The sequence below is a fragment of the Rattus norvegicus genome, chromosome 12, assembly GCF_021556685.1.
Source record: "Rattus norvegicus strain SHRSP/BbbUtx chromosome 12, alternate assembly SHRSP_T2T, whole genome shotgun sequence".
In the NCBI taxonomy this organism is placed as follows: Eukaryota; Metazoa; Chordata; class Mammalia; order Rodentia; family Muridae; genus Rattus; species Rattus norvegicus.
Window position 1 is genome coordinate 20,825,397 of NC_141545.1, and position 142,039 is coordinate 20,967,435.

Genomic DNA, 142,039 nt, shown 5'->3' on the forward strand with positions numbered 1-142,039 from the left:
GCCCAATGCCCTCTCTGGTGTGTCTGAAGACAGTGACAGTGTGCTCACATACATAAGTAAGTATCTTTAAAAAAAAGCATTGGTTAAATAAAATTGGCTACAGCCAAGTATTGGAGGGATTAGAGGTAGGTAGGATTTGAGTTAGCTGGTTAGGGGAGGAGGAGAGGAGTGAGGAGAGACCAGGAGGAGAAGGAGGGAGATGAACCATGAATGAGTCAGGAGAAACAGCAGGTATCTTGGGTACACGGCTGGGGAGGTAGCTAGGACAGCAGTTAGAAGAGTAGATTAGGGGTGACCCCCAGGAGTTGTCAAAGCCAAATAAAATAACCATAGTCCGAGTCTCATTTATTTGTAAGCTAGTCAGGGATAAGCTTAAAGTGATTGTGCTACAAGGAACCCTTATATTTATTTGTAAGCTAGTCAGGGATAAGCTTAAAGTGATTGTGCTACAAGGAACCCTTATTCACTGCTCTGGGAGGTCATGAGGTCATAAGGGTGGAACTCTTGTGAATGGTATCAGTGCCCTTATAAACAAACTCTCATACCCTCTTTCCACCACAAAAAGTCCTCAGCCATCTGCAACCCAGACACAGGTCTCACCAGAACCCATCTGCATCTCGGCCCTGACCTTTACCCCGCAGCCTCCCCAACTAAGAAAATGAAGTCCTGCTCATCATCCTGTTTTGTTCTGGGCAAGGGCAGGGGAAGTACATGGTGCATTGGTGTTTTGCCTGCATGCATGTCTGTGTGAAGGTGTCAGATACTGGAGTTATAGACAGCTGCGGGCTGCCACATATAAGGTGGAAACTTCCAGTTATTTTGCAACGTCAGTTATGTCAAATGGTGTTTGGCTGGGGCACACAGGTGAAAGGGCACTTGATGAAGGAGTATAAATATGGCCCCAGGGACAGTGGGAGACAAGCACTGAGCATTGGTTTGGTTTGCTCTGCCCCTCTATTCTTCACTAACCACATGCATGTATTGGTTCGCCTTGGTGTTGTTGAGCTCAACCTGTGGTAACACTGCCATTGAGTGAAACTCACCCAAGAATTGCCTATGAGGTTCCTACAGCAGGAACCTCACCTCAGGCCAGATGATGACCCTAACAGTTCCTTCAGGTTTGAACTACAGCTGCCGATTCGTGCCTGGTGTCTGTCTACAGAAAGGATTGGTCTGCAGCTGTGGTTCTGGTGGTATTTCCCTGCCTAGAGGACTGGACTGCAGCTGCCGAGTCGTCTTTGGTGTTTGCTATGGGACTGAACTGGTGCTAAAGAAGATGAGCTCACCTTAAAAGTACTATTGCTGAACAGGTCCACTTCCCCAATATCCTGATATCTTTTCTCTTCCACCTCTGCTGGGTGGTGGGCTAGGGAAGAGGTTAAACCCTTATGCCTACAATGTGGGTTCTGGGAACTGAACCTCAGTCCTCTGGAAGAGCAGTCCGTGCTCTGCACCACCGAGGCATCTCTTCAGCCCACTATTGTTATTCTTTTTTTTTTTCTTTTTTTTTCGGAGCTGGGGACCGAACCCAGGGCCTTGTGCTTGCTAGGCAATCGCTCTACCACTGAACTAAATCCCCAACCCCCACTATTGTTATTCTTATTTGGAGATGCTGGGGTCAACCTAGAGCTTCATGTGTGCACGCCATCAACTGAGCCAGCACTCCCACACCTATCATCGACATCGTCATCATCATCATCGTCACCATCAATCATCATCAATCATCATTGCCAATCATCATCATCAACAACATCATCATCAATCATCATCATCAACAACATTATCATCAATCTTCTTCACCATCATCGTCAATCATCATCATTGTCATCGTTATCATCATTCATCATCAATCACCATCAATCATCATCATCTTTATTATTATTTTGTTTTTTTGAGACAGCGTTTCTCTGTGTAGCCCTGGCTGTCCTGGAACTCACTCCGTAGACCAGGCTGGCCTGGAACTCAGGGATCCACCTGCCTCTGCCTCCAGAATAGAGGGATTAAAGGTGTGCACTACCATGCTGGACCATTTATTATTATTTTTGACTTCATGAGTGTCTACTGTAGATATGCATGTGCTACAGCAGGTGTATGAGTCAGAGGTCAATCTCCAGTGTCAGGTCCTTGCCTTTCCCTTGGAGGCAGGGTTTCCCATTCACTTCTGTATATACCAGCCAACTGGCCTGCAAATTTCCAGAAATTCTGTGTCCACCTCGTAGTCCCCTGTTGGAGCATTGAGATCATGGACACACATTGTGTCATGTTGCCAGCTTTTACATGTGCTCTGGGGATTTGAACTCAGGACCTCACCATTGAACAGCGAGCACTTTATACACTGAGCTGTATCTCCATCCCATGATCTTTTTGAGTTCAGCCATGACTGATGAACCCAAGACTTTAATGTGCTAGTGACATGTTTCCTAATATACATTAGGAAAGATCTTCACAATCAAAATGTTTGCCAGAACCAGGCAGTGGTGGGCACACCTTTAATCCCAGCACTCGGGAGGCAGAGTCAGGTGAATCTCTGAGTTCAAGGTCAGCCTGGTCTACAGAATGAGTTCCAGGAAGTCAGGTGTACACAGAGAACCCTGTCTCAAAAACAAAACAAAACAAAAATGGTTTTCCCATGACCATACAGTTATAAAGTCATCTTACAACCTATGTAAAGAGTTCTTAGTGTGATGTTGGGCCCAAGGGTATACGTTGCCTGAGACTCCAGCTGGCTTCAAAGTCAAAGACTACAGACTTCCAACCACCCCACCACAGTCGAGGTAGACATCAACAGGGCTCACGGAAGTCACAGCAAAGTCCCCAGATATAGAAACCACCACCCAAGCACCAAATGGGCAATGGCTTTGAGGAAGCCCTGAGCTGGCTTCCCAGGCAGCACGTGCCACCAGGGGGATGACCTCATCATCCATCCAACTGCAACTTCTGCCCAACATTCCTGGGCTGGGTGTGCACTGGTCCGAGACCTACTTCCTAGTCAGTGAAGGAAGGGGTTGCCACCCACCTCCCCCTCTCCATCCTGAGGAGGCAAAACCCCAATCCACCCAGTCCCCCTGGAAGTCCCCAACACAACACATAAAGGGAGATGCCCTATTCTGCTTTCCAGTGCTGGGATAGACACTGTGGTGAAAGCAGTCTGCAGAGAGAGGGTTCACTTCAGCGCCTGGCTGTCAGTCCATTGCTGAGGGAAGCCAGGGCAGGAGCTCAATGAGAAGTAGAGGCAGGAAGCACTGAGGAAAGCCACTCACTGCCCTGCCTCCTGGCTTGTTCAGCTTGATCGCCTCGCCTCAACCCCTTACCCCCATGCCCATATCTCAGAAACCAAACACAGAGCCACACAAGGCAATGTCTCGCCGAGCATGGAACTCAATTTGTGTCCTCTTTCTCCCCACTCGCCCCTCAGTTAAAAAAAAAAAAAAAAAAAAAAACAGAGCCCGGGTAATGGTGGGGCACGCCTTTAATGACAGCACTCAGGAGGCAGAAGCAGCAGATCTCTGAATTCGAGGCCAGCCTGGTCTACAGAGTGAGATTCAAGATAAGCAGAGCTACACAAAGAAACCCTGTCTTGAGAAAACAGGAAAAAGGGGGTGGGGGCGCAGACAGAAGCCTTTGGGAATGTGGCAGGTGTTAGGGCGCTGGCCTAGCAAGCCCCAGGTCCTGGGTTCCATCCCCAGCACCACATGACAGGTGTGGTGGCCCATGCCTGTAATCTCAGAAGGTAAGAGAGGAAGGCAGTAGGATCAAGAGTTTAAGGTCATCCTAAGCTACATTGCAAGTTCAAGGCCAGGCTGAGCTACATGAGACCCTGTGCCAAACGAACAAACAAGTCCAAATTCCTAAGCCCCTAAGTCTTAACATGCAGGTTCCAGTAAAAGCACAGCACACATTTCTCACTGGCCTGACTGTTCCCTCTTGTCTCTCATCATCAGCTCCCACATCAGCATGGCTGGAGGCCCGGGAAGCTTGTATGAGCTTGTAGGGAGAGACGGGCAGCAGGGAAAAAGCAACCTTGCCTTCCCCAGTGCTGGCTTCCCCAGATGACCACTTGCAGACTGTTCAGAGGTTCATAGTATTGGGGACACACTCTGCCATCCTTTCTAAGGCTGCTCAGACCTCCCCCAGGGACCCCCACAGCCTGAGTGTGAGCCATGGGCTGTCAATCATTGGAAAACAGGGAAGTGGAGTGGTCCCAGGAGCATCCTCAGCAACTGTAATGACCCAGGAAAGGCCCAAAGTCAACACGGGGTCTTGGACAGGTCCTTAGTCATGTAAGGTAACCCCCAAGTCCTGAACGACTTCTCCATCTCCAGTCAGGTGTTGGGGTCCACCGGACTCTCGACCTTCCAGATGGCTGTCTCCTGCTGCCATCTACTTAGGACGCCTTGGCCTCTTGGCACTGCCACCTTGGAGCTTGGAAGGATTGTTGGGGGGCAGTGGGCTTTGACGCCGGCCTCTGCTGTCTGTAGACCCTGGGGTGGATGGGAGACTTTAGTTTGTTAACTGAAGAAGAGTCAGCACTCACCAGACATTGTGACTTTAGCTTCATCTGTGGCCACATGCAACTCAACACTCACAGAGTCTGAACTCGCCCTGTACACACATGCACGCACGCGCACACACACACACACACATACACATACACATATACACACACGTGCACACACACACGCATACACACACATACACGCATACACACATGTGTGCGCACACACACGCATACACACATATACACACATATATACACACGCACACACACATGCACACACATATACACACATACACACACATACACACACGCGCACACACACATACACATATACACACACGTGCATGCACACACGCATACACACGCACACACATGCACACACACATATACACACATACACACACGCGCACACACACATACACATACACACACGTGCACACACACGCATACACACACATACACGCATACACACATGTGTGCACACACACACGCATACACACATATACACACATATACACACACACATGCACACACACATATACACACATACACACACGCACGCGCACACACACATACACATATACACACACGTGAACGCACACACACATACACACACATAACGCATACACACATGTGTGCACACACACGCATACACACATATATACACACGCACACACACATATACACACATACACACGCGCACACACACACACACACACACATTTGAGACAGGCAGTTGACTTCACCAACACCAACATCCTCCTCTAGCTATCATGTGTGACCAGAGAAGCTAGACTTCTCTGCAATGCCTTTCCTCCTCAATCTTCAGGCTTATTTGGCCTCCCATGCTCCCAGGTCTCTCAGGACCCTGTATTTGATAACATGTCCAGCAGCTCTGGCCAAATGCAACAAAGATGGGCACCTGTATGGACCCTTCCCTATCCCTCACACTCAAAGATACCGTATCAAATAGGCTACCATTCAGCATGCTTGGCTAACCAATCAGATCCTTTCCCCCAGAGACCTTTAATCCTTTTCCTCCAAACAGCAGCATGGCGGAGGGTAAGATGCAGCACCAGGAACTGAGGTCAGACAACAGGAAGGACTTCCCACTTGCATCCTACCCCCCAAAATCTTGGTAGTCGGATAGCCCAGGGATGCTTGACTTCGATGGCTTGGTTGTCAGGTGGTTCAGTGGGTGACAAGATCGTACTAAGGACACCGAGGAAGCTTGATGTCCCCAGGAGGGGGTTGCAGGAGTTCTGGTTTCGCTATGTGAGATGAAGATGCTCACCAGCATGGCCGACCCCATGGCTGGGGTTTAGTAACACACAGATCACCACACTGAGCTTTTTACATTGGATTCCAGGGATGTATGTCAGGTGCAGGGCAAGCGTGCACTGAGCTAACTATATGCCCAGCCCCAGTAAGAGAACTTTTTTTTTCTTTTTTCTTTTTTTTTCCCGGAGCTGGGGACCGAACCCAGGGCCTTGCACTTTGCTAGGCAAGCGCTCTACCACTGAGCTAAATCCCCAGCCCCCCCAGATAACTTTTTAAAAAGACTTTGGGAGATCATATGCAGAGGGTCGGAAATGGACACACCTAGGTGCCCACCTGTCCACCAGACACCTAATCCCTGTCGTAACCCCCTGGTGCCACCTCCCCAGGACAGAGCCGGAAGACTCCATTCTCATCCTGAGCCCCTCTGCTCCTTTCCACACACGGACTCCACTGAGCAGGGTGCCCCTCCATCTGTGTCCCATTCCCAGTCACATCTCCTACGACCTTGAAGACTGCTGACCTTCCTCCTCCTGGCCTCATCCAGCCCTCTCCTCTCCTGCCTGCCTTGACCTTTGACCCTCAGCTCCCTGCCAGCCACTCTGGACCAAACATCTCATTCAAAGTTAAGGGATTAGGAATGTCAGGGAGCTTCTGCTGGGACAAGGACAGCTTGGGAAGCCACCGATCCCTAATGTCTCCCCACAACCAGCAGAACAAGGAAGAAAGGGGGCTCAATGTCTGGCTTCTACTCACTACCCAGCTCTTCCCCCAACCCCCGACTTCCAAGAGCATTGCTGTCCTCCAAATGGGCGAAGGACGTAGTCCACCAGCGGCCGAGGCCTGGAGAGTGGGAGGCTGCTGGCCCTCCATTGAGTCTCCCACAGAGAGGATGTGAGTGGGGTGGGGACAGGAAGACTGAGGTCAGACACTGACCTCGGATGTCACGTGGCAGGAGGGGAGGCCGGCTTGAGGCTGTGTTGCTCTGCCACATGGCGCTGGGGAAGGTGAAGCTGACCTCTGGCACTTGGAGCACGTTTTCCTCTGAAGGAGACAGCAGCAATGGGAAGTGTTATTTGTAGGAACTAGCTACCCGGCTGAGAGAGGAAGCCAAGGTGTGGGGAAGAGACAGGCTCCTTCCTCAGTACCTCCCTGTGACTCCACAGGAGGCTGAGACACAGTGTAGGGGGAGTAGGGGAGATGGGAGGGGGAGGGGATGAGGAAAGGAGGAGGAGGAAGAGGGGGAGGGGGAGTGAGAGGAACAGGGAGTGATGAAGATCACAGAGGAGGGAGGAGGAAGAGGTAGATTTAGAGAAAGTATTTTGCTAAGTAGCCTGGATTGGCTTCCAACTCTCCATCCTCCTACCTCAGCCTTCCAAGAGTTGCCAGTACAGACAGGCAGCGGTTGCTGGCTGTGGAGACAGGGTCTCAGTATGTAGCCCAGGCTGGCCTGCTACCCCTGATCCTAATATGTGAGCCTCCTGAGTGCTGGGATCACAGGCTTAGAGTTTAATCCTTGAAGGACCACCTGGCGCTAATGTGCTTTGTCATGTGTGTGCATGCACATGTGGGTTTACATGGGTGCAGCGATCAGAGGTTGATACTGGATGCCACTTTCAGGTCATGGCTGGCTTTGGCTAGCTTTGTGCCTCTGTTCCCGCCCATTACTGGGGCTGCAGGTGCACACTACAGCGCTGGACTTTTCCGTGGTTGCTCAAGGCTATGTGGCACCTTACAGACTAATGGTAGAAACCCACGTCTGTAAACAGAACAGTGCTGCCTGTGATCCCAGACCTCAGAAAGCTGAGGCAGGAGGATGGCAATCTGAAGAACGGTCTGGGATACATAGCAAAATGTTTGTCAAAACAAATTAAGAAGAAAAAAAGGAAAAGGGTTTCAGTTAGGCACGGTGGTCCATGCTTTAGTCCCAGCACTCGGGAGGCAGAGGCTACTGGATCTCTGTGAGTTCAAGGTCAGCCTGGAATACAAAGCAAGTGCCAGGGTAGCTAGGGTTACACAGTGTCTCACAGCTAGGTTATACCTGTCACAAAAAAAAGCTTCTATGTTTTATTTAAGTCGGGGTCTCACAGAGCCCAGGCTAGCCTCAAATCCACTATATAACTGAGGAAAACTTTGAGCCTCTGATGAGCCTCCTCCACTTCCCGAGTGCTGGGCTGACAGGCATGCACCTCCACACACATCTGTGGTGCTGGAATGGAAACTAGGGCTCCACACATGCTAGGCAGACTCTACCAGTTCAACTCCATCTCAGCAGGTTGTAGGAGACGATCAGAGGGACCTTAACTTTCCAGCTTACCCAACAATCAATTAAGGAAATTAGGAAAAACTAAAGCCAGAACTCAAACCAGAAGCCATACTGTTCACAGACTTCGGCCTTTATGGCTTGAGACAAGGGAAATATCATTTCTCTTTCTCTGATCCTATACCCGTGTGAAAACTGAGGCTGGGTTTCGTCTTGGAGGCCACAGGGACAGGGACGGCAGGGAAAAAGCTCCTCCCTGCTGGCTTCGGTGGCTGGAGGTGCGCTGGGGACAGCTGGCTCTCAGACGGATGTTCCATAGAGGGCTGATGTTTCTCCAGCGCCTGCAACTGGGAAAAGGTACACAGAAAAGCACAGTGAAGACGCGGAGATCATTTTCACTAAACACCTACTGTGTGCCATTGTAACAGAATCACTGAACCAGGCTGAGTAAATGAGCAAATGGCTGAAGAGTTCGACTCCTCCCCTTTTCCCTTATGGAGGGCGTGATGGCTTAAATAGGCGGGGCTTCCATAGACTCATGGGTCTGAATGCTTGGTTCATGGGGAGTGGCCTTGTTGGAGGAAGTGTGCCAGTGTGGAGGAAGGCTTTGAGGTCTGCTGTGCTCCAGCTAGGCCTAATGTAGCACACAGTCTCCTGCTGCTGCCTGTGGATCAAGATGTAGACCTCTCAGCAGCTTCTGCCGTACCACAGCTACCTGCATGCCGCCATGTTTCCCACCATGCCGGAAATCGCCTAAACCTCAGACCTGTAAGCCAGCCCAACTAAACACTTTCCTTTGTAATAGTTGTCTCTTCACAGCAATAAAACCCTAAAGCAGAGAGCTTTCTGGGGAATATGATACATGGATTAGTGTGTGGAATACAGCCCTCCCTTACATGGATAGGCTTCAACCAATCAGTGAAGGCCCGAGCAGGACAGTAAAGCAAGCATTCCCCAGGTGAGAAAACCCTCCAGTCTTCCGACTGGAACACTAGGCTTTCCCTGCCCTCATAACTAAAAGGAGGAGCTTGTTTCTCCTCCCCTCCCCACTCCATTCCCCCTCCCAGCTCCCCAACCCCCACCAACTTCAGCTACTTCCTTTCCTTTATGTTGAACAAATCAGCTGACTGCTTGCTTTTTTCTTTCTTGGTTTTTAGTGTTTTGGATACAGGATCCCAGGCTGGCCTCGAACTCATGATCCTCCAGCCACAGCTTTGTAAATTCTGGCATTAGAAGCCTGCATTATAACGTCCAGGCTTCATATTACCCTCAGGCCAGTAAATACCCTGTGTTCAGCAGAGGTTGGGACTTTGGCCACCAGAGGCAGAATATAGGCTGGCCAGGCCCTCCGTTCCTAACTAACTCCAAACTCTGGAAGCATTGGTAGTGGCAGACACAATGAATTAACTCTCACGAGTACTTGCTCTGAAGTTAACCAGTGACCCTCTCTGTAAGTTAAAATGTAAGTACTGACTGGGGACATGGCCTAGTAGTAGACCATCTGCCTAGAATCGGGGTGTGATTCAGTGGTAGAGCCCCTGCCTAGAATCCCCCAGTGAGGGGCTGGGGTGTGGCTCAGTGGTAGAGCCCCTGCCTAGAATCCCCCAGTGAGGGGCTGGGGGCGTGGCTCAGTGGTAGAGTTTTTGCCTAAATCGTGCAAGACCCTGGGTTCTATCACTAGTACCACAAAAGGAAAAAAGGAGAAAGGAAAGGAGATATGATTGGCACATGAAAAAACTCAGGTCCCAGAGCTGCACTTCTCTCAGCACAGAGCTGCACGAAAACAAGTGGACACTGTGGGTCTGGGTCATGTAATGGGCTCAGGCACCGTGAAGGACTGGTTTGGGGCGGACATACTTTTCTTCTATCTCAACTGCAGGGGTCCCGAGCATGTGTAGCAGTATGAGTGGCCATCTGTCCTCCCTGCCTTCCTCTGCTGCTGACCTAGCATACCCCAGCCATCGGCCACCAGCTGCATACTTGTTGCAGGCTCCAGGTGAATGAGGGTGACCGCTTCCTCCCTGCTTTCCTATCCAGAGAGCGGTCCCTGCTGGGGCTGGCATGAGGCCACCTCCAGTCTGCAGGGCTGGGGTCCCTGGAGTCCAGGCAGCCGCCCTCCCTGTCATACACCTTGCAGCGCCGGTTGGCTGCTATGAGAGCGATGCTCTTGGTGCCCAGGGCCATCTCCTTGAGGGCCTGGGCGCTCAGAGGTGGGCTGTTCATCTCTCCTGCTGGCTGTGGGGTCCTCAGCTCCAAGCCAGCCGTGGCCTGCAGCCTGGAGACCAGGCTCTTGACGCCTAGAGCACTCGGCTTCTGTGAAAGAGGAACACAGGCCACCGTCAGCCACTGGGACCCCAGAAGCAGTCCCTCCCCATGCAGGCTGTCTGGGAAGGGGCCTCCCGTGCAGCTAGCACCCTGAATACCAACCTCAAGCATGGGGGGTGTCAGCAAGATGCGGAGGGCTGGCGGAGGGAGAAGAGAGTCTTGCTTTCCAAGCCTCCGCAAGGGAGTGCTTTTTGAGGACCTGTTCCCGTCACTGTGGATGAAGCAGGAGACAGTCGAGAACCCCTGGCTCCTGGAACATAGCCTGGGCAGCTAGGATCCAGCCTCAGCTGGTGTTGCAGCCCAGAGCACTGTGGTCCACGTGCTATTGGACGAGATGCTATGTTGCTATGGCTGGGGCCATACTGGCTCATCCATGCTGGTCACCTAACCAGGTGACAACCAGCTAACCAGGGGAACAGCATAGGGTGATAGTGTGCAGGGCTCTGCAGCTAAGCTTGGATGTCAAGATGACAGGACACAGACTGACCACATAAATGAAACCCCAGGCATGTCTATAAAGCGTCATCTAGACTGGGTTAACTGAGGTAGGGAGAGCACTTCTCAGTCTAAGAGATACCATTCCATGGGGTCCTGGACTGAATTAAAAAGGAGAACCTGAGGTAACTATCAGCATCCATGCTTCTCTGCTGCTTAGCGGAGGCAGTCATGCCTTCTCCGTCATGAGGGGGTGTACCCTCAAACTGTGGCTCGGCAGGGACACCTGCCTAGAACCCCCAGTGAGGGACTAGGAGGTCAGTGCATGGCTCTTGTCTGGAGTCCTCCCGTGTAAAACTAGGGCCCGGCTGGGTTCAGGCCCTAATTACTGCAGGAAAGAAAAGGCCTGTAATCCTAGCATTGGGAGGTGGAGGCAGGAGGACTTCAAGTTCAAGATCATCCTCAGGCACAGTGAGCTTAAGGCCAGCCAAGGCTACTTGAGACCCTGTCTCAAAGATTAGTCAACAAGCAAAAACAAATGCAAAAAGATGTTGAAGGGCAGGCAAGGTAGCACACACCTTTAATCCCAGCACTCAGGAGGCAGGGGCAGGAGGATCTCTGTGAGTTTGAGACCAGCCTGGTCTACAGAGTGAGTTCCAGGACAGCCAGGGATAGATATATAGAGAAACGAAGTCTCAAAAAGAAAAGAAAAGGATCTCGATAATGACCCCTGCTCTGTCTTCCTCCCTCCCTTTCCTGCCCAGCACTGAAGGACACAGCAAGAAGGCAGCCATCTTCAGGCCAGGCAGGAGCCCCCACCAGCCCCCCACAGACACATACACACAACTCCAGCAGGGTGACCTTGGACCCCTAGCTTCCACAACTGTGAAACAGTTCATGTTTAAGTTGAGTGTGCTTAACCTAGAATATGCCATTTATTATGGCTACCTGAGAGAAAAGGTAGTCATGTGGATTGGTCAGATGTGACCTATTAAAATGTATACACAGCCTATGGACATTTAAGTTGATGGTGTGAGATTTTGTCTGTTGAAAAGTGCTGGGGTTAGGGATTTAGCTCAGTGGTAGAGCGCTTGCCTAGCAAGCGCAAGGCCCTGGGTTCGGTCCCCAGCTCCGAAAAAAAAAAAAGAAAGAAAAGTGCTATAGAAAAAGAACAGAAGAAGGGGAGGGGGAGAGAAAAGAGAGGAGGGGGAAGGGAGAGGGGGGAGAGGAAGGGGAGGAGGGAGAGGAAGAGGGGGAGGAGGGAGAGGAAGGGGAGGCAGGAGAGGAGAGGGAGGAGGGAAGGAAGGAAAGGAGGGAAAGAGGAGAAGGAAAGGAGGGAGAGGAGGGGGAGGAAGAAGAGGAGGAATGGATGAAGAGGAGAGAGAGAGAAAGGGAAAGAGGAGAGGAAGGGGAGGAAGAAGATGAGGGAGGGAGAGGAAGGAGAGGAGGGAAGGATGGAGAGAAAGGAAAAGAGGAAGGGGAAGAGAGAGGAGGGGGAGGAAGGAGAGGAAGGAGAGGGAAGGAGGGAGAGGAGGGAAGGAGAGGAGGGGGAGGAAGGAGAGGAGGAGGAGGAAGGGGAGGAGAGGAAGAAAGGAAGTAGGGGAGGAGGGGAAGAAAGGGGAGGAAGGAGAGGAGGGGGAAGAAGGAAAGAAAGAAAGGGGAGGAGGGGGAGGAGGGCAGGGAAAATTGGCACTGAACAGGACAGAAAGCACCAGGAAGTGAAAAAGCCAATTCCAGCCTCAGACTCTTGAAACTCCCGAGTCTCACCTCTGTCCCATGCAGCTGGGACCTCCTGTGGTGAGCTTATTACCCTTTAACTATGTATGTCTGTGCACATGCATAGAGCTGAGGCACGTGTGTGTGCTCTGGTGTGTGCAGGTCAGGACAAGCTCAACTGCCCTTCTCCATGCACTGTGCACCTCACTTTTTTGAAATGGAACCTGGAACTCGCCAGACTGGTGAGGCTGTGTGGGCCAGTGAGCCCCAAGGTGTACACGCTATCCGGCCTGCTTCTCTCATGCAGGCTCTACGGATTGACTCAGGCCATGGTAATTGCTGTAATTTCGAGGCAAGCCCTTTAGCTATCGAGTTATCATCTCCTTAGCGTGTCTACTTAAGACAAGCTCGGGAGGAGAACATGAGTCAGGGCCTGGAGGAGGGAGCTGGGCTCTGAGGTCAGCCCCTGGCTGTGGGCCAGCAGGTTACCTGAAAACCACAGCATCAACCCCGCCTTGGGACGCTTTCGGTGCTCTAGCACGGGAGCCATGCCCACCTGTCTCTCTCCAAGAGCATCGGAGGCAGCTCAAATGTGGCCCCCCACGGGAGATCCCTCCTGTCACCCAGAGGCTCCCCGCTGGTCTCCTCAGTCGGTGCGGGTGACACGTTCATAATGGGGCCATCCTGGAAGAGAAGGAGCAGAGTTAGGACTTGAGAGCACCGGAGACTGTCACCAGGCTGAAGGTCTCTGAGGGACCATGGAAAAGCTGGTGCACTCTCTCCGTCAAGGCTCAGAGGAAGCCGTGAGCCAGGGAGCACCGGCTGGGACTACTTGGCCTCATTCACAAGAAGTTTCTAGAACCATCCAGCTGCAGTCCACTGTATGACAATGTTGCAGGGGCTGTCCACTGTATGACAATGTAGCAGGGGCTGGGGAGGGAAGAAGAGCTGGTGTTCGGTAAGTGGCAAGTTTTGATTTGGGAGGAAGAGAAGGTTCTAGAAGATGGGAGTGGCCTCACAGTGCTGTAATCATATTTGTTGAGTGGCATGGAAGTCCTAGTGGCACACACCTTTTCTCCCAGCCCTTGAGAGGCAGAGGCAGTCAGATCTCTGTGACCTTGAGGCCAGTCTGGTCTACAGAGTGAGTTCTAGGATAGCCAGGGCTACATAGTGACACTCTGGCTAAAAACAGACAAAAGTGCATAAAATAAGAATAGTCAGAAAGGCGATAGAGCACTTGAGGAGACTGTGCAAGACCCTGAGTTCACCCCTCAGGACCGCCCTGTCCCGAAAACAATGATAAAATTTAGGCACGATTTTCCACGCAAAAAAGAAGAGAGAGACTGTGGTGGTTGCTTTGAATTGTCACAATTCAATTTGTGACAGAGTTTAGAGTCCCCTAGGCAGAGAGTATCAACGAGGGACTGGGCAGGTGAGAGGGGGCCTGTGGGAATGTCTGTGGGGTTTTCCTAATTACAATTCATTGATGGGGGAAGACCCAGCCTGGAGCGGGCAGCACTCTTGGTTTGGGTCCTGCACTGTGAAAAGGGACTACGTGAGCTGAGTGCCAGGAAGCACACATGCGCTCCTCCTCTGCCCGTGACTATATATGTGGTAGTCAGCACCTAAGGAGCCATGCCCAGGAGGTTGGCTCTGGTATCTGCATTCCACAACCAAAAAAGGAAGAACTGCAGGTGGGTTGCCCAGGAGCCTTGAGCAATCCAGGAGACATGACATCAGCACTCCCAGACACTGAGATGTCTTCAACACACCGGTCACCAGAAAGTCAGAGTGTGTGACGTCACCATAGAGAGTAGGACTAAAGGCTCACTCTGGCAAGGGTGCCAATCGGTCTCCTGCCACAGGCCCACTTAGCCACACTGGGAAGAACTGCAGAGGCTGCCCCTGAGAGCTGGGCATCTGCTTGAAGAAGTAGACACTAGAGATGCCCATGGGTGTGTGAGGGGACCCTGTGCCGAGAACCAGAGCCCAGACCCCAGTGTGCTGGGCAGATTTTCACAGAAGCCAAATGCTTGTGTGGTCTCCATGTGCCAAAGATGGTTCTTTCAAAGGAACAGCAGGGCCGAGGGTGGGGCTCAATGGTCGAGCCACCCACAAGGCTCAGAGTTTCATCCTCAGTCAGACACATACACACACGCATGCATGCATGCACTCACAGACTTACAGAGAGAGCATCAGGCACGCCGTAAACTGTGTTCTACCTGTCCATCGTGTGTAATCCTGACAAGCAGCTCATTGAGCTCATCATGAGGAGCTGCCAATCTAGCCCCAAGTAGAGTAGCACCCTCAAGTGTTTGGCTGGGACACCGAGAAGTTACAGACCCTTCCAGACTGAGAAGATTAAGGAGATGTGATGGCTAAAGAAACATAGATTCCCATGCCGGACTGCAAACTGGAAAAAGGCATGGGTACAAAAACCAGATATGTGGGGTTGGGGATTTAGCTCAGTGGTAGAGCGCTTGCCTAGCAAGCGCAAGGCCCTGGGTTCGGTCCCCAGCTCCGAAAAAAAGAAAAGAAAAAAAAAAAAAAACCAGATATGTGGGCCAGGAGGGTTGGGGCCGGAGAGATGGCTCATAGGTCGAGAGCACTTGTTGCTCTTACAGAGGACCGAGTCTGGTTCACAGCAGCCATGTCTGGCAGGTGACAATCTCCTGAAACTCCAATGCTACACACACACACACACACACACACACACACACACACACACACACTCTAAATCTAAACAACAACAATGAAAACCACTGGGCATTAGTTCCATGACAATGTACCTGCCTAGAATCCCCCAGTGAGGGGCAGGGGGCGTGGCTCAGTGGTAGAGCCCCTGCCTAGAATCCCCCAGTGAGGGGCTGGGGGCGTGGCTCAGTGGTAGAGCCCCTGCCTAGAATCCCCCTGTGAGGGGCTGGGGGCGTGGCTCAGTGGTAGAGCCCCTGCCTAGAATCCCCCTGTGAAGGGCTGGAGGCGTGGCTCAGTGGTAGAGCCCCTGCCTAGAATCCCCCAGTGAGGGGCTGGGGGTGTGGCTCAGTGGTAGAGCCCCTGCCTAGAATCCCCCTGTGAAGGGCTGGAGGCGTGGCTCAGTGGTAGAGCCCCTGCCTAGAATCCCCCAGGGAGGGCTGGAGGCGTGGCTCAGTGGTAGAGCCCCTGCCTAGAATCCCCCAGTGAGGGGCTGGGGGTGTGGCTCAGTGGTAGAGCCCCTGCCTAGAATCCCCCAGTGAGGGGCTGGGGCGTGGCTCAGTTGTAGCATGCTTATCTAGCATCCACAAGGCCTTGGGTTTCATTTCCAACATCACAAAGGAAAAACAACAACAAATGATGCCTGGGTGCTAGGGATCAAAGGAGTGGGAAGGAAAACCAGCAGCAGAGCGTCGGGATGCTGCCTAGTGCGGTCCTACATTGGTGAATACTTGTCTTACCTGTTGGTACAAACCCACAGAATTAGGAATCAAGGTGAAGTGAAATGTAAACTGTGTCCTGAGGGGGGCAGGATGGGCTGACAGAGGTTCACTGATGGCAGCAAACAGATGCTGTCTGGAGGGGATGTTGACAATGGAGGAGTGGCAGACTGGGGTGGGGGGTCATTGGGAACTCTGATATGGCATGAGTTCAAAACTGCTGTAAGACATCAGAGCCAGGCATCATGGCTCACACATGTAAACCCCAGCACCTAGGAGACTGAGGTAGGAGGATTTCAAGTTCTAGGGCAGCCTGTGTCAATGCCTCTCCAGGAAATATTCTACTTAAAGAGAGAGAGAGAGAGAAAAAAAAAGACTTGGGGCTGGGGACTTAGCTCAGTGGTAGAGCGCTTACCTAGGAAGCGCAAGGCCCTGGGTTCGGTCCCCAGCTCCGAAAAAAAAGAACCCAAAAAAAAAAAAAAAAAAAAAAAAAAAAAAAAAAAAAAAAGACAACTGGAAACCATTCCTCCCAACAAGAGCCACAAGAACCTAGAGGGAGCATCGAAATTTCTGAGTTCCCTGAAGGATACATCCCAGAGCCTCTGAGACAGTAAGGCCTCCACCTGCCATGCTCAGGATTCCCTCGCACCAGCTTTGACCCACCTCAGATTCTTCAAGAGTATCCAAGGACTAGAGGCACGACAGGAGAGAGCAGTAGTGACCTCACCTAAAGGAGCAGCACCCTCCCCCACCCGGATTCCAGTGGACACCGCTCTACTAGCTCCCTGGACAGGCTGTGATCTTTAGTGTGTGCGTGTGTGCGTATCCATGTGTGCAGTGTGGATTTTGTTCATGTATGCATGCACATGTGGGAGAAGAGTCCATGTTGAGAGCAGACATAGACTTTGGGTGTTTTGTTTTGAGACAGGGTCCCTCACTGAACTTGGAACTCATCAGTTCAGCAAGAATGGCTGCTCTCTAAGCCCCAGGCATCTGCCTATTTCTGCCTCTCCAGCCCTAGGATGGCAGACACATCCTGCCCTACTCAGCTTTTTTTAGTGCGTCCCGTGACTGGGTTCTTAGGCTTGCGCAATGAGCACTTTACCGACTGAGCTCATCCCCTGGTCCTGGACCCGGTCTGTCTGTGCAGCCTGGAGCTCAGCACGTGCTCCACATGCAACTGACCTGATACGTGGATGTCTTAGTTTCCTTCTCCATTCCTTTGGTGCCCTGCGCAGCCCAGCACAGGCTGGCCCTGAGCAGAGCATGATGGGATGTTGTTGACCATGGCATCAGCCAGAGGTGGGGGAAGTAAGACTCACTTGGAGAGAGCTGGACATTACTGAGAGCTGCAGCAGCAGTCGGTCCAATGTGCCCTCACCCAGCTCCCGGGAGTAGAGTCGGTATTGCTGCTCCAGAGGCTCCGGGACTGAGAGGCCTTTGTCTGAGAAAGCAGGGAGCAGCCATCAGAATCCGCTAGAACACATCAGCTCAGGCACATGAAAACTGCTACCGTGTGCCAAAAAGGCAACGCCCAGCCTGAAATGTTTAAAGGGGAGAAGCTTCCTGGGCAGAGCTCTTCTTCTGCGGGATACTGTCTTTTAAACGTGCACACATCTTAAATTATTTTTTGAGTCAGGGTCTCATGTTGTTCAGCTGGCCTTGAACTCTCACTACGTAGCTGAGGATAACCTTGAACTCTCTGATCTTCCTATGTGTACCTGCCGAGTGCTGGGATTACAGATGTGAGCCACCACACTTGGCTAATACAGTGCTGGGAACAGAATCCACAGTCTCATGAACGCTAGTCAAGCATTGTACAAACCGGGCATCCCCAGCTCTATTCTATTACATATATATATATATATGTGTGTGTGTGTGTGTGTGTGTGTGTCTGTGTGTCTGTGTGTGTGTCTGTGTGTGTGTGTGCGTGCGTGTGTGTGTATTACATATATATGTGTGTGTGTGTGTGAATAGTATATATGTGTGTGAATATATATATTATGTATATGGTTTTTTGAGACAGGGTTTCTCTGTGTATCTGAGGCTGTCATGGAACTCCCAAGCCCTGTTTTAATTTATTGTGATATTTTTGTGTGTGTAATATTAAAGATAGAGTTCAGGGTCTTTGGGGGAATGGGTGAGTAGAGTCTCACTGTGCCACCCTGACTGGTTCAAAACTCGATATGTAGATCAGGGTGGCCTTGGTCCGTGGGCCTCTGCCTCCTGACTACTGGGATTAAGTGCATGCTCCATTACACCTGGAAAGTCCAGAACAAACACGCTAAGCAAACACTCTACCGCCGAGCCAGCCACACCTCAGCTGAAGTTTAAAATTGTTCTCTATTGTGCTGAAATATCACTTTCGGTCATGACAAAACAGTATTGGGCTATGCATGGAGAGCACTCAAGTGGCATGGGAAATGCCCTGGCACACGTGATGCCCCCGGCACAGGAGATACCCTGACACAGGTGATGCCCTGGCACAAGAGATGCCTCCTGGCACAGGTGTGATGCCCTGACACAGGTGATGCCCTGACACAGGTGATGCCCTGGCACAGGTGACGCCCTGGCACAGGTGATGCCCCCTGGCACAGGTGTGATGCCCTGGCACAGGTGATGCCGCCTGGCACAGTGATGCCCTGGCACAGGTGGTGCCCTGGTTTCTATTTCTAGCATCACCAAAATAGGAAAGGAAGGAGGGGGCAGAAAAGACTGATAATGATTCTAAAGTATAAATAAAATTTCAGCTAAAAATAAAAGGCCAACTTCTGGACCTATACCCAAAAGAACTGCAAAACGGTGTAGTGTGCAAGACTCAATATGGCCAGGCAGTGGTGATGCATGGCTTTAATCCCAACTCAGGAGGAGAGGCAGGGGGATCTCTGAGCTGGAGGCCAGCCTGGTCTACAGAGTGAGTTCCAGACAGCCAGGGATATACAAAGAAACCGAAAGAAAGAAAGAAAGAAAGAAAGAAAGAAAGAAAGAAAGAAAGAAAGAAAGAAAGAAAGAAAGAGAGAGAGAGAGGGAGGAAGGAAGGAAGGGAGAGAGAGAGAGAGAGGAAAGAAGGAAGGAAGGAAGGGAAGGAAGGAAGGAAGGAAGGAAGGAAGGAAGGAAGGAAGGAAGGAAGGAAAGAAGGAAGGAAGGGACACTGGAGAGATGGCTCAGTGGTTAAGAGCACTGGCTGCTCTTCCAGAGGTCCTGAGTTCAATTCCTAGCAACCACATGGTGGCTCACAACCATCTGTAATGGGATATGATGCCCTCTTCTGGTGTGTCTGAAGACAGCGACAGTGTACTCACATACATAAAATAAAAATAGTATATGTGAGTCCCAGGCAACCTGGTCTACATGGTGTGACTCTGACTCAAAACAAATAAAGAAATACATAAAAAGTCCAGGGCTGGACCCTGAGGAGGCTGAAGTTGGGGAGTCTGGAGACAGCCTGAGTTAAGTAAGGCATCCTGGGAAGGAAGGGAAGATTAAAGAAGAGGTGGGGGCGGGATTGAGTGGGTGCAGGGAGTCGGCTACAATAAGCAGCCTGGGGCAGCTGGGGTTTATGCTTGGGGACTTAGGGACTGCCCTATGTTTTCAGACAGATTCTGGTTCATCTTTTGTGCTGGGAATTGAACTCTGAGCTCTAAGGTCGCTAGGTATGCTCTCTAACAAGGAGCTATGTCCCTAACCCTTCCATCTCCTGTTTGTGTGTGTGTGTGTGCATGCCTACATGTGTGTAGTGGTCAGACGACAACCTCAGGGATCATTCCTCAGGCACCATCCACCTTGTTTAAGACAAGGGCTCCCATTAGCCTGGAACTTTGCCAAGTAGGCTAAGCTAGACAGCCATGTTGCTCCAAGGATCCACCTGTCCCCACGGCCCACCTGCCATCAATGCAACTACATGCATGTGCCACCACATTCAACTTTTTAATGAATTCTGGGGCTCGAACTCTGGTCCCCACACTTGTATGATAAACGCTTTGCTGTCTGAGCCATTTCCCCAGCCCTCGTCCTGTGGTTTCTCTCTCTAGACCGCAGAATCGCTTGATCCTCCCTACACGCCAAGCTGGCCTCACCCTGCATCAGCTGTCGCTGCCCCTGGATGACCTCTTCACACAGCAGCCGGTGCTGGTGATAGCGCTGGATCACGAAATCCTTCTGGCATAGCAGGTTCTTACGGCAAAGGTTGTCCGCCTGAAGCTCCGTGTTCTCCACCTCCAGCTCGTGGGCCCTGCACAGCAGCTGCAGGACCTCCCGCTGGTCCTCACTGGTCACCTGCCTGGGCAGCAACTTCTCCATCTGTGAGGCCTTCTGCTTGGCATGGGCCAGGCGCTGCTCTAGCCCAGCCTGTGGAAGATAAGGAGAGCTCAGGGCCATCACTGACACCAGTTAGTCATCCTCATGAGACACTGATGAGGTCTGTTTGACAGGACCTAGAATTACCTAGAAGGCAAGCGTGAGCATCAACACAAACTAGGTAGCCTCTGGCCATGCTCATGAGGGATTATGTTGATTAGGTTATTTGGGGGTGGGAAAACCCACCTTACAAGGGGTTCTGTACGGAATGACAAAGAGAAAGTGAGCTGAGTCCCAACCATTCATCTCTCTCTGCTTCCTGACTGTGGATACAATGTAACTGGCTGTCTCACCCACCTTCTGCCATGCCTTCCTCACCATGATGGACTGTGCACCCTTAGACTGTGAGCAAAGAGAAAACCCTTAAGTTGCACGGTCAGGCATTCTAATCCAGCAACAAGAAAAGTGTCTTAGCTCCATCCCCAGAACTAACCACATGTTCTACCTTCAAAATCCTGATGTTTTAACCTATCTATGTATGGAACCTTGCTGATCCTGGAGGGACCAAGCCAGTTTCTGGATGCAGTGAACAGTTCACCGAGAGCTTGTTCTTCAAGTGCAAACCCATCTGTGCAGAGCCCACTCCTCAGGGGTAGAGCCTCTCAGCGACCACTCAGCTCCCTAATTGCCCTGAAATAGTGTCAGGCCTCCCGGGGCAGCGCTGGAGCACCAGAGCTCACAGTGCCAAACAGAACAATGAATGCACTCTGAATCCTAGCCTGAGTAGTCCATCGTGCAGCAAGCAGATGTCTAGCTGTTCTGTGTGACAACCTGCAGTGAGATAAGCCATGCTTCCTGTGGCTGGCCAGTGTTTTCCTTAGACCAGCAGAATCCCGGGGAAGGGCAAGGACAGAGTACATATAAGCATAGAACCTTCCAGAGCTGGCTTGCTGTGCAGTGTGCTGTCTGAACCTATAGACTGGACAGATGGGCCAGCAGGTATAAAAGCACATACTGCCCTTACAGATGTGAGTTCTATCTTCTGTACCCATACCAGCTGACTCACAGCTGCCTGCAACTCTAGCCCTAGGGGATCTGACGCCCCCTTCTGGCCTCCTCAGAAACTGGCACTTAACATGCATATGTACCCCCCCCCCCGCAAACACACATACATACATCCAGACGTATAAATAAACATTTAAACAAATAAGTATTTTCTAGAGAAAATAAAATAGGAGCTTGGTAGGCAGGGTGCTGGCAACTTTTTTTTTTTCTGGTTCTTTTTTTCGGAGCTGGGGACCGAACCCAGAGCCTTGCGCTTCCTAGGTAAGTGCTCTACCACTGAACTAAATCCCCAGCCCCGGTGCTGGCAACTTTATAGAAAATGTGGCCATCTGAGAGCACACCACGCCTTGAGGAACCCCGAATAAACTCGTTTCACTCCTCGAACTGAACTCGGATGAGTCTTTCTCCTTGCCACCCCTTCCTTTTTAGCCGGAGTCTCACATAGCCTAGGCTGGCCTTAAACTCAGTATGTAACTGAGGATGGCCTCGAACCTCTGGTTCTCGTGCCTCCAGAGTGCTGGAATTACAGGCGTGCACCACCAAAAGTGTAGTTTACACACTGCTGGAGATGGAACCTGGGGCACGGTGCTGACTAGACCAGAGCTCTCCCAACTGAGCCTCATCGGCAGCCTCTGAGTGAGTCATGAGCTGTTAGGGCTGCTCCGGTTCGGGGCCAACTGTTCACTTCATATCTCCTCAGAAATGCAGCTAATGATAAGCTTGTCTACACAGCCCATCTGCTCCTTCCCGCAGAAACCACAACGGGGCTCTTGGCCACCTTTTCTACTCCCCTCTCCTAGCTCCCAAACCACCCTAGTACTCCTGCGTGGGGCCGTGTGAGCTGTGGAATGGCAGATTCCTCCTACTGGGAACTGTTAAGTGGCAAACCGCCTTTCCAACTGCAGGAAACAGAGCCACCCACCTCACACTGGGACATGCCTCCAGAGTGTCCCATATCACAAAGCTGTGGGCCACACTCCACGTCCTGATTCTCTCAAGCAGGGAATTAGGGAGAGCTCAGGCTCAGCCTGTCCACCACAGGCCTCCTGACCTGACCCTGGAGAAAATGAACTGGGAGCCCTTGAGACTTGCCCATGGCCTGTCTACCCACCAGGTGAGGCCCCGGCTCTCTGTATATAGCTGTGGATGTACGCTTTTTTCTGTATGTGTCTGTACACACAAGGGTGTGTGTGTGTGTGTGTGTGTGTGTGTGTGTGTGTGTGTGCGTGCGTGCGTGCATGTGTGCATGCGTGAGTGCATGCATGCATGAGTGCGTACATGTGTGCATGTGTGTGTGTGTGCGTGTCCTTGATGTAGATGCTGACCGTGCCGATAAGACACCTTCCCAGCAACCTTTATCTCTTCATCCTGGAGTCTGCTTGGGTGACTCAGCAAAGAAACTATCACACCACTCAACTTACTCCACAAGGGTCCCAGACAGTCACATGGGGCTCAGGCTGCCTTGCATGTCCAGAGTTTTGGTTCCCAAGGAATGGGCAGATAATAGCTGAGACCGATGTGTTCTGCCACTGTTCTTATGACCAGGGATTGATTCCACCCTCTTCCTCCCAACTCCTCTCCAAGCATCCTCCCTAAAGTCCTCTCCAACTCCCTTCCATCAGGCCTCCCTCTGGCCCTCCCTGCTCCCCTGACATCTAACAACTCCTGAGGTCCTCCCCAACTGCCCTCCATCCAGCCTCCCCTCAGGCCTCCCCAACTATCTGGACTCCTCTGAAGCCCTCTTCCGTTCCCCTCTCCACGGCCTCCTGAGTTTCCCCTCCTCTGCCCACTTATACCTGTTCTAGTGACTGTTGCTCCCCTGATGATGTCTCTTCTCCTCAGATCATGAGTTCAGGGCCCAGGACACAGCAGTTCTCATTGAAGTCCCAGGGCCCGGACTCAAGCTAGACACTTAGAGCCTTGTTTTTGCTTAACCGATCGTTTGCTTTGTTGAATGACAGGCTACCTATGCAGGCTCCGGAGAGCCACGACTGCCACTGCAGGCTCCACCACACATTGATATCTGAATTTCCCCTGAATTTCGTCCATTTGATAGACTTCAGACTCAGACAGGAGGCATCTCCCTTGTTCTTAAAAGGTGCTGAGCTGGGTGTAGTGGCACACACGTATAGTCATGGCACTCAGGAGGCAGAGGCAGGTGGATCTCTGTGAGTTGGAGGCCAGCCTGGTCTACAGAGTGAGTCCCAGGACAGCCAGGGCTACACAGAGAAACCCTGTCTCAAAAAAAAAAAAAAATGTCTGAAATCTAATCACTAATTAGGAGTGAGGTGACACGAGCCTGACTGCTGTGGGCAGGTGTGACAACGTGAAGGGCCACTGCTTTGGTGGCATAGCCTTTAGGAGAACTAAATACCTCCAGCTTTTTAACAATCTGACATGGCTGGACACTTCCGCCGCTTTCTGAAGGCACACCCACCAGCATTTAGCTAAGGAACCACCCAGTTCCTGCCACCACTGCTCTTCCCCCAAAGCTTCCTCAAAAGAGAGTTTTGTAAGTTTCCTAAGCTGAGTTGAAGCGCTAGCCAGCTAGGGGATAAACGGCTCTTATAAAGAACCAGCTCTTGCCCACCCAGACAGTGCCTCATGCATCCAGGCTGACCAGGGATGACCTTGGACGTCTGATCCTCCCGCCTCTGCTTCCGAGTGCTGGGATTACAGGTGTCTGGCGTCACACCTGTTGCTGGGGATGGAACCCTGGACCTTGTGCTTGCTGAGCAAACCTCTACCATCTGAGCTTTGTCTCAGCCCTGGGCGAGGTCTCCGGGTCCAGGTACTCTCAAAGAGTTGCCTGGCTCAGATACGCACCGTTCCCGTGACTGAGCACTGCGTCCTTCTTCCTCACCTTGAGAGCTGCTGTTTTCTGCTGTTCAGCCAAGAGCAAATTCACCTCCTCTCTGGCCAGAGCCACCTCTGGGGGCTCAGAAGCCTCGACTTCCTCTCCATCAGCATCTACAGGCTCCTTGTCCTTCTTACTCTTGTCCATGTTTGCGTGGTGGAGGGTCTTCTCCCAGCTGCAGCCAGGACACAGATTTCGGGGGTCAATTGAACCTGTGCTGGAGCCGAGAGTTCTACATCTCACGTCCAGAGCGCTCCAGGCTTACTAGCCTTCTCACAGACACAAAATAACGAAAGAGAGGAATTGGTTTCCTTATATTTGTCCCACATATATTTATTTCCCTGCTGGAGTCAACCATGGCAAACATGTCTCTCGGATCCTTGCTGTCCTCAGGGGACAGCTGTGTGACCAGGGACACTAGGAGGAGAGTAGCTAGGGTCCGCCAGCAAGGGTACCACATTGAGCCTAAACAAGATCCCCGGAAAATGAGCAGGAAAGGAAGATTGAGGAAGCCTCAGCGAGAGATGCCTGACCAGAAAGGGACAAGACACTGTGATTGCATTGTTGAAGTTTAGAATCGTTCTGGTGTAAGGACTGTGCTGTCTGTGTAGTTGAAAGGAGAGAAGAAAGATGAGGAGGAGGATGATAAAGTGTGGTGATGAACACTTGTCATCCCAGCGCTCAGGAGGCCGAAGCAGAAAGATCACAAGTTCGAGGCTGGCTAGCCTAAGTTATATAGCAAGACCTTGCTCCAAACAAAGAGGGTGAAGGGAAGGAGAAAGGAAGAGGAAGGGGGGCTGGGGATTTAGCTCAGTGGTAGAGCGCTTACCTAGGAAGCACAAGGCCCTGGGTTCGGTCCCCAGCTCCGAAAAAAAGAACCAAAAAAAAAAAAAAAAATCTTGGGTTGGGGATTTGGCACAGTGGAAGAGCGCTTGCCTAGTAAGCGAAAGGCCCTGGGTTCGGTCCCCAGCTCCGAAAAAAAAGAAAAGAAAAAAAAAAAAGAGGTGAGGAAGAGGAAGGGAAGAGAGAAGAGTAGGAGAGAAAGGAAGGAGGGGAATTGTGGGAGAAGCAAGAGAAAGGGTGAAGGAAAACCAGGGTTTGAGTGACAGTGCTATCTGACGTCACCTATAAGTAAATGGCCTGTGTCCAGGTTTTTTCAGGACTTCGGAGGAACAACCACTGCCCCAATTTAATAACTGCTGATGCCCCTTTTACCTCCAGGTGCACCCCAGCTATTCCCTGCACGGAGTCACTCTGTCTTCAGAGCATGTGGGTAGGTGGACAGTGGAAAAGAGAGCATGTTAATATTTACTGAGCCCCTCGGCTGGCTCCGGATTCCAGCCATAAGAGGTCCTAGGGAGCGAGAAGTGTCTCATGCTTGGCTCATGACAAGAGAGGAATAGACAGGGGACCTGCCTTCTTGGGGACCTGCAGATGGTAGCAACCAGTGCCCATTTTGTTCCTTGGCTTCCCTTCCGGGATGTGCTATGCAGCAGGACACTCACTCTGCAATGGTCAGGAGGTGGCGAGACATGTCTATGTGCAGCTCAATGTTGGTATTTTCCAGCTCCACCAGGCTGCGCCGCATCTCCATCTGCTCCTTGAAAGCCCCGATAAGCTGCGCCCGGATCTTGTTCATCTGTAGACGACTGTCCTCCTCTGCATCCTGGGGGACTGTGACTGCAGGTGGGGAGAGGCATGGCTCTACTAGGAGCACTGCCAGTCATGTAAGCATGAACTCCATGCTCACCCACCAAAATGGGCCATGCGGCCATGGGCATGGTGGATGGATGGAGGGTGGGGAAGGGTTGGTGTCTTGGTGAGAGGAGGTAGAGATGGGTGGATGGATAGATAGGTGAGTAATTGTTGGTGTATAGATGGATAAATGGATGGACTTTTGTGAGGACAGATGGATGGGTAGATGATGGATGGATGGATGGGTGGGTAGATGGGTGGATGGATGCATTGATGGATGGATGGTTAAGTGGTCAGAGGGATGAATGAATGGGGAGATGGGTAGGTAGATGATGGACGATGGACAGATGGATAGATGAATGGACAGATGAATGGATAGATGACAGATGGACGGATGGATGGACAGATGGATGGACAGATGGATGGATGGACAGATGGATGGATAGATGGCTAAGTGGGCAGAGAGATGAATGAATGGGGAGATGGGTGAGTAGATGATGGATGGGTGGGTAGATGGATGGATGGACAGATAGATGGACGGACAGATAGATGGATGGATGGACAGACAGATGGATGAACAGATGGATGGATGGATCAATGGATGGCTAAGTGGGCAGATGGATGAATGAATGGGGAGATGGGTGGGTAGATGAATGTGTATTTGGGCAGATGGATGGATGTGAAGATAGCTAGGGGGATAAATGTTTGTATGAGTAGATGAATAGATGATTGATATATATGATGGTGAATGTATGGATGGATAGGTATGGGTAGGTGGATGGATACATTGATGGAGAAAAGCATGTAGATGAGTAGTTAGATGGGTGATACACAGATAAGTAAGTGGAATACAGTCTATGGGTGTATGTGATGGTCTCACTTCTTCTTGAAAAGCCTTCATTTTGTCCAACTGATATATTACCCACTTGACGCACATCTCAAATCCCCCAGCATTAGCCTTTTGGTTAGTCCAAGAAGTGAAAACTATTTCGGCTTACATCCGAGTCTCCTGAAGTATTAGAGATTCCCCATGTACTTAGCACCACTAAGAATTCTGTTTGACTGACAAGATGGCTCAGTGGGTAGAGGTGCCTGCAGCCAAGCCTCCCAACCTGAGTTCAGTTCCCAGAAGCCACATGGTGGAAGGAATGAACTGATTCCTGAACTTGTCCTACACACACACACACACACACACACACACACACACACACACGTAATGACTAAAATGAAAATGGAGCTAATTCCTCTGCTTGCTTATTTTTATTCTTTTCTTTTCTTTTTTTCGGAGCTGGGGACTGAACCCAGGGCCTTGCGGTTGCTAGGCAAGCGCTCTACCACTGAGCCAAATCCCCAGCCCCGCTTATTTTTATTGATGTTAGAAGTCCTTTATAAATCATGGCAAAACTTATCTTCATAAACCGAAGAACGTGTACGTGGTGTGTGTGCTATGCCTAAGGACTTGACTTTGGTGCCTTTGTCCTTTGGGGGTGGAGGGTTACGGCTGTCTAGTCTGTGTACATGTCGATGTGGGTCTGTGTGTGTGTGTGCATGCAGTCACATGTGCCCATGTTGTGGAGGCCAGAGGTCAATGCTGGTGTCTTTGCTAGTCTCTCCCCAACTTGATTTGAGACAGTGTCTGTCACTGATCCTGCAGCTTAACAGCTGCAGACCAGATGGCTGTCAAGCTCGGGAATCCTCCAGACTTTTCCTTACCCAGAGCTGGGGTTAGAGACACCCAGTGTTTTGTTTTGTTTTGTTTTATGAAGAAACAAGGTTTCTCAGTGTAGCTCTGGCTGTCCTGGAACTCACTCTATAGACCAGGCTCACCCCAAACACACAGAAGTCTGCCTGCCTCTGCCTCTCAAGTGCTAGAATTAAAGTTGTGGCCATGACCGGTTTGCTGTGCCTGGCTTTTATGTGAGGGTTGAGGGTCCTAAGAGGCCCCCATGTCTTTACAGTGACTGGGTCACCTCCCAGCTCCACGTAGAGGTCCCCAGAGTCTGTTTGCAAGTTTTATCTTTTTCCTTTTTTCTTTTTGAGAGAGATAGAGAGAGAGTGTGTGTGTGTGTGTGTGTGTCAATCCTTCCCGGCTGGTTTCAAGTTCTCTATAACCTGAATTCAGTCCCTAGAACCCACATAAAGCCAGGTATGGTAGTTCCTTTCTATAATCCTAGCGCTGGAACACGGGCGAGGCAAGGATATGTGGATCTCTAAGGCACTCTGGCCAGCCAGCATAGCCCAGGTGCTAAATTCCAAGTCTAGAATGAGACCCTGCCTCAAAAGAGTAGTCTGAGGACAGGAGAGAGGTCTCAATATTTAAGATCTCCAGCTGTTCTTCAGAGGAACCAGGTCTGACTTCCAGCGCTGGCATGGTGGCTCACAACTGCAGTCCTAGGGATCTGTCACCCCCTGCTGGCCTCCTCGGGTATTGCATACATGTGGGGCACAGACATACATGCCGACAGAATAAAATAAATTAAAAAAAAATTAAACTCAATTAAAAAATGAGAGCCAGATGTGGAGGACACACTTTTAATTCCAGCACTCAGAGGGCAGAAGCAGGAGGATGTCTGTGGATTCAAAGCCAGCCTGGTCTGCACAGTGAATTCTGGACCATCCAAGATTACACAGTGAAGCCCTGTCTCAAAAGCAACAAAGAGTTTAGTTTCCATATCTTGTAGCCAAGTAACTGAAGCCAGCTTGAGGATCCTAGGGAAATAAGAACAAAGTCCTTGGCAGGGTCACTCGGTCACCATGAATGTAGATAATCAGAGTAGCCAAGGCCAGGCCCCTGGGCCAAGAGAAGCAATGGGCTCTTGGAACCTGGATGCTGGGCATGGAGCTCTAGGGAGGAGAGGTACTGAACCATGGGGGCCTGCTAGAGTAACAGGCCTGGGCCTGCATTTACCTTGGATATCCAGAACGCTGGGGTCACTTTTCTTCTCCTTATCCTGCTTCTCAATCTTTGATTTGAGGTGCTCGATTTCCCTGCGCAGGTCAGAAATGACATCAGTGTACTGCGCGATGCGGTAGGAGACGTTCAGTAGGTTGCGCTTGACCTGATGGTGAGGACAAGTGCCCAAGGTCAGGCATGGCAAGAGGTGTCCTGAAGGACAGACTTGAGAGATGACATGGTACTTCAAGACTACCAGGGGTCATTAGCTTTGTCAACTGGGAAGAGAGTCTCAAAGAGGGATTATGTACACTGGACTGGGCTATGGGCATGTCTGTGGGGGACTGTCTTAATTAAGTTAATTGATGGTATCCAGAGTGGGCGGCACCATTCCCTAAGCTGGGGAGGGGTGGTCCTGAACTGTATAAGAATGGAGAAACTGGTGCTCACGTCAGCAGCACATATACTAAAATTGGAACAATCAGAGAAGATTAGCATGGCCCCTGCACAAGGATGACACACAAATTCGTGAAGCGTTCCATATTTTTGAAAAAAAAAAAAAAGAATGGAGAAACTGAGCTGAGCATAGCAAGCGAGCGAGGATGCATGCATTTATTTCTCTCTTTGCCTTGATTTTCCCACAACAACGGGCTATAACTTGGAATCCTGAGTCAAAATGAGCCCCCTTTTACTCTAAATTGCTTGTATCAGGGTATTGTATCGCAGCAACAGAAATGAAATGAGAACACAGGAATGGGGGATCCAGTGTCCTGGGATGTGTGTGGCCTATGGTGGGGAAGGGGGAAGGTCAGGTCAGACACATGTCAGCGCTATTCATCCTCAGAAAGGGAAGGGTATTCTTTTTTTTTTTTTTTTTTGCCTTTTTTTTTTTTTTTTTTTTTTTTTTTTTTTTGGAGCTGGGGACCGAACCCGGGGCCTTGCGCTTGCTAGGCAAGTGCTCTACCACTGAGCTAAATCCCCAACCCCAGGGAAGGGTATTCTTGACACCTGCTATGGCACAGGGGAGCTTTGAGAACACAAGGATTAGTGCACCCAACCAGACACAAAAGAAATCTCCTGTGTGGTTGGTCTCTACGCAGCCTCCAGAGGAGTCAGATTCTTAGAAGGGAAAAAAAAAAAAAAAAAAAAAAAAAGACCCAAAGTGGTAGAGGCACAGCCTGGTGAGAGGTGGGGAATCGGTATTTAATGGAGGCGGGTTTTGTGTGTGATGAGCAGTGTAAGTTCTACTGGGGAGCAAGGGCACTGATAGGCACACACTATGGTTACACCAAGGCTACTATGCTGCGGACTTGCGGTGGTTAAAATGGAATTTGGGTGGCCCTGGGGATGGCTTGGTGAGTAAAGCTGATTGCCACCAAGCCTGTTGACCCAGAACTGCTGGTGAAGAAGAGCTGACTCCCTCCTGCTGTTCTCTGACTTCCACATGCTTGCTGTGACACGCTTACTTACACATACGTGTATACGCTAAATGAAAAGGAATCAAGGATTTGCTAAGTGGAAAGTTTTGTTCCATGTATATCTTTTTAAAGATGTGTTTATTTATGTATATGTGCACTCTATTTGCGCATATATATATATATATATATATATATATATATATATATATATATGCTGGGAATTAAACTCAGGACCTCTGGATGAACAGCCAGTGCTCTTAGCCACTGAGTCATCTCTCCAGCCCCATTCCATGTATATCTTTGTCTCAGTTAGGGGTTTACTGCTGTGAACAGACACCATGACCAAGGCAAGTCTTAGAAGGACAACATTTCATTGGGGCTGGCTTACAGGTTCAGAGGGTCAGTCCATTATCATCAAGGTGGGAACATGGCAGCATCTAGGCAGGCATGGTGCAGGAGAGAGTTCTGTATCCTCATCTGAAGGCTGCTAGCAGAATAGCGCCTTCCCAGCAGCTAGGATGAGGGTCTTAAAGCTCACACCCACAGAGACACACCTACTCCAACAAGGTCACACCTACTCCAACAAGGTCACGCCTACTCCAACAAGGTCATGCCTACTCAAACAGGGCCACACCTTCTAATAGTGCCACTCCCTGGGACAAGCATATACAAGCCATCATAATCTTGACATAATAAAAGATTTCAAAATAATTTATCAGGTTTTTTTTTTTGGTTCTTTTTTTCGGAGCTGGGGACCGAACCCAGGGCCTTGCGCTTCCTAGGCAAGCACTCTACCACTGAGCTAAATCCCCAACCCCAATTTATCAGTTTTTTTTTTAAAGAAATATTCCCAGCGGTAACCATTACTCTCACTGATTGTATGTGAGGGAGAGATCCATGATCACATGAGTATACATGTATGTTCTCATGCATATCGAGATCAGAAACCAACTTCTGGTGCCATTCTTCAGGCTCCATCTACCTTGTTTTTACATTTTAATTGGTTCATTAATTAATTAGCCTTGAGGCAGGGTGTCACCATGTATCCCCTGGCTGCCCTGAATCTCCTTAATGAGTTTAGCCTTGAACGCACAGTGATCCACTTGCCTCTGCCTCCACGAGGCCCAGCTCACGCCCTTCTTCTGAGGTTGGGTTTCTCAATGTCTCAGTTGAGCAGCACACGTGTCAGAGATGCATGTCGCCCGCCACACCTGTCTTTCTTAACGCGTGTGGGAGCACCCTTCCCACTCACTTACCCTTGTTTTGATGTTCTTCGCCCTATAGGCATAGAGCAGTGTGGTTCTTGACTCCTCAAAGCTGGTGCTGGCCGGGCTGATGTGGGCGATCATCACTGTGCGACTGTTGCCTCCCAGGGCATCCTGCTCAGCGAGGACCACAGAATGGGGTTCATGGGAGCCACGTGGCCCCAGTCCTCCCCCCAGCACCACCAGAGATCCTGGAAGGTCAGCTGATACTGGGAACCAGAATGGGGTTAGTGCCTGGGAAGGAGACTCTCAGGATAAAGTGACATCTATTCCAGCTTCCCCCTAATTGCTGTTTTGATGAGAACAGGTTAGACCGAGAGAGCAGATGTGGGGGCATCTGCTCACTGCTTGGTTTATTGCAGCAGCAGCCAGCTTGGCGTAAAGAAAACGTTTTTCACAGGTCACAGCTACCCATGGCGGGATTGGCAGCCTTGGGACATAGTGATCTCCCCGTTATAGGGACATGAGGGGAGGATGGACTGTACTCAAAAGGGTCACGGGGGGGGGGGGGGGTTGGGGATTTAGCTCAGTGGTAGAGCACTTGCCTAGCAAGCGCAAGGCCCTGGGTTTGGTCCCCAGCTCTGAAAAAAAAGAAAAAAAAAAAAGGGTCACAGGGAGTCTGGCAGTGGCCACATACAGCTTCTACAGACTAATGCCTTCAGGGCCCTGAGCCTCCGTGCTGACAGTTAATTCCTGGAAGATACTGTCGGCTGTGGTAGCCCTTCCCAACTCCCAGTTGGGGGTCTTACCTTCAGCAGGCGTGTGAGCTTGCTGTCACGGAAGTTCACGTATTGAGCACGGCTCCCACCCTTCTCGCTGAGTGCGTTGATGCAGTTGCCCAGGGCCAGCAGCGAGCGGTTGATGTGTGCACCCTCCTTCATCCTCTTGCCCCGGTTCTGAGTCTGAGCAGGGAGAGGCCAGGCTGAGCAGGGACTGAGCTCCTTCCCAGGGAGAGGACTGACATCCAGAGTGGTGGGAAAGGGCCCTGCCCACCCTGAGACTGAGCTCCTAAGTCCTAAGAACCAAGGGAAGACTTCCTGACAGAACAACGCTAGTACAGTGTTAAGCGACCATTCTTGGGGGCTATAGAGCTGATCGAACAACTAGAATAAACAGATCGCACTGCTTATAACAAGTGCGAGTGGGTTTTGTCTAGGAAGTACCTTGCCTCCAACCCTGACACTTACCATATACCCTAGGGGTCGCCCTGACGGCTCTCTCAGAGTCCACAGCCCTGGCACCTGCTCATCCCAATGCCGCCACAAGTATTTCCTCTAATTCACAGGCAGTCACCTGCCTCCGCACATGCCCAGGCTTGTTGGTTGCTGCCCCATGGGATGGAGGCAAGCTCTGGAACATCACCACCTTCACGGCGAGCCGTGCGCCTGGACACCTGCAGGCAGCTAGCCCCAGTGAGTGCTCAAGGGCAGGAGCTGGTGAAGAATGTGTACAGGAGCCAGCAAACACATCTAAGCCCAGCGTCCACACAGTGGCTCAAAACCATCTGCAATTCTAGTTCCAGAGCACCAGACGGCCTCTTCTGGCTGCCACAGCACAGGCGTGCTACTGGTGCAAGAACACAGATGCAGGTAAAACACCTATATACATGACATAAGTAGAACGGTCTAACGGGCTACGCTGGCTTTAGCAGTTCGTGCTCCAAGGGCAGGCCTGGGCCCAGAGGGATAAGGAAATGAACAAGAGACGTGATTACTAGGCAAACCAGAAGACAGACCACAAGGCAGGGAGAAGGCAGCCAGACCGCCCCCCCCCCCCCCCGGTTTAAAGTTCAGATTGGATCTAATATTGATGGCTCAATGTAGTTGAGGATGGTCTTGAACTTCTGATTCTCCTGCTTCCGCCTCCGGAGTGCTGGAATCATATACATGCACTACCATTCTTGTTCTATACAGTGTTGAAGGTGGAATCCAAGGCTTTGTGTGTGCTAGGTACGTGTTCTAACCAACTGAGCTATATCCCTAGCTCGTCTCTCCGTTTTCAAATGGAGTCTTGCTATGTCACCTAGGCCAGCCCGAAACTCACGGCCCTCCCACCTCTCGAATGCTGGGACGACAGATGCACGCCACTACACCAGAATCCAAGTAAAGCAAACACAGTACCAAGCTGTAACGTGGCAGTGAAGGGCTATGAGCTATGGAGACTACACACCTCACTGCCTGGTGTGTGTACTAGGTGGGGCAGGGGGCAACGTCACTGGGTCTGAAAAGGTCTAAATCAACTCTGTCTATAGCCCAACCCTGTTCTGGGTCCCTGGTCTGAAAGAATACCTGGGCCACAGGGGAGCATCCCAAAAGCATAGCAGCAAAAGCAAGAGACCCACAAGTGGGAAGGGGCCCTAGCAATGCCACCTTTCTGCTATGGTCCCTGGGTACCCACCTACCTGCCCATAGTAGGTTTGTTATCCACAGTCTTGGCTGAGCCCCAAGACTCCTGCCACAGCCTCTGCAGACTCTGAAAGCGCCTGCTGTGTAGGGACCCAGCCTCCCTGCATGGCTGTTTGATTACATATGTCATCTCAACATGTGGGGCTACCCAAGGCCCAGGATGAGCCCATGCAGGAAGTGGGACACCTTCAGTAGGTACAGAATGAGCTCCTGACACAAGAGGAGACCTCTGACGGTGCTGGCTCCCTGCCCTCCTTACTAAATGCTTGCAGGGTTTCCTCAGTGCTCAGCCACCTCTTCTGGGTGCTGAAGCATGGCTGGGCTGAATGAGGACAGACAAGGCCCCACTCAGACTGAGGATGACAGACCCCAAGTGAACGGGGTAGTAACGGCAACTGAAACGGAGTGCGCTTCAGAGAGGCTATACCTGGGCGGCGCGCTCCGAGCCTGCCAGGTCCACCATGAAGAGCCTCCCGAGACGCACCTCCTCTGCCAGGTCTCCGCCTCGACTTCTCTGGTGCACAGTGACCTGCAGCACGGCATGGGAGCGGGACGAAGTCTTGTTGGTAGCTGTGGGCTCCTGTGTGCGCTGCCGGTTGCCTTTGGTGAGCAGCTGCATGATCTGAGGACAGAGGGAGAAGAAGGCAAGTCACAGACCAGAGTAGCCACACGCTTATTCCGGAAAGACCCCCAAAAAAGGGAAGGGAACTCTTGCCCTCCTGCTCCTTTGTCTCTTCTCTCCCCATTCCCCCCCTCCATGTGCTCTACTCTTTTACTCCTCTTCTCGACACCCCCCCGCCCCTACTCCCCTCTTAACTCCCCTCCCATCCCCTGAATAAACTCTATTCTATACTAAAAAAAAAAAAAAAAAAAAAAAAGGAAGAAAGAAAGAAAGAAAAGGGAAGGGAGGCTCTGGGGTTGGGACTCACAGAACCAATTTTCAATTTTTGGTTAATCAATTAGTGGAATTGAGATTCCCTACCGACGACAGACATGATAAACAAATTACCTATTTCTTTTTTTTTCTTTCTTTCTTCCTTCCTTCCTTTCTGTCTGTCTGTCTGTCTGTCTGTCTGTCTTTTTAAAGACAAGGTTTGCTTGTGCAGTCCTGCCTGTCCTAGAACTCACTTTTTAGACCAGGCTGCCCTTGAACTCAGAGAATGGCCTGCCTCTGCCTCCTAAATGCTAGGATTAAAGGCATGCGACATACCTATCCCCACCACTTTTAAAGATAAACTCTTACATCATCCAGGCTAACTCAAACTCACTATGTAACTGAGGATGACCTTGAATTTCTGATACTCCTGCTTCCCATTCCTGAATGCGGGGCTTTTAAATGTGTGCCACGAGTCCCAGTTCATGCAGTACTAGGGACTGGAACCCACGGACTTATGCATGCTAGGCAAGCTCCAACTCACCCCTTTCCACAGAGCCTAGAGTAGCCCCTGATCCTTTTTAGGTCCAGCTTCGGGCAGTTGTAAATGCACTGGGGTTAGCAGTGAGCATGAACCCCTCTGCCAGGGGAGCAGCCACAGATCTGGAGCAGCGAGCCTCTGTTGAGCGCCTGCTGTGTAGGGACCCAGGCTGGGATGCACAGTGTGCATGAGGCAGGAGATTGGGAGGCTGACGCTCACTCTCATCCAGGCTACGGCAGTGTTTTTCTGCCATCCTAACATAGAGAGGCTGAGGCAGGAGAATTGCTCTAAGTAAAAGCCCAGCCTGGACTACGCAGTGAATGTCAGGCTGATGTAGGCTACAGTGTGAGATCTTATCACAAACACAAAATCCAGGGCTGGAGAAACAACTCAGCCAGTACAGGGCTGAATGTGGACCCCCAGAATCCATACTGCACAGAGAGGTGTGTGTTTGCAATCCCGGTAGTTCTGGGAACTGAGACAGCTCACAACTATCATAGCCCCAGTTACAGGAGATCCAATGGTCTCTTCTGGCCTCTGTAGGTAGGTCATGCACATGGCACATAGACATACACGCAGGGAAAACACCCATACGCATAAAATAAAAATGTATCTTTTTAAAGAAATTGTCTTCCGACCACCATGTGTGTGCTGATGCATACACACATGCATGCGCGCGCGCGCGCACACACACACACACACACACACACATACACACACACTATAAATAGATAAAAAAATTTAAAAGAGGAAGCTAGACATAGTGGTGTACAGCTTAAATCTCAGCATTAGAGAGGCACAGGCAGGCACAGCTCTGTAACTTTAAAACTAGCCTGGTCTACATACTGAATTCTAGTCTAGACGGGGCTACACAATGAGACCCTGTCTTTAAAAAGGAAGAAAGTAGGGGTTGGGGATTTAGCTCAGTGGTAGAGCACTTGCCTAGCAAGCACAAGGCCCTGGGTTCGATCCCCAGCTCTGAAAAAAAGAAAAGAAAAAAAAAAAAAGGAAGAAAGTACCTGGTGGCGGTGCACACCTTTAATTCCAGCACTCGGGAGGCAGAGGCAGGTGGATCTCTGAGTTCAAAGCCAGCCTGGTCTACAGAGTGAGTTCCAGGACAGAGAAACCCTTGTCTCAAAACAAAGCCGTGTGATGGCAAACTCCATTAATCCCTCTGGAGGCAGAGGGGAGTTCGAGGCCAGCCTGTTCTAATAGCAAGTTCCAAGCCAGCCAGGACTACATAAAAGGACCCTATCTCAAAAAAAAAAAAAAAAAAAAAAGACAGAAAAGGACAGGGAGAAGAGAGGGAGGGAGGGAGGGAGGGGAGGGGGAAGGAGAGGCGAGGGAGGAGACAAGGCTGGGAAGTTTGCTGCCCACCCTTGTAAAGGAACAATCATCAGGTGGGCCAGTGGGTGTAAAGCCAACCAGCTTAGGTGGGCTATGCTTGCCTAGAGACCTGTGCTGAGAAGGAGGCTGAGGGCATCGATAGGTGATGTCTGCCTGGCTCATTAGCAAGGAGGCATAGTTGACTGCAGAGACCTGAGATGTCAGATCACTCCCAGATGCTAATACACAGCTCAGCTTGGACCCACCTGCTGTTCTCTGTTCAGTACACTTGACCAAGGAGGCTTTGTGGGCTGGGCTGGGGCCCTCACCTCTTGAGCATTTGAGGTGGATACTTCTGTGATGCCTGCAATCTGGATGCTGCCTCTAGAGTCCTCCCTTAGCTCCAGAAACCCAGAGGATGGATTCAGGAGGTCCCGGATCACTTCATTATAAATCTGAGCAGAAGAGAAGAGTTAGGGTGAAGTAGCAAAGAATCATAAAGAAAGGGCTGGAGAGATGGCTCAGGGTCAAAGACAGGGGTTTAATTCCTCACCCACATAGTATATTGTAACAATCTGTAACACCATTCCGAAGGACCCAACACCCTCTTCTGGCCTCTGTGGGTATCTGTCATACATACAGTGCACAGACACAAGTGCAGGGCAAAATGCACCCTCACACATACTTTTTTTTTTTTTTGAGACATGGTTTTTCTGTGCAGCCCTGGCCACCCTGGAACTCACCCTGTAGACCAGGCCTTGGGCTCAGAGATCCTCCTGCCTCTGCCTTCTGAGAGTTAGGATTAAAGGCATGCAGCATTATGCCTGGCTTAAATAGTTTAAAAATTATTTTATTAGTATGGGTGTTTTGCCAGCATCTACTTGTGTGCACCATTTGCATGCAGTACCTTCAGAAGTCAGAAGAGGTAGATCCCCTAGAACTGGAGTTACAGCTGGTTGTGAGCTGCCATGTGGGTGCTGGGAATTGAACCTAGGTCCTCTGGAAAAGCAGCCAAAGCTCTTAACTGCTAAGGTATCTCTCCATCTCTCTAAAATATACTTAAAAGAACCAACTGGGAGCCTGAGCTGCCTGAGCTCACACCCTGAAAATAAGTTCTGCACAGGCAATCGGTGTTGTACCCATTCTACAGCTGATACAACTGAGGCAGGAGAGCTGGCTTACCTCCAAGTAAGACATAGACACACTATATTCCATGTTGTCCTGGGTCTCCTCGATGGCCTGAAAGAGGTCCGTGAGGGTCTGCAGATAGATGCCTGGCTCTGCATCCATGCCCAGCATGGTGTGAGTCTTCCCAGCACCTGCGGGAGGGCGGGACTCAAATGTGCTGTGCAATTAGAGGCATGGCACATTGCATGGTTTTGAGGGGTGCTCTCTATAAGGTGATCTCGTGTGTCCATCCCTGTTTGCCTCCAAGGAGAGCTTGGGCTCATCCTTTCTCTTAAGCCTAGCACATCACTGACAGGTGACACACAGACAGGGCTCCTGTCCCCAGCCAAGGAGAAGAGAACTGGCTTCACTCTGTAGACCAGGGATGAGGCAAGCACTTATTTCTCAGCCATATCCCTCCCACCCCCACTTTCCTTTCCTTTCTTCTTTATTTTGAGACAAAGCCTCATTATATAGCCCAGGCTGGTCTAGAACTCGTGAGCTTCCTGCCTTAGTTTCTCAAAGAATTAGGGTGAGAGACAAGCCTGTGCCATGCCACCTGTTTGCAAACACTGATTGAGTTTTACTCACAATCTCTGAAAAGGAGTTCATGGCCGCCCTGAGCAGAAAAACATAGGCGGGGTTGAATCACCCCGATGGCTCTGTGGTCTGAGGCAGCTATTTCATTTCTGGGACTCTTTTTTGTGACTGGGAACCTTTCAGAGCTGTGGGTGACAAAGCCCAGTGAATAGGTCCCTGGTGCCCCTAAGGAGGCTGGGGATGTAGCTCAGTGCTAGAGTGCATGAGGCCTTGAGTTCAATCCCCAGTGCTACCAAAAATATATAAATATATAAATGTATGTGTTTGTGGGATGGAATGCAAACAGGTTGGTAGAATGCTTGCCTAGCATACACAAATCCCTGGGCTCCATCTCCATCATGGCACAAACTAGGCATGGCGGCACACACTTAGCATAATCCTGGCACGTGGGAGGTGGAGGCAGAAGGATCAGGAGTTCAAGATCATCCTTGACTACATAGTGAGTTTAAGGCCAGCCTGGGGCACCCGAGACCTTATCTCTAAAAGGGGGCAGGGGACCTCCGCTGACACCTTGCACATACCCTCCCAGAGACAATGCCCAACCCAGTACCTGAGGGGCCATAGGCAAAAACTGTTGCATTGTATCCAGAGATGACGCCTTCCACTAAATGCTGGATGGTCACACGGTATACGGTTTCCTGCAGACGGACAGGAGGACAGATAGTTAGAAGACAGCCCAGTCTGGATCAGGGGACCTGTTGCTTAGTAATGACTCAGGAGACAGAGGCAGTCGGAGCTCTTGTGAGTTCAAAGCCAACTTGGTTACATAGTGAGTTCCTGGTCGGCCAGAGCTACACCAGAGGAACCCTTTCTTGAAAAAAAAAACAAAAAAACAAAAAAACAAAAAAAAAAAAACAATGAACCAGCAAAACAGAGAAGACAGGGAGCAGCCCTTGGGAGGCAGAGGCAGGGGGATCTCTGAGTGTTTGATCAGGTTGGTCTATACAGCGAGTTCCAGGACAGTGGGGGGCTATAAAGTGAGAGTATATATCATAATTAAACAACAAGAATTTAGGGATTTCCTGAGGGAGGACCAAGCCATTCCCGAGGCTTCTGCAAGAACTGAGAGATTGAGTGTGGGGCTTAGAATCCCACGATATCATCAGGACCTCTTTTCATGGCATGAAGCTGGACAGGGGGCAGAGCCTTGTGAAAACAAGGCCGAAATGCCCAGTAAGGGATGTTCAGCGAGTGAGCTCCGCCCACAGAAGAGTCCAAAGAGAAACACCTGGGGCTGGTGAGCAATGCACAGGCTCGTCTGTCTGGACCACCAGCAGCCCCTTCTGCTGCATCCACTGGGCGCCCAGTCGGGTGCAGCCCTGACCGCCCATGCCTTCCCCAAGCTGGACTGAAAGTCATCAAACCCAACCTGTCTTTTCTCTGTGGCTTCAGACAGGCACAGGCTAGTCTGAATTTGGACTCTTCTGTATGTTATTTGACCTCAGACAAATGCCTCACATGTAGAACAAGGAAGTGTATGGTGTGTGTGTGTGTGTGTGTGTGTGTGTGTGTGTGTGTGTGTATGTGTGTGTGTGTGTGTGTGTGTGTGTGTGTTTGTAAACAGGGTCCCATGTAGTCCAGGCTAGCCACAACTTGCTATGTAGCTGAGGATGACCTTAAACTCCTTATCCTCTTGCCTCTACTTCCTGATGGCTGGGGTCACATATCCACATCCAACTAGGGGGAAGGAATATTTCTGAACATTTTGTTAAGGATGCCATGAGGCTTGCAAGGGACACTGGAGTCTTGAGTGTGGAACTCAGCATGAAGTAGCTTGCCAATGACGGTCAGTGACCAGGTCCCTCTGGGGAATGACATCATGGCCTCTGCTCAGAGTGCCTGGGAAGCCACTCTGCTTTACAATGATGGCTTGGTCCTGAACAGAGGGTGACAGTGGTACTGTCAAATGTGGCCAGATGGGCCTGGTGGCATAGGCCTTTAATCCCAGCACTTGCGGGGCAGGCAAATCTTTGTGAATTCAAGGCTAGCTGGGTCTACCTATAAAGTTCCAGGACAGACAAGAATGCATAGTAAGACCCTGTCTACAAAAATAAAAATAAAAATAAAAATAAATTAATTAATTAACCAGTGCCCCCAGCACTGTGTTAAGCAGCCTTATTGCAATGCTGTCCCCATTGTAGGAAGCAGCCTAGCATGAGTATAGCATTTGGAGAATGGCCCTGGACACTTAGCTACTTAACTGAGCTGCTGAATTTATTCCCTACCCCTAACATGAATCACCCTTGGGGTCTGGTTTAAGCAGCCAGCATAGAAACATGAGGCTGTGCCGTTTGCCAGGGTCTAGAAGCCCAAGAGGCTCCCACTGACCCTGCTGAAGCTCTGAGGACCATGCTGAATGAAGCCAGTGTCCTAGGGAGAAGGCCCAGCTGGGTGCTCCAGTAGAACCCATTGGGGACCTGGTGAGACCAGAGGGCACAAACGGGGACATGCAGCTCAACTGAACCTCTGCCGACCAGTCCCTTGAGCGTCTCTCACAGAGCCATGGAGTGTGGCATAGAGCAGCATGTCCCGCAGCAGGCAGTAGCTAGGGGGTAGTACACGTGTCTGTGGACAGGCCTCTTAGAAGCAAACGGACTTCTAGGCAGGACGGTGCACATCCACAATGGCACACCTGTAATCAGCCCGTGGGGTGTTAAAGCAGACAGGATGGGAGTTTAAGGCCATTCTAAGCTATAAAGTAAGTTTGTGCCAAACTGGTCTACACAGTAAATTCAAAGCCAGCCTGGGCTACATAATGAAACTCTGTTGGGGAAAAAGAAAGAAGGAAGGAGAGAAAGAGAGAGAGAGAGAGAGAGAGAGAGAGAGAGAGAGAGAGAGAGAGAGAGAGAGAGAGAGGTGAGGAACAGGGTGGCTCAATGGTTAAGAACGTTGGCTGCTCTTACAGAGGATCTGAGTTCAGTACTCAGCACCTACATGGTGACTCACAACTGTCTGTGACTCCAGTTCCAGGGAAGCTGACACCCTTTTCTAGCCTCTGTAAGTACCAGGGCATGAACATAGTACATGTGTATATACACAGGCAAACACTCATACACACAAAACAATTTTAATCTTAAAAAAAAAAAAAAAGGTCAGGTGCATCTCTGAGTTCTAGGCCAGTCTGGGTGACAGAGTTCCAAGGCGGCCAGTTCTCAGCTGCAGAGAAGCCCGGTCTCAAAAAGTAAATCAGTAAAGGTGAAGAGCACGTGGACAAATCTTGTGGCCTAGCGGTGCACGCCTTTAGTCCCAGCACTTGGGAGGCAGAGGCAGGCAGATCTCTGAGTTTGAGGCCAGCCTGATCTACAGAGTGAGTTCCAAGACAACCAGGCCAACACAGAGAAATCTTGTCTTTAAAAACCTAAATAGGGGGCTGGAGAGATGGCTCAGCGGTTAAGAGCCCCGACTGCTCTTCCAGAGGTCCTGAGTTCAATTCCCAGCAACCACATGGTGGCTCACAACCATCTGTAATGGGATCCGATGCCCTCCTCTGGTGTGTCTGAAGACAGCTACAGTGTACTTATATATAATAAATGAATAAAAAAAAAAAAACCCTAAATAGGGTTGGGGATTTAGCTCAGTGGTAGAGCGCTTGCCTAGCAAGCGCAAGGCCCTGGGTTCGGTCCCCAGCTCCGGAAAAAAAAAAAAGAAAAAAGAAAAAAAACCTAAATAAATAAATAAACGAATGAATGAATACATACATACATACACAGACATACATACACACATGCACACATACGTACATACACACATACATATATACATACATACACACATACATACACACATACATATACACATACATATATACATGCATGCATATACACATACATATATACATGCATGCATATACACATACATATATGCATACACACATACATACATATACACATACAGACATACGTACACATGCATACATACACACACATACATACATACACACATACATATACACATATAGACATATGTACACATGCACACATACACACATACATACAGACACACATACATACAGACACATATACATATACACATACATACACACATAATACATATATATACATACACACATACATTTTTAAATCTTAAAGCAAAGATGTGAGAACACTGGTATTGAATACAGGGCAGCTGACCTTCCCTCTCACAGTAGGACAGTCTCATAGTAGGGCAGGAGTGCACGGCTTCCCACCTTGTCCTGTTTTACTTGGATCCAAAGTCTCCCCCAGATGCTGCTAGCCTGGTGCCCTGACATTCCATTTCCAGATCATTTCTTCAAACCCCACCTTCATTGCTACTCCCAATGAGCCCCAGCTCCCCTCTGTGTGGTTAAGTTGCATGTGGTACCACCTTCTGATCTTACAGAGGGTGGCAGTGATATATGTGATGTATGAGAAAGAAGAGACCAATGCCTGGTCCAGACACAGCCCTGGGCCTTGCTGTGTGAGCTCCTTGACACTCCCTGTCTGTGAGATGTACATGCTACGGGCTCCTCTTGCTAGACCCCTGCCTGTTCTCATGACAGCCTCAGCCTAGATGGCCCTCCTTGGAGAGGCCCTTGCTGGCCACCTGTGTTACAATGAGGAGCACATGTGTGCTCAGTTTTCCCCTGTCCTATAGCCCGTGTGTCCCTAAAGCATGTGCAGTGAGGGAACAGGTGAACAACTCAAGAGAAGCCCCCAGAGCAGGCAGCAGGACCCGACGAGCCCTGTGCCCATGGGAAGGCCACATTCACTTGATCCCTGGGATGGGTTTTCTCCCCACAACCTTCTTTGCTTCTCAGGGAGAGTCTGAGGAGGACAGACATGAGACATCCCAGCACCTGGGCCCAGGGTGCTCCTGGAATTCGAGGCAGAGGGGGTGGTAAGCACCTGAGAGGCTTGCTGGTCGAATACGGTGTCAAATATAAAGGTACGTTCCCGGGACCGGTGTGCTCGCAGCGTGTCCTCTGGGTCTTCGCCTGGGTCCATGAGCACAACCACCTGGACACAGTAAGACAAAGGGGTTAGGGGAGGGCCAATCAGACCCTAGCAAGCACCCCAGAACTGTGGCCTTATCCAGAAACAAAGGTCAGGGCCAGAAATGGCTGTAAGTTTGTATGTTCTTTCTCTCTCTCTCCCTCTCTCCACCTCTCTGTGTTCATATGCAGAAGCTAAGGTCAGAATGTCTTTTTTTTTTTTTTTTTTTTTTTTTTTTTTGAGCTGAGGACCGAACCCAGGGCCTTGAGCTTGCTAGGCAAGCGCTCTACCACTGAGCTAAATCCCCAACCCCCCCCCCTTTTTTTTAAGACAGGGTCTTACTCTATAGCTTTAACTGACCTGGAACTCACTCTCTGTAGACCACGCTGGCCTCAAACTCAGAGATCTGCCTGCCTCTGCCTCCTGAGTGCTGGGTTTAAGATGTTCACCACCACTGCCGCCCTGAGATGTCGTTCTCAATCATAACTCCAGTTCCTGAGACAGCCTCTCACTGAGGCTGGAGCTCATGGCTTCCGCTAGCCCTGCTGGCACCTTCCTGTTACTGTTCTCTAGTCTAGAGTTACAGGCTCACATGGCTGCATCTGGCTTTTGTGTGGGCTCTGGGGATCCAACCTCAGGTCCTTATGCCTCCTTAGTGAACACCTTACCCTGTCTCTCACTCACTCACTGGGGGACAGTGTCACCTGATGTCCCTCACCCAAGGCATGACCATACACCCCCTCCCCCAGCCAGTAGGCTCCATACTCACATAAATGGCCTCAGATAACCCCAAGGCAAGGAAAAGCCATCTGCCGTGCTTCAACAGCCCTACCCAGCACACCACAATACCGCTCACACACTCTGCTTCATACTGACAGATGGTCCTATGAACTAATGCTGTCGGAGAAAGCAGGAGGCTGTGGAAACTATAAGGTGCTGGACGGGTTACTTTCTCACAGGACAGGGGAGGTAAAGAGTCTGTCCCAAAGCCTCCACTACATGCTCCACTCTCTGAGAGCCTGGCAGTCCCCAGGGCCCCTCAGTCCCTATAAACATTATTATCAGGCAAGTCTGTTAAGATCCTCGGAGGCAAAGGGATTCAAGGAGTCTGCCCCAGGGACAACAGGGGGCAGGGAAATGGGTAGAGGCCAATTGTAACCTGGCTGATGGAGACATGGGGCTGAGCACAGGAGAGAAACCAAGGAAGTGGAGACAGATCTGGGTGGTTCTAGGGGTCCTGTCACATGACCACTACTTGCCCCTCCTGTGTTCTTAGCTTTGGAAACTGCAGTTCTGAGAGGCTGGGCTCTGGCAGGGCTTCTCCTGGCTTCTGGCCAGCACTTGCTGGTGACATAAGCCGATTCTCTGTGCTTTCTTTCCTCCTGGGGATGCATTGTGCCACAGTGGCCAGGACAGGGCTGAAGGAGAACTTACATGGGTCTTCAGCCGGGATCCTCTGAACAGCAGGGCATGAGATGGATGTTAGAGTTGTGAGTCACTGATGTGCAAGGGTAGGGACGTGTATGCCATAGTAGGAGGGACTTTTGGGAGTTGGGGCCCTCCTACTCTTCTGTGGGAGTTCAGGATTTGAACTCAGATCATCAGGCTTGCCCACAAGCACCTTTCCTTGCAGAGCTATCTTGTTGGCCCCAGAAAAATATTTTTGTCGGTATAATGAACATTAGCGAACATTATCCTTATTTTCAGATTCTTTTTTTCTTCTTTTTTTTCGGAGCTGAGAACCGAACCCAGGGCCTTGTGCTTACTAGGCAAGCGCTCTACCACTAAGCTAAATCCCCAACCCCTTATTTTCAGATTCTATACAAAAGAGACCTTAACCACCGAGAAGAATCTTAGAATGAATAGGTATGAAGTTAAATAAATGTATGTATGCATGTATGCATGCATGTATGCATGCATGCATGTATATATGTATGTATGTAGCTGGGGCACTGAAATGGCTCAGCAGGTAAAGGAGCTGACCATGCAAGTTTGCCAGCCTGAGTGCCATGCCCAGGGCCCATGGGTTGCAGTTTGGGTAAAACGTCCTGCATATGCAGCTATTTGAATACTTGGCCACCCGGTTGGTGCTGCTGTTTGGGAAGAATTAGGAGGAGTGGCCTTGCTGGGGGGCGTGGCCTTGTTGGAGGCATGGCCTTGCTGGAGGTGTGGCCTTCCTGGAGGAAGTATGTCGCTTGGGGCTGACCTGGAGGTTTCAAAGCCATGCACCCCAGGCTGGCCTCGAACTCGTGATCCTCCTGCCTCTGCCTCCTTCAGCAAATCCTACCGGCGTGCGCCACCACAATGTACTTATATATAATAAATAAAATAAATCTTCAAAGCCATGCACCCTCGCCAACGTGTTCTCTCTGCTTCCTGCTTGCAGTTCAAGATCCGAGTTCTCAGCTTCCAGCTCCAGTTGCCATGACTCCGCTGTGTCACACGGACTAGTTTTATGTCAACTTGACTCAAGCTAAAGTCATCTAAGAGGAGGGAATCTCAATTGAAGAAAAGAAATGTCTCCACACAATCAGACTATAGGAAAGCCAGTAGGGCATTTCTGTAATTAGTGATTGAGTGAGGAGGGCCCAGTCCACTGTGGGTAGTGCCACCCCCTGGGTTAGTGGCCCTGGGTGCTATAAGAAAGCAGGCTGAGGGGGTTGGGGATTTAGCTCAGTGGTAGAGCACTTGCCTAGCCCTGGGTTCGGTCCTCAGCTCCAAAAAAAAAGAAAAGAAAGAAAGCAGACTGAGCAAAACAGTAAGCAGCACCCTCCATGGCCTCTGCATCAGCTCCTGCCTTCAGCTTCTGCCTCCAGGTTCCTGGCCGACTTGAATTCCTTTCCTGACTTCCTTTAATGATAAATAGTGCTGTGGGAGTGTAAGCAAAATAAGCCCTTTCCTCCCCAACTTGCTTTTGATCATGTTTTATCACAGCAATAGTAACGCTGACCTGACAAACTCTAATCTCTTTGGAATTATAAGGTCAAGTAAACTTTTCCAGTTGCCTTGGTCATGGTGTTTTATCCCAGCAGGTGGAAGGAGAGAACTGAGTCCAAAGAGCTGTCTGTGACATGCAAGCCTGTATCCATCACACACACGTATGCACACGCATAAGCGCACAAACCACCACCACCACCAATAATAATAATAATAATAATAATAATAATAATAATAATAATAATGTCTCTCTGCCATCTTGGTGCCTGTGGAGGCCTGCTAGGAACAGGACTTCTAAAAATCCAAGTATTTCTGGAAGGCTGTGGTGCGAAGCTGGTTTTGAAGGCATCCGGAACCAAAGAGAGTATACAGCTCTTCTTCTTTTAAAAAAAAAAAGATTTATTTATTTATTTAATATCAGTACGCTGTAGCTGTCAGACACACCAGAAGAGGGCATCGGATCTCATTACAGATGGTTGTGAGCCACCAGGTGGTTGCTGGGATTTGAACTCAGGACCTCTGGAAGAGCAGTCAGGGCTCTTAACCACTGAGCCATCTCTCCAGCCCTCATTCATTCATTTTTGAGACAGTGTTTCTCTGTATAACCCTATTATGAAACTCACTCTGTAGACCAGGCTGGCCTCGAACTCAGAGATCTGTCTGCTTCTGCCTCCTGAGTGCTGGGATTAAAGGTGTATGCCATCACTGGTATTTATTCACTTGACTTTTTTTTAAAAACAAGACAGAGAAAAGACAGATGGCTCAGCCATTAAGAACACTAGTTACTCTTGCAAAAGACCTGTATCTGGTCCTCAACATCTGTGTTGGGTGGTTCAAAAGCACTTGTGACTTCAGTTCTAGGGGATTCAATGCCATCTTCTGGGCTCTACGGGCAGCTGGCACGAATGTGATGCACTGACATACGTGCAGGCAAAAAACTCCTACATGTTTGTTTAAAAAGTGTTCAACATCCTTAGCCATGGTAGAAATGCCAATTAAATCTCTTTTAAGATTCCATCTCACCTCTGTCAAAATGGCTACCATGAACAAACATTAATGTCTATTCACAGTTGGTAGGGACACATACTGGTTGGGACATTCTGGAAACCAGTGTGGAGGTTTCTCAAGAAGCTAAAAGCAGGGCTGGAGAGATGGCTCTCAGTGATTGAGAACACTGGCTGCTCTTCCAGATGCCAGAATGTGCAGGGGTCAAAGTGAAGTCCTGAGTAAATTGTCTTGTTGACTTGGGCACTGCTGGATCAAGGACCCCAGCAAGTCTTTGGGAGTGGCAAAGCCTTCCCAGAGTGAAGCTCAGAGTCATTATAAAGCCGTCCCCTGGTCCATGTGTGCAGACTGCCTGTCATAGGCGTCTTCGCTAGATACCTACAGCCTGAAGACTTCTCCCTACACTGTTCCTCCTGCTTCCCTGTTTATTGGAATGCAATGACCCCACCTCCCTGTTCAACTGCATAAAATAAACACACTGAGCCTGAGCTCTGGGACCTGCAAGCTTCTGGATCCAAGAGTTTTTCTGTGTTTGTCTTTTCTTCATCCCCTCAATATCCTAGTCAGGTCGATTCGTGGAGTATCCACGGATGTGGCAAGAACGGTTTTGGCTTTTGTTTCTCAAGACAGGGTGTCTCTGTGCAGCCCTAGCTGTCTTGGAACTCTGTAGACCAGGCTGGCCTGGAACTTACAGATCTGCCTGCCTTTGCTTCCTAGGTGGGATTAAAGGTCTAGGCCACCATCACCTGCCTTTTTTTTTTTTTCTTTTAATGTGTAGGCTGCCTTATTCCCTTGAGACAGGGTCTCTCACTAATGTCAGAGTCACCAGCAAGCCACAGCAAACCTGTTCCCTACAACATGTGGATTACAGATGTGTCAATATGGCTGTGCCCCGCTTTTTACATGGGTGCTGGGTGTTCTAACCAAGACCCTCTGACAGTCTCCGTAGCCCTTATTTTTTTGTTTGAGAAAGGGTGTAGCTATGCAGCCCAGGCTGGCTGCCGTTGAATTCATGATCTTCCTGCCTTAACCAGCTAGTGACAGAATTACAGGCGTGAGTCGCCCCACCCGATGAGAATGCCTTTTGTTTTAAAGAGGCACATGATGGAATGTTTGGGTGGAGAGGGGAGTTGTGTCCTGAACTGACTCCAGGAGTCAGAGCTCGGGCGAGAGGGCACTGAGGCACCTATGTGAGGCTGGGGGAACCCTGGGTTCCCAAAGAACAGTAACTGGGTTTGGTGGTGCACACCTTTAATCCCAGCACTTGGGAACAAGTGGATTGCTATGGGTTTGAGGCCCGCCTGGTCTACATAGACTGAAGCACAAGAGGAGGAAAAGGAGGAGGAGGGGAAGGAAGAGGAAGGAGAAGGAAGAGAATTGAACTTATCACAGCACAGATGAATCTCAAAACCATTGAGCCACACACAGAAGGTCACATAGGAAATGTCCAGAAAACCAGAGTCAAAAGTGGGGTAGCAGGTGACAGGTGTGGGGTGTCTCTCACAGGGAGAAAACCCTGGATAGATAATGCTGACTGCGTAGCTGTAAAAGATCAATTGTTTGCTTGAAGAGGAGGGGTTAGGGACACGACAAGGTCGAGAGAAGGAATGGGAAGGGGAAAGTAATGTAATTATATTTTAATCTTAAAAAAAAGAAAAGGTGGGTTGGGGATTTAGCTCAGTGGTAGAGCGCTTGCCTAGCAAGCGTGAGGCCCTGGGTTCGGTCCCTGGCTCCGGAAAAAAAAAAAAAGAAAAAAGAAAAGAAAAAAAAGAAAAGGTGAGTCTCAAGTTGGGCCCGTTACTCATTGGCCCATGTCCCTGCATTTCTTATAGACAGGATGAATTTTAGGTCAAAAGTTTTGTGGGTGGGTTGGTGTCCCTGTTGTTCCATTGGGGTTCCTGCCTGGTTACAGGAGGTGGCCTCTTCAGGTTCCATATCCCGGATGTTGCGTGTCACAGGTGAGGACACCCCCATTGATTCTTTGGTGCCTCCCTTACACCTGGTCTCTATTTTCCTGGAGATGCTCCCCCTCCCCCGCCCATTAGTTGCAGATTTCTATTCATTCTCACAGCTATCCCATGGGCAAGCATTATTAATGATACTCTGTTATGCTTGCAGACAGGAGTCTAGCATGGCTGTCCTCTGAGAGGCCCCATCCAGCTGCTGACTCAGACAGACTGATGCAGACAGACACCCACAGTCAAACAGTGGATGGAGCTTGGGGACTGTTATGGGAGAGTAAGAGGAAGGATTGCAGCCCCTAAGGGGATAGGAGCTCCACAGGGACCAACAGAGCCAACTAGCCTAGATCCATGGGGCTCTCAGAGACTGAACCTCCAACCAAAGAACATACACGGGCTGGACCTAGGCCTCTCTGCTCATATGTAGCAGATGTGCAGCTCGGTCTTCATGTGGGTCCTGAACAACTGGAGCTATTCATGGGATAGCTATGAGAATGAATGCTGTCCCAAGGGGAGGGGTGTTGCCGGTACAAGGGATATGTTCTTCTAGCTTGATGTGCCGGGGTGGGGGAGACCCGAGGAGGTCCCCACCTGCTCAGAGGAGAAGGGGAGCTGGGGAAAAGGATTGTGGGAGGGAGTGACTGGGAGGGGGCCACGAGTGCGATATAAAGTGATAAGTAAAGTAGTAATAAACCCACGAACAGGAAAACATGAAATTTGAACCAGGTAGTGGTGTGCCTCTGTCACTGAAGCACTCAGGAGCTGAGGCGGGAGTTCAAGGCTAGCCTCAGTTACATGGGAAGTCACTGGAAGGAGGAGGAGGAGGAAAGGAGGGGAGGAGGAGAGGAGGGGAGGAGGAGGGGAAGAGGTGGAGGAGGAGGAAGACAAAAAGAATTTCTGTGGTGTTAATTTCACCTTAATTTTGTGTGTATGCATGCTTGTGTATGCACTCAAGGCCAGAGGCTGGCATCTTCTCAACGTTCTCCATCTTTTGTTGTTATTGTTCTTTGCTTTCTTGAGACAGGGCTACCCTATATAGCACTGGCTATCCTGGAACTCCATTCTCTAGATCCAGGTTGGCCTCAAAGTCTCAGACAGAGATCTGCCTGTCTCTGCCTCCTAAGTGCTGAGATTTAAGATGTGCGCAGGCACACCCAGACCCTCCACTCTCTTTTTTCTTTTTAAAAACATGTTCTCTCACTGATTCCTGGGCTCATGAGAATTGGCTAGCTTAGCTAACCATGGGACCTCAAGGGCCCTCCTGTCTCCACTGCCCCAGTGCTAAGATTGTTGCCATTACCCCCAGCTTTTCCTGTGAGCTGGGCTTACAATTCAGGTCTTCATTGCATGCACAGCAAATACTTAATGGAGCTGTCCCTAGAGCCCTTTGCCTTGATGTTTGAAGGTTTTTATGTGTATGAGTCTTTTGCCTGCATGTATGTGTGCATGCCACATGCATGCCTAGTGCCTACAGAAACTATGAGGGTGTCCAATCGCCTGCCTGGTACTGAAGTTTACAGACGGCTGTGAGACACCACATGGGTGCTTCTCTGGAAGAACAGCTGGCGCTCTTAATTCCTAAGCTGTCCCTCCAGCTCCTCACACTGCCTTCTCTACTGCTCAGTCAGGCATCCACACATAGGAAGCACTGGCCCTGCCTTCGCTACTCAGCCCTCATTCTCAGCTGACTTGTGTCTTTATTGTTGTGCCTAGGACCGGGTGTGCACTGTTTAGCAGTCGGTGACCTCAGTGCTGACTCACCCCAATGGTAGCTCTGCCAATGGGCCCCTCTCCTGGGCACTCTGAGCCCCAGTGGGCAGCCTTTGGCAGGGATCTTTATCTATTCACCGCTTGGGTTGTCAGCTCAAGTATAAACACCTAGCCTGAGCCTCCTCTCACAGAGCACCGCACTAACCTCCCTAGTGACCGACAGGGATGGACATTCTGTATGTCTTACAAAGCCTGGCTTGAGAGTCTAAGTGACAGCCAAACAAAGGCTTCTGAGGTGTGGACAGGTGAGCACTGAGTCTTCCTTTGAAAGTCCTTGGCATCGGCAGCCTGAGCCCCAGCCTGTAGCCAGCAGTCCTCTAGTTTCTGAAATCAGGCCTGGCATGCTAATTCTGCTGCCAAGTCTCCTACCACTGCCCCGTGTCCTCACTCCCAAAGAATTCGCTCTCATGCATTGTCTGTTAAAAAGTTGGGAGGCTGAGGCAGGAGGATTGCTGTAAGTGCAAGACTAGCTAGCCTGGGATACATAGTAAAGTATTATGTGAACCTGGGCTGTATACAGTGAGACGCAAAAGAAAAACTGAAAGAAGATATATATATATATATATATATATATATATATATATATATGATATACACATATATACAGGGGGGGAGGGAGGGAGAGGGGAGAGGGGCGAAAGGAGAGAGGGGAGAGAAGCAGAAGCCGAGTTAGTAAAGTGCTTGCCATGCAAGATTGAGGACAGGGGTTTGAACCCACCCAAAGAGCTAGGCATGGTGGCACATGGTTGTAGTCCCACTGCTTAGGCGGGCAGAAGCAAGAAAATCCCTGGGATTCACTGTCTATCCTGCCTAACATCACCAATGAGTCCCAGGTCCCCAAGAAGTCATTCAAACACCAAACAGGACTGGTGGGAAGGCTCAGGAGTGGGAAAAATTACCTGCTGTCAAACCCAAGGAACACACACACACACACACACACACACACACACACACACACACACACACACACACAGAGAGCGCCTGGCCACCAGGTGCCTCTGTTAAGAGAATGCCTCTAGCCTCACCTGGTCCCCAACTTTGTGTGCGATGACAGTGGCTCCTTCCTCCAGTTCTGTACTGTTGAGTGGGCGGATCCGAAGCGCCACCTGTGGACAGGGCACGGGCAGCACCAAGACCCTCAGCTAGACTCCCACTTCCCATTTGCCTGTGCTCAGTGAGCATCTCCCATTCATTCACCCCCTAGACTCGACTTGCACGGAGCTGTTCCTGCCTCCTAGAGAGGCTCTGAGGACTCAGTGGTGACATCACTCCCATGGAACACAGAGGAACAACTTGCCCAAGGTCACATAGATGCCCATGTTAGCTGTGATCAGAAAGGAAACACCTTTATGAGCATTCAGGAAGGGAGCCTGTGTTTTGCATGTCCCTCAGTTCTGCCAGCCTCTGTGTAACAGTATCCTTTGATGATACCATAGAAGACACAAGGCCAGTTTTCTCTTAACCAGTCACAGGTGGCCGGCTGGGTTCTATGAGTTGAGGGTCCAAGGAGCCTGAATGAGGCCTGCCCCATGGCTGGGGTTGTAGTTCAGACCCTGGGCTGAAGACAGAGGTTCAGAAATGGGGGTACAGGTGTCTAGAGTCCCACAGTGAGAAAGTAGGATAGTATCTCTGGGTTCCAGGAAAGGAAAAGGTGAACCAGAAGTGGAACACTGTTCCTTAAAGGCTAGGAAGACTGATCTGAGCATGGGTTTGGGGTTTCTCCTCAGGGGTGGAGAGGTTGGGAGAGGCTGGAGAGGTTAGCAGGGCCATGAGAAAAGGGACTCACCATGAGCTGCTGGTCCTTGGGTTCCATCTCCCTCAGGGTTGGGCTGCCCCGAGCAGGAGAGGGGTCTGTGGTCTGTTGGGAGGGCATCCTGCAAGTCAGAACTAGGGGCCCCCAGCTAACCAAGCTGAATCGGAGGCAAGGAGAGCCTGCCAGCTCAGCCCTGCCCTGCTCCCCAGGCTCACTCTGATGACATCAGCTGGGTCCCCAGAGGTGGGGCTGGGCCAGCATTCAGCTCATCTATTAACCTGGAGTCACCCCTTCCTGTCTCTGGCCTGGGCAGCCCTTGTGGTTTGAGTACTCCGAAAGCAGCCAGGCAGACCTCAGAGAGGCCACAATAGGGATCTAACAAGAACTCTGTTCAGCCTATCTCTAAGCTCCCTTATGCCACAGGAGCTAGAGCCGAGCCCACCCTACAGAACCTGTAGTGCGGAGCCCAAGAGCACTGATTCACCCAGAGGGGCCACCTGAGAACAGCAGGCCAGTGTGTTTGTCGCTCTACCTGAGCAGACTAAACAGCAGCTGATGCCAAACATGACCATTTCAGCTGGCAGCGATCTTGCCAGGGTCTTTCATAGATAACCAAGTTCCTGGTGACACGTCCGGCCTTTGGTGTCCATTTGCACACCCAGTGTGGGCTTTGGGATGATCTGGTGGACTTACTGCTTTACTTCCTCCACAGGATCCCTCGGGGGACAGTCCTGCCCTGTGAATGTGCCAGCCCAGCGAAGACTGCACAAGCAATGTCGTGCAGGTAACCTGGGGTGGCAGGAGCTATTAAGAACCAGGCTTGGGGAATGGTAGGATGGCTCAGCAGGTAAAGGTACCTGCCCTGAAGCCAGATGTTGAGTTCCAGCCCTGGGATCCACAGTGGAAGGAGAACCAACTCCTACAAGTTGACCTCTGGCCTCCATATGCATATAGCACACATACAAAATATGTAAAAAAAAAAAACAAAACAAAGAGCCAGGCTCAGGAGCTGGTTCAGCGGGGGAAGACACTTTGCTTACAAGTCTAGTTATCTAAGTTCAACTTCTAGGTGCACACCAAGCAGAAAAACCTTCCTACAGGTTTCCCTGACCTCTACAAGCATGCATAGCATGCAAATAAAACACACACAAAATTAAGTAAAAACTACTTTTTAGAAAGAGTCATGTTTAGCTGGGTAGTGGTGATGTGCACCTTTAAGCCCTGCATTCAGGAAGTCTGCGAGATCAGCCTAGACCCAAAATATTAAAAAACAAACAAACAAAAAACTGTTTGGCATTCTAAACACTGTCCTGCCTTTTGGCAGAAATCACAAAAAGGGGCTGGAGAGAGGGCTCAGCAGGTAAAAAGGTACTGACTGCTCTTCCATAGGACCCAGGTTCAATTCCCAGCACCCACAGAACAGGTAACAAGTGTCTGTTAACTCTAGTTCCAGGGAATTCTGGCCTATAGACCACTGTACATGTAGTGTAGTACACAGACATACAAGTATAAGACACACACATTAGAAAAAAAAAGTTGCTGGGTAGTAGTGACACCTTATCTTCTCAAACATGGTTTCTCTGTGTAGCCCTTGTTGTCCTGGAACTCACTGTAGAGCAGGCTGGCCTCACACTGAGAAACCCACTTGCCTCCTGAGTACTGGAATAAAGGCCTGCATGCCAGCGCCTGGCTGTGGCACATTCCTTTAATCCCAGAGGATCTCCTGAGTTCAAGGCCTGGTCTACAAAGCAAGTTCAGGACAGTCAAGCCTACATAAGAGAAACTCAAATCTTGACAAGAACAAAAGGAAGCTATAGACTGATGCTATGAGGACTTGGGCTGAGAGCACTGTGCCTAGAGCTCAGGCTAACAACACTTGGGTCATGGGAAACAGAAGTTCCAGGCTCCCCTGAAGCAAGCCACCCCTCTCTCAGAAATCAAACTGATCAGCTGTGGAAGGCCAGAGTGACCTCTCCTTAGATTACATTCCTCCTTGGTCAACCTTGGAAGCCAGGAAATGCCTGACGACACAGGGCAAGAAAGATTGGCTGGGATTAGGGCCCAAAGGTACATCCCCACCCATCCTGGAGCCAAGGCGGAGTTTAAGTCTGTAGCTCTCCTAAACCCTCCCAAGCACTGAGCGGTTGTCCTGGGGCAGGAGCTCTCCCTAAATTCCAGCTGCACCACACAACTGCTTTTACTTACAAATCACAGAAACAAATCACAAAAACAAATCACAATCAAGTTTCAAAGTGAAGAGCTATGAAACTAAAAAAAAAACAAAAACAAAAAAACAAAAACAAAAAAGACTGTTTAAAGAACACGGGGTGGCCAACGCTGTGGGGTAAACTGAAGAGGCCTGCAACCATGATCTAACTGCAGAGAGGTCAAAGGAATAAAGAACCCAAGACACGGGAGGAATGGTGAGCCACCTCCCAGTGAAGCGTGAGACCACTGATCTGGTCGTCTGCTCCATATGCATGGCCTGTCCTCTGCTAGATGTACATGCTCTACAGACATGGGATGGCTGCAGGCCCTGCGGGGTGGCTCTCTGCTCACCAGAGGTGCAGAGGCAGGTGGGAGCCACCTGTGAAATGCAGGGAGAGCAGCACACACACAGCTCATGCTGGGTGAAGCTCACCTACGCCTGTCTGCTGTCTTCTCTGCTGGACACTAGGTAACCTCACAGATACACGTCAAGTGGCTGGCCCCCTCTGTACCCGCCTTCCAACCTGTCCAATGTATCCCGAGGTTCCGACACGCAGGCTCTCAACAACCACCCAGGAGCAGTGCACACATACCCCCACCTCACCCTAGGGAGAGGGAAGGGGCAGGCCTCCAGGCCACTTTGAGCTACAGAGAGATCAGGACAGTGTTTCACACAGGGTTGCTTTTATTTCCACATCCAACTTGAGCAGAGGCCCTGCCACAACCTGAACAGCTGTGAGGTGCTGGGTGCCTCCAGAGTTTCTGGCACAGTAAGTGTTGGGTGTGCAGACTTCCTGATGGCCACATGACACTGGCCCACACAGGAACAGCAAGTCCATGAATGGAAATCCCACTGAGCTGGAAGTGGAGGCTCTGGAAACCCCATGGGCAGCAGCAGGAGTTAAAGGAGCCACCAGGAACACTGCAGTGAGGCTCCAATGCAGACAGGGCTGATAAAAACCCAAACAGGGCATTGTGAGAGCAGAGGCTCGAGTGTCCCCGCTGAGGACCCGGGGCTGAAGGCACAGAGCTGTGTCGGGATGGAAGAACCCTGGGTGCACTCGCAGTCCAGAGCACGAAAGCACAGGTGAGAACCCAGCCCGAGGCTCTCTGTGAAGAGTGTGGCCTTGGATCTTGGGCACGGCACAGTGACACTGCAACAGATGAACCAGCATTTAGTCAGACACAGAGCAAGGGACCACAGCTGGATTCTTTACTGAGCACACTCCAGGCCTTGAGAGGCTTCATTCTCTCTCCTGGTTCCTGAAGGAGCCCAGCACTAAGTACCACATGCAGGCAGACAGACACTCACTCCTGTACTGTAGCCTGTACCAACAATATCAACATGGGTGACAGTGCTGTGCCTGATCTGGAGATGGTCATGCCCGCCTCTGCTTCACCCCAAGCTCCTACAACCACTAGCGGCAGCACCGCCATCTTCCTGGGGTGTCTTCTCTGTTGTGGTCTGACAAGCAGTCAAAGACTCATCAGCAAACCCATCTTCATGTTCCCAAGTCTTACCACAGTGCTGAGGTCACTCCTGACTTCCCAGAGGAATGACCTCTTCAGTGACAAAAAACTCAATGGTCTCTTCCTCCCAGTCATCCACGTTGCTGTCCAGCTCGTCAGTGTCCACCCCTGAGAGAATAGACAACTGACTGACCCCTGGGACATGGCTGCAAAGCCGGTTGCAGGGCCCTCGGGGGGACCACTCCATTTGCAGACAAGCCCAGAAACTTGGTTACCTCCCCGTAGCTCTAGACGCTCGTTCTTCTGCTTCATATAGAGTTCCTGGGCCATTTTTCGGTATTGCCTGAAGTCCTCCATCATGGTCCGCCTTCTTTCCACCAGTTCCTGTCAGGTAGGGAAGGTTGTAGGGCTAACCAGGACATTCTTAGGGTTTTTTTGTTTGTTTTGTTTTTGGTTTTTTTTTTTAAAAAAGACTGTGTACACAGTGCTCTACCTGCATATATGCCTATACACCAGAAGAGGGCAGGAAATTACATTATAGATGGTTGTGAGCCACCATGTGGTTGCTGGGAGTTGAACTCAGAACCTCTGGAAGAGCAGCCAGTGCTCTTAACCACTGAGTCATCTCTCCAGCCCCCATCCAGGACATTCTTGCTCAATGACAATGGTCCTGCCCTATGTAGCACCCATTGGTGAGTGCAGAAGATGTCAGTGCCTTGTGTGCCAGACAACCCTTCTGGAGAGCCTCCCTTAAGTGGGACCTTCTCTTCCTAATCATATCCCTCCTGCTGCTAGCAAGGAAAAGCCAGCCTTTACTCGGTGTTAGTGGGTGCTGGTTCCAAGGACCAGTGATGGCCTCTGACCCCGTTGCTAGTTACCCTTCACAGCGGGAGAACAAGCCAGACCAGGCTCCTGGCACTCCTTCTGACTAGTGTCCAGGGTAAGATAGAGATGGGCTCCTATGGGCATCCCCCTTAGGCTCACCTTTGAAGCTTTGGACTGGCTCAAGCGATCCTTCTGCTCAAAGATCTTAGAGTATTTCTTCAGATCCTTTTTAATTTGCTGAAACCAAGACAAGTCTCTCAGGATTGAGCCTTCAAAGCAATATCCACAACTGCTGTCACAAAGATGCCATGTGCAGTGACGACAGCCTTCAGGACCAGCCCCAGGGCACCAGCATGCCCAGATCACTCATGGAGAGGATTCCTAGGCTGAGTCACTCCCGGCTCTGACCTAGCACCACAAGCCTATCCCATTACATAACCCCTTCTGAGCTCTCCCAATCCCACTGGAACTTGTGCACAGCCTGTCTGGCTTAGACTGACTGTCATGGGTTTTCTGAAGAAGTGGGGAGGGGGAAGGGAAGGAAGACATGATAAGGTCATCTTGTAGTGACCCCAGAGTCTGAAAAGAACTCGCCATCCTCCTGCCTCAGCCTCCTGGGATTATAAGCACTGCCTTACCTGACACAGCTTCAGGTCAGGTCTCATTGGTCCTCATCTCAGAGCCCTCTCCATGCCTACCTCCTCCACTCCCCACTGACTGCCCTGTGCAGTCATAGATGGACAACCGTTCCCTTACCCCAACTAGGCAGGGAACACAGACCTTTATCTGATCCTGACTGAGGAGTGTTGGGGGCCTTGGTCTCCAGAGCAGCTGGCAGAAGCGGTCCTTGTTGTTCTTCTGGAGAAGACGACCTTGGAAGGTCCACAGCCAATAAGCATTGTCCACCTAGAGGGCAGTGGGGCCCATCATGCAAAATGTGCAAGGCCACCCTAGGACCTTTACTCTTGGCAGCACAGCACCAACCTGTGCTCTGGTTGCCCAAGACACAGCACAATGGAGACAGAACCAACCCCTGCCCCTCCTGCAGGGGCCTGCTGATCACTGGTCTATGACCAGAACCTTCTACAGCAGTGCCAATCAGAACAGCAGCAACTACAGCTTAGCTTTCCTGGCAGGACTCTTAACTGAGCTCTGACTCAAACGCTGGGCTCCCTGCTGCCAACCCGCTCTTTAGGAGTTGTGTGAACTAAATGGCCCAGTCCCACACGGGCTTGGAAGACTCTCACTTCCTTCCCTCCCCTTTTATGGAGGTGGGAGATGCTGGGGTAGAACCCAGGCAGCTGCTATGCACTGACATTCCCAGTCCTACAAGATGCTAAATTAAACAAGTGTTGGGATGGGCTGTGCTGCACTGGCACTTGGGATGGGTTCCAGACAGCACACCCTGGAATGAACGAACACAGAGAGTGCTATGCCAGATACTACTCAAAGCCATCTGGCAAGCAAGAGGTCATCTCATCAGCTGGAGCCCTCTGAGCTCACAGGTTTTGTTTGCATGGACTGGCTCAATTGTCCACCCAATGGTAAACACAGGAGGCAGTGACCCATGCTCCAGCAGGCCCTGCCAAGCAGACATGCCCAATGCTCTAGCAGCTGGCCTCTCAGCAGTGAGTTTGAGAAACAGTGGACCAAACTGTCTCCCTAAGCCACAAAAGTTCGTGAGTAATGCCCTCTCACCCTGGGGTCCCTGGATACAACAATCCTACAGAAAACAGTATCTGTCCCTGGCCCTGAGAGACTTCATTCCCCAAGGGCCCAGCACCTGCCATCGTCTACCTTATGGCTCCACCACGACACAGAGGTAACCACATAGCGGCCAGTTGGGTCCCATTCGACGTCGGAGGCCATGTAGTGCTCTGCAATGTTCATGACGGTGCAGTCTGAAGTGTCGACAAACGCCAAGGCGCCATTCATGCTGTGGGATGACAGGGCAGCTGTATCCCACAATCCCCTTGCACCCTACTGAGAGGTCCAATGCCCCTCACTCCAACTGAGTTACAAGGGTGAGAAAGGACCAAGGGCTCTGCTGGGCTGAAGTTAGTTCCCTGGGCCCTATCGCCCTCACAGTGACAAATTTCCCAAGGACATGAATGGTGTACTCAGTGCTCTGTGGCGTCTAGAGAAGATGTTGTGTGTGGAAGCGTCCATGGTGGGAGCAAGCCACAGTAGTCCTTCCCAGCAGAGGGCAGGGCTGGACTTGCTCACTACTCCTATGTGCTCAGCTGGAATGCAGGGGAACAAGTGAAAGGCACCCCAACCAGAGGGCAGGACAGCCTCCAGCTATGCATCTGTCCCACTGGAAGACGTGGGATTCACAGGAGGGGTGCACGGCTACGATCACAGAGGACATGTCATCTGCAAGTCACTACTTCAATCAGCCTGGTTTGGCCAGAGGCTTGGCTGTGATAAATATCTAGTGAGATGATGCACTCCACCAACACAAACCATCAGGAGCAGGACGCTGCCTTAGCGGGCAGGGCCCCAACCCACCTCCTCAGCCCGGCCAGTACCACGAACTGCCCCTGGGGACTCCAGAAGATGGTATTGGCTTGCTGCTTGTCAAACATCTCTGCAAGGAAAATAAGTTCCTGTGAGGGACTGTGCCGGTGCCTCTCCAGCTAAGACACAGTGCCACACTGGTGAGGAGAGCTGACAGAAGCAGAGTGCACATACGACTCCAACACAAACCCACCAGCCACTTTGGGAGAACTATTTCAAAATCATACCCCCGCCCCCGTTCAGTTATGCCTAAAGTCATGATGCATGCTTCTGGGTGGTGGCTGCTGGCTATTACAGAAGTCTGGTGGATACTATTTTCAGCTTCACAGGCAAAGACTGCACTGACAGCAAATACACTGACTCATCTCGGGAGCCCTTAGTGTCCACCAACAGCACCATGGGCCAAGCTACCAAAATCACCATCTTTCAGTGTGCTTACAGAACATCAAGCAAACCATCTTCCCAGTCACCCTGACCCTGGGTGAAACTGACAAAGCAAATGCGGCAATAACCCAGGTCACCCAAAGCCTCTCTCAGTCTTGGCAAAACAGCCATCTTCCCATATGGGGGGTGGGGAGGGGAGAGTCTCACATTCACAGAGAGCTGCAGGACAAATGTCCCATCTGGCCCCAAAGCACAGAGGAGCATTGACTGTGACCCTGGTGAGAGCTGAATCACAGAGATCCGGGGGATAAATGACACGTCTCCTGGTGTCTGTTATAATGGGACAGAAACCTTTTGATTGTCTGCAATTGTCCACCTCTTACATATCCAAGAGAACCAACACCAGAGTGGACTTTACAACACACTAGCTAATTCTGTCACAAATGGTTAGACCCAGGTGAAGGGAAAGCACACTGTTCACAGAAGTCCAAGGAAACCATGGTATGACTGCTACAGCAGAGGGAACAGGGTAGCTGGTGTCCTATAAAGAACTTATGAAATACAGCCTGTATTTCCATCCCAGTGAGGGCAACACTGTGGGTTTAGGTTCAGCTTGCCCTAAGCCCTAACCCTGCTGTGGGGCTGTCACAACAAAGACAAGAAGAGTAGGCAGTAGCCCTTTGGGAGTCTAAGCAAGGCCACACGTGGCCCCCATGCCAAAGGGGAGTGTCTTTTAGGTGAGCCCTGCTGCAGGAAAGGGAATGAGAACACCCCTTCCTGCCGGAGCCGAGCAGAGGACTCAAGGGCTAAGCCAGGCTGAAGGGCAGGGGCAGTAAGGCCCAACTTACTGACTCACTCCAGGCTCGGTGGATATGAAGTATGTGCCCCCTGTCCTGAGTCATCCCAACCTGCTATCATCTCCCGCACAGCTAGAATCCCGGCCCCTGAGCTCTGCAGAGAGAGGCCAAGGGCAGACTACTCACTGATGAGTTCAATCTTCCCATTGCTCTTCACGTGGTAGAAGGAGACAGATATCCGAGGGGCCTCACCATGAAGCACAGCAAACTTACTGCCATTGGGTTCCCAGGCAAAGGCTATGATGGTCTCTACAACCAGCAGGAAAGAGGAGTCAGTTGTCCTAATCTTTCATAACAAAATCTCCATTTTCAAAGATCTTCATTCAATTGGAGAAAAGCACTCCTAATCTACTGGCAGGACCACAGATCAAAAGACAGCAAAAGCAAAGAGAAGTCAGCAGAGTTCAAAAGCACTTGGTTTATCTGGTTGGGATGTTGTGTTAATAACAAGTCCAAGCCAGCCTAGAACTTGGACTGTTCCAGCCCTGGCTTCCTGCAATCTATGATCACAGGCAGGTGCCACCAAACTGTCTTTCCTTAACTGACTTAAGGACTTAACAACTTAGCTGTGGTCTTCTATAGTGAAACAAACTGAAAGCCAATGAGAGGCACAGGCACTAAGACTAAGGATGGAACTAACATATGAGTAAAAGTACATCAACCTTTATGTTGCTGGGCGGTGGTGGTGCTTGCCTTTAATCCCAACACTTTGGAGGTGAAGGCAGGTGGATCTCTATGAATTCCAGGTACCAAAGAATACATAGTGAGATCCTGTCTCAAAATACCCCACTTAAAAAAGAAATACTTTTATTTTTTCCAGAGAGAAAAAGGGAAGGCAGGCCAAGCCTGGTGGCACAGGCTTACAATTCCAATACTCGAGAGGCCAAGGCAGAAAGATTGGTGTTCAAGAGCAGATGGGCATAGAACGAATATATTTCAGACACAAACAAAATCAGTCAAAAATACAACCAGCAGGGGTTGGGGATTTAGCTCAGTGGTAGAGCGCTTGCCTAGCAAGCGCAAGGCCCTGGGTTCGGTCCTCAGCTCCAAAAAAAAAAAAAAACCAAAAAACAAAAAAACAAAAATACAACCAGCAAGAAGCTCTTCAAGGTAACTCCAGGCATGGTGTGCCCCTGTAGCCCTATAATGGGCAGGAAGGCAGGCAGGAGGGTCCTGTGGCTAGCCAACCTAACCTATGTGCAGATCTAACCTAGGTCAGGGTGATCTGGGGTAGCTGCTCTTGCTGAGATCCCACTTCAGTACGCCGCTCTGAACACCTATCTCACATAGAAGCTGTACAAGACAAGGGCACGACGGCCCTTCCTGCTTACCTTTCATCTCAACAACGTCAACAGGAACCTGCTTCTCCCTCATTCGGAAGATTTCAAAATTTGTGACAACTCCCTGTTGACAAAAGCAAAACAGGAAGGGTAATTCTCTGGAAGGTGAAGGCATGAAAATATGGGGGTACAAATAATGATCAGACAGAAGACAGCACTCACTCACCAGCACACCCACAACCCTGATGTGGTGCCGAGGCTGGTATGACAGCATAGCCCAAGCACACTCTGCAGCACATCTACCGGAGTTTACCAGAGGGAACGATGGATTTGCACACTGTAGAGCAACCTGCACCATGACCTTCAAAAGCACTAAACCCAGCAGCAGACTCAGTAACTACTCGCCCACCTTAATGCCAGCCCACTAACATGTGGATGCATGTGTGTGCTGGAATACCAGTCAACTATGAAAAAGAATAGAATGAAATGCTGATGCATGCTACAATATAAAAAAAGGTGAGGTCTGGGGCTGGGGATTTAGCTCAGTGGTAGAGCGCTTGCCTAGGAAGCGCAAGACCCTGGGTTTGGTCCCCAGCTCTGAAAAAAAAAAAAAGAACCAAAAAAAAAAAAAAAAATAAAAAAAAAAAAAGAAGAAGAAAAAAGGTGAGGTCAGAGAGGCTGGACACGAAGGGTCACAGGCTGCAGGGGAATGTTCCTAACAGAGACACCCAGAGAAAGCAAACCAGAGGCTGTCGGGAGTGAGGAGAGGAGAAGGATGGAGGCATAGCTCAATAGAACATTTGACCAGCAATCAGGGGGTTGTCTGAATGACACCGGCATAGGGACAAAAAATAGAAGGGTGGACCAAGGAGCAGTGTGGAAAGGAGAGGCAGCTTAGCATGCCTGTGTGACCTACTAAACATATCCAAAGTCAGGGAGACGGCTCGCCACTTAAAAGCATTTTGGTATATGAATTACATCTTGAGAACAATTAGTTGGGACAGGCTTGGTAGTGCGTGCCTGTGATACAGCACTCGAGGCTAAAGCAAGAGAATCACTGAGTTCAAGAATACCCAGAACCAAAGGCCAAGACCCTGTCAGAGTCAAGACCCGTCAGCAGTCAAGAGTGCTGACTGCTCTTCCAGAGGTCCTGAGTTCAATTCCCACAACCACATGGTGTCTCACAACCATCTGTAATGGGATCCAATGCCCTCTTCTGGTGTCTGAAGACAGCTACAGTGTACTCATTTATAAATAAATCCTTTTAGAAAAGGAAAAGCTTGGGTGTCACTGTGTATTCCTGGATAGTCTGGAATTTGCTATACAAACCAAATTGGTCTTAAACTTGGAGATCTGACTGCCTCTGCCTCCTGAGTGCTAGGGTTAAAGTCATGCACACCATCCCTAGACACTGTTTTTTGGATGAGAAAAACATAAAATTACATAAACAGAAGCACATTTGTATGCAGAAATGTGAAGTCCACCTGATTACCAGGAAAGCAATCTATCCCTTTCAGCTTCTAGTATGAGTGGCTGAGAATCTGAGGATGACACTACTGTATTTTCCCGTGAGCTCAGAACTACATGAAGTGATCAACCCTTAAGGCGGTAAGAAGACAGGATTGAAAGTCCTCCAAGTTCTAGTAAAGTGCTATGTCCAGATTGAGAGTCTCACATCATTATCTAGACATAGCTCACAGCCTCTCAAAAACCATGAATTAGAATTCCACACCCACACCCAGAATCTCAAACACATAGCAGTCTTGCGTTTGGCAGTGCTTGCCCACACTGAGGCACCACGAACTTCCCAGCAGCTGTGGTCTAGAGTGCCGTCAGGCTGAGGCTGCCTCAAGCTCAGACTCACACTGTTACAAGTTACAACTGTGTTGTCTCTACTGTACTTAAAATTTATTTCTTACCAAAAAAAACCAAAAAAACAAAAAAAAAACCTTAATGGTTTAACTATTATTTTTCATCATTCTTCAGCATTATTAAATTAGTAGGGTCTCGGATTGGGGATTTAGCTCAGTGATAGAGCGCTTGCCTAGGAAGCGCAAGGCTCTGGGTTCGATCCCCAGCTCCAAAAAAAAGAACCAAAAAAAAAAAAAAAAAAATTAGTAGGGTCTCTGAATTATATTGTGGTAGAGTATTTGTTTTGAAATATTGTCCTGTTTGAGTTGCTGACTTGAATTTAAAAAAAAAAAAAAGTCCGATTAATTCTACAAAATTTGGAAACTGCTCTAAACACTACATCTGCCCTTTGCTGTATACTACTGATTTAGGTGACATTCTCAGCACTGACAATTAAATGTTCAAAAACATCCATCAACTCTGAAAAACATTGCACAGAACCAAAAATTAGGCCAAGGTTTAACTTGCACAGGGTCTGGACAGAGAGGAGCACTGGCTGCTCTAGAAAACCTGGGCTCAATTCCCAGCACTCACATGGCAGCCCACCACTGTCTAACTCCAGGTCCAAGGGAGCTAATGCCCTTTTCTGGCCCCCAAGAGCACTGCACAAACAGACATACATGCAATTATGATGATCAGTTCATGCTGTTTTTTTTTTTTTTCTTTTTTACGGAGCTGGGGTATGCTGGGTTTTTAAACCCATTCTGTGCTTATAAAACTGGGAACAAAAATTTCTCGGGTGAGTTGGGGATTTAGCTCAGCGGTAGAGCGCTTGCCTAGCATGCGCAAGGCCCTAGGTTCGGTCCCCAGCTCCGAAGGGAAAAAAATTTATTTCTTACCAAAAAAAAAAAAAAAAAAAAAAAAGAATAAAAAATTTCTCGGGTGAAAAGCAATTACAAAAGTCACAGTTTAAGAAGCCATTAACCCAGCCTGGCAGTAATCCCAGCACTCAGGAGGCAGAGGCAGGAAGATTTCTAGTGTGAGGCCATCCTGATCTAAAGCATGGGTTCTATGACAGGCAGGGCTACCCAGAGAAATCTTGTCTCGAAAAACAAAAGATAACATGACAAGCAAACAAACAACGAAGCTTCCAGCCAGAATATCTTGAGGTTCCTTCACCTGACCAGACAGCTAACCTACAGTCTACACAACAAGCCACCCACTAACACCTCCCAACAGACAACTGCACAGGCTGGAGAGGCTGCAGGAGCTCAGATTAGGTCTCTTGCACTCCCCCAAGCAGCTCACAACTGTAACTGCAACTCTAGGAAATATGAAGCTCTCTCCGCCCTCCCCAGACACTGCACACACATGGCTTTTGCGTACATACATACAAACAAAAATCAGAAAACAAATCTTCAGAAGCAGCAGCTCATTCAGAAGTGGCTCCCACAGCAAGCACTCACCTGTGTGCCTTTTGGAGTCCTGTCCACTTTTACACACAGGTAATCTCCATTTTTCTGCCAGTGCAGCTTGCAATCAACCACATTGAACAAATTCCTCACTCGGATCTCCTGTCTGGTGGGGAGCTGCATCAGGGTCACCCTGGCTGGAATATCTTTGTCTTCTGGCACCCAAAAGGCAATGATGTTACCACCCGGAGACCAAGAAAAGTCTCTATAGGACAAAGAGATAAAGTTTATGGGAAGAACAGATAAGGTCATATTTCTGAGCAGCAGACGGATGACCAATTTACTCTATGCTGGCGTCCTGGCCTACCTGCTGTGCTCTGAGCCTGGTGCACATCAGCTGTGTGCTAGGTGCTGTACAACACAGCCTGCTCACAGCCCTGGGGCACAGTCACACTGCTGTGACACAAGTATGCTGCTCACTGTACCCATCCACAGCCACCAGCCTTGCTCTTTACAAATGTACTTCAGGCTGGTGGCTCTAGCTGCAGGGTGTCTAAAGGTCAGCCAAGGTGGCAAAGGGGGCGGGGGGGGGGGATGGGACCTGCAAGTCAGAAGGTACAGGATAGGACAGGTGAACAATCTGTTCTCTATTAACTGCTCTGCAGGACAGACATGGGAGCCATGTGGAAAGCCTCTATAAACACATTCTTGTCTTCTATTTGGCTGCAGTTGAGATGCCCTGTTGCCTAGACTGGTCTCAAACTTGTAGACTCAAACAACTCCTCCTGACCAGCTAGAAGTGCGGATGCTCACCACCACATCCAAATCTGGTTCTGAATTTGTCAGATCAGTGCCCTGATTTTAGTTTTTGTTAAAAGTCCAAATAACATCAAGAAATGAAAAAGAAGACATGCCAATGTCCTCTGGGCCGATAAGCCTTCGCCACCGCAGGAGTGACCAACTCTAAATGACTTCAGATAAACAAATGTGTGCCCACTCACCTAAGACAGAATGAGCTGCAGTTCCTCGCCACACACCTAAGCCTTAGCCCAACAACACCACCCACCAGGGAGCTTTCTGAAAAGGATAAGGCACTGTGTCAAATCCCCACACAGTCCCTACTCTAGCTGGGCAAGACTCTTTGACCTCAGTATTATCTCTGTGATCTATGAGCAGAAGCCACTGTAGCACCCCAATGTTTGCAGAAATAAGAAGCAAAGAACTGCTTAAGAACTGAGTGCTATGAGCTGGAGGGATGGCTCAGTGGTTAAGAGCACTGACTGCTCTTCCAGAGGTCCTGAGTTCAAATCCCAGCAACCACATGGTGGCTCACAAACCATTTGTAATAGGATCCGATGCCTTCTACTGGTGTGTCTGAAGACAGCTACAGTATATATATATATATACATATAAAAAACAAATAATTCTTTAAAAAAGAACTGAGTGCTAGCTAGATGTGGTTGTATATGCCTGTAGTACTGACCTGTGGGAAAATAGGGAGTTCAAGACTGTACTCTGCTACTGAGCAAATTCCAGGCCAGCTTGAGCTAAAGTTGACTCTTTTCTTAAAAAAAAAAAAAAAATCAAAACCCTGGCCAGGTGGTGGCAGCACAGGACTTTAATCCTAGCACTCAAGAGGCAAAGGCAGGTAGGTCTTTATACTTTTGAGGCCAGTTTGGTCTACAGAGTGAGTTCCAGGACAGCCAAGGCTATACAGAGAAACCCTGTGCTCCTAAAATGCACTGTGCAGTGGTGGCCATAGGTAAGGCCCTTGTGAGGCATATCAGTCTTAAGGAAGGGAAGGTGGGGACCTAGTAAATGCCTTTTGTTTTTTTTTTGTTTTTTTTTTTTTTTTTTTTTTTTTTTTTTTGGAGACAGGACTCCTCTGTGTAACAGCCTTGGAACTTGCTCGTAGACCAGGCTGGCCTTGGACTCAGATATTGACAGACTCTGTCTCCCAATGCTGGGATTAAAGGCCTGTACCACCATGCCCTGCAAACAAAGTAAGGACCTTAAAAGTAAGGTCCTTAGAGCTGTTCCTTCTAACTAACGACCATCTACTCAAGAGAAAGCTCCCACCAGACAGAACCCACCAGCTATCTTGGACTTCTGGTTTTAAGAGGCAAAAACTGACATTTCTGCTGTTTACAGGTAATCATCCTATAGCAACCAGAGAACATTGGCAGTGACTTTCCAGAAACAGTACTTACTTTATTCCAGAGATCTTCAAGCTCTTCTTGTCCAAAAGGCCCATGGACTGCCCATGAGGGAAAGAAAAGGAGGAAAAAAATTAAAAATCATGGCTCAGAAAGATCAGGCAGCATCAACTGTAGGCACCTCTTTTTTAACTTTATCCTGGCGAGGGGAGGACATGTCACAGTACACATGTACAAGTCAGAAGACAGTGTGCATGAGCGAGTTCTGGCCTCCACAGTGCAGCGGAAGAACTGAATTCTGGTTGTCAGACTTGGCAACAAGTGTCTTCACCCACTGAGCCATCTTGCCAGCTCCCCTCCCCCCTTTTAACACAAGACTCTGCTCTATCTAGGGAGCACTCCAAGCATGGAGGACAGATGAGCAGGAGTCAAATGCCAGCAGCAACACAGACTTCCAATACAACTTCAGCCAGCCTGGGCAGGAGAGTCCCCACCTCCACCCAGCACAGCGTGGGCTGGCCTTTGTCACTAGTCTACAAAGCCTCACCTCCCTTACTACAGCACTGACTGTCCACACTGGCACCTCAACACTGTGCAGCCGCCATGCATGCACTCAACAGTCTGCTTAGCCTTCTGGAACACTAAAATAACCATGGGAGCCAGGCCACAGCTCACTGATAGAGCAGCTGCCCAGCATGCAGGTCTAGCTCAATGCCCAGACCTCCAGAAAGACGAAAAACAGAACTCACAGGTGTTTCATAGATGCTAAGGGTATCCAGGGTCATTCTTGCAAAGAATTTGCCATCATGGCTCCACCTGAGGAGAAAAGAAGTGTCAGGCCACAGCGATAGGACAGGAACAGGCCACAGGCAGACCAGGGTTTTGTTCTACTCACTTGAAGATGGGCCAGTGGGCTGAGCTTTCACAGTGAAAACCTCTCTTCTTATGCCCTGTGAGGATGTCCCAGATAATGATGGCCTGAGGGTCATCCTGAGTGTCCATCAGTGGGCTGAAAGTCACCAGGTATCTGCAAGAGAAGGTCACTTAGTACAGCACTTCCTTGGTGTGAGAATCCCATTTCCAGTAGGATGAGCCTAGCCAGGTACAAAGTATGTCACAAACACTACACAAGTTACCTAGACTGGTGTTCCCACATGTCAAACAGCCTGACAAATCTGCTAGAGTGGGTTGGTATAGTGGGAGGAGCATTGGAGTAATTAAAATGAATGAGATAAAGAGAACAAATGGTCACACACAGTTCTAAAGTGAATGTGCTTCAGGGAAACGGGAAATTAGCCTCTCACTGTAGAAGAAATCTGTATTTGTTCTCATAAAGTAGATGTGTCCTAAGGATACAGCCCTCATAGCAAGGGGCAGCGGAAGAGGCCCAGCAAGCCAGAGAACACCAGCAAGAAGCCCTCCTGCTGCAGCATCAGGCTGGTGAGACTGAAACCCTCATCAGCAACGTTACATCACACCAACTGTTGGAGCCTATAATGAGTGAGTCCCAACCCTGCAACCTACAGAACCAGAGCATAGAGCACTAACAAACAGGACAGCCTCATTTGTTCAAGAGGACAGACGTGTGAACAGACAGATCATGCCAGGTGTGGTGGTGCACAGCCCAAACAAATTCCAGCACTTGGGGAGTAAAGGCAGGATAATCAGGGGTTCAATGCCAGCATCAACTATAGTGACTTGGGGCCAAGCCATGTATCAAAACAGAGAAAGTGGGGTTGGGGATTTAGCTCAGTGGTAGAGCGCTTGCCTAGTAACCGCAAGGCCCTGGGTTCGGTCCCCAGCTCCGAAAAAAAGAAAAACAAACAACAACAACAACAACAAAAAAAAAAAAAAAAAAAAAAAAAACAAAAAAAACAGAGAAAGCCACATCCTAACCATGTACCAACTGTGCTCTGATCTGAGAACACGGGTGAACTGACTATTGTGGGAACTGCACAGGCTTCCAAGAGGTGGAGGGACACTGAGAGTCACCCAGGCAAAAGGCAGTTATCACTTCTTTTTTAAAAGATTTACTTCATATGTATGAGTGTTTTGCTTGTATGCATGGCTGGTGCCCTCCAAAGTTAGAAGAGGGAGTTAGGATGGTTGTGAGCCACTATGTAGGTGCTGGGAATAAACCTGCGTCCTCTGCAAGAACAAGTGCTCTTACCACTGAGCCGTCTTTCCAGCCCCTCACACTTGCTTTTCACACTGCTGCTAGAGTGGCTCTGAAACTCTGAGAGCAGCACACAGGGAGGGAGGGATGTGCCAGGTTAAGGGATGAGAGTTAAGGACACTGAGACTGGGGCCAATCACACACCCACGGTACAACAACCTTCGTGTACAGGTAACCAGTGTACATTTTTGTTGTTTTCTGGAGGCAGGATCTCATGCAGACCAAACTGGACTTTAACTTCCCATCCTCTTGCCTCTATTTCCCAAATGCTGGTGGGGTTCAAGGTGCTTCTGCAATAGTCAGTTCACCCGTGTTCTGGGAGCACAGTTGGTACATGGTTAGGATGTGGCTTTCTCTGTTTTGATACAAGTGTGGGTAGCTTCCTCTGGCTTCACTTTTTACAAGTCTCTGCTCCATGATTAATTCAGACATGGGAAAGAAACCCTTCTAAAAAAAGATCTGTGCAGTCCCTGAATCAGAACAGGAAGCGATCTGTGTGGCATTATGGCACCAAGCATTAGTGCTGGCATAGAGTAGTACCTGGAACCAGAGTACCACACAAAGCACATGGTGGCTGCTAGGCTGAGAGGTGAGTACACGTCCAGGGTCCACCCTATCGAGGGCATGTTCCAAAACCTCACAGTACCCAGCCCAGTGCATGTTTTTTCCTACACAGGCATAAACACATACACCCGTGAGAAGTATACGTAAAGCACAGTTAAGAGATTAAAGTCAACAGAACACAACCATGTTAACCCACACTACAGTCCATGTGGTCTGTTTCCTGAAAAAGCCAAAGCACAAAAGCAATGTTCCTTCTGTGGGCTGTGTCACTGCAGCCCAGGAAGGTAAAGGCACAGTAAGGGAGTTACTGCTCCTCCAGATGCTCCAGTGTGGGACTGGGGAGGATGCAGCTCAACAGCAGAGACCCTGGGTCAGAGCAAAAAGAATAAAAGAAAAACTTGAATGCTCACCAACCCACCCACCGCACAGCTCTGGCAGTTTGCACACTATTTGAGGAGGGAAAGGAACAGGACCAAGTACTGGCAGGAGAATCTTGGAAAACCACCTCTCTTCTCTCTCTCCTTTTGTTGTGAGGCTTTTTTGAGATCAGCTCTCATGGTGCTTAACCTGGCCCCAAACTCACTATGTGGTCCAGGCTGGCTCTCAGGCCTCCTGGGGTTTTTCTACCAAGTTTGAAAGTCCTACAGATCACCTGGAGTCACGCACCTTTCACAAGGTGAGAAATCGATGAGCTGCACGCCTTGGTGGCTGAACCTCTGGATCTGCTTGAACTTGTCCCCTCCCCAGAGGGCGATACCCCGCTGATGGAAGGTGGCCAGGTAGGTGCCCTTAGGGGACCAGCGCACATATGTCTCTGTCCATCTCTGTAAGAAGGCAGCAGCAGTGTGAAAACGACAAAGCATCAAGCACAGCGGCCCTTCCTTCTACACTGCATCTTCTCTTCTCAGAACCCATCGCCAAGCAGGGAAAGGAGTGACAATTGTTCTCAGAGAATGCCTCAGAGAACAAGAGCCTTCACCTGCTCCTGGGGCAGAAACCAGCCCTTCTGGGCCAGCTGCTGGTACACACCGCTCTTTCTTCGATTGAGACTGGGTCCTTGACGTCATTCCAGAAGATGGATGTCCGGTCTCCGCTCTCAAAAATCACACTGTACTGATCTCTACACTCTGCCTCTTCCAGCCAATAGCGCAGATTGCCCTAAAACAACCAACACTGAGGGACTGAGCACACTGCGTTAGTGTTAATAGAAGAAAATCAATAACTGTCATACTTAACAACAAATGAGGAGAGTTCAACGGATACCCTTTCACCTCAGGCAGACGTTTGTAAACATACCAGGTCTTTGAAAGGCTGCTTCTCTGGGATGTCCCACTCGTCACTGATGGTCATGTACCTGGAACAGAATGGGCACTGCTGAGTTCCACGGGCTGGACGGCCAGGCTGCTCCACACCCTCTCCGCCCACCCAAGTTCAAAGCAAAAACATAACAACATGACATAAAATGCTCTTGCCTGGCCAACAGAAACCAATCACCTAAAAGGCCACCAGCACCTACTGAGGAACGCCCCATCACCCACTGGCAACAACCACAGATCTCAGGCTCCAACTCACTTATCAAAATCAGTGAAGAGGTTGACCCGGAACGTGTGCTGCTTGTCCAGCTTGTATCCATCTGCATTTTTCACAGCATCCACAGCATGGGCGGGAGAAGCATATTCCAGAAAGATGTACCTGAGTGAGAAGATGAGTGGCTTGCACACATGCATCCTTAAGGTACACATTGAGACCATTCTACATGGTCCTGTCTGTCCTGCAGCACCCCCAAGGCAGTCACACTGAGGACCAAGCAAGTTTCCTAAGAAATCTTAATAGATCAAGACTGTGACTTCATGGTTATAAATGACAGAAGTTTAACAGAAATGGTCATTTCCTTGTGACAGTCCAGTGATGCGCATGTCAAAACCTAGGATATATGAAGCATTTCTAGTTAGTAATGACCTCATTAAGAGTCACCATTACCCAGCCTGGTTTACAGAGCTAGCTCCAGGACAGCCAAGGCTATACAGAGAAACCCTGTCTCAAGAAAACAAACAAATAACAACAAAACCAAAAGTCACCAATACACACTTCCACGTCATAGGAAATTTGCATCTAACAAAGCAAGCGAACGTCCCTTCAACCACGTGACTAAGCAGCAATTAAGAACACTGAAGCCAACTAGCCCACCCCTTTAATCCCAGAGCTAGCAAAGAGACAGGCAGAACTCTGTAAGTTCCAGGCCAGTCAAGGCTACACAGGGACTCTGCCACAGCAGCAACAACAGCAGCAACAACCACCACCACCACCACCACCAGACCACTGGCTGCTCTTGCAGAGGACCCAGGTTCAATTCCCAGTACCTACCCATAAGGTAGTTCACAAGTGTCTATAACTCCAGTTCCAAGGGATCACATCCCTCCTGGCTTCCAAGAGGACCAGGCACACATGTGGTGCACATTCATACACAAAGGTAAAACATTCATACACATAAAACAATTAAAAACCAAACAACAAAATATAAAACAGGGGGCTGGAGAGATGACTTAGCGGTGAAGAGCACTGACTGCTCTTCCAGAGGCCCTGAGTTTAACTCCCAGCAACGACATGGTGGTTCCAACCATCTGTAATGAGATCTAATGCCCTCTTCTGGCGTGTATGGAGACAGCTACAGCGTACTTATATATAATAAATAAATAAATCTTTAAAAAAATATAAAACAGGGCAGTACTGCCTAGAGTCAACGATTCTTCCAAAATTAACTTTATTGTTTTTAAAACTCTTAAAGACAAGGTGGCATTTAAAGGAGGTCTGTCAGCAGTGGCAAGAGGCAAACAAACCCCATACAGCAGCTACTGTGGATTATTCTGCCCTGTCCAGTTCACTGAGGGCAGCCATTCTATTGCTCAAGAACCTTGGTCCTGGTAGACAGAGAAGTCCCAGGCCTTCAGAGAGTCTAAACCTACAGGAGTGCCGAGCACCACAAACACAATGGAGGACTAGACTCAAGCATGGACGTGAACTGCCGGTCACACCTTAGGCTGCACCCATGCCTTAGGTGACAGTAGGGAACCGCTAACTAGGAGGTTTCACCTCTACTTCAGAGAAATTAAAATGTTTTCAAAAGCCCTTCCAGAGAAATCCCGCAGGCAGGTTTGTCCACTTTCAGGCCCTTAAAGTGCTATCTTTATCTAGGACCTATCTTGGATAGCCTGCTTCTTCTGTGGGCCCTCAGGCTACAGTCACTCACTGCTGGGGACCTGGGAACCAAAACTTCACTGGCGCACTCCCCTCTGGGGTGGCCTGAACACACAAACCCCCAAGCCCCCAACTGCTGCTTCAGCAACCATCACACTCACCCTTTCGTCTTTCCATCCTCTTCAGGGTAATAGTCATTTATGATTTTCCCAAACTTGGAGAAGATCTTGTGGATGACATTTTTGAGCTTCTCAAGCCGGTCGGGTCCCACCTGAGGAACGTTGTCTACAACAATCACCGAGTCAATCCCATCCGCTTCCTGAGGCCGATCTTTGAGTACATCACCAAGTAGTTCTGAAGGAGTGAAGGAAATGTCAAGTGGTTTCTAGTTCAGCCGAGCAGCACTCATTCATTAGCCAGCAGGCTACTCATGTCTAAGAGGCATCTATCCCAAGTGCTTTCACGGTGAACAAAGACACCAGGACTTGGCTTCTAAGGAAGCGGATGCTCACCCTCCTTTAGATGGGAATATTCTCTAAATGGATCAAACTGCTGCTACAGGGGGTGTAAGCATGTAATCCCATCACTTTGAAGGTGGACGATGCCTGTGGATCGGAGCTCAAGGCCAGCTTGACCCTGCCTTAACCAGGTGGGAAGAACCCATTCCTCAAAGTTACCCTCTGACCCCCACAGCCATGTTCATACTCCACACGAAAACAATAACTGTAAAAATTACAAATTACAAAGGGCCACAGATAGAACAACAGTAGCACCCCAGCCTAACACAGAAGTAGCCCTGGGTTCAATCTCTAATACTGCTCAAAAGACAAACTTAAATGGCCTACTGCATGAATTTCTAGCCACTATCACTGTTCTTTTTTATTCAATCTTTGCAGGGGTGGCTGCACACGCCCGCAACCCCAGCAAAATGCAGGAGGACCTAGAGCTCAAGGTCATCCTCAAGGCAAGGACAGCCTCCTAGTGGCCTACACAAGATCTTAGCTAAGAACAGTAAGCGACAGCTCAGCATTAAGAGCAGGTACCACGGTTGATGGTGGTGCCTTTAATCCCAGCACCTGGTACGTAGAAGCAGGTGATATGAGTTTGAGACCATAGTCTGGTCTACACAGAGAAGCCATGTCTGGAAAAACCAACTGTCTCTCCTGCAGAGTACCTGAGTTCTGTTCCCAGTACCCATGTTGGACAGTTCACTCAACAGTCTGTTCAAGGGGACTGGACACCTCTGGCCTACAAGGGTACCTGTGCACACACGCACACACACACACACACACACACACACACACACACACCCTTTAAAAACAGAAAAGAAACTTCAGCATGCTAAATCCCCTAAATGTCAACATACATCCTTTGGGCATTTCAGAAGTGAAAGGTGGGGCTGGACAGAGGGGCTAAGTCAGGGGAAAGTGCTTGCTGCCCACAAGCTGATTTATTTGCATTGTGACCTCCAATCACAGGACTTGGGCAGGCAGACCTCTGTGAATTCAAGAGCAGCCTGGTCTACAAAGTGATTTCTAGGACAGCCACAACTACACAGTTAAGACTCTGTCTCAAAAAAAAAGCCACATCTATAATCCCGGCGTTATGAAGACAGAGTGTGCAGGATCTCAGGGGCTTTCTGCCTAACCAGTCTAGCTGCAATGGTGAGCTCCAGGTTCAATTTGAAACCCTATCTTAGGGGCTGGAGAGATGGCTCACTGGTTAAAGGCAATGACTGCTCTTCTAGAGGACCTGGGTTCAATTTCCAGCACCCACATGGCAGCTCACAGGGGCTGTAACTCCAGGATCTAACAACCTCACACATATATACAGATACTAAAAACATTTTTTAAAGGGGGAGCTGGGAAGTCATGGTGCCCACCTTTAATCCCTGTACTAGAGGGAGAGGCAGGTTAATCTCTGAGTTGGAGGTCAGCCTGATCTACAGAATTCTATAGAGTCAATTCCAAAAAGAGTAGTGAAGATCAAAAGAACACTCCTGACACAATCCTTAGGCCTACAGATGTCACCTTCACAAATACAGTACATGTACACAAGGAGAAAGGCGTGCTAAGCGGAAGGATGCTTCCATGCTCCCAGATCCAGATCTACACAAGAAGATCTGTTTAAAATACACAAGTCTGGCCCAGCTAATGCCCTTCATCCCAACTCAGAAGGCAGATAAGTCAGCAGATAAGTTCAAGACCAGCCTAGTGAGTTCCAGAACAGTCAGAGGCCGAGTCACAGTAAGACCTTGTCTCAGATAGAAAACATGGAAGCGGGGAGAGAGTGGGGAGACGGCTCGGCAGTTGAGATCACTTGTTATTCTTGCAGGACCAGAGTTCAGTTCCCAGCACCCACATGGTGGGTCACAACCAGCTACAACCCCAGTTCCAGAGAACCTAATGCCCTCTTCTGGCCTCCAAGGGCAAATGAATACTTGTGGTACACAGACATACATGCAGGCAAAACGTCCATAAACATATAAAATACAAAACTTATAATAAAATAAAAAATTAAAAGAAAAAAAAAACCCGCTGGAGATGGCTCAGCCATTTTCGAGCACTTTTGGCTCTTGCAGAGGACTGAGGCTCAATTCCCAACACCCACATGTTGGTTCACAGCCACTTGCAATAACTCTGGTTTCAAAGAATTTGATGCCCTCTTTTGGCCTCCACAAATACCAGTCACACATGTGCATAAACATGAATGCAGGCAAACATACATACGAAGTAAAATGTAAAAAAAAGGATACAAATAAATAATATGTTTAAACATAAAAGGCAATTCTGGGCCTGCAGGAAGGCTCAGGGTGTCACACACTAGTCACACAAGGCTGATGACCTGAGTGCAATCCCTGGAACCCATTGTGGAAGGAGAAAACCAACTCCTCAACACTGTCCTGACTGCTACACGAATGTCCAGCACCAGCTCACCAAATGACTTTTTTTAAGGGTCACTGTGGAAGGGCTGGGAGTATGGCTTGGTAGAACACTTGCTTAGCATGCACCAGGTCCTGGGTGCTACACAGGGAAAAGCAATGTGACAGACAGTCCTCTGCATTCTGTGCTGGCTAATTTTATGTCACCTTGACAACTAGAGTTATCTGGGAGCAGTAAACCTCACTTGAGAAAATGCCCCCACCAGACTCGCCTGCAGGCAAGTTTGTGGGTTGGTTTTTTGACTGCACACTGGTATTCGAGAACACAACTCACTGTGGGCAGGGCCATCCAGGCTGTCCCTGAATGGTCTAAGAGAGCAGGCCGAGCGAGCCATAAGGAGCAGGGCAGCGGCAGCAGTCCTCATGGCCTGCCTCTACATCTGCTCCTGCCCTCACTTCCTTGGATAATGGACCTTGGATAAGTTGCTTTTGTCACAGCAAAAGAAACCTAATTAAGCAAGACACATTGCAAAGATGCCAAAATCAATGACAGGCAAGGCATGAGGAGGCAAGAGGCAGATTTTCAACATGGCAATGTCACACACCTTCACTACAGAAACTCTGGGTTCCTTTAAAAGCCTGCTCACCGTACAATTAAACAGCCTGCTGAGCTGGATCTGAACTTAACAAGATGTAATAAAAAAGCCCAGCTTCTATACAAACTAGCCTCCTTCCCAGGGCTCAAAGCTCTACCATCTCCCTACCCTGTAACAATCTGCTTCTCCTGAGAAGGGCAGAGCCCAGTATCCTCATAATGAAACACATCGTTTCTTTTCACCTGTTTGGGGTTTTGCATTTTACTGTAAAATGTATGAATGTTTTGCTTTTGTGTATGTTTGTGCACCACATGCAGGCCTGGTACATGATCATCAGGTCCCTGAACTGGAGTTACAGAGACTTGTGAGCCATCATGTGGGAGCTGGGAATCAACCCAGGTTCTCTGGAAGAACAGCAAGTGCTGAGCCATCTCTTAGACCCCCTTCTATCTGTTTTTTGATATAGGTCCCATGTACCTCAGGCTGGCTTTTCGCTCCCCATGTAGCAAAAGGCTAACCTCAAATCTCTACCTTCCAAGTACTGAAGCGACTGGCACGCACACCATGCTAGAGGAAACAACTTGCTCATGATCAGTGACAGACAGGAGACATACACTAACATGAAAAGGGCCAAGGAGGCAAGACAAATTCCACACTACGCCCGGTTAAAAGCCAAAAGCTGTTTGTCTTCCCACCCTTGTGACAGACACCCTGATGCCCAAAGCCAGATGGCTGTAAGAGTTCCAGATCCTCCTCACTGCTCTCCCCTTCCCTGCACACACTGGGGTGGACACACTGGGATCCTAGCTGACTCGATGGAGGCAGGCTGGCCTTGCAGTCATGCTAGCCAACATCCCTTCACTCCTATAATCCCCAGTTCTGGAAAATAACTACATACTGGGATTTGTGAATTAAATGGGTTCAAATGATCCTTTAAATACTCATCTTGCAGTATTCCAAGTACCTACAACCAATTCTAATTCTAACTTCAGTTCTAGGAGGTCCAATGGCCTCCACAGGCACCAGACACACATATGATATGCACAGACATGTGGCCAAAATGATCCTGTGCATAATTTTAATTAAACAAACAAACAAACAAACAAAACAGATCTTTGAAAAAGGGAAAAGATGGTGCTATGTGCGTAGTTCAAAGGATGCTTGCTGGGCATCTAGGGTACAGTGTGGGGGTCCTGTCTGAAACCATAAAGTGACAGGGAGAGGGTCCAGACCCAAAGTAACCAAAGGAGTCAAGGGCTCAAAAGGAGCAACAAGTCAAAACTTAGGCTCTAACATGTGGGAAGCAGGCACATTAGAGATCACTGGAGTCTGGCGAGAGGAGAACCCAGAAACGTACTCTATCCAGAGAAACTTCCTCAAGGCTGAAGCCTATAGAACCTGCTTCTCATGCTAATACATCTTTTACCTTAAAAAATACAGTAAAACAAGTCAGGCCTGGTGACTCATACCTCAAATCCTGGCAATCTTAAAGTGAAGGCAGGAGGATCTGTTTAAAGACAGCTTCGGCTTCATAAAGCGCTGGCCAGCCTGGGCTAGGCCAGACCCTGTTTTACAACGAGATAAAAACAACCTCCACAAACAAAAAAATGGTGACATCAAATGGCAACCCCTTGAAATATTTTAAGCTCTAAGTTCACAACTATATCGAGGCACTACATTTTCATGGAATATCATTGGTAGTTCAAAAGCAATTGATTGGGGGTACATGTCTTTTCGCACCACGAAAACTGAGACAGAAGAACCAAGAGTTAAATTTCAGCCTGATCTGAGTGAGGCCCTGTCTCATATTTAAAAAAAAAAAAAGAGTGGTGTTCTTAGGCCCTCGCCTCTTGGTTATTTGCCACAACAACACATGAATGAACTGGTTCGTACGCTTTCAGCATGAAATTGAAACAGCAGAGGAACACATGCTATCAACTTGTCAGAAAACATTTTAAGAATCTAGCTCCTGAGAAGGTAGGCAGAAACAATGCCTTAAAAAAACCGCCAGTCACCATAGAAGAAAACAAAGTAAGTTGCAAAACCAACAACATGAAAAGCAATGTACAACACAAGAATGGTCCAGGGTACCGACCTAAGAAAGAGATGAGCAGGCGGTAATGTGGTTGGGTCCGAAGTCAATGCCTTACTATGGAAACCATTGGGAATGCACTTCTAACAAGGGGGAAGGCACCAGGCTCTACACACGACCTGTCCCTCCCGTTCGGCCCTCTGAAGAGTCCAGCTGACCAACACTGGAAACCTTGGCCGGGAAAATGGAATAACCCCCAGATATTCCAGGTCGTTCTGCCCTTCCACTAACCCCGAGACGCCCGGTCTTCTCGGAGAAACAGACTCCCCAAATGATCCCCCTTACAGTAGAGGAAACAGAGGGTCGTTGCAGCCCGGAGACCTCGCGCTCTCGACGACTTAAGTGGATACCCTCACCATGGACATAATCACGACTCACAGCCCTTACCTTCCTCGCTCACGTCGTCTACGAAATCCTCGGGGTCGCTGAAGGAGGGCTCATCTGCCTCTCCGTTCTCCAGAGCCCGCGGCTCCGCCTCGGCCGCGCTCCCATCGGACCCGCCCTCCTCCTCCGCTCTAGCCGAGGGGTGCCTGGCCTGCTCTCCGCCGGCCTCCGCCTTCCCGGGAGCAGAGGGCTCCTGCGCCGACTGCGGCGTGGGCGAGGCGGCCGGACTCGCCGCCGTTTCCTCTTCGGATTGGGCCGCCGGCTTGGCCCTCACCTCGGGCTCCGGTCTGGCCTCGGCGTCTTCCTCGGCGTCTTCCGTCCGCCCCACTTCGGACCCGCCAGACCCTGCCGCCTCGTCCGTCGGCGGTGACTCGGAGACCGGCTGCTGCCTCGCGGGCTCGGCCCGCTCCTCGGCCGCCTCGGGCGCCGCCACGTTCTCAGCGTCCTGCATGGGCCCGCGCTGCTCCTCACCCGGCTCGGCCGCCCTGCTTCCGACTCCCAGAAATCACCGCGCGCCGCTAGCGCGGAGCCACGTGCGTGCAGCGAGTGGGTCATACCAAGATGTAGCTCAGGGTAGACACCCACACCTTCATTTCTCACGACCAGCCCGAGAAAACTCAGATATGCATAAAAACATTTCAAAACAACTATAATATTCATTTTCAAGACATATGAGTTTACGTGTAGCCCAAAAGAGTTTTTAAGGTAGCAAATAAATTCAAAAGGATATGTGGCTCCCCCATTCTGGGTAAGAAATAGTTGCGGCCAAGATGGCAGACGTCCCTCTGCCTCTCCCGGCGGGCGCTACGGGGAAGGACTGAACTACCTGGGGGAGCACCAAGTAGATTTTCGAGTGATTTTTAACACGCGGAACTGTATGAAAACAAAATATGTGACCATAAAATAATGCCAAGATAGCTGAAAGTTCCACACATGATTCTTTGTAAGTTTTGCTCTTAGTCAGACAGACTGCTTGACTGACATGACTGGCTTCCCTCCCCTGCAAGGGCTTTATTTTAAACCCGTCCACTGACGGGGCAAAAGAACGAAAGGTTCCAAAATTACACGAGGAGCTCGCCGACAGCCAGAGGCCGCCAACATACAGAAAAATGACTGCCTGCACAATGCAGAGTCGTGTGACGAGTGGCTTTAATCTCAATGGACATCCTCACCGTAGCGGCTCGCACGTTAGCCCGCGAGATGAAAGTCACTGTGGTTCAGTCCGCCGGTGACTGCTATCTTCACACGCGGGAGAACGCGATCACGTGGGCCAGCGTGGGGTGGGCGGAGCGGAGCCTTCGTGGAGCCACCTGGGGGACCCCAGGAGTGGTTGTTCGGAAACATAGCCAAAATTTTTGAAACCTCCAGCCCAAAACTGTCCCTTATGGGACGTTTCGAAAAGCTTAATAAGGACTAGTTGAGGGACTAAGAGCATAAGAACACTTTTGCTGACGACCAAGTTTGGCTGTCAGTACCCATATGGTGGCTTACAATCATCTCTTAACTCGAAAACTTTATTTTTATGCGTATGAGTGCTCTGCCTGTAAGTCTGTGCACCGTGTGTGCAGGCGGAGGCCGAAAGAGGGCATCGTATCACGCACAGGACTGGAATTACAGACACGTAGAACCTCCATGTGGATGCTGGAAATAGAACCCAGGCCCCTGTAGAAGAGTAGGCAGTGCTCTTAACAGTTGAACTATCTCTCCAGTCCCAGATCATTAATAAAAGCAAAACAAAAACGAGAAAAGAAATTTTTTTAAGGGACCAGTGAGTTGGCCCTGAAAACAAGACTTTGAATCCTAGCACTGGGGAGATTGAGGCAGAAAGATGAGTTCCTGTTAGCCTGTGCGATATAAAGACTAAACCAACAAAAACGGGGCCACGGGCTGGTGAGTAAGTTAGTAATGGGCTGGCTGAGTATTTATGCTCTACTCAAGAAATGAGTTACACAGTCCGCTCTTGCTCCTGACAATTGAGTTCCATTCTGGAAGCCTGTTCGTTTGTTTGCTTGTTTGTTTGTTTTAATTAGTATCTATTCTAGCGCTGGCAGGCCCAGACCTTTGAGAACCCAAAGCCCCAGTGCCTGTACTCATAATCCAAATCTTGAGAAAGGCTTATGGCTCCGGGTTCTAGAAGGCAGATACTCTAAGTGCTTCAGAAACAGACTTTCTTCTCTGGAGTTAGGTAGGTTGCCAGGAGCCCCACACAAACCATTTCCTTCCACCACGTACTTTTATGGTTCTCAAACCTTGAGTGTTGAGACCCATGGAGCTTGTTCCCCCATCCCCAACCCTCCAGTTTCTTTGTGTAGCCATGGCTGTCCTAGAACTCATTCTGTAGTCTGGCTGACCTCAGATCCCCTACCTCAACCCCAGTGCTGAATTAAAGGCATGTGCCACTGTCCCCTGTCAAGGATCAATCTCAAGCTTCAAGTAAGCCTCTGCTCAGAGTCACAGCTCTTGAAAATCGGTATTCACAGCCCTGCAAGCCTGTCCTGGCCCAAAAATAGTTCTGAGTGTAGCACAAACCAAACACATGGACTTAGCTCAAAACATAATTTTGCATTTTTTTTTTAAATTCAGTTGCTTGAACTCTGGACGACAGTTTCATGAAGCAATGCCAAAAGGTTGGACACACCTCAGAGCTTCGCAGCTCCTTGGAACTCTTCCAGTAACCCAACCATGGCTTTTGTCTTCAGTTCTTCCAAGCCTTGTCTCTAAGGTCTCCACGGTTTTTCCTCTATACCTCTGCTTCCTAAGAACTGCTCCTGCAGCTCTTCGCCTGAGAAGTTTCCACTGTCCTGTCCGAGCTCCACTCTGTCTTCTTGTATTACTGGCTGGGCCACTGAGGAAGGTGTTCCTGCTCTGTACTTGATGAAACGGCCTCACGGCCTCCTAGAGTGCAAAATGATATGACAGCGAGGAGAGAGGTTAAGACAAGCGGCTTGAAACAGTCCTAGCTGAATGAAACCAGAGTTGTGCTGGCAGCCTGCTACGCTCTGCTAAAATCTATTAAGGTCTATATAGAGAACTCGGAGGTAAAGAACACTTGGTGTTGAACTAGAATTCAGACCCCAGGGGTTGGGGATTTAGCTTAGTGGTAGAGCGCTTGCCTAGCAAGCGCAAGGCCCTGGGTTCGGTCCCCAGCTCCGAAAAAAAGAAAAGAAAAAAAAAAAATTCAGACCCCAGTGGCCACACAGAGACTAACAAACACCTGTAACTTCATCTCCACAGGATCCCTCCTCTGGCCTCTGAGACCACCCACAGATACCACAGCCACATAAATCAATATATTTTGTTTGGGTGTTTAGTTTTTTTTATCTTGTTCTGTTTTGCTTTTGTGTTGGTTTATTTGTTTTGGGGTTGGGTTGGTTTGGTTTTATAGCCCAGGCTGTCCTGGAGCTTTCTCTGTAAACCACGCTGGAACTCACAGAGATCCACCTTCCTCTGCCCCCCAAAGTGTTGGGATTGACGGCATGCACCGCCACCACCCAGCCTATAAATAAATACTTGTAAAACTACATTAAAATCACTGCTAGAGTTAGCAGTCAGCTTGGGGGAGGTATGAAGGCATGAAAGGCTGTTCATGTATGAGTTGATGTGGAGGCTCAGGTGGGATACTTGTACACATGCACCTGTGTGCACACGTATGTAGAGATCAGAGGACAACCTCAGGTGTTGTTCCTTGGCAACCTTCCCCTTTTTTTGTGTTTGAGACGGTCTCCCCTGGTGTGGAAATGTATAAGTCAGGCTAACTGTCTGTCAAGTGAACTTCTAGGGATTAACTCTCCATCGTCTCTGGCACCACAGGCTCACACCATGGTGTCCAGCTCTTTGAGTGAATTCCAGGAGACGTGTGCAAGGTCACTATTTTACCCACCGAGCCATACTCCAGCCCTTACTTGGTGTTGGTTTTTTGATTGGTTGGTTTTTATTGTTTTGAGACAGAGTCTCCTGTAGCCTAGGCTGGATTGGAATTTACAGTATAACTGAACATAACCTTAAGCTCTTGATCCTCCTGCCGCCACCTCTCCGGTGCTAGGATTGTAGGGAGGACCAGCTGACGGTAAGTTCTTTGGCCTTGTGTCCTAAGGGTTAAGGGCTCCTGCTCATTCTCCTGTGAATAAACAAAGACATTGGGATACGGGGCGATCTGACTTCCTAATTGGCAGTAGTTGGGCTCCCTTTTGCTGCTTGGCCCACTTAAACAAATAGATCGTCAGTCACAAAGAGCCAGACAGACTTAAACCAATACAGGTCATTTTGAACACACATGACCACAGCTGATCTCGATCTCAATCTCTCTCTCTCTCTCTCTCTGCCTGTCTGTATCTGTCTCTGTCTCTCTGTCTCTCTCTCTGTCTCTCTCTCTGTCTCTGCCTGTCTGTATCTGTCTCTCTGTCTCTCTCTGTCTCTGTTTCTCTCTGTCTCTGTCTCTCTGTCTCTGTCTCTCTCTCTCTCTCTCTCTCTCTCTCTCTCTCTCTCTCTCTCTCTCTCTCTCTCTCACATACACACCCCTTTCTGAAGACCCAGCGGCTGTAGCCAGAACTGTTTCAAGCATTCTGCATTAGATTTCTTTGCTATCACCAGCTTCAGGGAACTGGAAAGACCCTGCAACCATTTTCACCAAGGCCAGAGGAGGCACTCTTCCCCAGAGAATGTAACAAAGATTGCTGATACAGATACTAAAGAGGTAAGGCTGTGATTGGTGAAAACACAAGCCCTCATTTGCATAAGAACTTTGCTATGTATGGGAAATGCAGATAACTCCTCTCTAGTTATAGAGCAGGCTGTTAGGATCACTTGGGTAGTCAGCAAAGGCTCTGTGGATGCTTGGGATTGTGGCTTTAGTCCCAATAAAAGCCTTTCTCTTGAGTGGTGACTTAAAAGATGAAATGGGGCCTGCATGGTAGCTTCCTTCCTATGAACTTGTAACTTCCTTCATTGTAAAGAACTGTTTCTTTCCTCCTTTCTTGCACAATGAGCTGGTAACAGGAGTGGCAGAACAAGGGGCTGGAGGGATAGCTCAGTGGTTAAGAGTGGGCTCTAGGGGTTGGGGATTTAGCTCAGTGGTAGAGCGCTTGCCTAGCAAGCGCAAGACCCTGGGTTTGGTCCCCAGCTCCGAAAAAAAGAAAAGAAAAAAAAAAAAAAACAAGTGGGCTCTACTCTCCCAGAGGACCACCCTCTTCTGACTTCCCTGGCACAGGCACACACATGTGCACAGACATGCATGCAGGCTAAACCTTTGATAGGCATAAAATAAAATAAATATTAAATTTTTTTTTAAATTATGGGGGTTGGGGATTTAGTTCAGTGGTAGAGCGCTTGCCTAGCAAGCGCAAGGCCCTGGGTTCGGTCCCCAGCTCTGAAAAAAAGAAAAAAAAAGAAAGAAAGAAAGAAAGAAAAATATGTATGTCAGGTGGTTCTTTGTGAGTTTTCTGTCTCCCGTCTCTTTGGTAGAGTAGAATTCTAAGTCTAGAAAAAAGATTTCAGGAGTTGGGGATTTAGCTCAGTGGTGGGCAAGGCCCAGGGTTCAGTCCTCAGCTCAAAAAAAAAAAAAAAAGAAAAGAAAAAAAGATTTCATAAGACCACTGTTGTGAAGTACCTAAATAAAACACTTGTGTAATCCTACTGCCACGGTACCTCTGTTGTCCTCGGAGGCCTCGGAAGCAGCTTGGCCAACACCATCCTTCTGAGTCCTTTTCCTTGCTTTCTGTCCTCAGCGCTGCTTCTCTCCCTCTTCCCTGCCTGTGCTTCAGGTAAGCTCGATGTTTCAACCTAGTCCCGCTTTCTTCTTTTCCTTCGCAGGTTGCTTTGGAGTTTCCGGGGGTTTCTACTCCAACTATAAGTAACATTTTTGGGGAGCAGCTCCTGTAATAAATCAGACGTGGTATGAAGTTCCTACATTTTACCAATAAAATGGAAACTAGAATTAAACAAAAACAAAATGTGGATATGTGCACATGAATGCAGGTGCCCAGTAATCTAGAGGGGCAGATCCTGGGGGCTGGAGTCACGGGTGGTTGTGAGTCATCCAACATGGTTACGGAGAACCAAACCTCGACGACGTAAGTGGATACTCTCACCATGGACACAATCACGACTACACCCCTGACCTTCCTCGCTCATGTCATTTATGAAATCCTCAGGGTCGTTGAAGGAGGGCTCATCTGCTTCTCTGTTCTCTAGAGCCCGCGACTCCGCCTCAAACGCGCTCCCATCGGACCCGCCCTCCTCCTCCGCTCTAGCCAAGAGGTGCCCCCCCACCTCCCCACCCCGGCCTGATCTCCGGCGGCCTCCGCCTTCCCAGAAAGTAATATATGCTCTTAACCATTGCTCCCCTTTCAAGATTTTATTTTATTTTGTGTTGTATGTGTCTGGGTCTCTATGTGTGTATGTCACATGTGTGCAGATGCCCAAGGAGATGCCAGGAGAAAGCGTTGGATCTCCTGGTGCTGGGGTAACAAGTGGTTGTAAGTCATGTGACCTGGGTGCTGGGAACTGAATCCGATTCTCCGGAAGAGCAGCCAGTGCTCTCAACTGCTGAGCCATCTCTCCAGCCCCTCATTTATTTATATTCATTTTAGTTGTGTGTGTGTGTGTGTGTGTGTGTGTGTGTGTGTGTGTGTGTGTGTACATGTACACCCAGAAGTTGTCAGAGTCCATTTATTTATATTAAGTTCAGTTATATATGTGTAGGCACAACTCTGAGTCCAGGACTCCAGAGTGCATTAGATCCTCTGGAGCTGGGATTCAAGGCAGTTGTGAGCCATCCAATGTGCGTGTAGGAACCACACCTAGATCCTGCACAACAGCAGTATGCTCTCTTAGCTACTGAGCTAGCCTTAGCCCCAAGAAGAATTAAAAATATACATATATATATATATATATGTATTTTTTTTAATGTCGGAGTGCTCTGTCTTTGTGTACCCCTGCTGCCAGAAGAGGGCATCAGATCTCTTCATAGTCAGTGTTTTTAGCCGCTGTACCACCTCGACAGTCCTCAGGAGAAACAGTCCTAAAGGGAGACCCTTGTAGCTACCCTCTGAATATCAGTCTGTTGAAATAATGGATGGCAAAAGAAAAGCTGCCCATCAATTCCAATGTGGGAGAAGGGACAGGCTGCCGCCTGCTGCCAGACGGCAGAGGAACTCGTATTTTTTTTTTCTTTTCTTTTTTTCGGAGCTGGGGACCGAACCCAGGGCCTTGTGCTTCCTAGGTAAGCACTCTACCACTGAGCTAAATCCCCAACCCCTTGTACACAGTTCTAAGAGCTTATTGGACACCCTATAGCAGATTGGAGTTGAGATGATAACGTCTGTTTTACTTCTTGCTTCTCTAGGGAGACAGCATAGCCTTAGAGCAAGATGTAACTAAGCGTGTGTGTGGCACAGTCTTATGGCTTTTGAGACGACGTTTCTCTGTGTAATCCTGGCTGTCATAAACTCACCATGTAGACCCCCTGGAGCTGGAGCTAGAGCTGGCTCACAAAATGATTTAAATTCTTCTGAGTTCTGACTTATAGGGGAGATGTATGTCGGTAGAGCAGGTTGTCACATCATGTCCAGCAAATATTGGCACACCCTTGAGAGCCTCAGAAATTATACTTTATTCCCCAAATAGACAAGTGTGTGGCTTTTCCTGCGCTTTCCTATTTATAACAGAACCAAAGGGAAACTTAAGAGAGAACGTTCACCATAAAACCAGAATATTTCATTGGGCATGGTGGCCCATTCCTTTAACCCCAGCAGAAGGATGGCAGAGGCAGGAGGATCTCTGTGAATTCATGGCCAACCTGGTGTCCAGCAAGAGTTCCAGGCCAGCCAGGGCTGCACTTTGAGACCCTGTCTCAAAACAAACAAATGAGCAAAACTAAAAAGGGTCATCTAGCACCGTGTTCCCATGAGACAAGCAGAAAAGTGTCTTTGTCTCACTAAAAGACTAGGCGGCTCGTGAAACTGAAGAGAGAGAGGCTGGGGGTGTGACTCTGATGGTGAAATACTTTCCTAGCACTCAGAAAGCACAGGCTCCATTCCCAACACATCACACGTAGGGCATGATGGTGGACACCTATAATCCTAGCACTCAGAAAGTATAGGCAGCAGGATCAGAAGAAACTCAAGGCCATCCTTGGCTACAGAGGGAGTTTAAGGCCAGCCTAGGCTACACTGGACCCTATCTCAAAACAGCAACTATAAAACCATTCAGTTCCTGTATGTGCTCATTCTTTGAAGTGACGGACATCACGACACTCTGAGCATGTGAGCACTAGAGGGCGCCACATACTGATGCTCCTCCCACTTGCCTACTCCTGGGTGGTGCTGTTAGTCACTAAGGGCTAGGAAGATAGCACAAAGGGTAAAGTTTTTGCTGCTCAAACTTGAGGATCTGAGTTCAGACTGCCAGAGATCACATAAAAGTCAGGTGTAGGGTTGAACTCTGAGGCACACTTTAATATGACCCCTTAAATTCCTGCACTTGTGAGACAGAGATAGGCAGGTCTCTGGAAGTTTGAGGCCAGCCTGGTTTACATGGTGCGTTCTAAGAGCCAGGGAGAGAAACAACAAAAAGCCTGTTGTGGTGGCCCTCTTCTTTAGTCCTAGAACTTGGGTGGCAGAAGCAGGCAGATCTCTGAGTTCGAGGCCAGCCTGGTCTACAGACTTGAGTTTCAGGACAGACAGGGCCATACAGAGAAACCCTGTCTCGAACAAACAAACAAAAACAAAAAGTAAAAAAGGCTGCTGTTGTAGTGCACTGCACTCCAATGACTCCAATGAAGGGGGAGGGCAAGTAGGGCCCTCGCTGGTCAGCTGGATTAGTTAAAACAGGGAGCCCAGGCTCACTTGATGCTTTCTCAAAAAGTGAGGAGAAAGGCAATGAAGAAAGACACCTGATGTCAGCCTGTCAGCTTCTAGTTTCTACAGGCCAAACCACACACACAAACACACACACACACACACCAGGAATTCAAACACTGCTCAAGGCCAGTACTGGAGGAACTTTTCCAGATTCGCTCTGAGGGGTCTGATCTCAGCCAGCTAATGGGTAGTTCCAGGAAGGCAGTGTAGCCAGAAGCCAAAGAAGGGTCATATGACTGACAGACTTGGTACTCATAGCAGCCGGCACCAGAGGTGATAAAAGTTAGAAAATGACTCCAGGACTTAGCTCAGTAGGTAAAGATGCTTGCCAGGAAGCCCAATGGTTTGAGTTTAACTCCCAGGTCCCATTTGGTGGATTTTAAAAATGGACTCCTTTAATTTGTCCTTTGACTTCCACAAAGGCACTATGGCACATACATGCCCAAAAGCTTATGGAAAAAAAAGTTCAAAGAATTACTATTTGAAATATATAGGGGCTGGGGGTGTGTGTGTGTGTGTGTGTGTGTGTGTGTGTGTGTGCGCGCGCGCGCGCGCGCGCGCGTGTGTGACAGCGATTTGAGGGCACTGTCTGATGTTCTGTAAGACCCAGGTTCAATTCCCAGCCCCTACATGGCAGCTCACACCTGTCTGTGGCTCCAGTTTCAGGATATCTGGTGCCTTCACACAAACATGCATGTGGCTGAACACCAATGCACATGTAACAAAAATTAATCTGAAAAATTTTTAAGCTGGGGATTTAGCTCAGTGGTAGAGCGCTTACCTTGGGTTCGGTCCCCAGCTCCAGAAAAAAAAAAAAAAAAAAAAAAAAAAAAAACCAAAAATTTTTAAAAGAAAGAATTATGTGGACAAGTAGAGAGACAAGCTTCACCCAACATGTTAGTGTTTTTATTATTTGTGTGTGTGTGTGTGAGAGAGAGAGAGAGACAGACAGACAGACAGACAGACAGAGCAAGAGAGAGCGAATATGAGTGTTTTGCCTACATGTATGTATGTGCACCATTTAAGTGCTATACCCCTAGAAGCCAGAAGAGGGCACTAGCCTTATTGGAACTGGAGTTGCATAATTTGTTAGGAATTGTACCTGGGTCCTCTGTGAGAGCAGCCAGTGCTCTTAACCATTGAACTATCTCTTCAGCCCCTCTGTTATTAGCTTCTTTAAAGGCAAGAATAAACAATAAAAGAGGTCCTTATCATAAAGACCTATTGTTGACAGTATTGTAACCTAGTGTTGTAACAGTATTGTGATGAGAATAAACTGTTGCTCCAGGATCCTGGAAATGATAAGTCCCCTCTGGTCTGCCTCAGGTGGAGTTAGTAACTATAAGGGGCAGAGTTGCTGCCTGGGAAATGTAAAATTCTGGAGGTAGACCTCCAGAAAACAGTAACTTTTGCTTAAAAGTGGTTAAAATATGGTCATGGTTCAGTGGTAGAGCAATTGTCTGGAATCCCTCAGTGAGGGGCTGGGGTTGTTACTTAGTCTCAATAATGGATTAGCTACACTGGGTTGTCCTATAGTGTACTGCCTAAATTAAACTCATTAATGTGAAAAGGCCCAGTCCACTGTGGGTGGTACCATTCCCTAGTCAGCACCTGGTCATGAACTGTGGAGAAATCCAGTGAGGCACAAACAAGCAATCATTCATTTATTCTCCTGACTGGGGATGCCGTAAGAACAGCTGTTTAAATTTTTGGTTGCTTTGATTTTCCTGCTATACCTTGGGCTAGAACCTGGAACTGTGAGGTAACCAAACCCTCTCTTCCCTAAGTTGTGTGTGGTGGTTTGAATGAGATGTCCCTCAATAGGCTCAAATGTTTAAATACTTGGTCCCCAGTTAGAAGAATTATTTGGGAAGGTTTAGGAGGCGTGGTGGAGATGGGCTTTAAGGTTTCAAAAGCCTACACCAATCCCAGTTAGCTCTCTGCCTCATATTTGTGAATCAAGATGTAAGCTCAGCTTACATCTACTGCTCTATTGCCCTGTGCCCCAACCATGATGGACACAGACTCTAACCCTGTAAAACTGTAAGCCAAAAATAAACTTCCTTCTAGAAGTTGCCTTGGTCATGGTGTCTCATCCCAGCAATAGTTCAATAACTAAGGCAGTTGCTTTTAGTTGGGGTATTTTATTGGAAGAACAGAAATGAAACTAAAACAGATCAATTGTTTTGTTTTTGTTTGATTTGTTTGCCTTGTTTTTGAGACAGGGTTTCCTCTGTGTAGCCCCAGCTGAGGGGGATCTCTATGTAGCCGAAGCTAGCTTCAAAGTAGCCGAGGCTAGCTTCAAATTCAGAGATCCACTTGCCTTTGCCTCTGAAGCACTGGGATTAAAGGCCAGAACCACCACACCTGGCTTCCCATACCAATTTTTAAAAATTAATTTATTTTAATTTTCTCTTATGTGTTTGGGAGTCTTCGGTGCATCTTTGTCTGAGCCCGATGTGTGTGCAGTGCCCATAGAGGCCAGCAGAGGGTGTCGGGTCCCCTGGAACTGGAGTTCCAGACAGTCCTGAGGCATCGTGTAGGTGCAGGGAATCAAGCTCAGATCCTCTTGGAAGAGCAGCCAGTGCCCTTTGTTGCTAAGCCAGCCCCATATACCAATCAGTATTCATTGGCAGTCAGATCTGTCCCTGCGGCTGGTGTGGTAGAGGGAAAAACCTCTGTCCTCTCAGAGTTTACTCTTCAGGCTGTAGTCTCTGAAACAAACTGACAACTGGCAGGATTAAAAGTAGGTAGACAGGGCTGGGGATTTAGCTCAGCGGAAGAGCGCTTGCCTAGCGAGCACAAGGCCCTGGGTTCGGTCCCCAGCTCCGAAAAAAATAAAAAAATAAAAATAAAAGTAGGTAGACTTTCCGTGTGGCATCCGTGTGTGTGACCCAAGAAGGCAGAGGAAATTTCAGAAACAGCCAATGAGCTCCTGCAGCCCTTTCCAGCGCTAGGGGCCAATGCAGTCAGCCTGACTTTGGAGAAATGGGCCGTTAGAGACAGTGTGCCTGGCTGCGGGGCTGTCCCCTGGCTTCATTTCCAGTCAACTAGCTGATTTTCCTGGAGGTCATGGGGAGGCATAAAGATCCTATGTCTTTTGGCTGGTAATGAAAAGTCACAGAATATTTTTTTCTTGCATTTCCTGTTTTTCAGATATGGGTGGGGGCAGTAGCTCCCCGCCCCCACCTACGGAGGACTACTGAGGTCGAGCTTGAACCCTTGACCTGGCCGCAGAAAGTCAGAGAAAGGAGAGAGAGAAGGAATGGTCTCCAGCTAAGATTAGGCTTACGGAGGGAGATGGTTCAAGAAGGGAGCGTACACACCCAAGAAACGAATGCAAGCATTCCCAGAAAGAAAGCAGCTCCCTTGATTCTCTTTACCATGATTACATAGGGGTTTGTGGCTTTCTAAGTTACCTTCCTCCTAGGATGCCTGTGGTTTAGAAGGCTTAAAGGTTAAGTAAAGTTGGGAGGCTGGGGAGAAAGCTCAGGCGGTAGACTGGCTTGCCCCGTGTGCAGTAAGGGTCTGGGGTTCATCTCCAGAGCCCCCAGAAACTGTGTGGTGACACAGACCTGTAATTCCAGCACTCAGGAGATAGGAGCAGGAAAATTCAGGAGTTCAAGGTCATCCCTGGTGTTAGGGGTATTTGCTGCTTCTTTGGACTCAGGTGATTGGCAGAGTGATGCCAGCTGAGACAGACACACATGTTGAGGCAAGACCCAGCATGTCAGACGTGTTTTAATCCAATAGTCTTTATTAGCCTGCTGGTGACTACACTGGGTGTTCGGGACCCCTGTTTAAACCAGTGCCTTTCTCAGGATGAGCTTGTTTGTTTGTTTGTTTGTTTGTTTTTTCGGAGCTGAGGACCGAACCCAGGGCCTTGTGCTTGCTAGGCAAGCGCTCTACCACTGAGCTAAATCCCCAGCCCCTCAGGATGAGCTTGTAAGCACAAAAACCATGCTCTGGATTGACATACCTCAGTTAGCAGGAACAGTTAGCCAGACGCAGAATTACAGAAGGCCAAGAAACAAGGTTAGTGCATGAAAAAACTTTCCCAGAGCTATGCACTTTGACGCATGCCGGTTCTATGTGCTGAGAGATTTACAGCCTGAATGGTGCTTCTATCATGGAGCCAGTTGTGCTAAGGTCTGGGGCCTCCTAAGGCCTGGAGCCCTGTTACAATCCCAAGCTAGGGAGGGAGTTTGGGGGTGCCTTGGGGGTACATGAAACCCCGTGTTAAGAAAATAAAAGGGCTGGAGTGTGGCTTGAATTTTTTTTCAATCCTTATTTTTAATGAAGGTTCTTAAATGCTTTAGCCTCCCCGTTAGCCCATCAATCACCCACCAGAGGAAGCGGAAAAAGAAAGGACAGGATCGGGAGTGGAAGAAGTGGACCTGTTTAGAAAGGTTCTTGAGAGCAACTCCCGTCTGCTGTCTGGAAATCAGTTCCCAGGCTAACAGTGGCAGCTCGATCCACTCACGAACATTTCATGGGTACACTAGCAGTCCAGTTCGGTAGAGTCGGGTTAGCAAACACGAATCGGCATCAGGCCTCAGCCTCAGCTCCAGTCAGCAGGAGAGACCAAGGCCAGCAGGAACACCAGGAGGAGTCTCGGCTAGGCCTCTCTCAGCAAACAAAGGTCAGCGAACACGCAAGATCAACAATCATTGCATAGCTAGCTCTGTAAGCAAGCCTAGCTCAGGCCCTGTCACTGTCCATCTGAATCCTTTTTATTCTCCCTCTAAACGTCATGTATTCTCCACGGGTCTTGCCTCAGCACGGGTCTTGCCTCAACATGTGTGTCTGTCTCAGCTGGCATCACTCTGCCAATCACCTGAGTCCAAAGAAGCAGCAAGAAACTTCAGGACACCACCAGAAGTGTTTTGGCGAATTTCTCTATGGAGTCCCAACAAATGTAGCTCAACTGCGCAATGTAAGGCAGACCAACACATGTGCGTCGTTAGTGAAGAATCCTTCATCGCGTGTCCTCTCACGTGCTTGCTTTGGCAGAACATCCTTTCCCCCGTGTCTGTTTCAGCTACAGGTCCTTCAGGAGTCTGCCTTGGTCTTTCACCTGGGTCCACTTCAGGAAAACACACCTTCACGTGTTTGCCCAGCAAAACACCATCCAACCGACTTTCCAAATTCACTGGAGCAATGTCTTAATGGTTAAGAGTACTTGTCACTCTTACAAAGGACCCAGGTTCGATTTCCAGAACCTTTATGGTGTCTCACAACTGTCTGTAACTCCAGTTCTAGTAGATCTGACACATACATCCATGCAGGCAAAAACACTCATACACATAAAAATAAATAAATGTAAAGTAATTTTTAAATCAATTTATTTTATTTATTTGACTACACTGTAGCTGTCTTCTGAGACACCAGAAAAGGCTCTCCAGCCCATAAAATACTTTTTAGAAAGATTAATCAAAGTTTAAAATTTTAGGTAAAAGAGGGCTGGAGAGATGGCTCAGCGGTTAAGAGCACTGACTGCTCTCCTAGAGGTCCTGAGTTCAATTCCCAGCAACCACATGGTGGCTCACAACCATCTATAACAGATTCTGGTGTATCTGAAGACAGCTACAATGTACTCATATATACTAAATAAATAAAGTATTTTAAAAAAAATTTTAGGTAAAAGAAATGTATGAATGGGCTGGAAAGATGGCTCAGTGGTTAAGTATTTCATCCTGCAGCAATGCTCCTTGAGATTCCAGAAACACAGCTCCCTAGCTTTAGGAAGTTCCTGAAACTCATTAGACTACCTCTTCCCCAAACTCTGAGCTCCAAGCTCCATAAGCAGAGAGCTGATTGGGAGACAAGCCCTCCAACTTACCAGCTGCCTACAGGTTCCCCAGGTAGCTCCAGGTCCATAAATGCATTAACAAACATACATTAGGGGTTGGGGATCTTCCAGAGATCCTGAGTTCAATTCCCAGCAACCACATGGTGGCTCACAACCATCTGTAATGGGATCAGATGCCTTCTTCTGGTGTGTCTGAAGACAGCTACAGAACTCATATATATAAAATAAATAAATCTTTTTTAAAAAAGAGAAGAAAGGGGGTTGGGGATTTAGCTCAGTGGTAGAGTGCTTGCCTAGGAAGCTCAAGGCCCTGGGTTCTATCCCCAGCCCCGAAAAAAAGAACCAAAAAAAAAAAAGAGAAGAAAGGAATGTATGTACTAGTTTATTTCTCTCCTGAGTATTTGGGTAGAGTGCGGATGTTAGTGTGCCTGGATATGGGTGTGTCTGCAAATGGAGCCACAGGTTGGCCCAAGGGGTTTCTTTTCTTTTTTAATTGGTTTAACAGCTTGTTTGTTAATGTATGTTTGGTTTTTTTTGTTTTGTTTTTTTGGTTCTTTTTTTCGGAGCTGGGGACTGAACCCAGGGCCTTGCGCTTCCTAGGCAAGCGCTCTACCACTGAGCTAAATCCCCAACCCCTAATGTATGTTTGTTAATGCATTTATGGACCTGGAGCTACCTGGGGAACCTGTAGGCAGCTGGTAAGTTGGAGGGCTTGTCTCCCAATCAGCTCTCTGGTTATGGAGCTTGAAGCTCAGAGTTTGGGGAAGAGGTAGTCTAATGAGTTTCAGGAACTTCCTAAAGCTAGGGAGCTGTGTTTCTGGAATCTCAAGGAGCATTGCTGCAGGATGAAATACATGTTCCATTCTCCCATTGACACCGAGTCTTGTTTGGTTTTTGAGATAGGGTTTTTCTGTGTATCTGTATCCTTGCTGTCTTGGAATTAACTCTCTCTCTCTCTCTCTCTCTCTCTCTCTCTCAGTCACAGAGATCTGTCTCTGCCTCCTGTTAAAGAGGTGCACCACATTGGTGTTTTGCCTGAATGTATCTGTGTGAGGGTGTCAGATGCCCAAGAACTGATAAACTGACATGTGGTTGTTGGGAATTGAACTTGGATCCTCTAGGAAGAGCAACCAGTGCTCTTAACCCCTGAGCCACCTCTCCAGGTCAGAACACTTAAGTCTTAAGGAGCTGTTTCTCCACAGTGGTGCCTGTGACCTTTCAGTGTTTTGGTGCTTCCTGGCTCTCAGCAGAATCCTAAACTGAATTTCAGGGTAAGGGACTCCTTTCTCTTCCCATGTCTCACATTTTTTACTGTCTTTTACCTCCCTTGTTCTGTATTAAAGGTATGCTCTTGGTGGAGGAGAAACTGGGAGGGATAAACTATTATAAAAGATTTACCAATAAACTTGCTTAGGAAATAAAAAGTTACCCAAAAGTGGAATTTGGCTAAGGGGTGGGTCTGACAAACATTCCAAAGGCTTACAGTGACCTATTAGACTCTCTGTCACTGATCAAAATCTGCATAATTCATCCAGGCAGGCAGCGTGACCTCAGTTAACAATAACAGCAGTTGACAGTAACTGGGATAATAGCTTTACTACGTAAATCTCTCATTTGTCCAGAATTGGCCAACTTCACAGTTTCTGTCTTGGTGAAACATGTTTTACTGCTCAACAAGTGTGACTTGGCATTGGGACCTAAAAGAAATTCACAGGTGACAGTTTATGTGGAATGTCCTAGCTCAAAATTTATACGAACTGCAAAAAAAAAAAAAAAAAAAAAAAAAAAATTCTGTGCAGGGCTGGCTTCTCTTTGGGTATTAACCAGAACCGGATGTGTGTTACTATGAAAGGGTTTCCCAGGGGCTGGAGAGATGGCTTACTGGTTAAGAGCACTGACTGCTCTTCCATCGGTCCTGAGTTCAATTCCCAGCAACCACGTGGTGACTCACAACCAACTGTAATGGGGGACCGATGCCCTCTTCTGGTGTGTCTGAAGGCAGACACAGTACTTGTATACAGTAAATAAATAAATAAATAAATAAATAAATAAATAAATAAATAAATAAATAAAAGAGTTTCTCTCCTTTTTATGGCCCGAATCCTTAGAGAGAATTCTCCCTGGATAGGGTGGGAATTAGCCTGCCCCTCCATTCTTGGGAGGTGCCACTCAGGCGGAAGCGACACAGGAAGCAGATGAAACAAGCACTTTCTAGCCATGAGATACTGAACCTGGTAGAGCACTAAGTGTGCCGGGAAGAAATCTCCTTTGAGGAGTCACTGCCATCAGATTGGTTTGGAGGCATTCTCTTGATAGCTAATGAATGTAGGAGGGTCCAGCCCACTGTGGGCGGTGCCACTCCTGAGCAGCTGGGCCGGGGCCATAGATGAAAGGTAGCTGAGCAAACCTGGAGGAGCAAGCCAGTGGGCACCATTCCTCCACGGTCTCTGCTTTAGTTCTAGCCTCTGGGTTGCTGGGCTGGCTTCTCTCCGTGATGAACCGAGATCTGTAAGTGAAATAAAGTCTTTCCTTCCTGACTTGCTTTTGGTCCTGATCTTTGTCATAGAAAAAGAACTAGGGCAGCCAAGGAATCAGTCATCAACACGTTGGCTCAGAGAGGGGGCTTAGATCTCACAGAGGAAGACACAAGTTCTCAGAATCCAAACAAAGACAGTTCACACCTACCTGTGGCTCCAGCTGCAGGGGCCTCTGATAACTCTGACCTCTGTGGTCACCTGCACTGGTGCACACACCCAAACCCAGGTGCATAATGAAAATAAATGATTTAAGAAATAATTTAAAGGGGTTGGGGATTTAGCTCAGTAGTAGAGCGCTTGCCTAGGAAGCGCAAGGCCCTGGGTTCGGTCCCCAGCTCCAAAAAAAAAAAAAAAAAAAAAAAAAAAGAAATCATTTAAAAAAAATGGGGACTGGACCTGTGTGTGATAGCTGAATGAAAAAAAAAAAGATATAAAAGGGAAAGGAAAAGACATGACTGCTCCTAGGTACGGTGGATGAGAGAGTTTGTTGTAGATTTGTAGGAGAGCATCGTCAGAGGCAGACACATTTGGGAGAATGCAGAGTGGTCAACCATGTGGGGAGGGAAGGGAGAGAGAGGGGAACCAGATGTACAGCCAGGAATTCAAAGGTAAAAAGGGGGTAACCAAACAATGTCTGTAGTACATAGGGAAGAGCTTCTGGGTGAAGGGCAGCCAGCTCTGGGCTAGAAAGTTCAGTGTGGAGGGTGGGGTACACTAGAGGGTAGGGTACACTAGTCACATCTTGTAACAGGAGGGATGCTGGAGACCCTGCAGGCCAGGTCTGCTTTTGGTTAACAGGCACCTGAGACATTTGTTCCAGGTTTGAAACACTGACACACGCCTTTAAGCCCAGTAGAGGCAGGAGGATCTCTATTAGTCTGAGGCCAGCCTGGTCTCCATAGTGAGTTCCAGGCCAGTCGAGACTACATAATGAGACCCCCGCCTTTCAGAAAGGCAGGAGAGTTTAGGATGGAGGAAAACTCAGAAGATGGCTCAGAGATTAAGAGCACTTGCTGTTCTTGGAGAGGACCTGAGTTCAGTTCCCAGCACACACACAGGGCGCTGACAACAACCTGTAACCCCAGCTCCAGGGGATTTGACACTCCCTGGCCTCTATGGGAACCTGCATGTACCTGGTGCACATAAACTCATGCAGGCATGTGTGCATGCGTGCACACTCACACACACATACATACTCACATGGGCGCGTGCACAGACACACACGCACGTGCATGCACACATGGACACACATGCACGTGCACGCACACACCCGATATAAATAACAAACCTTTGCACTTTACAGGTTGCTTGGGGATTCGACCAGGCTCTAGAAACAGCCCTCTAGGAGGGGAATGGAAAGCATCCAACTCCTGAGGAAGAGGAAGGAATGACAACCATGGGGAAGACAGAAACTCGACTTGCCTTCCTATTGCTGTGACGAAACATTGTGGGGCAAGTGGACCGGGCCACTAGACAGAACTGATAAGGTCGAGCAGGCTCAGGCCACAGGGAATCTCACAACTGAGAGTGGCGGGAGCAGAGCCAGCTCCCATCAAGCTCTACCTGTTTTGGAACACATTAACCATGATGCCCCACTAAGATGACCATGGCAACGAGTTTCTGGGTACCTGCATGAAAGACACACACACACACACACACACACACACACACACACACACACACACAGCATTTGTATTGTGATAGGCCTAAAACAGCTCTCCATGACTGGGCCACTTCCTAACCTCCACATGGCTAATCCACCACCCTCTGATATTCCCGAGTTATTACTTAACTAAATCCAAAATTCCATCTTGGCTGCCCTCCCCTGGCTCTTCTATGGAGGCTATGCTCTCTCTTCTGCACTTTCTCAGGCGTGGAGTCTCTCCTTTCCTTCTCCCAGCGTGGTGAATCTCTTTCTTCTCCCTCCTTTCTCTCTGTCCCTAGCCTAGGAATCCTAAAAGCCCCCATCTGTCTGTCCTGCCCAGCCATTGGCTGTCAGCATCTTTATTTACCCATCAGAACCAACTAGGGGCAGAGTCACTGACTACATTCCGTGTGGACACTCGGGTGAGCAGTTTTAGGAACCCAAATTAACATAAGGACACAAGCAGCTACAGTAACTAGCATAAAAACCCTGAAGTTCTCCATGCAAATGAAGGATCTAGATAGGCCAGTGAGCTTCCTTTCCTGGGCATTCCTTCCAGTAAAAGGTGTTTAGTCCGTGGTTCACCCTGAGAAAGATGTATGCACTCACGTCTTGCCATCTAATAAAACAGACAAGCAAGGGCTCTCTCTTCGTTGAGGATCGTGGTGGAAGGAGGCCTTTGTAGTAATAGAAGAGCCTAAATCTCCCAGAGAAGGTCTCATGCAGGAGCTTATGCAGAGGCCATAGAAGGGTGCTGCTTACTGGCTTGCTCCTTGGAGCTTGTTTAGCCTGCTTTCTTGTAGAACCCACAACCGCCAGCGCAGGGGATGGAACCACCCACAATGGGTTTGGCCCTATTACATCATGCCAGTCACTAAGAGAATTTCCTATAGGCTTACCTGCAGTAGAATCTTAGGGAGGCATTTTCTCAATTGAGGTTTCCTCCTTTCCAGTGACTCTAGCATGTGTCAAGTTAACCTAAAAGTAGACAGCACAGCTCCCAGTTGAGGTCCAAGGAAGGAGACAATGGAGGCTTTACTTACTGACCAGAACCTCAAGGCCTGAGGCTGTGTACACCTGGTAAGGTTGTCTCTCAGTGAAAGAACTAAGGGAAAGTCATGGTTATTTTCTTTCTTTCTTTTTTTCTTTTCTTTTCTTTCTTTTTTTTTTTTTTTTTTTTTTTTTGGAGCTGGGGATCGAACCCAGGGCCTTGTGCTTGCTAGGCAAGCGCTCTACCACTGAGCTAAATCCCCAACCCCTTTTTTCTTTTTTAAAATGTCTTTTTCTTTTCTTTTCCTCCTCCTCTTCCTTCTCCCTCTCCTCTTTTTTTTTTTTTTTTTTTTTTTTTTTTTTCGGAGCTGGGGACCGAACCCAGGGCCTTGCGCCTGCTAGGCAAGCGCTCTGCCACTGAGCTAAATCCCCAACTCTCCCTCTTAATTTTTTTTTTTTTTTTTGGCTTTTCTCTGGTAGCCCTGGCTGTCCTGGAATTCACTCTGCAAACCAGGCTGGCCTCAAACTTGCAGAGATCTGCTTACAACTACATGCACCACTAATGCCTGACTTTCTTTTCTTTTCTTTCTTTCTTCCTTCCTACCTTTTCAAATAATTTATTTTATTTTAATTAATTTATTTTACGTGTATGTCTGTCCATGTGAGGGTGTTAGAGTGTTAGATTCCCTGGAACTGGCATTACAGATGGTTGTGAGCTGCTGTGTGAGTGCTAGGAATTGAACCCAGGTCCTCTGGAAGAGCAATCAGTGTTCTTAAGGGCTGAGCCATCTCTACAGTCTCGAATCCTCTTCATGATTGGCAAAAACAATTGAAAAAAGAAAAACCCCACAAAACCATGTCAAACCCAATGTTTTCAGTAGTTCTTCCCTTGACTACTCTCCTATTTCCACCCATTTGTTTGTTTGTTTGTTTGTTTGTTTATTTATTTATTTATTTATTTATTTTGTGAGTGCTAGGAATAAAACTCATGCTAGGTAGGGGCTCTACCACTGATCCACACCCCCAGCTCCTCACTGGGGGATTCTTTTTTTTTTTTTTTTTTTTGGTTCTTTTTTTCCGGAGCTGGGGACCGAACCCAGGGCCTTGCGCTTCCTAGGTAAGCGCTCTACCACTGAGCTAAATCCCCAGCCCCTCACTGGGGGATTCTAAGCAGGGCCTCTACCACTGAGCCACACCCTAGCCCCTCACTGGGGGATTCTAGGCAGGGATTCTACCACTGAGCCACACCCTAGCCCCTCACTGGGGGATTCTAGGCAGGGATTCTACCACTGAGCCACACCCTAGCCCCTCACTGGGGGATTCTAGGCAGGGGCTCTACCACTGAGCCACACCCCAGCCCCTCACTGGGGGATTCTAGGCAAGGGCTCTCCCACTGAGCCATGCCCCAGCCCCTCACTGGGGGATTCTAGGCAGGGGCTCTATTTAAGTTACATTTCCAGTCTTCTTCTTCTTCTTTTTTTTTTTTTTCTTTTCTTTTTTTCAGAGCTGGGGACCGAACCCAGGGCCTTGTGCTTGCTAGGCAAGCGCTCTACCACTGAGCTAAATCCCCAACTCCAGAATTTAAAAAATATATATATATATAATTTGTTTTTATTTTATATTCATTGGTTTTACCTGCGTGTGGATATCTGAGCCCTTGGAACAGGAGTCACAGACAGATGTGAGCTGCTATGTGGGTGACGGGAATTGAACCAGGGTCCTCTGGAAGAGCAGCCAGTGAGTGCTCTTAACCCCTGAGCCATTTCTCCAGCCCAGCCTTGACCTTTTGATCTTCCTGCCTCAGTCTCTCCAGTGCTAGGATCATAACTGTGGACCATCAAGTCCAGCTCAAAGTAAGGCTTTATTGTTTTGTTTTTTCCTTTTCTTCTGGTACAGGGTGTTGCAGCCAGGACTTCGCACAAGCTAGGTACCTCCAGTTTACATCACCAGCCTCATAAAATATGTTAAAGAAATCATCGAGAGCCATTATGTCTGCTGGTACTGCTCTTGCTAGCGCCATAGAAGGTAGAGCTGAGCAAGGCTACCTTCTCCTGCATAGTCTATGGCCGAGAGATTGATGCCCTAATTCTAGGAACCAATGGGTGCCAAGACCGTGGAAAGAATGTAGGTGAAGACTCAGCCCACCTGCAGGGGGCGATCTCGGCTTACACTTTTTCACTCACAAAGGATGTTCTGTAACACTCGTATGAGAGAGAGAGAGAGAGAAAGAGAGAGAGAGAGAGAGAGAGAGACACTGTTTCTCTTCAGAGTCTCATGTAGTTCAGGATAGCCTCGAACTTAACATTGTAGCCAAGGATGACCCTGAATTCCTGCTCTTCATGCCTTCCTTCCCCAAGTCCTAGGATTACTGTTTGAGCCACCATGCTTGTTTTAGGTGTTGCTGGGGATGGAACCCAGAGTTTTGTGCATGCTAGGCAAGCAGTCTGCTAATTGAACCACATCCCTTCCCCATCTTTACTCCTGATAGCTGCCATCACAGGAGGTAGGAGCACTCGGCTCTCTGGGGAGATACTCAGTTGTTTGCCTGGAGGATTTTACCAGCATGGGGCTTCGCAGAACACGTGGACAAGTGAAGATGCGTGGATGATCCCAGAGGGTCTTGTCCATCATCCCTGCCTAACACTTACTCCCACTCTCTCTCTTTGTCTAAATTACCCTCCTCTTTTCCTTCCTACCTTCCTACTCGCCATGCTGTTTATGCAAAAAATAATTTTTTGAGACAGCATTTTTCTATGTATCCTTGGCTATTCTAGAACTCGCTCCATAGACCAAGCTGGCTTTGAACTCCGAGGTCCTCCCAATTGCTGGGATTAAAGTTGTCTACCACCGTTGCCTGGCCAGATGCACAAATCTTTTTTTTTTTTTTTTTTTGGTTCTTTTTTTTCGGAGCTGGGGACCGAACCCAGGGCCTTGTGCTTCCTAGGTAAGCGCTCTACCACTGAGCTAAATCCCCAGCCCAGATGCACAAATCTTAAACACAGGAAGTTTGCAGGATCAGCGTTCACACAACAGCATCGGAACTTCAGGCATGAGCCAGTGTGAGGGCTCAGTAGTAAAGTTGCTTGCTGCCAAGCCTGGTGACCGGAGTTTGTTCCCTGCCTTAGTTCAATCTTCAGGATCTCCACAGTGGAAGTAGAGCTCAGCTCCCACCATAAGTCATCTTCTGAGCTCTACATTCAGACCACAGAATGCACACTCACATCCCGCCCACACACACACACTAAAAAATGTAGCTTGAAACATTTTTAAAATGAAATGTCAGCTGTTCCCATTCACAAAACAAAATTCAAGTGAGTTTTTGACTTCTCCAAGCCTTAGCTTCCTCCTTAACATGAAGGAGTGAGCCAGGCATGGTAACACAGTGGAAGGAGAATCTCTGAGTTTGTAGCTCAGTGGTAGAGCCCCTGCCTAGAATCCCCCAGTGAGGGGCTGGGGGCGTGGCTCAGTGGTAGAGCTCCTCCCTAGAATCCCCCAGTGAGGGGCTGGGGGCGTGGCTCAGTGGTAGAGCCCCTGCCTAGAATCCCCCAGTGAGGGGCTGGGGGCGTGGCTCAGTGGTAGAGCCCCTGCCTAGAATCCCCCAGTGAGGGGCTGGGGGCGTGGCTCAGTGGTAGAGCCCCTGCCTAGAATCCTCCAGTGAGGGGCTGGGGGCGTGGCTCAGTGGTGGAGCCCCTGCCTAGAATCCCCCAGTGAGGGGCTGGGGGCGTGGCTCAGTGGTAGAGCTTCTGCCTAGAATCCCCCAGTGAGGGGCTGGGGGGCGTGGCTCAGTGGTAGAACCCCTGCCTAGAATCCCCCAGTGAGGAGCTGGGATGTGGCTCAGTGGTAGAGCCCCTGCCTAGAATCCTTCAGTGAGGAACTGATGATATGGTTCAGTGGTAGAACACCAGCCTCATATGTAAAAGACTCTTGGTTGGAAAAGCACACCTTTAATCATAGTGCTTAGGAGGCAGAGGAAGGTGGGTCTCTGTAAGTCTGAGTCTAGTCGAGTCTAGAAAGTGAGTTCCAGGACAACCAGGGCTGTTACAGAGAAATCCAATGTCAAACAAACAAATCCTACCCCTTCACACACACACCACACACACACACACACGCACACATACATACACCCCCCACACACACATACACACACATGCACACACACACACCACACACACACACGCACACATACATACACCCCCCACACACACATACACACACATGCACACACACACATACACACACATGCACACACACACATACACACACATGCACACACACATGCACACACACATGCACACACACATACACAGACACACACATACACACACATGCACACACACATGCACACACACATGCACACACACACATGCACACACACATGCACACACACACATACACAGACATGCACACACATGCACACACACACATACACAGACACACACATACACACACATGCACACACACATGCACACACACATGCACACACACACATACACACACATGCACACACACATGCACACACACATGCACACACACATGCACACACACACATACACAGACACACACATACACACACATGCACACACACATGCACACACACACACACACACACACACACACACACACGCACACACACAGCCATAGAGAAAAGACTTGAGATAGCCAAGGTGGCACATACCTGTAATCCCAGCATATTAGAGACTGGAGCCAGAGGACTGCCCTGAGTTTAAGTCCATCTTAGAGCTATACCCAGTGATTCCATGGACAGTCTATGCTCCAATCCTCAATTGATCTGTAATGCCATTTAGTATTGAATGAGCAGATGGGTACTGATTACCACTAGGCATTGTGTCATCACATAGTTCCGTGTGTAATACATTTTAGGGGTCATTACTGTCTTTATTGACATGATCATAATTTTTTCTGCTTTCAGAGTTTCTCTCCTGAGTGGCTGTCACAGCTCTCACACCCAGAAAAGAGCTTGTGGGAAAGGCGGGACTTCCAGGGTGAGAGGATGAACTACTTGACTCCCAGCACACGGTCAACACCTCAGGACTGTGGTCACTGGTATCGACAGTCTGGGTTTCAATGTTCACATGAGATCTTAGGAGGCAGGATCTAGCTGTCTGTAGGTGGACAGGGAAAAGGCCCATGGTGGAAAGTAGCTATTGTTCATGCATGTTGCAGTGAGAACAGAGGCTGGGGTTAGAGGCAGAGTCAAGCACGGTGTGGTAGTGCATGCCCCCAACACTAGGGAGGATGAATCTCTATGTGTTCTAAGCCACCCAGAGCTACATAGTGAGACTGTCTCAAACCACTGAGATAACAATTAACACTCCAAAGTCTGAGATGCTGAAGAAGATAAATAAGAGAGCTTGTATTTATGTATGGGATAACCAGGCTAAACAGTCAAGACGACCTGCAGGGCGCTGGGCCATTGGTGACAATAGTTCACCTGGTCTTCTGAAGCCTTTATGGAGCACACATCAGACATAACTGCTTCCCTGTGTCTTTCCTGCTAGCGTAGCTAGGTATAATAAATGGGGTCAAAGGTAAGGATGCTAACAGTAACCAACTAAGTAAAGATGGCTTCTAAGGAAGCCTCCACCTGCTTCAGGACAGAGACCCCAGAACGTCCCGTAGACTAATACCGGTTGGGGGTCACACATCAGGTACCTTGCATATCAGATATTTATATTACATCTCATAACAGTAGCAAACCTATCATTAGGAAGTAGCAACTAAAGTAATTTTATGGTTGGGAGTCACCGCAATACAAGGAACTGTATAAAAGAGTCATGGCATCAGAAAGGTTGAGAAGAACTACTGCCTTACACAAAGAGACCCATGATCAGGAACACGGCAGGTAGAAAACAACGAGAGCTTATTTAATTCCTACACTTGGGAGACCTGCAGGGTTAAAAGCAGCAAAACCATCAGCCTCTAGCTGAAGTCTATCTGCTATCTGTGCTTTTTGTCAACTTGACACAAGCTGGGTTATCTGGGGAGATCCTCCACTGAGAAAATTCCTCCATCAGATTACCTGTGGACAAGTCTAGGAGGCTTAATTTCTTTCTTTCTTTCTCTCTCTATTTATTTATTAATTCTCTTTTTTCTTTTCTCATACAAGATCTTCCTATATAGCCCTGGCTGGCTTCCAACTCACAGAGATCTGCCTGCCTCTGCCTCCCGGGGGCTGGGAGAGGTTCCCACTGTAACCAGAGACCCTTCTTTTTATGGGACGGTAGAGGAGAGTCTTATGTAGCCCAGGCTGTCCTCGAACTGGTTATGCCCTGGTGGATGGACTTGGATTCCTGACCATAAGTTCCAGAATTCCAGGTATTTGGCATTGTGCTTGGCAAGTGCTTCTTTTTTTTTTTTTCCCCCCCCGGGGCCGGGGACCGAACCCAGGACCTTGCGCTTCCTAGGCAAGCGCTCTGCCACTGAGCCAAATCCCCAGCCCCCCAAGTGCTTCTTTTAATGTTTGTTTTTCCTTTTCCAAAGCTAAGATTTAGGGGGGCTCAGGTGATTTGATGTCTTGATTGACAGCTGTTAGACATTTTCCTGGCTTCTGACTGGATCCTTTGAGAGACAGAGCCACAGATATAGGTAGGGGCTGTTCAGGTGATAGAATGCTTGCCTGGTATACACCAAGCCCTGGATTCCATCCCCAACACCATCACGCGAGCCGGACATGGTGGTGCGTGCCTACATACCAGTCTTTGGGGGGGGGTAGAAGCAGAAGGATCATACATTCAAGGTTATCTTCTGCTACACAGGGAGTTTAAAGGTCAACTGGAGATACATGGGACCTTGTTTTATAAGATCCAAACCAAAAAATTACCATCTTCAGGAGACAAGGATACGTGCCAAAAGCCAGGAAATGAGCTCCGTGTGTGTGTGTGTGTATCTGTGTGTGTGTGCATGTGTGTGTGCGTGCGTGTATGCGTGCGTGTGTGTGCGAGAGAGAGAGAGAGAAAGAGAGAGAAGAAAGAGAGAGAAGAAAGAGAGAAAGAGAGAGAAGAAAGAGAGAGAGAGAGAAAGAGAGAGAGAGAGAGAGAGAGAAAGAATGTAATCAGGGAAAGTGCTGAGTGTCATTCAAGAGCAACAGCAGCTGAAAGGAAGCCAGTTTGGCGGAAGGAAGTAGCCATCAGATGGGAACACTAAGAGTCACAGGATCTTGTGATCTCAATTGTGGCTTGAGAAAACTGCTGGCTGTCCATCTGCAGAACTTTTGTTGATTGTATCTGCTTGCATGGGCGAAAGGGGTCCTGGTTTGCTGGGAGGGTGAGGTGCCCTAAGTTTGGAGCGAGAACACTGACCAACAACACAAACTTGAAAATTATTTTACATTGTCATGAAACCAAAACGAGCTATATTTATTTATAAAATTTTATGTGTTATATTATGTGTATGGGTGTTTTGTCTGCACGCATGTCTGTGTACTACATATACTCTTGCAGTGTCTTTCGAGGCCAGGAAGAGGGTGTTAGATTTCCATGAATTGGAGTTACATGTGGAGTTACCGTGTGGGTACATTAGAAGAACACCCAGGGCCAATGACTCCTAAATCATCTCTCCAGGCCCCAATTGATGGCAGCTGGAACATGGAGCTCTCTAGCTGCCTGTTAGCTCTTCAGGCCAAGGGCAGGGTCAATACAGGAAGGCAACACCCGAATTCCAAAGAATGATGGACAAAGGCCTCCACTGATGCAGCATGAGACCACACAGGAAAAGTCATCTGACTATGCAGGGAATGAGAGACCTTGGGCACTCAGCCCTAAGAGGGATATTTCTATCACAAGAGATAATATCCTAAGAAGCAAGCATCAACAACAAATACCAAAAAAGCTTATGAGGGGGCTACATTTGGTGGGATGTCTCACCAGCACGTATAAATCCCTTGCTTCCGTCCGTCCAGCTCTCACAAAGCTGTGAGTGGTGGTGCGTGCCTGTACTGTCAGCAGGAAGCAGTTGGAGGCAGGAGAAACAGAACTATTCAAGGAGCTGGACAGAGAGTTCAGCCGGGAAAGTGCTTGCTATGCAGGCATGAGGATCTCAATCTTGCAGGAAAAAGCTAGGTATGGTGGGAGTTCACTTGCAGTTTCAGAGAAGACAGGTCCATTCTTGAAGCTTGCTGGCGGCCAGACAGCCTACATATCCAAGATGGATGGCTTCTGATGGGGGGGTAACGTTGGAGATTGTCCTCCAAGCTCTAAACACACACACACACACACACACACACACACACACACACACACACACATCATCCTCAATTACGTATTACATAGGGAGTTTGAGATCAGCCTGGATTATGACACATTATTCCCCAAAACATACAAAAAACCTTAATGCTTAAAAAAGTGTTTCTAGGGGTTGGGGATTTAGCTCAGTGGTAGAGCGCTTGCCTAGCAAGCGCAAGGCCCTGGGTTCGGTCCCCAGCTCCGAAAAACAGAAAAAAAAAAAAAGTGTTTCTACTCAAACTTTTGAACCTCTTTTTGTTGTGGGGTATTTGTCAGAGAAGATTGCTCTGACATAGGTTTAAGGCAATAGCAAGTATTAGCCCTCTGGGGATTACACTGGATGATGGGATCCCAGTGTAGCACTGAACCCTTTCTCAGGGTGAGCCTTTAAGCATGAAAACCCAAAACCGTGTTCTGGGTTGACCATACTTCTGTTGACGAGGGCAGTTAGCCAGAAGCAGAACTACAGAAGCTGAAAAGCAAGGTGAGGACACTAAAACACTTTCCCAGGACCCATGGGCTTTGGTGGATTAGGCTTTCATTTTTGGCAGGCGGTGTCATGTGCTGAGTGTTTAGCCTGGATGTCACTTCCATGACGAGCCAGTTGAGCTAAGATGTGGGGCCGTTACACTTCCACACAATAGATTGGGACGAAATGCAGCTACAGCCCCTCCTACGGCTTTAAAAGCTGTTGAGGCACTAGCAGGGAGACTGAGATGCGTTCTTGGGCTCCAACCTCGGAGCCCTCAGCCCACTCCATGGAAATCATTAGCCATCAGTGTCTGGAGAGGCATGTTCTTTACAGGGAAGGCCCTCCCTGGTGGAGTCTTTTTTTTTTTTCTTTTTTTTTGAGCTGGGGACCGAACCCAGGGCCTTGTGCTTGCTAGACAAGCGCTCTACCACTGAGCTAAATCCCCAACCCCCTGATGGAGTCTTACTACCCTCTTCTTCTCCCAGATGTTCTTTGCTTTTCCTTTATTTGAGACAGTGCGTCTGTATGCAGTTTGGGTTGCCTTACTTTTTTCTTTCTTTCTTTTCTTTTCTTGCCTCTTCTTTTCTATTTTGAGACGGGGTCTCTCTACATAACTCTGGCTGCCCTGGAACTCACTACGTAGACCAGACTGATCTTGAACTCACAGTGATCCACCTGCCTCTGCCTCGAAAGATTGGTATTAAAGGCTGGTGTTGTCACCCAGGCATTCTCCTCTTGGCTTTTAGCTCTAGCGGGAGACCAGTTCATATTCGCTTGGTGTGTCTCTGCCCTCATTCATTCAGCCCCAGGTCAGACACTGCTCCTGCGTGCTCCCACATCCATGCATCCTTCTCTCAGTCAGGAGGGTCAGGCCTGAAAGTACGTATATTCAACTTAGCTCCTTGGGAGGCTGAGGCAGGAGGATGGTCTGCCTTAGTTACAGAATGAGTTCAAGGCTAGATCTATAAAGCCCAGCGTCCTGGTCTACACCTTCATTCCTAGCACTTAGGAGGGAGAGGCAGGCAGATCTCTGAGTTTGAGGTTAGCCAGGACATACATACATACATACATATATATATATATATACACACACACATATAGATATGTATATGTATATGTATATATATATATTGTCTCAAGATTAAAAAATATAAATAAATAATAAAGGGCTGGGGTTATAGCTCAGTGTTAGAGGGCCAGCTCAGCATGTGGGTTCAATCCCCAGCAGAAAGAAGAATGGCCTGGTTATTTGTAAACAATTATGGAACGTTGTTCCTCATCAGTAATCTTCAAAGAAACCTATTATAGTCAGAGGACCTGCTCTTTGGCCAATTTTCATGTTCCAAATCCCAGAAGGTACTAGAACATGTCTGTCCGTAGCACCCTTCACAGGGCCTGCCCCTGGACTCACAGAGCATGTAGAGAGTGGACGAGCAAATGCAAGAATGAATGGCAGCGTGGGTCAGTAAGTGGGCAAGACGATGAGTGACAGCCGCTGGCTAAGAGCGGGGAGGTGGGCGCGCACCGGAGGGCGGTGGCACTAGGCGGCTGGGGCAGTAAGGAGCGCTAGCACTTTGTCTTGGACCAGAGCTTGGAACAACGCCCGGGCCGAGGCCACGTGGTTGGGGCGTGGTCTCACCGCTTGGGGTGAGAGGAGGGGCGTGGCGAGGTTGGCATGGGCGTGGCCACGCCGGACAAGAGCTGGCGTGGGCGGGGTTGACTGGGCGGGCGCGGGAGGAAGTCACGTGGGCGAGCGGGCTCACATGACTGGCCGCGCGATGGACCCGCTGCCCTCGCCGGCAGTCGCTGCAGCAGCTGAGGCGGAGGCTGACGAGGAGGCGGATCCGCCGGCGACAGGTAGGGCACGCGGCCCGGTGGCCCAGTGTGGAGAGCCAGGTGCCTCGCACTCGGGGACCACCTGTCGGCGCCACACCTTGCCTGACCGGGGGTGGGAGGGGGGACATCCTGGGACCAGCCTCTTCCCGCTGCTCCCTGGGACGCTGCTCTTCAGCCCTCCGTTAGCGCGCGGTCGTGTGGAGTTGCACCTGGATCTTTTCTGATCCCACCTTGCAGAGGTCGTCTAGAGAGTGGTTTATATTCATGTGTGACCATGTCCAGGGAAAGGGATGTGTCTTCGGTATAAGACTCTTTTCCTGGGGTTCCCGGCTTTGTAGACTGGGGACGCGTCCATGTGGCCAGAGGCACAAGGATGGAACTGGGCCTGGTGTGTTTCAGCCAGGTCTGGCCAAGTGTCACCGTCTAGAGTATAGCCGTCTATAGGATTGGTGGAAAGACAGGTTCTTCTCTTGGGACGAAGGGTTTAGGGTAGTACCTTTAACCCCAGGGGAGGGAGGACGTGAAAGAACGCCTTTGAAGGATGGAGAGACACAGTGACTAACTAGGTGGAACTCCCCTCAGAGTTGGTCTACAGTCTTTGGGTCTTGTTGGGTAAAACGTTGTATGTTGGAGCTATCACTTAAGTATTTATACCTGGGCGTCTTGAGAAAAAAGGGAGACTGATCCAGGTCTACTTTAATGCCTTTGTAAAATGTATTTTTGTTTGCTTTTTAAATCACTTCTGTGTGTGTGTGCGCCCGCGCGCCCGCGCGTGTACGCTCACCCACATTCACACACAGGGAGACATGGGTGCCCTTGGAGGACAGAAGTGTTAGATTCCCCAGTAGGCAAAGTTTCACATGCCTGTTAGCCTCTCAGTATAGCTGTTAGGACCCAAACTCTTGTCCTCTGCCAGAGCTCTTGAGCCTCTGCTCTGAGCCCCTGCCTGACTCTTAAAGCAGTTCTTTGTGGCTTGGAGCAGGAGCAGTGGTGATGGGTCAGAGATCTTTTGGCAAATTTGTGATCTTCCATATTACTTCATGCAGAACTCAGCTAATGGCTGACGTTAGGAAGGCTTTCGCCTGGTTTTTTTTTTTTTTTTTTTTTTTTTTTTTGACAGATCTTGGGCAGTGGTGTGACTTGTATGTTAGTCACAGCCATGTAGCCCTTCATGATTAACAGGCCATCCCAGCAGCAACGTAAGTAGGAAAATGGGTTTTTCAACATGTCAGTTCATTCTGTATGAAACTTGGCACCCATCTGGTGACGTGGCGAAGGAAATTTTCTTCCTTCTAGGAGAAACTTACTTGGAGTGAGTCTTGGTGGAGCCTTTGGCTGGCTGGGCTAGAAATCAGAACACCTGTGGGAATCACTCTTGGGAAAATTTATTATTGCGTGTATGACATTCTTGTGGACACTGTGCAATGGCATAGGGATGGCAGTCAGAGGACAACTTTGTGGAGTCACTTCTCTCTTTCCAGTTTTCCTTGAGTTCTGGGGGTTGACCTTTTAGGTGGTTGGTCCTGTGCATTTAAATAGCCATTAGCCACTGAGCCCTCTCACCTGGTCCTCAGGATGGGTTTGCTTTCAGAGGTCATGGGCTTAGGCAGCCAACTTTCACAGGTTGATTTTGACTTTATTTCCATCTCATCCTCCTCACCATTTGCCTAGGAGCATACACACCTTCACAGTTGGCTGAGTTTTGACATCTTAAAGGATTAACTAGTGTGGCTTATGGGTAACATAACAGATTTCCACTTCGGCTACCCTTCAGAGCTGCCAGTAGTAGTCATGCGTAAAGTAGCCTTTGTGTTTGTAGTGGTTTGGAATTGCTGGGAGGAAAATGGGCTTATTGTGGTTTTCAGCACCAGCTCCATTATTTGAAAGGTAAACCGTGCATACTCTGTAGGAGATTGCCCTTCAGGAGAACTGAATTTACTCTGCTGACCTCCCTGGTCTTGAGCTCATAGAGATCAGCCTTTGTCTCCTGACTGCTGGGATTAAAGGCATGTGCCACCACAACCAGCCTTATTTATTTAATTTTGGGACAGGGTCTTCTATGTAGCTCAAGCCGGCCTCAAATCCACAGTCTTCCTGTCCTACCTTGTCTCCTGAATGATGAGATTGTAGGAACATGCCACCACACACGGCTGCACTTTGTGTGTCCAGAGGTCAGTGGTCCAAAGCCAGTTGCACTAGCTAAAAACAAAGTGTTAACAGCCTCCAGCAGTCATAAAGGAATGTTCATGCTGGCCTCCCCAGCTTGTTGACGTGGCTATTATCCCTAGACTGACAGTGTCCTTTCCCCAGCCGTCCAGAGACAGGTCGCTCTCCAGTTGCCTGGCTCTTTTTTGTCTGCTTCCACTTTTAAGGACCCCTGTGAATGTGGTGGGGGGAGCACCCAGAAAATCAAGATTTATCTTATGTTAGCTGATAAATGACCTTGAATTTCACTGTAATTCTAATTTTGCTGAGTGAAAGCAAGAAAATCACAAGCTCTGGGACTAGGACGTAGACATCTTTTTGGGGTCTTATGTCATGCTCATCACAAGAAGATTCCTAGGAGTGGAAGGGCTGGATTCTGGGGTTTGCACAGTTGCTGAATTTGACTGATAGAGGGGTGGCGCCATGGCTCAGCCAGCAAAGGGACTTGCTGCCAAGCATGGGTGTCCTGTGTTTGATTTTTCATATGGAGTGGCTTCAGAATATTTAATTTTGTTTTGATATTCATTATCTTGATTAGTAATGAATTTCAGTTTTCTTACCTCCTTCCTGGTGTGACTCAATTTGAGTCTCAATGGCTCTCCACCTTATTTTTAAGAATTATAGGTGGGTGGTAGTGACCCATGCCTTTAATACCAGCACTTGGGAAGCAGAAGCAGGTGGGTCTCTGAGTTTGAGGCCAGCTTAGTCTACAGACTGAGTTCTAGGATACCTAGAGTTATTACACAGAGAAACCCAGTCTTAAACCAACAAAAAGATTTTTATGTGTGTGTACCCGCACAGGTGTATGTGCCTGCCTGTGCATACTTGAAGGCCAGAAAAGGGTGTCAGATCCCTTGGATGTAGCCTTACAGGCTTTTGCGAGACATTATATTTGTTGTGTGGGTGCTGGGATCTGTTGTTGTTCTTTTTTTTTTTTTTTTTCGGAGCTGGGGACCGAACCCAGGGCCTTGCGCTTCCTAGGCAAGCGCTCTACCACTGAGCTAAATCCCCAACCCCGGGTGCTGGGATCTGAACTCCGGTCCTCATGACTGCAAGGCAAACATTCTTAAGAATCTGAGCCATCTCTCTAGCCTCCCACCTTGTCTTTTGAGACAGGGTCTGGCCAGACAGGTTGCCAGTAAGCTTCAAGATTCTCCTTTGGAAGTGGCTTCAATGCTGGCATTCCATGTACACACTGCCATGCCATCATGGGCACAGCAAGCACTTTATTGGCTGAGCCATCTCCCTGGCTCCCTATCTCCTTTGTGGATGTTTATATTGAAATTGTAACTGTTGAAGATTTGGAATGAACTGGTGTGATGGTATCCATCTGTGGTGCCTGCATGCAGAGGCCCAGTCAGGAGGCTTGTGAACTTAAAAACAAACAAAACATGAACTACGTACAGACACTCTCTTCACAAGAGAGTGAAGAAGAGTCCCTTGTGACTGAGTGGATAAAGGCCTATATTACCAAGCCTGACCTGTGCTTGGTCTCTGAAACCCCTTGGTGCGAGGAGAGAGGTGAGTCTCAAAAGTTGTCCTTTGACTTTCACACATGCGCTGCGGCACATGCCCCCTCCCTTGATAATAAAAAAATTAATAAAAACAATTTAAAAATTAATATATTGATGCAGGCTTAGTAGTGCATGCCTTCAATCCCAGCACTTAGAAGGCAGAGGCAGGCAGATTCCTGTGGGTTCTAGGCCAGCTAAGGTTATATAGAGAGACCTATGTCATTCTCTCCAGCAAATGAAGACATTAATATCCATTTAAAAAAGTGGGGGCTGGGGGCTGGGGGCTGGGGATTTAGCTCAGTGGTAGAGCGCTTACCTAGGAAGCGCAAGGCCCTGGGTTCGGTCCCCAGCTCCGAAAAAAAAGAACCAAAAAAAAAAAAAAAAGTGGGGGCTAGAGAGAGGACTGGGTTTTATCCTCAGCACCCAGATGCCCCCTGGTTGTCTGTAACTCTAGTTTCAGGAGCTCTAACCCTCTCTTCTGGCCTTTTTGGGAATAGCATACACATGGTGCACAGACATACAGGCAGAATACCCATACACATTTAAAAAAAAGCTAGAGAAGTGGTTCGGCAGTACAAGTCCTTGCTGTTCTTTCGGAGGATCCCTAGTTTGGGTCCCAGCACCCATATGGCTACTTAACACTCTGAAACTGCAGTTCTAGGGTATTCTGTGTCCTCTTCTGGCTCCATAGGCATGCATATGTTGCGCTTGCGTGCCCGCGTGCGCGCGCGCACGCGCGCGTGCACACGCGCGTGCACACACACACACACAGAACATGTAAACACATGACATTAAAAACAGAAGGAAAACCACAGTGGAGCTGGGGGTGTGGCTCGTTGGAAGAACACTTGTTCAGTGTGCACAAGGGCCTGGCTCCAAACTCAGCAATGTGGAAATAATACTGAGACTCACTAGAGCTGTTTGGTGCTGATACAACTTAGAATCTCATTTCAGGGCTGTGTGCCTGCTCCAACATCTGATCTGATCTCTCTCTCTCCCTCTCCCTTTCTCTCCCTGTCTCTCTCTCTCTCTCTCCCTTTCTCTCCCTCTCTCCCTCTCTCCTTCTCTCCGTCCCTCCTCTCTCTCTCTCTCTCTCTCTGAAAGAGAGAGAGCACGTATACAAATAAAGTGTGCACACTGCTGTTGTGTGTCTGCCCTGCCTCCTTCAATCCTTGGGACCTAAGTTTAGTCCAGAGGAGTCTGGTCTCCATTGTGTTAGCATGGCTCCTTTGGTGGCATTCCATACATTCCAGTGGGCAGCTATCCTCCTGTTTTCTCTGTGGTCAGGTCACTTGGCCTTTGCTGTTCACTGCCCTGCCTCCTATTCTGTAGCTCTAGCCTGCTCTTCCTGCCCCTCCTGGACTCACACCCCTTGACCCTCAGTCCCTTGCTTAAGTGAAATTTCCTTCTGTAGGCATCTGTACTTGTCACAGTTCATTGAGCTATCACCTCAGATATGTGTAGTTGATGGCGGTTAAATCACCCCTGAAATGGCTGCTAACATTAAGAGCATTCATCTTCCTGTTTTACACAGTCATCTGAAAACTTGAGTTTTTTTTTTTTGTCAGATATCGGCACCTAGAATAATACCTCATATATAGGAGGGGCCCAAATGTTTGAAGAAAACAACATATTATCACATGTCTCTCTTTTTTTTTTTTTCTTTTTTTTTTTTTTTCCGGAGCTGGGGACCGAACCCAGGGCCTTGCGCTTCCTAGGCAAGCGCTCTACCACTGAGCTAAATCCCCAACCCCAATCACATGTCTCTTAAAAGATAGCATGATTCTTTAATAGTTTGTTTTAAAATATTTTTTTTTTTTAGTTTTATTCAGTTTTATGTGTGTGTGTTTTGCCTCTGTGTGCGTATATACCCATGCTTGTCTGGTGCCTGAGGAAATCAGAAGAGGACATCTGATCCCCTGGAACTAGAGTTACAGAGGTGGTGAAGCACCATGTGGATGCTGGGAAACTGAACCCAGGTCCTCTGCAAGAACAACTGGTGTCCTTAACTATTGAGTTGTCTCTCCAGCCCTGTTTTGTTTTAATCGTCTGAGTGTACAAAATAATGAAGTTTCTAGTCACATTTCCATATGTACTTACCACTGAGCATGCTCAGTTTTACCCTTCACCCTCTCTTGCCGATCTCCCGATTTGTCTGTGTTCTCTCTTGCCTAGTGATGTAGCTGGTTGGTTGAGTGTTTGCATGAAGCCCTGGGTCTCGTCTCCAATAATAAATAAGCTAGGTGTGGTGGTGCACACTTACAATCGAAGTACTCGAGAGAAAGAGGCAGGAGGATCACAAAGTCCATGCTAGCCTTCATCTAGTTAGAAGCCTAAACCAGACTGTATGCAACCGCACACACACACACACACACACACACACACACACACACACACAGACACAGACACACAGACACACACACAGTACACACAGGCACAGAGACACAGGCACAGACACAGACACACACACACACACACACACACACACACACACACACACACACTTTGCAAGGTAAATGTGTCAATCTGAAGAAAGAGGAACTAACCTTGTCTCTATCATGTAGAACAGACTTTGCCACAATTTGCGGTTAGCAAGAAAGTGATGTATTCCGAGCAGGGGAATTCTGTTTTCATGTTACTTTTGCTTCCTGAGAAAAATGAAGCACAAACAAGACATGTTTTGCTATGCAGTGTGCCAGGGTGGTAGGCAGAGGCCACAGGAAGGACTGCTGTGGGCCCAGCTGAGAACTGTAGGTGAGGTCAGACCCCAGGAGCTGTGGCCTCCTGAAGCTGGACTTTCCCAGTTTTCTTTACAGAGTCCCTAATGAATTAGTTAGAACCTGAACTAAGAGAGGTGTGGTTTTGGGAATGTGTTTGGAGGCAGATGGTGGCCTTAGCTCTTGGAAAATCAGATCGGGGTCTTATTTTGGTTTTTAGACTGATATCATGTATCCTAGACTGGTCTCAAACTTGCTTTGTGGTCAAGGTTGACCCTCAACTGTGGATTATCTTACATCTGTCTCCCAAATGCTGGTTATAGGCATGCGCCATCATACTGGTTTGTGCAGGACTGGGCATGGGACCCAAGGCTCATACACGCTAGATGAACACGTCACCAACTGAGCCCCACCCACCCCAGCCTAGTGCTAGTGACTGAACACATTATACTGTGCATGCTAAGCAAGGGCTCCAACTCTGAGCGATGTCCCGGCCCTCTTTTTGTCTTTACTTGTTGTTTTAATGTGTCTGCATGTGTGCGTACACACTTGAATGTTTATGTGTGTGCCCATGCGAGTGTCTGGGTGCACATTCAGGAAGGACAGAGGTTAATGTTGGGTGTCTCTGTCAGTGTGCATCTTTCTGTTTGTTTTAGATGAGGTCTCATTTTGTAGCCTTGACTGGTCTGGAAGTCACTATGTAGACCAGGCTAACCATAAATTCAGAGGTCCACCTGCTTCTGCCTCCTGAGTGCTGGAATTAAAGGTGCACAGGACCATGCCCTTCTTTACCTGATTGTTTTGAGTCACAAGTCTCTCACTGAACATGGCTGGACTGACTATCTGCTAGCTCCAGGGATCCTTGTGGCTCCACCTTCCTGGTGCTGGAATTATAGGAACGAATCAGTACCCTCAGTTAGCTTACTTTTCTTTTTTGTTTTTGTAATTTTTGTTTGTTTGAGACAGGGTTTCTCTGTGTAGCCGTGGCTGTCCTGGAACTTGTTCTGTAGACAAGGCTGGCCTTGAACTCACAGATCTACTTGCCTTCTGATTAAATGTATGGGCCACCTCCACCTGGAAAGGCTTGCTCGTTTATTTTTGAGAGAAGGTCTCATGTAGCTCAGGTTAGCCTCACACTCACTGTGTAGCTGAGGATGGCATTAAATTCCTGATTTTGATTCCTGAGTACAGGAATGGCAGACATCACCCTGGCTCCCGGTTTATATAGTGCTGGGGACAAGACCCAGGACATCTTGCATGCTAGGCAAGCATTCTACCATCCCTACAATTATGTCATTTACCAGCAATCCTCCAAGCCTGGTTGTTCCTGGGAAGTGTTGACTGCTGGAGTCTCATGGAGAGGTTGTAATCAAACCCCCGTAACACTTAATGCTGGACAAGAATTGGTGCTTTGAGGAAATGTTGCATAAGCACAGAGAACTGCTAGCGCAGACATTTTTTCCAGAGACTCCGATCCCTCAGCATCCTTCTGCAGTTCCTTATTTCCTGTCAGCTTATGAAGTTGTCCTCACTGTGTCCCAAATACATGCTTTCACAGTCTGTTTCTTCCTGCTGATGTTTTTCTGCAGTGCTAAGTAGGTTTTTTGTTTTTGTTTTTGTTTTTTAAAAATTTGGTGGAGAAGGGTTTGTGCAGCCCAGACTGGTCTTGAACTCACTTGTGTAGCTAAGGATGACCTTTTGCTCTCCTCACTACCACTTCCCAAGTGTGGAAATCAGAGGCAAGTTCCACCACTCTTGGGTTTTGTAACGGTGGCACCCAGAGCATACTGTATGCCAAGTATGGGCTATACCATACTTGAGCCCCAACCTGAGCTCAACTGTTAATGTTGTTTTGAAATGTTCTATTCAGTGAGGTAGTGTTGACTCGGTGACTGTCATATAGTCCGTGACATAGCTCCAAATGGAATATTGTGCTACTCTAAAGAGCTTGGTGGCACATGCTTTTAACTCCTGTATTTGGGAGGCAGAGGCAGGTGATCTGTGAGTTGGGTCCCTGATGCTAGAACTGGATGGAAGTTGAGGCGGAGCAGGGCGGAAGTAGAAGAAGGGGCAAGGCTAGGGTCCTGTATTAGTCACTTTTCCGTTGCTGGGACAGAGCACCCTGGACCAAGGCATTTAGTTGAGCTTACTGTTTCCAGAGAGTTAGAGTCTATGCTGGTGGAAAAAAGGTATGGTGGCAGAAACAGCTGAGAGATCACAGCTTGATCCACAACTAGGCGTCAGGGACACACGCACTCGCACACACGCACACGCACACAAACACACACACGCAAACACACCTCTTTTGGCACCTCAAAGCATTCTACCCACCCACCCAGGGACAGATCTCCTTGAACAAGGCCACACCTGTAAATCCTTCCTAAACAGTTCCTCCAATTGGGGCTCAGTTCATCAAACACACGAGCCTCTGGGAGGCATTCTCGTTCAAACCACCATGCGCTGCTCAGGTTTGGTTTACTGCTTTGGGGAGCTAGGGAAGAGGGTCTCCCATGAGAGACTTTGCAGAGTTCAGAGCTCAGCTTAGTAAGTAGGTTTTCTAAGGGCTCCCCGTGGGTCTCTGACGTGCTTCCCCCGTGGAACAGTTTAGGCCTCACTTGGAGTCACTTGCAGGTGAGGAAATGACAGTATAGGATGGTCTGTGGTAAGTAGTGACACATTGGGGTAGCACCAGGTACCTTAGTGAGCCTTTCCTGACTGCCAAGGACATGGGCCTGTGTCGTGTATTCCACTTCTGTGACTTCTTTAATCTGCCCTGAACTCACTGAGGAGTGTGTCACAGGAGAGGTCTGGAATCTCCCCTCACCTGGCTTCCTGATGTGGGACGGTGGCTGGGGATTGTCTTGTAGGCTGCCTAAGCCCAGGTGGGATGCAGTCTCCTGGGAGCAGAGTGATCTTAATGTGATGAGAATACACATCGGAAGAAAGGGCAGCTACTTGCTCATCTGGCCTGTTGGCCTCTGGCTTAGGCACAGTAGTGCATCTGGCCAGCAGGCACAGTACGGAGGCTGATGCCCAGCGGGGCTGAATGTGGCTCTTTGACTGCCAGCCTCTCCACAGCAAACCACCACTTCCTGAGTTCTGGGAGGCATTGGTCTAGTTCCCCACAATGAATTATGGTCTCCACTGTCTCCAGCTTAGCTCTGGTTAGCTCATTGCGGGGTTTCAGGATATCTCAGCGTCAGATGACAGCTGTCTTGGAAAATCTAGTCTCCACACTTGGTATAGATGTGGGTGTTGGGGAAGATCTGACTCAATAGTTCCCCTTCTGTAACACATTCCAGTTCCTAATTTGTTGTGTAGACTACGCCTCCAGCAATGGAAGGCAGGGACCCCTGCCTTAGCTTTCATGTTCCTATCAGGATCAATATGGCTTATGTAAATGGATTCACTCTTGTGGTGCTTGGCTAATTACATTCCCAATGCCTGCTGGGCATTCTCTGGGAGTACCAAGCTTTTTTTTTTTTTTTTTTTCTTTTTTTCGGAGCTGGGGACCGAACCCAGGGCCTTGCGTTTGCTAGGCAAGCGCTCTACCGCTGAGCTAAATCCCCAACCCCAGTACCTAGCTTTTTGTTTTGCTTTTTGACACAGGAACTTAGGTAGCCCAGACTGGCTTTGAACGTGCAGTATAGCCAAGGGTCACCTTGAAGTCCTGATTGTCCTACCTCCACTTGATAACACAGATGGGCAGCACTTGGTTTATGCAGTGCTGGGGATGGTATCCAGGGCTTTGTGAATGCTAGGCAAGCCTTCCACTGAACCACATAGCCAGTGCTCTCCTCCATACCTTCCCTACCCCTTTTTGAGACAGGCTGTCTGTGTAGTCTGGACTGGCTTTGACCTATCTGGATGTCCTGTGTTCATGTGCTGGGACTATAGGATTGTGTCACCAGGCCTACTTGCACAGTACTGGCTCAGGCAGGTGGACTCTGGCAGCCTTTACTAGGCTGTGGATGGTCCTGAGGTGTCCTGGATATTTCCAGTTTGTGTCAGAAAGCCAGGGTGACTTTCAGAGTGGTTAACCAGAGAAAGGAAGAGAAGTAAAAAAAGAAAGAGAGAGAAAGAAAAAACCCAGACAACAAAGCCCCCAGCAAACCAAAAACAGAGTGGAGAGATACAAGGATACTTTTTTTGGAACTTTGAACTCAGTGTCAGTTCTTCCAAGATTCCTAAACAGCGCTGCTCCCTTTAAACTCTGGAAGGATGCCACTGGGCTTCCCCATGGGTAAGTGGCTCCATGACGGAGCCTGGGGTTTCTGAGGTGCAAGCTGACATTTGATAGATCCTTTTAGAAACAGGGTCTGGTAGGAGGGCTGGGGATGTGGTTCTGTTGGTCGAGTGCTTGCCTAGCACGCACAAGGCCCTGGGTTCCATCCCCAGCACCATATAGAGTAGGCATGGTGGTGGCTCTGCCTCTAATCTTTGCATTCGAGAGGAGTTCAAAGTCATCTTGAGCTGTATAGGGACTTTGAAGTCAGCATGTATATGCCAGACTCTGTCTCCAAAAGAAAAAAAAAAAGTCTTTGGTGGTTCGTGGGGAGCAGGGTCCCTCTAGTACCCTTTGCCCCTGCCTGTCGCCTGCCTCTGATTTGAGTTGCAAGAGCTCATTAGAGGAATGTTTCTATCCCAGCACCACCAGCACATCTGAGAGCCTGTGAGATTTTCCCCATTGTGGTCAGTGTGCTTGTACTAATCATGGAAAGGACTAGCTACTGAACCAGCTTGGAAGTTGACAGTGCATGTGTGGAGACAGGGTCTTACCATGTAGTCCTGGCTGGTCTTGTTTGCTGTGTGGTCCATGCTGGCCTGGAAATCACAGAGATCTCCCTGCTCCACCTCCAAAGTGCTGGATTAAAGCTGTGTGTGGCTATGCTCAGCCCGTTCACTACATGTTCACAAGCAGATCTTGGGAGCCTTGCTAGTCAGTCTGTGATTTCCCTCAGAGCCCAGGACTACTCTGCTTCATTTTTATTTCCTCCTTTTGCTTGTGAGCTAAATTTTAATGGCTAAGCTTTCTTTCATGTCCTCTTGTTTCTTTGAGTTAGGGTCTCACTGTATAGCCCAGGCTGGCCTGGAACTTCTGACTTTCCTACCTCTCTCTGCCTCTAAGTAAATACTTATATTAATTTCGTGGGCCACCATTCATAGCTGAAGCTTGGCTCTCTTTAATTTTTCAAGACAGAGTTTCTCTTTGTAGCTTTGGCTCTCCTGAAGACAACTGGCCTGTTTTTCTTTTCTTTTTAAAAAAAAAATTACTTATTTATTGTGTACAGTGTTCTACCTGCATGTATGCCTGCACACCAGAAGAGGACACCAGATCCCATTATAGATGGTTCTGAGCTACCATGTGGTTGCTGGGAATTGAACTCAGGACCTCTGGAAGAGCAGTCAGTGCTCTTAACCGCTTAACCATCTCTCCAGCCCAACTGGCTTGTTTTTAAATTTTTAAAAATTATATTTATCCTTGTCAGGTGGTAGTGGTGCATACCTCTGATTCCATCACTTGGGAAGTAAAGGCAGGCAGACCTCTGAGTTTGAGGCCAGCCTGGTCTACAGTTCTAGGACAAAAAAATTATTGTGTGTATGTAAGAAGGTTTCCTCGGGCCTGCATGTGCATGTGACCAGAACTCAGGTTGTCTCAAAGAATCTTACCCCTGAGCTGTGTCTCAGCTCCTTCATAGTTCTTAACATTTACATCTGTGCTCCCTTTTCTAATGCCCTTTCAAGACAGTGTCTCAGGAATGCTTTGAGCTTACTGTGTAGCCCTGGCTGGCTTTGAACTGAGATCTTTCTCCTTTCACCTTCCAGTTGCTAGTGTCATGGATGTGAGCCACTACACTCAGCTGTGATCCTCTTTTTGTTTTTTTGAGACAAAGTCTCTCTGTGTAGTCCTGGAACTCACTCTGTAGACCAGGCTAGCCTAGAACTCAGAGATCTCTACCTACCAAGCGCTGAGATTAAAGGCATGTGCTACTACACCCAGTGATCGATTTCTTTCTCTCTCTCTCTCTCTCTCTCTCTCTCTCTCTCTCGCTCTCGCTCTCGCTCTCGCTCTCTCTCTCTCTCCCATCTCTCTCTCTCTCTCTCTCTCTCTCTCTCTCTGTGTGTGTGTGTGTGTGTGTGTGTGTGTACAAATGTGGATAAAAAGGCCAGAGGTTGGCAATGGGTGTCTTCTATAGTTAATCAATTAATCTTCATCACCTTAATTTTTGAGTCAAGGTCTTACTAAACCTGGAGATTACCTGGTTTGGCTAGACTGTCTTGTCAGAGAGCTCCAGGGATTCCCCTGGCTCTGCTCTTCAGTGCTTGATTATAGCCATGCACTGTTATGCTTTTTATGTGGGTTTTGGGAGATTGAACTTGGATCCTCCCACTTGTATGGCAAGCACTTTACTGACTGAGCCATCCCCACATCCCTGTGAACCATTTTCTACTGTGTGTGCTGTTGAGGGTAGGGGTCTGGCTGGGTGCTAATTCTTTCTGGGTGCACATGCTGTGCTGTTTCATGTTTGGTGGCCTTGGAGAGTCAGAGGTTTTGATTTGGGGGAAAGCCATGAACAAAGGAGGACTCAAGAAGGAGGCTTAGGGCTGGGACGCTTGTTTAGGTTGTATAAGGTCTTGGGTTCCATTCCTAGCACTGCATTGAACCAGGTGTGCCTGTAATCTCAGCACCGAGGAGGGAGAGGATTAGAATTTCAAGGCCATCCTTGGTTGTACAGGGAGTTTGAGGTTAACCCTCTTTCTTCTACTTCTGTTCTAAAACCCAGAAAGACTCAGTCTAATGCTGAGAACTATAAGGAGGATCAGTAGATGATGCATCTCCATCTTGGAGTAGGTATTTGAACTGAGCTTACGGGATTCGGATCAGATCTCCACACTAATACGCACTAGCAGGCTAGGATGGCCCACAAGTTTTGTTGGTACTGTGTTCCCAAGTAAAGACATTGAGCCACTGCTGGAGACATGGCTCCACTCTCTGCAGCTCGGCTATGTTGTACATTGTAGCATTACCTCACTAGGGTTCTTCCCTATGCTCCTTTGGCAAAATAAATATGGCTGACCTGCGACAGGGGCTCATGGTGCAGGAGGAAGGATCTTACCAGCAGGAGATGTTGTCTCAGGGTTCACTACTGTTGTGTCTGTTGCCGATCCTCCCCGTCAGCAGCTTTTGTCGCTGCTGCTCACTCAGGCACAGTTCCCATGGCTTGCAAGACTATAAATGAGATCCGTTGGTGCTGGAAGGATGTGCAGCAGTTGCCATGGTAACACACAGTTTCTACTCTTCGCCTGAATTATATGACTTTCTTGCTTGAGTTTATGACTTTGCTCTTATTCATCCAGCAGGCGTTAATTGAGCATCTGCTGTAGACTGGGCATCTTTCTTTTAATTACACACACACACACACATACGCGCGCGCGCGCACACACACACATACGCGCGCGCGCGCACACACACACACACACACACACACACACACACACACACACACCATCGTGGCTAGAGAGATGGCTCAGTGGTTGAGAACACTGGCTGCTCTTCAGGTGACTGGAGTTCAGTTCCCAGAGCCCATATGGCAGCTCGTAAGTCTGTAGCTCCAGTTCTAGGGGATCAAGCACCATCTTCTGACCTCGGGCACTTCAGACATGTGGTGCATAGATGCACATGGAAACAAATACCTAAAATAAAGTTTTTGTTTTTTTTTTTTCCTTCGGAGCTGGGGACCGAACCCAGGGCCTTGAGCTTGCTAGGCAAGCGCTCTACCACTGAGCTAAATCCCCAACCCCTTAAAATAAAGTTTTTGAAATGTTTTGTTCCCATGTATACACCTGTTTGTGTCTATAGCTGTGTGTGTGTTCTGTGTTTGTACATATGCTTGTCTTCATGTGCATATGTGTACCAGCTCTTGTTCTCATGTGTCACATCCTTTCCTTTTTTCTTTTTTCCCTTGGGACATGGCCTTGCTGGCTGAGAGATCACCTCTCAAGGTGACCAATGGTTTGGACCCGCCATTCCCTCTCAGTGCTGGAGATCAAGTTTAAGTTCTTATTCTTTTTTTTTTTTAATAATTTATTTATTGTAAATATAGTACACTATAGCTGTCTTCAGACACACCAGAAGAGGGCATCAGATCTCATTACAGATGGCTGTGAGCCACCATGTGGTTGCTGGGATTTGAACTAGGGACCTCTGGACGAGCAGTCAGTGCTCTTAACCGCTGAGCCATCTCTCCAGCCCCCTTAAGTTCTTATTCTTACCAGAAGTACTTCACTGACTCAACCCTCTCTCCAGCTGGTTCCCCCACCCCATTCCCTTTCAGTACTGAGGTCAAATAATTCATTGTTCTGCCTAGTCTGGCTAGCCACCTTGCTCTGGGGAATTGTCTCGGCCTTCTAGACGATGGAGTTATAGTGGCTGTCCTCTGTGGGCACTTGGCATTTACATGTTCTGGGGATCATATCCTCACACTTCTAAGGCAAGTGCTTTATCGATAGAGCCACGTCCTTAGCCCGTCACTATTCTTAGTGCCTGGGACAGTGTCTGAACATGGTGAGTGCAGACCACCTTGCAGAGATTGTGGTCTTAGGAGAACCACACAGCCGTCAGGAGATGCAATAAACAAAACCTTTACCTTAGGATGTGCTGGGGGCTTAGATGTTGCAAACCACAGCCACCGCTAATAAAAAATGCCACAGAGGAAGCAATGCTCACAGCGAGGCTCCTGAGGAGGGTAGGAAGTTGGTTCAGCCCTGTAAGGGTTTGGTGGGGGGGCAGGGTGGTGAGCCTTCTGGGCAGAGGAGACAGGGCCAAGGCCTGGGTCTCAGGTAGCCCAGGCTGGTCTGGGGCTCCTGCTGGATGGCTCACTCTTCATTGGTGCGGTGCTGGGGATGGAACCCAAGGCTTCGTGCATACTAGGCAAGCACTCGACCCACTGACCCACATGCCCCCTTAGTTTCCTCTTTTAACATAATGAGGGGTTCCCCCCACCACTGTGTTTCAGGGGAGTACTTGGTCCTCCCATGAACAGGATCTTTGAGGGCATCTTATCTAATACTTTACCATTAGGAATCTGGCATCAGTCCCACAGGCAGAAAAACTAGCTTGTGATTCCATAGACTATCCTAGGTACTGAGTGAAACTGTAGCAGAATGTGTTCTATTTGAGGCTGTTCATGCCTTTTATAGTAGCAGAGACCAGTTGATAAGCCTGCCTAAGTGAAGCTCAGTGATGTCACCTGCTGTGAGGACTCCATCTTCATAGGACTGGACATGGACAAAAGGACTGTAGTAAGCCCAGGAATTACACTAGATACTCTAGCTACTCAAGGGTTGGAGTACAACTTGAAACTTGTAGGCCTGACTGGGAATCTTTTTTTTTTTTTAAGATTTATTTATGTATACAGCATTTTGCCTGTATGTATGCCTGCGACCCAGAAGAGGGTACCAAATCTCATTATAGATGGTTAAGAGCCATTATCTGGTTGCTGGGAATTGAATTCAAAACCTCCAGAAGAGCAAATGCTCTTAATCTCTGAGCCTGCTCTCCAGCCCCTGCCTGGGAATCTTATGAATGAAACCTTGTCTGCAAATGAAAAGTAAAAACATGGATGAGGGGAATGGCTCAGTGGCAGACCCCCCTGCATTGAATCCCCCAGTGAGGGGCTGGGGTGTGGCTCAGTGGTACAGCCCCTGCCTAGAATCCCCCAGGGAGGGGCTGGGGTGTGGCTTGGTGGTATGGTATTAGCTTACCATCTGTGAGCCTTTGTGTTAAATTTTTAATAAAGAAAAGTCTGTAAATTAGTTGATTATAAGTTTTGAAAGATGTATATGTCTTTTAGACTGAGGGAAGGAGGACAGAAAATACTGAGCATTGGTCCAAGTGAGAGGCAGCTGGGCCTGTTGCTTGAGGGGGTGTAGATTGGCTGAGTCACTTTGGAAAACTGGAAATATTTACTGAACGGAGCATATGCAAGTGCTGTGATCCGGCACATACACTCCACGCCTGTGTTATGTATCCAACAGAAGTGCATGCACCATATGTCCACAGAAAGCCATGTTCTGGAACATTTTCGGTAGTGCCATGTGTCATAGATTGTCAGTGAAACCACCCAGATGCCCAGCAGACATGGAGCGAGTGGACAGCGGGCCATAGCTGCATGGTAGGATCCATGGGACAGGCTGTCACTGTGTGACTTGGGAGCCTCAAGCCGAGGGAGGAGGTTGGAACCTGGGCTCTTGACTTCACTGTACAAAAGAGACTAGGTCAGCCTGTGAGAGATGTGTCCCATGTTGATGAAATGTTAGCCTGTCATTTCTTACTTTAAAAAACAAAACCACACAGCATCTTTCTCTCTCGCCTTTGTTAGCCTTGTACTTTATGTAGATGAGGCTGGTCTTGAACTAAGGGATCCATTTGGCTGCCACTTCTTCCATGGATTGAGGGTATGCACCATCCCCCAACTACCGGCAGTAGGTTTTTTTTTTTTTTTAATGTTTTGGGGCATTTGAGAATCCACTTGCCTCAGTCTCCACGTGCCTTTTTTCTGTTGTTTTGGGTGTTTGAAATACTTTGTGGGGCTGGAGAGATGGCTCAGAGGTTAAGAGCACCGACTGCTCTTCCAGAGGTCCTGAGTTCAAATCCCAGCAACCACATGGTGGCTCACAACCATCTGTAATGGGATCTGATGCCCTCTTCTGGTGTGTCTGAAGACAGCTACAGTGTACTCATATACAAAATAAAATAAATAAATCTTTAAAAAAAATACTTTGTGATTAAAACAACCATAGAGACATTTCAAAGACATTTAGCCAAAAAGAAAAAAAAATTGAACAGACCGAATGAAAAAGTGTTATTAGTGACTACTTGAGCAGCTAGGGGTTTAGGCAGTTTTGTTGTGAAGACGCGTTCTGTAGACATGTGGAAACACTTGCTATTTGCATAGCCATCCATATGGAGCAGTGCGGGCTGCGGAGGAGGAGTTGAGCTGGAAGTCATATGATGGCTATGCAAGGGCTTCCTCCTTTCCCTATCCTGCAGTGCTGGAGAGGAATCCAGGGCTCCAGACGTGCCAAGGACGTTTCCTCACAGCTCTGCTTCTTTGCAGATCGAATCTTATTATCTGCGTGCTACACACTGGCCTCAAACTCCTGGATTCACAAGTCCTCCTGCCTCAGCCTCTGAACTGAGGTGCACGTTCCTTATGCCCCGTGTCTGAAGTTGCTGTGCGTCAGACCAGGGCTCAGTGGTACAGTGCTTGCCTAGCATGCGGGACTCTGGGTTTTAGCCCCAGCAATGGGACGGACAGAAACAGGAGAGCGGTGCCATTAGTTAGCGCCCGCACAGAAGCAGGGGCCTGTCCGAGTCAGGAAAGAACCTGGGCTGGAGCCTGTGGCCTGTAGATGGAAGACTGCTGCTTCCTGCATCTCAGGGACGTCCTGCTGTCTCCTGGCTTCCGAGCTGCTGAATTGTCATTCCTGAGGCTGTGGTCGATAAGGATGGGGAAACTGCTGCTCCCGTTTCCTGAGGACAACTTGTTTATTTCAGAACTCAGCTCCGAGGTTTCTGTTTATTTCAATTTTATTAAAACTGAAGAAAATGTTTATACATGTGAATATTTTGTCAACATGTGTGGATGCTCACTGGGTACACGCTTGGTACCTGTAGAAGCAAGGAAAGGGAGTTGAATCCTTGAACTTCAGTTACAAGTGGTTGTTAGTCATCATGGGGTGCTGGGAATTGAACTTGTAACACTGGTAACCGCTGACCGATCAGTTTTCCAGTCTCCAGAGAACTTGCTAAATAGTTTCATAAGCTTGAGAAGGAATCTGCATGCTGAATACTGAAGGTATTTCCCACTCCATTACCTACCCTTTAGAGCCCCCTGTCCATCTTTGACACAGGATCTTGCTATGTGACTAAGGTCTTAGAGTCAGCATTTCCTGTGCCCCAGCCCCTCATGGGGGATTCTGGGTAAGTGCTCTGCTGCTTAGCTATATCCTCAGCTTTGTCTTTACTTTGGCGACAGTTTCTCATCAAGTTACCTGGTTTGCTCTTGAACTCACTCTGTGGCCTAGTCAGGACTTAAACTTGCCATCCTCCTGTCTTAGTGGTTTCAGTGCAGGGGTCCCAGATAGGAACCGCCACGTCAGGCGCCTCCATTTCATTTCTTGTTCATGCACTCGTACTCTGACACGGTGCTGTTATTTTTCCCGATCTTGAAAATTAAGACCCTAAAGCATTTAGGAGCATCTGGTCACTGTCACATGTTGGGAGTGTGTGTAGGCATGGTCTTAATTTACATCTGTCTGTCCCTGACACTGGTTGGTTCTCAGTCTATGCATGGCCCTGGGGCCAGCAAAATGACAGTGCCTAGGAATTTATGTGGAATGCTCATCCTGGTCCTGGAGGCTTGGAATCTCTGAGCGGGTGGGGAATGGTTGCGGCGGCCTTCTGCGTGAACAAGCCTGCCAGGTGATTAATGTAGCTCCAGTTTGGAGTCCTGAGCTCTGGGCCTCTGTCTTCTGTCACTGACCTTCCTTATCCTGCTGTGAACTGACAGCTGAGGCTGGCCTCTTAGAGTTGTAGATCACTGAGCTTGGAGTCTACAGGAAGGAGCAGTTGGTTCCTTCTGCCATCAAGACAGAAGATACTCACAACCTCTTTGAGAACATCAAGTGTCCTGTTGGCCAGTGCAACTTTCTCTGGGGAAGACATAGGAGCTAGGACCTTCTTTGTCTGGTTATTTTTTGAGGTAGGGTCTATGTAGCCTTGGCTATCTTGGAACTCACTGTATAGACCAGACTGGCCTCAAACTCACAGAGCTCCACCTGTCTGTGCCTCCCAAATGCTGGGACTGAACACGTTTGCCACCATGCCCAGCCCAGACATAGAAGCTGCTGTTCGTTATTGGGAGGGCACTGACCAGCCAAAAGAATGATACCATCTGAGCCCAGCTTGCAAAACCAGTTGAGTTTATTTGGGTTAGTTACAGGCAATCCATGGACTGGCAGCCAGTCCCAGTCATCATTTAGGATCCTGGAAGAGGGAAGGGCCCTGCCTCTTTCCCTCCAGGGAACCATGCCAGTAGGCTGAATCTCATGTGGGTTCAGACAGCAGTGCTTAGGTTCAGCCTATAGGAAGCAGTCACATGGCACCTGGGATGGTTCTAAGAGAGCTTTCCGTGGTGAAGGATGTCTATCCTACCAACATGGAGTGGTATGGTCCTGAGCTAGTCTGGGCTAGCCTTCCTAGCAGCAGCATATGCAGGGGACGGCCACTGAGCTGCTTCTCTGTCCCAGTATACAGTACTGTATACAGTACTGTATATAGTACACCTTGCAGGGAGTCTTCTGACCTGGGACTGCTATGCTGTAGTCAGCATTTGCAAAGGAGGGAAAGGACTGTGGCATGGTTTATTGGGGAGATCCTGTTTGCCGCTGAACCCTTTGGACTAATTTAGTACTGAATATTGAATTCAGGGCTTTGTGTATGTTAGGCAGGGGCTCTGCCACTGAGCTACGCCCCAGCCCGTCATTGGGGATTCTAGGCAGGGGCTCTACCACTGAGTCACGCCCCCAGCTCCTCACTGGGGGATTCTAGGCAGGGGCTCTACCACTGTGCCCACGCCCCAGCCCCTCATTGGGGATTCTAGGCAGGGGCACTACCACTGAGTCACACCCCAGCTCCTCACTGGGGGATTCTAGGCAGGGGCTCTACCACTGAGCCACGCCCCCAGCCCCTCACTGGGGGGATTCTAAGCAAGCAATCTACTAGAGCTATATTCCCAGCCTACTTTTTACTTTCTGAGATAAGACTGGCCTTGAACTCATTGTATTTTTCCAGGTTGGTCTTGAACTTGTGATCTTTCTGATTGAGCTTCTTCCCAAGTAGCTCATCTTGAGAGCAGGCTGTACCACCAGTCATGGCTTCTGGTGGAACACTTTTGAAGTTTTTGTTGGTGACTTCACAAAATGCTTTCAGACTGGAGAGTAATAAATCTGGAAGGAAGTTGGTGACGTTTATTGAGTGTTTTATTTTCACCAGCTATTTTCAGCTCCGCTGTGTCATTTAATTCTGAGGCACACTGCCTGCCAGCTGAGAGCCCCACAGTAAAGCAATTTGTTCCAGAATGGTTAAAGCAGGGAGCACATGAAGTTGGTGGGAGCTTCTAGGGGACGATGGAGGGACTGCAAGAATTCTTGCTGTGTTCTCTGCATAAGTGCTGTAGGCCAGCTGGGTGGTAAGTGCTCCTCTGGTGCCCGAGTGTGCGTGTGTGTGTGTGTGTGTGTGTATGTGTGTGTGTGTGTGCGCGCGCGTGTGTGTGTGTGTGTGTGTGTGTTGATATTGGGTCTTGCAGGGGTTGGGGATTTAGCTCAGCGGTAGAGCACTTGCCTGGCAGGCTCAAGGCCCTGGGTTCGATCCCCAGCTCCGAAAAAAAAAAAAAAGATATTGGTTCTTGCTGTAGGTCAAAAATCTTGCTGGCCTCAAAATCTGAATTCTCCTTCCTCTGCTTCCTGAGTTCTGGGATTATAGAATTTTTTAAATTACATTTATCCATTTGTTCATGCGGGAGAACATATGTGCCTCTGTGCACTGTGGCAGTCCGAGGACAGCTTGAGAGGTGTTCCCTCCCAGGGATCAAACTAAAGTGCTCAGGCTTGGAAGCAAGTGGTTTTACCTGCTGCGCCATCTCACCAGCCCCTGTGCCTGACGCTTTATGTCCAGTTTGCAAGCGATCAATACTGCGCTCGGGTTGGTCATTCGCTGGCCCACATACCTGCTGGAATAGGGAGGCTGGTTTCCACCAGATGTCTCTGTCAGAGCTTGCCTTTGCCTTTCAGTGCCTCAGCCTGGCTGCTTTCTCATCTGCTCTTCTTATTTCTGTGGAGCTGGGGTAGTACACAGTGTATCTCTGTCTCTAGTGGCCATGGACACTGAGAAAGGTAAGGGTTAAGATGCTCATTGCTCATCCCAAAGAATCCAGATTCTTGTTCTTGTCCTTACTGCTGCATATGGTCCAAAACAAAACTTTCTTGCTTTGAGACAGTTTGGGTATGTAACCCAGGGTGACCCTTATCTCATATGTGTCCCTCTGCCTTGGAAGTTCTGGGATCACAGATGTGTAAGTCTCTTTTGAAGGGCTGGAGAGTAGCTCCACAGTTGAGTGCCTATGGCTTTTGCAGAGAACCCATGTGGTGGCTCACAAACGAGTGTTGGGATCCAGCAGGCCCCCAAATTTAGCACATTAATACCCGGGGTCATACTGTGTTGTGGTTGGTGCCTCGGAGGAGAGCTGTGAGGACATTTGGGTCTTTTTATTCATAGAAGTGTGGCTTTAATATTTGCATCCCCTCCCTCTTTACTCCTTGTCTCCTCACTTATATGTGTGTGCACATGTTGTGTTCAAACGTGTGTGCAGAGGTGTGTGTAGTTGCAGAGGTTACCTTGGGTGATGTTAGTGTTCTTCCGCCTTGACATACTTTAAAATGTGTATTTATTGTATGTTGCATGTTCGTGTGTGGAGGTGAGGGGGCAACTTTTAGGAGTCAACTTTTTCCTACTTTTACGTGAATTCCGGGTTTGTTGGCCTGTGCCTGTATCTCCTGGCCATCTTGCTAGTCCTGTTTTTATTTATTTACTTTTATTTTCATAGATGTATTTGTTAGTGAAAAGTAAAAACACAGTTGACTAGAGACCAAGGAAACAGCCCAGTCAGTACTTGCCATGTCCACATAAGAACCTAACTTTCATCCCCAGGACCCATGACTTCAGGCCAGGTATGGTGGCACACACGTGCTTTGCCTGTGTACCCTGTGTACCATGTGTATGTCTGGTGACTATGCAGGCCAGAAGAGGGCATTACATCTGTTAGGAGCCACCATGTGGGTGCTGGAAACCAAACCCAGGTCTTCTGCAAGGTCAGCAGGTATTCATCAGAGTCACCTTTCTAGTCCCAAGTGTTCCTGTCTTTTTTTTTTTTTTTTTTTTTTTTCGGAGCTGGGGACCGAACCCAGGGCCTTGCGCTCGCTAGGCAAGCACTCTACCGCTGAGCTAAATCCCCAACCCTGTGTTCCTGTCTTTTGAGATCCTGTTTTTTTGTATGTGTATATGATTGTGCGTGCACAGTGCATTCTAGTGGACAACCTCAGGTATGTCATTCTCAGAAACAATGTCTTAGTCAGGGTTCCATTGCTGAAAAGAGACACTTTGACCAAGGCAACTCTTATAAAGGACAACATTTAATTGGGGCTGGCTTACAGTTTTAGAGGTTCAGTCCATTATCATCATGGCAGGAAGCTTGGCATTATGGAGGCAGACTTGGCGCTGGAGTTGCTAAGAGTTCTATACTTGATCCAAAGGCAGCCAGGAGAAGACTGCAATTTCACACTGGGTGGAGATTGAGCATAGGAGACCTCAAAGCCAACCACCACACTGACATACTTCCTCCAACAAGGCCACACCCACTCCAAAAAGGTTACACCACCTAATAGTGTCATTCTCTGTGGGCTAAGCATTCAGACACATGAGTCTATGTGGGCCAGATGTATTCAAACCACTGTACACACTGTCTGAGACAGAGTCTCTCATTAGCCTAGCACTTGTTGATTAGGCTAGGGTAGACCTGGCGGCCTACAGTCAATGCCAGGGTCCTTCTGTCTGTGCCTTGCCAGATGGGATTATTAGTGTGTGCCACCATACCTGGCCTGAAGTCATGGGTCCTGGGGATGAAAGTTAGGTTCTTATGTGGACATGGCAAGTACTGACAGGGCTGTTTCCTTGGTCTCTAGTCAACTGTGTTTTTACTTTTCAGTTTAATTGTATGGGTTGGCATGTGTGTGCAAGCTACAGTATGCTTGTGGAAGTCAGATGGTTTAAGGGAGTTGGTTCTCCCTTTCACCACTTAGTAGGCACCACTTAGAAGGCAATCAGGCTTGGCAAGCACCATTACCTGTTGAATCATTTTATTAGTCCCTTTCATCATAATTTGAAATAGGGTCTATGTAGCCCAAGCTGGTCGCAAACTCTGTTTTGTTTTGTTATTTGAGACAGTTTCTCCATGTTGCCCTGGCTGTGCACCAGGCTGGCCTTGAACTCAGAAATCTGCCTGCCTCTGCCTCTGCCTCTGCCTCTGCCTCTGCCTCTGCCTCTGCCTCTGCCTCTGCCTCTGCCTCTGCCTCTGCCTCTGCCTCTGCCTCTGCCTCTGCCTCTGCCTCTGCCTCTGCCTCTGCCTCTGCCTCTGCCTCTGCCTCTGCCTCTCTTCCTCTGCCTTTCTGCCTCTCTTCCTCTGCCTCTCTGCCTCTGCCTCTTTGCCCCTGCCTCTCTGCCCTTGCTTCTCTGCCCCTGCCTCTCTGCCCTTGCTTCTCTGCCTCTGCCTCTCTGCCTCTGCCTCTCTGCCTCTCTGCCTCTCTGCCTCTGCCTCTCTGCCTCTGCCTCTGCCTCTCTGCCCCTGCCTCTCTGCCCCTGCCTCTCTGCCCCTGTCTCTCTGCCCCTGCCTCTCTGCCCTTGCTTCTCTGCCTCCTGAGTGGAGTGGAGTGGAGTGGAGTGGAGTGGAGTGGAGTGGAGTGCTGGGATTAAAGGCATGAGCCACCACTGCCCTGCATGAACTCTTGCTCCTCTGTGCCTCTAACTCCTGAGTGTGCTCAGGGTCACATGCGTGCACCCTGACGCCTGGCTTTCGAGGGTGTTTGAGAGAAGCCAAGGGTCAGGGTGCTGTTTGTGCTTTAGTGGATATTTTAGAGGTCTGACTTTTAGATTCTGCTGTGTTCAAAGTTTGCATTCTTCACCCACATGTGATCCTTTGCTAATTATTACTGAGGTCTCTGGTTGTCTGAGAGGACTGCCTTATCTTAATCTTTGGGGAAATCATGATGATAAATGCATGCTTAACGGAGAACTTTGAAAAAGATTCAGCTGGGCACAGTGGCTCACAGCTCGGATTCCAGCACCTGGGAGGCCAAGGCAGGTGAGCATTTACTGAATTCACAGCTAGACTGGTCTGTGTTTTGATTTCCTGCCAGCCAGGGCTAAGGTAATGGGGTCTGGAAAAAAATATCTCTTAATAGACCTTGGTTGCCCCTCTGTTTCTGACCTTTCTTCTGGTCCACTCGTTTCCTATCCTCATGTCATTTGTATTACCTTGCTGTTTTTCACCAGGCATTGTGTTTTGAGATAAGGTGTCACCACTGTATCCCAGGCTGTGCTTGTCCTGCCTCTGCCTCTGAGATTCTGGAATTATAGGCATGTTTTTATACTATTATTAATTATTATTATTACTACCACTATTATGCACGTGTGTTATTTTGTTTCATTTTTTGAGACCAGGTCTCCTTATGTAGTCAGGCTGGGCTAGAAATGAGGATCCTCCTGCCTCAGCCTCTTGAGTGCTGGAATTATCACTGTGTGCCACCACATCTTGTGTACATCATCTAATCAATCAATCAATCAATCAGTCAGTCAATCACTCTCCTTGAAATCCTGATCCTCTTACCTCCACTAAGTGCTGGGATTACAGGTGTGTGCCACTGTGTCTGCCCTGTCTTTAGACTTCTGTGGTTTTTTTTTTTTTTTTATTCATTTATTATATATAAGTATACTGTAGCTGTCTTCAGACACACCAGAGGAGGGCATCATATCTCTTTACAGATGGTTGTGAGCCACCATGTGGTTGCTGGGAATTGAACTCAGGACCTCTGGAAGAGCAGCCGGGTACTCTTAACCGCTGAGCCATCTCTCCAGCCCGACTTCTGTGGTTTTAATAAAAAAATTGGCCGTTTGACCTGACTTGAGGGTTTTCTAGTACCCAAAGTATCACTCAGGCCCACCATCCCAGTGTTTTCATCTCTCTGCCCCTCAGCCTTCTGCTTCCCAGTCTCCAAAATCATGAGCTAGGAAATGTTCTAAGGCCCTGTGGTAGTGTGAATGAGAATGGCCCCCATAGGCCCATATACTTGAATACTTGGTTCCCAGTTGGTAGAACTATTTAGGAAGGATTAGGAGGTGTGGCCTTGTTGGAAAAGATGTGTCTCAAGGGGTGGGCTTGGAGGTTTCAAAAGCCCACAGAATTCCAGTTGGCTTCCTCTCTGCCTAGGGGTTATTATCACAACATGTAAGTTTTTGTCAGCTACTGCTTGCCTGCCTGCCTGCCGCCATGCTTCCCCCCATTATGGTCACAGACTCACCCCCTGAAACTGCAAGCAAGTTACCCCTTAAATGCTTTCTTTTATAAGTTGCCTTGGTCATGGTGTCTCTTCCTGCAATAGAACAGTAACTAAGGCAGACACTTTGGGACTGGAGAGAAATCTTACTTGTTAAGAGCACTGGCCGCTCTAGCTGAGGACCTGTATTCATTCAGTTCTCTGCACCTATGTAGAGGTGCAACTCTCAGTTAATCCAGTTCCATGACTTAAAATAATAGACCCAGGGGCTGGAGAATGGTGTGTCTCAAAAGTACTTGCTGTTTTTGCAGAAGACCCTGGTTTGGTGTTTAGTATCCACTTGGGCAGTTCACAACTGCTTGTAGCTTCAAGGGATCCAACAGCCTTTTCTTCCCTTCACTCATACTCAGAGGCACAAACCCCTTACAAACACACACACATATGCCTAATTAAAAAAAATTAAATCTGCACTTTCTCACTTCTGGAGGAGAAAAGTTCTCCCACCAGGCCCAGGCACCACTATTCAGTGTATGTATGTATATATATAATATATATACACATGCATATGCATACACATCTGTATTTACTATCCTAGGTGTGGGTGTGGATGTATGCATGCCGTTGTCCAAGTGGAACCAGAGGACAGCCTCCAGCCCAGTGCTCACCTTCTACCTTGTTTGAACAGGGCCTCATCAGTGTTGTACACTATGAACTAGCTGGCCTTCAAGCCTCCATTCTGCTATCTCTGCCCTCCATCTCTCTGTGCAGTGCCAGGATCACAAACTTGTGCTTCTAGTTCAACTCTCTGTGGGTTCTGGGGAATTAACTCCTCACACTAGAATGGCGAGTGCTTTACCTAAGCCATCAGCCCAGCCTTGAGCAGAATGCTTTTAGTTTATTCTGTATATTCAGAATTTTCTAGCCATTAGTTATTTAGAAGTTTTGTTTTATTTTAGTTTGTTTTTGGTTTTCAAGACAGGTTTTCTCTGTATAACCCTGGCCTGGAACTCACTCTGTAGACCAGGCTGGCCTCAATCTCACAGCGATCCACCTGCCTCTGCCTCCCAGGTACTGGAATTACAGGCATGAGCCACCACTGCCCGGCTGGAGGAATGGCTTTATACGTTGTTTGCCTGTTGTTAAGTTGCAAGCATTCCCTCCCATCTTAACTGTGCTGTAATCCTCCTCCATGAATTCACCCATTCACACAGCTGAAGCCTCCTGCAGGGATTCTTCTGGGTACTGTAGCTTCGGGAAGGGGTGGGTCTGGTGTGGGAGTGTGACAGTGGCCAGAGTCCACGTGCTGAGCTGGCACAGGCAACAGGGAGGCCCCACTCCCTGAGCAGCTAACTGTCCTAACCTGTCACCCACCTTGTTTCTCTCAGGCCCACAAACATCCCAGGTCACCGAGTGGAGGAACCTGGACCCCAGGCGAATGCAGATGCCTCAGGGGAATCCGTTGCTGCTGTCCTACACCCTGCAGGAGCTGCTGGCCAAGGACACGGTGCAGGTGGAGCTCATCCCTGAGAAGAAGGGCCTGTTCCTTAAGCATGTGGAGTACGAGGTTTCCAGCCAGGTACCTGGGACCCAGTGTGCTGTAGTGGGGGAGCCACAGAACAGCCTTGGGCAGGGTGGTGGGAGAGGGGTCTGGCTGGCTTTAGGGGGTGACCCAGTACCCGATGATGCTGGTGAACTGGCCAGCCAGCTTCTAAATAGCTGCTGGTGCCCAGAGCTGCTTCTGACTCAGCTAGGCCTCTCTCAGGTTCATCCTTTGACTGCAATCTTTCTTAGGAATCTTACCTAATCTGTCTGCCTGCCTGCCTGCCTGCCTGCCTGCCTGCCTGTCTGCCCGCCTGCCTGTCTCTCTTTTTCTTATACAGGATCTTGCTATATAACCCTGGCTAACTTTGAACTTATAGCGATTCTAGTGCCCTGGCTGCCTGAGTTCCAGGATTATAGGCCTGAGCTACCAGAAATCCTTTGAAAAAAAGATCGATTATTTATTTATTTATTTATTTATTTATTTATTTATTTATTTATTTGTGATAGGGTCTCATATATCTCAGGCTAGTCTTGAACTCTCAGAGATTTGCCTTCCTCTGCTTCCTAAATACCGGGATTATAGGTGTTTGCCACCATGCCCAGCTACAGTCTTTTTGTCTCTAGAGTGCATGCCTGCAGTGCCATTGGCCCAGTGCTGGTTTTCCACATTGGCAATCCCCTGTGATCAGAACATCAGACCAGTGGGATCTGGGTTTCAACCCTGTCTTCCATTTAAGGGGAGGGCAAACTCATGCCCTTGACCCAAATGTCGGGGTTCACCTGTTCATCTGTCTGTTGGGACAGGCTTGGTTTGGTGATCAGCAGCTTGTGGTATCCCCAAGGAACCAGATTTCTTGGTCATTTTGTTCCTCCTTCCATGAATTTTGGGTATCTTGCTCCAGTTAGACTGGATTTAGCAGTTTTGCTATATGTCCTGTAATAGTGTAGTTCATAGCTGACACCATCTTCTGGTCCCGTATTGTCCTCAGTGTGTGGGAATTGCAGGGGCAGAACAGGGCCCATACACTTCTGAGAAGCACAGCCTGGGCTGCCCCTGGAGTTGGGGTGCAGGGCTGAGCTGGAGGGTCTCCCTCAGGGATGCTTCCCGGATAGCATTTCTATCTGCTAATCTGTAGAAGCTGTGAGGACTTGGGGGAAGAGGGTTCTTGACTGCAGTGAAGCAGCCCTTGTAACTGGGTCTGGCACACTAAATGTGGGAAGCTGTACTAGCTCCTGGTGAGCCTCCTGCTTGTTTTTTCCCCTCCTTGCAGGCTTTTTTTCCTGTTATATATATATTTTTTCTTCTTGGGATCTGTCTTTATTTCTCAATGCTAGGGTTATAGGTAGTGTCACACACTACCATACCTGGCTTTTTTTTTTTTTTTTTTTTGGTTCTTTTTTTTCGGAGCTGGGGACCGAACCCAGGGCCTTGCGCTTCCTAGGCAAGCGCTCTAACCACTGAGCTAAATCCCCAACCCCCATACCTGGCTTTTACCTGGATGCTGGATATCTGAACTTGGGGCCTCATGCTTGTGTAGTGAGCACTGTACCTACCTTGTCATCTCCTCAGCCATATGCATTACTTTTTAAGAGCAGGGTTTTACCTGTCCAAGCAGTGAAGAAGTCTCATCATGACAGAGAGCTATGCAAACATTATAATTTGTATTTTTTTTTTTTTTTCGGAGCTGGGGACCGAACCCAGGGCCTTGCGCTTGCTAGGCAAGTGCTCTACCACTGAGCTAAATCCCCAACACCAATTTGTATTTTTTTAATAGTATAGAATAGAGTTTATTTAGGTCATGGGGAGGGGAGTTGAGGGAGTAGAGACAAAGAAAGGCAGGGTGGGGAGGGAAGAGGCTGGCCTTCAGCTCTTGGAGAGATCGTGGAGTGGAGTGGGGAAAGAAGGGGCAGAGTGAGAAGAGAGTAATAGGGTAAGAGAGTAAAGGAATAAGAGCTATAATTTATATTTCTGTGTAGAATTCTAGAACTTTTACTTTTGGCAGAAAGATGGGGAGAGAGGGTGAGGAATTTCATAACATTGCTCCTGTGAGTTCTGTTGCATGGTGGGAGAAGGCAAAGAGGGCTGATGGCAGAGGTGGACTTTCTAGTAACCTGGTAGGGAAAGGCAAGAGAGTTGAACTTAAAAGTCAGCTCATGATACAGTATGAGTTTAAGGCCAGCCTGGGCAGCTTTGTTAGATTAGATTTCAAAAAGTAAAAAGAGAGCTGGGGTGTGGCTCAGTGGTAGAGCCCCTGCCTAGAATCCCCCAGTGAGGGGCTGGGGTGTGGCTCAGTGGTAAAGTTCCTGCCTAGAATCCCCCAGTGAGGGGCTGGGGTGTGGCTCAGTGGTAAAGCTCCTGCCTAGAATCCCCCAGTGAGGGGCTGGAGGCGTGGCTCAGTGGTAGAGCTCCTGCCTAGAATCCCCCAGTGAGGGGCTGGAGGCGTGGCTCAGAGGTAAAGCATCTTCCTAGAAGAAGTTGTGTAGTTGCTGATGTCCTGCTTATTATTTTATAGCGCTTCAAGTCCTCCGTGTACAGACGCTACAATGACTTCGTGGTCTTCCATGAAGTGCTGCTTCACAAGTTCCCGTACCGCATGGTACCAGCCCTTCCACCCAAGAGAGTGCTGGGAGGTAAGGCAAGGCACAGGGAGGCCCAGTTAGTGGAAGCAAGCTGCACTCCTGGTTGCTGGCGTGTTGCTGGGTGGGCCCACTGTAGCCCAAGATGCTGCAGCTTATGTTCTAGGAGGGGCAGGTAGGAGGGCTGCAGTGCACAGGCACCTTGGCCCTCCTGAGGTCAGAGCCCTACTCGGAGGGTGGCCAGCCTCAGGTGCTTTCTGGCCCCAGTGTTGCCCCTGCAGGGTGCTTTGGGCTATGCATGGGGTTACTAGGATCAGACCTGCTTCTTGTAGGGTGCCAGCCATCACAGCATCTTTCTTATCAACTGCAAATGAACCCCAATGAAACTTGATTGGCACATTTGTTGCTGTAATAAAATGTCAGACCAAAGCAACTAAGGAAGGAAGGTGCAGTTGTCATAGGGAAAGCCAGGGCCACAGGAGCAGTCTGAGGCAGCTGCTCACATGGCATCCACAGCCAGGAAGAGAGATGGGAGCTCAGTTCTTTTTTTGCTTTTTCTTCATTGCTGGACCTCAGACAAAGGAATGAAGCTGGCCACCTTTAGGGTGTGTCTTCCCGATTCAATTAATCTAATCTAGAAACTCACTCACACACAAGCTAGGAGCTGGTGATTCTAGATCTTATCAAGTTGACAATCACTATAAACCGTTAAATGGGCAGCCTAATCCGGGTGGTCAAGGCGGGAGGATCGTGAGTTCCAGATTGGTCTGGGCTACATCAGTCAAGCTGCAAGGCCTGCCAGGTCACTTTCCTGGAGTCCCCGACCTTCTAGTGCAGTGAACGTGCACAGCAGAGAACTTGGTTGGGTTTTATGTAGAGTTACAGCTACCGTCCTGAAGCTCCTCACTGCTTATTCACACTGGGTGGCTCAGCTGCTGTGACTGGCCTCGGGACAGCCCTGCTCCTCACTGACAAGGAATGTTGTATCCAGTGGGAGTTGGAAGATGGACTATCAGGAAGAGACCACTGCCTGCATCCGAGCTGGTTCTGTCCTGTCAGGGCTAATGAGCGCCTGGAGGTTCAGCAAACACAGTCACCTGACTCACGTTTCTGAGAGCTCCCTGGTGGAGGACGCCTGGAGGGTTAGGTGGGGTGGGGTGGGCCTTATGTCACTGTATTTTTCCTTTTCCTTTTTGACTTGGTTTGAGACCGGGTTGCACTAGAACTTGCTATTTATTTAGAGCAGGCTGGTCTCTGCCTCCTGAGTGTTGGGATTAAAAGCCTGTGCTACCACACTTGACTTTTAGTATTTGTGTGACAGGCTCTCACTCTGATGAGCTCTGATAAGCCTGGAGCTCACTGAGATTGCAGCCTTCCTGCTTCAGCCTCCCAAGTGCTGAAATTAAAGGCGGTTGCCACCAGACTGGGAGTCTGAGTTGCAGTATCAGCACATTAAAGCCAGTCTTAGAGCAAGGTGCTTCAGCCACACCCTCCTAAGTTGCCTTTCTCGCAGATGGCTGTGGGGAGTTTTATGGTTCCCAGTTGCTTTTGTTTAGGATAAGGTCTTACTTTGTGGCCAGTCTGGCCTCAGACACTCTGTAGCTCAGGCTGTACTCCAGCTGAAGTCCTCTTTCTTCGGTCTTCTGAGTGCTAGCTAGCTACACAGATGTGTCACACGCCCCACTCCCAGTGTTTTCAGTTGACACTGACAGACCTGGCCACTCCTGCACCCAGGTGTGTTTGGGAGCTCTGTTGCCCCGTGTTCTTAGCCTCGGGTGAGTTGCTTGGAAGCCTGCTCTGAGTGGGGGCTCTGCTGACCGTGTGGTGACGCTGTATTCTCCTCCAGCCGACCGGGAGTTCATCGAGGGCCGCCGGAGGGCCCTGAAGCGCTTCATCAACCTGGTGGCCCGGCACCCGCCCTTCTCTGAGGATGTGCTCCTGAAGCTCTTCCTCTCCTTCAGTGGCTCAGTAAGTATATCCCTTGGTCCCGTCCGGGGTGGAATTCTGGGATCTGAGTCTCTAGCTGCTTTCTGTTTTTATTTGAGACCTGGTCGCTCACTCAGGCTGACCCAGCCTGGGCTCATGCTGGAGACAGTCCTCCTGACTCAGCCTCCCAAGTTCTGGGAGCCCATACCTAGATTTTATTCCGTGAACCTGTGTTACTTCTCTTGTCTCCTGTCCCTTGTTTGAATGTTCAGAGTGAATTTGTTTGTGATTGACAAAACAAGGCTTCTTTCTAAGGTACAGCCTGGGCATCATTGTAAAGAGGCCTCCTTGTGTGACCTGGAGGCTTTGTGTAGCTCTGGCTCTAGTGCACGTACGTATTGAGAAGTTTTTCTTTCATGGGGTTATTAATGGTGGAGTCCAG

General features: G+C 48.8%; 3 protein-coding genes, 2 long non-coding RNA genes and 1 other non-coding gene across 7 annotated transcripts in view; 3 read left to right on the forward strand and 3 right to left on the reverse strand.

Moving 5' to 3' along the window:
- Positions 1-3,452: 3,452 nt before the first annotated feature.
- Positions 3,453-52,952, reverse strand: Kif19b (kinesin family member 19B). The gene is made up of 20 exons (XM_087579662.1): positions 52,739-52,952; positions 51,978-52,058; positions 43,193-43,303; positions 38,878-38,965; positions 37,743-37,879; positions 36,890-37,015; positions 34,247-34,441; positions 32,164-32,316; positions 31,406-31,528; positions 28,747-28,897; positions 25,649-25,823; positions 24,150-24,318; positions 20,002-20,272; positions 17,248-17,369; positions 13,072-13,199; positions 10,467-10,575; positions 10,020-10,352; positions 8,224-8,386; positions 6,713-6,820; positions 3,453-4,481 (listed from the first exon to the last, which is right to left on the reverse strand). The coding sequence occupies exons 1-20, from the start codon at positions 52,823-52,825 to the stop codon at positions 4,381-4,383; spliced, it is 2,931 nt and encodes a 976-aa protein (XP_087435788.1). The 5' UTR covers positions 52,826-52,952; the 3' UTR covers positions 3,453-4,380.
- LOC120095895 (uncharacterized) lies at positions 8,608-11,820 on the forward strand. Its single transcript, XR_015634679.1, has 3 exons — positions 8,608-8,997; positions 9,197-9,501; positions 9,919-11,820. It is a non-coding gene; the product is annotated as an uncharacterized LOC120095895 (long non-coding RNA).
- On the forward strand, positions 29,174-29,279 carry LOC120096093 (U6 spliceosomal RNA). Its single transcript, XR_015634987.1, has one exon. It is a non-coding gene; the product is annotated as a U6 spliceosomal RNA (small nuclear RNA).
- Positions 52,953-55,580: 2,628 nt separating the features above from the next.
- Eif3b (eukaryotic translation initiation factor 3, subunit B) lies at positions 55,581-80,035 on the reverse strand. The gene is made up of 19 exons (NM_001031640.1): positions 79,560-80,035; positions 73,765-73,957; positions 71,981-72,100; positions 71,705-71,762; positions 71,438-71,566; positions 71,075-71,232; positions 68,564-68,695; positions 68,418-68,484; positions 67,723-67,769; positions 65,567-65,777; positions 62,301-62,373; positions 61,096-61,218; positions 59,720-59,798; positions 59,006-59,144; positions 57,989-58,114; positions 57,368-57,445; positions 56,659-56,767; positions 56,435-56,551; positions 55,581-56,067 (listed from the first exon to the last, which is right to left on the reverse strand). The coding sequence occupies exons 1-18, from the start codon at positions 80,005-80,007 to the stop codon at positions 56,448-56,450; spliced, it is 2,394 nt and encodes a 797-aa protein (NP_001026810.1). The 5' UTR covers positions 80,008-80,035; the 3' UTR covers positions 55,581-56,067; positions 56,435-56,447.
- Positions 80,036-82,114: 2,079 nt separating this feature from the next.
- Positions 82,115-85,427, reverse strand: LOC108352425 (uncharacterized). Its single transcript, XR_015634680.1, has 2 exons — positions 85,200-85,427; positions 82,115-82,451 (listed from the first exon to the last, which is right to left on the reverse strand). It is a non-coding gene; the product is annotated as an uncharacterized LOC108352425 (long non-coding RNA).
- A 24,426-nt stretch (positions 85,428-109,853) lies between these two features.
- The window catches only part of Snx8 (sorting nexin 8), a 48,706-nt gene continuing 16,520 nt past the window's right edge, over positions 109,854-142,039 (forward strand). Inside the window, 4 exon segments of one of the 2 annotated variants that reach the window (NM_001105912.2) lie at positions 109,854-109,967; positions 136,938-137,128; positions 139,608-139,725; positions 141,518-141,639. In NM_001105912.2, coding sequence (NP_001099382.2) covers positions 109,874-109,967; positions 136,938-137,128; positions 139,608-139,725; positions 141,518-141,639 — 525 coding nt within the window. In that variant the 5' untranslated portion in view covers positions 109,854-109,873. 2 annotated transcript variants of the gene reach the window in all.

Coding starts and splice junctions, on each gene's coding strand:
- Kif19b (XM_087579662.1), bottom strand. CDS start 52,825: ATGCCCTCCCAACAGACCACAGACCCCTCTCCTGCTCGGGGCAGCCCA. Junction 32,317..34,246: donor GCTCGGAGCGCGCCGCCCAG/GTATAGCCTCTC, acceptor CTCCCTGCTCAG/ACTCAGAACCGGGGCAAGAG. Junction 24,319..25,648: donor CACCTCCTGACCATTGCAGA/GTGAGTGTCCTG, acceptor TCCTGGCTGCAG/CTGGGAGAAGACCCTCCACC.
- Eif3b (NM_001031640.1), bottom strand. CDS start 80,007: ATGCAGGACGCTGAGAACGTGGCGGCGCCCGAGGCGGCCGAGGAGCGG. Junction 59,145..59,719: donor GTACTGGCCGGGCTGAGGAG/GTGGGTTGGGGC, acceptor GTCATCCCACAG/CATGAATGGCGCCTTGGCGT. Junction 58,115..59,005: donor TGTCGTGGTGGAGCCATAAG/GTAGACGATGGC, acceptor ACTGCCCTCTAG/GTGGACAATGCTTATTGGCT.